The 144,179-nt window shown below is 39.3% G+C and overlaps 6 protein-coding genes across 12 annotated transcripts in view; 3 read left to right on the top strand and 3 right to left on the bottom strand.

Annotated features, from left to right (window-relative positions):
• LOC133538991 (ras-related protein Rab-40C-like) overlaps window positions 1-2,353 on the bottom strand; it is a 12,907-nt gene extending 10,554 nt beyond the window's left edge. The window contains exon 1 of one of the 4 annotated variants that reach the window (XM_061880966.1): window positions 1,741-2,353. In XM_061880966.1, coding sequence (XP_061736950.1) covers window positions 1,741-1,894 — 154 coding nt within the window. In that variant the 5' untranslated portion in view covers window positions 1,895-2,353. The remainder of the gene's footprint in view (window positions 1-1,740) is intronic. The other 3 variants (XM_061880967.1, XM_061880968.1, XM_061880970.1) reach the window with 3 other exon arrangements.
• A 1,667-nt stretch (window positions 2,354-4,020) lies between these two features.
• On the top strand, window positions 4,021-19,652 carry zp3c (zona pellucida glycoprotein 3c). Of its 2 annotated transcripts, none has more exons than XM_061880964.1 (8): window positions 4,021-4,652; window positions 4,727-4,833; window positions 11,606-11,709; window positions 16,332-16,509; window positions 16,596-16,713; window positions 16,781-16,878; window positions 16,944-17,017; window positions 19,449-19,652. In XM_061880964.1, exons 1-8 carry the CDS (start codon window positions 4,074-4,076, stop codon window positions 19,613-19,615), a joined length of 1,425 nt encoding a protein of 474 aa, XP_061736948.1. In that variant the 5' UTR covers window positions 4,021-4,073; the 3' UTR covers window positions 19,616-19,652. The 2 variants fall into 2 exon arrangements, with proteins under 2 accessions (XP_061736948.1, XP_061736949.1); XM_061880965.1 differs by having other exon boundaries at window positions 4,023-4,652; window positions 16,784-16,878.
• A 5,313-nt stretch (window positions 19,653-24,965) lies between these two features.
• On the bottom strand, window positions 24,966-29,174 carry LOC133538989 (inositol 1,4,5-trisphosphate receptor-interacting protein). 2 transcript variants are annotated; one of them, XM_061880963.1, is made up of 2 exons: window positions 29,032-29,174; window positions 24,966-28,936 (listed from the first exon to the last, which is right to left on the bottom strand). In XM_061880963.1, the coding sequence occupies exon 2, from the start codon at window positions 28,905-28,907 to the stop codon at window positions 27,246-27,248; it is 1,662 nt and encodes a 553-aa protein (XP_061736947.1). In that variant the 5' UTR covers window positions 28,908-28,936; window positions 29,032-29,174; the 3' UTR covers window positions 24,966-27,245. The 2 variants fall into 2 exon arrangements, with proteins under 2 accessions (XP_061736947.1, XP_061736946.1); XM_061880962.1 differs by having other exon boundaries at window positions 24,966-28,910; window positions 29,032-29,173.
• A 5,246-nt stretch (window positions 29,175-34,420) lies between these two features.
• On the top strand, window positions 34,421-43,725 carry LOC133538600 (calcium homeostasis modulator protein 1). The gene is made up of 3 exons (XM_061880255.1): window positions 34,421-34,501; window positions 36,076-36,643; window positions 42,706-43,725. Exons 2-3 carry the CDS (start codon window positions 36,098-36,100, stop codon window positions 43,210-43,212), a joined length of 1,053 nt encoding a protein of 350 aa, XP_061736239.1. The 5' UTR covers window positions 34,421-34,501; window positions 36,076-36,097; the 3' UTR covers window positions 43,213-43,725.
• Window positions 43,726-59,859: 16,134 nt separating this feature from the next.
• On the top strand, window positions 59,860-96,413 carry zgc:175214 (uncharacterized protein LOC557610 homolog). The gene is made up of 6 exons (XM_061880961.1): window positions 59,860-61,069; window positions 74,340-74,493; window positions 82,159-82,201; window positions 89,604-89,645; window positions 91,390-91,472; window positions 95,653-96,413. Exons 1-6 carry the CDS (start codon window positions 61,045-61,047, stop codon window positions 95,771-95,773), a joined length of 468 nt encoding a protein of 155 aa, XP_061736945.1. The 5' UTR covers window positions 59,860-61,044; the 3' UTR covers window positions 95,774-96,413.
• Window positions 95,821-139,972, bottom strand: pdcd11 (programmed cell death 11). Of its 2 annotated transcripts, none has more exons than XM_061880958.1 (36): window positions 139,824-139,972; window positions 133,481-133,603; window positions 131,550-131,687; window positions 126,216-126,380; window positions 125,904-126,065; window positions 125,706-125,826; window positions 125,434-125,609; window positions 125,152-125,259; window positions 124,147-124,356; window positions 120,287-120,411; window positions 120,127-120,187; window positions 119,263-119,409; window positions 118,936-119,187; window positions 118,715-118,831; window positions 117,201-117,395; window positions 116,917-117,087; window positions 116,615-116,828; window positions 115,504-115,656; window positions 113,751-113,863; window positions 111,736-112,232; window positions 111,571-111,633; window positions 111,382-111,475; window positions 111,212-111,301; window positions 109,987-110,089; window positions 109,705-109,882; window positions 109,563-109,619; window positions 109,357-109,479; window positions 109,139-109,261; window positions 108,210-108,372; window positions 103,751-103,894; window positions 103,528-103,671; window positions 102,873-103,123; window positions 102,550-102,718; window positions 102,301-102,454; window positions 99,150-99,315; window positions 95,821-96,851 (listed from the first exon to the last, which is right to left on the bottom strand). In XM_061880958.1, the coding sequence occupies exons 2-36, from the start codon at window positions 133,580-133,582 to the stop codon at window positions 96,680-96,682; spliced, it is 5,421 nt and encodes a 1,806-aa protein (XP_061736942.1). In that variant the 5' UTR covers window positions 133,583-133,603; window positions 139,824-139,972; the 3' UTR covers window positions 95,821-96,679. The 2 variants fall into 2 exon arrangements, with proteins under 2 accessions (XP_061736942.1, XP_061736943.1); XM_061880959.1 differs by having other exon boundaries at window positions 103,528-103,668.
• Window positions 139,973-144,179: the final 4,207 nt, after the last annotated feature.

Here is a 144,179-nt window from a genome sequence, read left to right as displayed (position 1 = left end):
TAAACCACAATATGTTAGTGCACCATTTGAGGAAAATGAGCAAACTACATAAATAACATCCTGTAATTTGATTTTGATATTATTTTTTTATCTTGATGGATTGAAAATTAACACTAATGAGTTGACTGATGAACATTATCACGTAATTTATTCAGAAAGTATAAAATAACGACAAATAAAGGCAGAATACTATTAACTGCAACATGTAAGTGTTAAAAAAACAATTTGTACATTTTCAGATTGTGCTTTTTCTATTTTTAACATAGGAAACAATCTGTAGTCGTCTTTATTTTTAGGTTATCGTGCCGTGATTTTACCACTCCGGCCCACTTACGAGTAGATTTTTTTTCCATGTTGCCCCGATTTAAAATGAGTTTGACACCCCTGGACTAGACTCTCACTATCATGTTAGATCCACTATGGACTAGACCAGGTGTGTCAAACTGAAATACAGAGTGGGCCAAAATTTTAAACTGAACAAAGCCGCGGGCCAAGGTTGAACAGATTAACCTTTTAATAGGGACCCAAACAAGTTTTGCATTGAATATTGAACAAGCGAGACTTATATAACTTTATAGTGACATGCAAAATCGAGTTTCAAATAATACTAATAATTTAAAAATAGCAGTGGCATATCAAATCAAATTTAAATAGAAATTGAATGCCTCTTTTCTATTTGCAGCCTTCTCAGGTAAATATCAAAATAAACTTTTCCCACAGGCTAATAATACATTTGTATATTGTAGCGTCCAGGAAGAGGTAGTGCTGCAAGGGGGTCTGTGTATTTGTTCTGTTGTGTTTATGTTGTTTTACAGAGCGGATGTTCTCCCGAAATTTGCTTGTCATTCTTGTTTAGTGTTGGTTCACAGTGTGGCGCATATTTGTAACAGTCTTAAAGTTGTTTTTACGGCCACCCTCAGTGTGACCTGTATGGCTGTTGACCAAGCTTGCATTGTATTAGCTTGTGTGTGTGTGTGTAAAAGCCACATATATCATGTGACTAGGGCGGCACGTTGTTTCTACGTAGGAAAAGCGGACGTGACGAAAGTTTTTAGAGGACGCTTGAGGCAGTGCCTTTAAGGCACGCCCCCAATATTGTTGTCCAGGTGGGAATCGGGAGAAATTTGGGAGAATGGTTGCCCCCTGGTGATTTTCGGGAGGGGCACTGAAATTTGGGAGTCTCCTTGGAAAATCGGGGGTGACGGTTAGCAAGTATGAGTATTAGCGGTGAATGAGTGTTACAGCTACACCGCCACTGTATAATACCGGCGGGCCAGCTCTACTGTTAATTTGATATGGCCTCAAGGGCCAAATGAAAATACACGGCAGGCCAAATTTGGCCCGCGGGCCAGAGTTTGACACCCATGGACTAGACTCTCACTATCATGTTAGATCCACTGTGGACTGGACTCTCACACTATTATGTTAGATCCACTAGACGTCCAAGGTTTGTCATTGTTATCCCATTGGGTTGAGTTTTTCCTTGCCCTGATGTGGGATCTGAGCCGAGGATGTCGTTGTGGCTTGTGCAGCCCTTTGAGACACTCGTGATTTAGGGCTATATAAGAAAACATTGTTTGATTGATTGAACTCACTGAATCGTATAGTTCTAAAAAGAATAATAATATCATCCTGGAATCGTATCGGCAACCAAAAGAATTTTGAATGGAATCCAAGTCAAAACGAGTCGTTGCACCCCTAGATGTAAGTGAGACAAAGAGTGAAGGCACAACAACTCACCACTGCTGTAGGCATAGGGGGACTCCACAGAGCCGTCCTGCAAACTGTCCAAGATCTCTCCCTTACCAACATCGCTGTCTCCCACCAGAAGAAACTTGAGAAGATAGTCGTAAGTCTTGACAGGACTGCTCTGGCTCCCCATCATCCCGCGCATTGACTCCGCTTGGAGTGGAGCCCGGTAAGCTCACCACTCTTATGCCAGTCGTGGCAGGCAGACAACTAGTTGACTGGGTTTTATATGTTGTTGCAAGTCAAATGCTGCCCCATTTGTAATCATTCACGCGGGTTACAATTATTAAATGTAATGTAATTGTTATGTTTGATTGAACAGGCGACAAGAAGCTCGACGTCAACCTGCTGTTATGTCAACACTACCTTAGCTTTAGCCGCGTTAGCAACAGCCGGAATGTACGCTTTGTGTAACATTTAAAAAGCTCAGGCTATATAATGCATAGGCTCCAAAAGTTAACTCATATATGTACAAATTACAATGAGGGAAAAAGAAGCTGTACATTTGACAATCACTAATATTGAGGAACACTCAGCTAAAGGAAGTCGAGCAGTTGGTTGACGCCGTTGGAACTTCCGGGTGTGCTCACGTTATTGTGACGTAATATCCGGGGGCGTGTTTAAAAGAAAAAACTCTCGGTGGTTTTAGAATTAAAAAAAAGTGAGCAAACCAGATAGTATTGACTTTTAAAACAGTCCACATATGACTCACTTGTTTCGCAAAAGAATATAAAAAATAAAAGGTAAATATCATGGAATTTTCTGTCACTACCATTGGGCAAACGAGATCGACTCAGCTGTTGAAATTATGTGTGGAAGATACGATACTGTTAACGATCAAATACGAAGCAAATACAGCCAGAGTATTGCCTAAACCAATAATGTTAATACATTGTATTATTTAATATCATTGAGGATATTTGTGAATTCTGCCATTGTTTTGCTCATAGTAATTATTATAATCAGAAAAAAACAGGAGAAATAGTTTAGGCAAACATAAACAATAATGCACAAAAACAATGTTACACTTATTTGTGTGAACACACACACATTTGTATATATATATATATATATGTATATATATATATATATATATATATATATATATATATATATATATATATATATATATATATATATATATATACATACATATATATATATATATACGTACATCCTTATGTACATACTCATACATATATATATATGTGTGTATATATATATATGTGTGTGTGTATGTATATATATACATATATATATACAAATATGCATGTATGTGTTTATGTACGTGTGTTCATATATATATATATATATATACATCCATCCATTATATATATATATTTATATATAAACATATATTTAATGTCATTGAGGATATTTGTGAATTCTGCCATTGTTTTGCTCATAGTAATTATTATAATCAGAAAAAAACAGGAGAAATAGTTTAGGCAAACATAAACAATAATGCACAAAAACAATGTTACACTTATTTGTGTGAACACACACACATTTGTATATATATATATATATATATATATATATATATATATATATATATATATATGTTTATATGTTTATACATATATATATGTTTACCTGTATGTCATCTTTTTTGTAAGGGGCGCTGGAAGCCGGCAGACCCGTCAGCGATCCTGTTCTGTCTCCCTGTAATGTTTGTCTGATCTTGAATGGGATTGTGCTGAAAATTGTAATTTTCCTGAAGGAACTCTCCTGACGGAATAAATAAAGTACTATCTATCCATCTATCTATCTATATATATACATCCATATATATATATATATATATACACACACACATATATATGTATATATGTATATATATATATATATATATATATATATATATATATATATATATATATATATATATATATATATATATATACACACACACACACACATATATATATATATATATATATGTATATTCAAATATGTGTGTGTATGTACGTGTGTACATATATATACATCCATCTATTGTATATATATATATATATATATATATATATATATACATATATATATATATATGGTATAATTTTAATTGATTATGTTAATATTGTTATCATGAGTATTATTATTAATATTATTTTTATCATACTACATATGTATAGAACATAATGATTAAAAAAAATTACATGGTTATTCGTGAAAATATAAATAGACTACTATTAAAAAAATATCACTCTAATCAAGCTAGTATTGATCCAATACAGATAATTGGAATGCTCCGCCCACCTCCAATTGGCCTTACCTGCAGCTGGGATTCAGTGCCACTGATTAGTTGAGGAGTCAGCCGTAGAATGAAGAAGGTCTGTAAGAAAATGAGGTTGAAACACGCTTGGCTATTGTTACTTCTCATTTGTTCCGCCCGGCCCAATCCTTTTCCAAGTGTTCCTGGAACTGAAGAGGCAGATGCAGAATGGGACAGAGTGGAGGCAGAGATGGAGACAGAGCCTGATGAAGAAGTGTACCAAGACCTTGTACCTGGCTCTCCTATATCTGATGTGACATTCCTGAAAAGCAGATCCTCAGTACCTCAAAGAAAAGAGGGTCACTGGTATCGAATTGTCTCCGTCTCACAGGACCCGAAAGAGTTATTTAGGCCAGAAAAGGGTGTCAGACCCGTCCCCGAGTCAGTAAAAAAAATGTTGCGAGCACCACCTCCCCCTATTGCCTCACCTGGTGGAACAAGCACGTCTAAGCTGGTTGATGTCTTGTGCCATGTCGACCGAATGTACGTGAGAGTAAGGCGGGAGCTCTTTTCAACTCCAGAGGCGTTCAAAGACTTGCGACTTGGTGTTTGTCCCGTCAATGAAGGCACTGCAGACCATTACTACCTTCTCTACCTGCTGAAAAGTGACTGTGGATTCAAAAAAGAGGTTAGCACCTTTCCTTTTTTTACAATGTTCAACCATTTAGCGTGCAATAATTCCTATAAACGTTTGTGTTGTAGAGTAATAAAGACGAAATGTTTGTCAGTATTGTGCTCCACTACAAGCCAACTACTCCAGTAGTACGAGACATGCCTTTTGACATTCCCCTGCAATGCAAATATCCACGGTAAGAACCTGTTTTTTGAGGTATTAAATTATCACTGCATTCCTTTTAAAGCAAATGCATGAAATAGAGTTAATTATATGTTCGCTTGGAAATATTGTATGGTATATGCCAGGGGTCCCCAAGCTACGGCCCGCGGGCTTGATACGGCCCGCCAGCATCTAAAATCCGGCCCGCAGGAAGTCCCAAGTTAAAAATAAAAAATTATATATATATATATTTTTTTTATCTGTCCTTTCTAATCTATTTTCTACCGCTTGTTACTCTCGATGTCTCCTAGCTGCTCAAGCAAATCATATTGTCCATAAAGCCACATTTTTTTCAACCCAATGCGGCCCCAGAGTCAAAGTTCGGAGACCCCTGGTATATGCCGTAAACGGGGATAGTAAAATTGACGAACATACCATATTTTCTTTTTTCAGGGGGAAAGTTCAAGTATTGTTAGTAAACATTGCTGCTTTAAGAAAACAGTTAAACAGACCCAGAAAAAAAAAAATAATAATAATATATATATATATATATATATATATATATTTTTTTTTTCACAATATACAGTGGTACCTCAACTTTAGAGCTCATTTGGTTCCACGGCTTGAACGACAAATCAGTCCCACATATTAAAATGAGTTCAAATCAAATCTGCAAGCATGCTCCGAATTGCAATTAATGCGCCCCCTGCATCTGTGCATGTGTAGGAATTTTGGGAATTGTGCATCCCTTTTTTAAATAAATCTTTAATGTCAGTACAATCTTTACAAGAAATGACACTGTATTTTGCTATTTAATATACATATTTTATACTAAAACCTATTAAACAATCAAATGTACGACTTATTGTGTGAATGCTCCAAAGCATTCACATGTGTGGTTTTTCTACACCAAAATCCATCTATTTTTTAAACTTCTCCAACTTCTTCTTCTCCAGATTTTGGCACGCTACACGTTCCACATTTATCACCCGATTCAAACCGTTCTAACTTCAAACTATTCAGCCTATTCGGTTATCTGGGGCTTTCCCTTGACAAATTCCAAAAATTACCAGATTTCCAGGTTTTCCGAGACATTTTTCCCGTTCTAAATGAATTGGCCATTTTTCAAACTTCCATTTCCACATTTTTCCACCAATTCAAACCATTCCACCTTCAACACATTTCACCATCCTGAAAATTTTAAATAGCTTTTTTCCAAGTTGAAAAAAAAAAATCCAGGATTTTCCAGAATTCCTGGTTTTTCAAAGCCCAATTTCCACCCTTTTTTACTGGCGACTACCCCATCCACATTTTCAATGCATTTAAACCATTCCACTGTCAAAGCAATCCCCTTAATTAGGACAAAAAACAAATTTTGTTTTTTAAACTGGAAAAATTCCCGGTTTTCCCATATTTCCAGAAATTCCTTATTACCATTTCTCAATTCAACATGTTACTACTTCATTTATCAACAGATTAAAACATTTCCAACACCAACCATTTCAAGTTATTCAGACCATTCACATTTTTAACCATTTTTCCCCAAAAATCCTACTTTTCCCGAAATTACCACATTTTGGGGAAATTCCCATTGAAACCCATGGGACATTCTTCAAAGTTCCACAATTCCCACATTTTTCATCTGATTCAAACTGTTCCAACTTCAAAATATGCAGCCTGTTTGGGAATTGTGTGCTGTACTTTAACAATTGTAAAGAAAATCCCAGATTTAAGTTCAACTTCAGCATTGGTGCATTCACACGCAATTCCTTCAGTAATTGCCTCATCTAGTTATTGTATGATTTCATGTGAAGATGTCAACCATCAAGTGCTGCAAGGGCATGCTGGAAACTTTTAGTTTCCCTGGCCAAGAAAAACAACAACCAAGATCGTACATTTGATCATTTGTTGTGTGAAACATGATCTACTGTATATTAAATGACAAAATACATAAGATATAGCGTTTTTAGTAGGGGTGTCCCAATCTGATATAAGTATAGGATGATATCCGCTGGCATCTAAAACTATAGATAGTTCTCTACCACATGTTGCAGGACTACTGCAACATGTGGTAGAGAACTATCTATTTTGTGCAAAACTGGACGAGTTTGTTTTTTAACTTGTCCCACTGCATGTTAGCTACCTCTCTTGATATATAATGTCTATTTTCTGCTGGATTGAGTCTTTATTTTAAACTGCAGCCGTTACATGTACTGTAATACTGTACATCAGGTGTGTCCAACTCATTTTAGCAAGGGATCGCATGGAGGGATGAATGTGTGCATGCGGGCCGGACTGTAAAAATAATGGCATTAAAACAAAAAAATAAAGACAACTACAGATTTTTCTTTGTCTTATTTGGACCAAAAATAGAACAAACGCATTCTGAAAATATTACAATAAAAGTGTAGAAAAAAATACACGGCAGCGGTGAAGTTTAGCTCAGGGGTCAGCAAACCACAACCCGTGGGGCTGAGTACAGCACGCCAGCGTCCAAAATCCGGCACGCGGGAAGTCTCAATTTTTTTTAAAGAAATGTCTTATCTAATCTATTTCCTACTGCTTGTTACTCTTGGGGTCTCCTAGCCGCTCAGGCAAATCATATTGTCTAAAAATGCATTTTCCCATTGATAATGTAACATAATCGTGCTCTTTTAGTCAATTAGTGCGTGATATATATATATATATATATATATATATATCACACTAATTGACTAAAAGAGTGCGATTGTGATGTTATCTATCTATATCCATATATATCACACACTAATTGACTAAAAGAGCGCGATTATGACAGTCGCGCTCTTTTAGTCAATTAGTGCATGATATATATATATATATATATATATATATCTATATGATATATATATATCATGCACTAATTGACTATAAGAGCGCGATTGTCATCATAATCGCGCTCTTTTAGTCAGTGTGTGATATATATATATATATATATATATATATATATATATATATATATATATATATATATATATATATGATAGATAACGTCACAATCGCACTCTTTTAGTCAATTAGTGTGATATATATATATATCACACACTAATTGACTAAAAGAGCACGATTATGTCACATTATATATAAATATATATATATATAATGTGACATAATCGTGCTCTTAGTGATATAGATATATATATATAGATGTATATATATAACGCACTAATTGACTAGAAGAGCGCGATTGTCATAATCGCGCTCTTTTAGTCAATTAGTGCGTGATATATCGATATATATATCACGCACTAATTGACTAAAAGAGCGCGATTGTCATAATTGCGCTCTTTTAGTCAATTAGTGCGTGATATATATCTCTATCTATATATATCACGCACTAATTGACTAAAAGAGTGTGATTATGTCATGTCATCAATGGGAAAATGCATTTTTAGACAATATGATTTGCCTGAGCGGCTAGGAGACCCCATAAAGACATACAGTACATACATACATACATACATACATACATACATAGACCTATTTTAACCCAATGAGGCCCCCGAGTCTAAAAGTTTGGGGACCCATGATTAAAGTTAAAGTACCAATGATCGTCACAAACACACTAGGTGTGGTGAAATGTGTCTTCTGCATTTGACCCATCCCCTTTTTCCACCCCCTGGGAGGTGAGGGGAGCAGTGGGTAGGAGCGGTGCCGCGCCTGGGAATCGTTTTTGGTGATTTAACCCCCAATTCCAACCCTTGATGCTGAGTGCCAAGCAGGGTGGTAATGGGTCCCATTTTTATAGACTTTGGTACGACTCGGCCGGGGTTTTAACTCACAACCTACCGATCTCAGGGCGGACACTCTAACCACTAGGCCACTGAGTAGGTTAAGACATAAGTAATGAGTGTCCTTAATTGGAAAATATTGCAGTCTAAAACATATTTCTCAATACAAACAAGTATCAAATAGTAGTTTCATATTACTTACACATGGAAAGCAGAAGCGTTTATAAAAAAAAAAAAAAAAAAAAAAAAAAATGCAGTAACAACCATGTCTGCATCATTCAATATACTGCACCATGCCCTCATTCAATATACTGCAAAAAAACAAATTAACTCTAACACTTCCACACCTAACATTGTTCTGAGTACTTGATAAAGCTTTTTTTAACATTCCACAGTACAAAATACAAAAAGCATGTTCTATGATTTGTGCTGACATTGTATCGGATAATAACAGGTATTGGACAAAATTCAAGGCTCCAATATCTGTATGGGAAGTGTAACGGACACCCCTTTTATTTGATGTTACAACTGTACTTGCATGAACGATTCCTTTTAAAAAGGATGATGTTTTCTGCACTTTCTAAAGTCATGGATATAGGCAAATGCGAGTGGCGCATGAATTCCAATGAGGAACACGTCTCGCCAGAACACCGGCTGTGTGGGATGCAGACTGACGTTGCGGCTTTTGGGGTTCGTTAACCGGGAAGACATGTTTTTAATGGTTTGTTTCTCTGATTCGGTCATCTACTTCTTGTCCTTTGCACGGACTGTTTCAATTCCGGTGGATGACAGACAAAAGTGTGTTCCATTCTCACTCATTTATTCGAGGACCTGGAGGCTTGTGACTCACATGATGCCTGCAATTTAAAGTCTATCTATTATGCAAAACCAATTTTTCTTTCTCTCAGGGCTTTCAATCGACCGCTACAGGACTGTTTGGTTTGTCTTAGACTTTTCGAGTAGGCTTAATGAGTTTGTCCTCTAGATCTGACCAATCAAAGTCTATGAGCATGAACCGATGAACTCTACTCTGATGAGTGGCGAGACGTCTTCTAAGACAAACCAAACAGTCCAGCTGCGATCAATTGAATGACCTGGATGAATAAGAACACATTTCTTTCCTATTGGTACCTGTTTTAGTGTATTTTGGATCTACATAAGTCATGAACAATTTAAAATTAAACCCTGGTGGAAAAATTCATAAAACACAATCTTGCCTTCCTTCATTTTTACCAACGAGCCGTTGTGAATTTGCCCCAAATGAGACGTTTTTCCTCATTGGTGACATCAGCGGATTATTCATGTATGGTAGAAATTTACCAGAAGAGCTTTGCACGAGTCCGCCATTGTAAACAGGAAGCTACTTTTTTGCTATCCTCTTGTTGTGAGGCATGTCACACATAAGATATACAGTGGGGCAAAAAAGTATTTAGTCGGCCACCGATTGTGCAAGTTCTCCCACTTAAAATGATGACAGAGGTCTGTAATTTTCATCATAGGTACACTTCAACTGTGAGACAGAATGTGAAAAAAAAATCCAGGAATTCACATTGTATGAATTTCAAAAAATGTATTTGTAAATTATGGTGGAAAATAAGTATTTGGTCAACCATTCAAGGCTCTCACTGATGGAAGGAGGTTTTGGCTCAAAATCTCACGATACATGCCCCCATTCATTCTTTCCTTAACACGGATCAATCGTCCTGTCCCCTTAGCAGAAAAACAGCCCCAAAGCATGATGTTTCCACCCCCATGCTTCACAGTAGGTATGGTGTTCTTGGGATGCAACTCAGTATTCTTCTTCCTCCAAACACGATGAGTTGAGTTTATACCAAAATGGATACATGGATGATACAGCAGAGGATTGGGAGAATGTAATGTGGTCAGATGAAACCAAAATAGAACTTTTTGGTATAAAGTCAACTCATCGTGTTTGGAGGAAGAAGAATACTGAGTTGCATCCCAAGAACACCAAACCTACTGTGAAGCATGGGGGTGGAAACATCATGCTTTGGGGCTGTTTTTCTGCTAAGGGGACAGGACGATTGATCCGTGTTAAGGAAAGAATGAATGGGGCCATGTATCGTGAGATTTTGTGCCCAAACCTCCTTCCATCAGTGAGAGCTTTGACTGGTTGACCAAATACTTATTTTCCACAATAATTTACAAAAAAATTCTTTAAAATTCCTACAATGTGAATTCTTGGATTTTTTTTTTCACATTCTGTCTCTCACAGTTGAAGTGTACCTGTCATCATTTTAAGTGGGAGAACTTGCACAATCGGTGGCTGACTAAATACTTTTTTACCCCACTGTAGGTGTAGACTGCAATATGACCCCAGTAAACAACACCAAGACTTTAAATGTTCTATTGAAAATAAAGAATATTACACTCAAAAATCTGTCAATATTTTAGTATCACTTTGAAGCTGCACCGCTTGATGGATTGTGGGCCCTTTACGGCTACCGTAGTCAGAGATATACGTATTACTATGGTGTGTGGATAACATAGCTGGCGTTTTGTTTCACAATATTATGCAAAACCGTTTCTTGCCTTCTGGTACAAGCTGATGTGCATTTCAGATCTGCATAAGTCCTGAAAATTTGTGCACGTCCGCCACTGTAGTCCTTGCCGATTCCGTAGTCGATAAACCTCTTTTTCTGTATCTTCTTGTTATACCCTGCTGTTGCCCTTTTTTTTAAATACAAATGAACATATAGTGGACTTGATATAAAAGCGCTCAAAACTACAACAAAACAGTCGAAGTGGAGGCACGTAAAAAGGATAGCTCGCACAACAGGGCATCCTGAAAAAACGGTCAGAAAGTGGCTTCAAATTGGACTGTAAAACATAATCTGTGCAACATTTTGACCAAAGAACCACCATTACATGTTGTGTTGACCGCAAAGAAGTGTTTTAAATGTAGACAAAATAATATAACCCTCTTTAAAGTATAACATAAAGCAGAGCTCATAAGTTGAGGTAAAATATTATCTGGTTTATGATAAATAGGATGTTCTGTCAGTGTGCATTACCTTTTTAATGTTTGTTCTGCAGCCATTTTCACTCCTTCAATCCTGGCATCTCCATCCAACTGAAGAAAGGCACGGTGTACAAAGCTCTCAGACCAAAACATTCTTACATCCTCACTTCACAAGATGGTATGGTTTGCCTCTTCCACTCTTAACACTACATGTTAGAAATCAACTTTGGTGTGCATTTAATATAGGGGATAGGGAACAATGTATTTAAAACTAGGGCAGTCAAAATCATTAACTCATGTGATTAAATCAAATATAAATTAATCACAAACACACTTAGATTAATCATGTAGTTTGTTTTGCAAGCTCTCTTACCTGAACTGCTATACGGTTTGTGATGAACAATGAGTGGTGTGCTCGCTGGCAAATTTGACTCCAAAATAGTCTGATAGAACTTTAGATAAAACAGTTACCAAGTTTTTGCAAATAAAAGACAGGCATTCGAGTTAAATATTTAAAAATGTTTCTGAATGGCATTCTGTCAATAAAATTGCGTTTGTGCACAAATATTGGGGGATTTTAAAAATAAAATGTTAATTATGCTAGCAAGTAATCACCTGTGATTAATCCAAATCCCAAAATGTGATTAATTTGATTCAAACCAAACCAATCGTTTGACAGCCGTAATTAAAACACTTCATACAAAACGACTAAAGCCCTTAAGCAAATCTTTGCGTGTAATCAGTATAGCTTGGGGGCGTTGTGCAACAAATCCAGTCGTGAAATGTCCTCGCTCCTAAATATTCCAAAGTCAACTGTCTGCTTTGTTATAAGAAAATGGAAGAGTTTGGGAACAACAGCAACTCAGCCACGAAGTGGTAGGCCACAAATACTGATAAAAGGGTCAGCAGATGCTGAAGTGCATAGTGCAAAGAACTCTGACTTTTTGCACAGTCAGTCGCTACAGAGCTCCAAACTTCATGTGACCTTCCAATTAGTACAATCTGAAGGACGAGTCTGGGTTTGGAGGTTGCCAGGAGAATGGTACATTTCGGACTGCGTTCTGACTAGTGTACAATTTGGTAGAGGAGGAATTATGGTGTGCGCTATTGGAAGAATGGTAGAGAATTTATATCAACACACTCCACAACCTTGTGGACAGCCTTCGCAGAAGAGTTGAAGCTGTAATAGCTGCTAAAAGTCATATTGAACCCTATGGGATAACACTTCAATTTCATATGTTATTCAAAGCAGGTGACCAAATACTTTTGGCAATATAGTGTATGTTAATTCCATCTTTTAAAAAAGTCAAAAGTCATATTAAAGGCCTACTGAAAGCCACTACTAACCACCACGCAGTCTGATAGTCTATATATCAATGATGAAATATTAACATTGCAACACATGCCAATACAGCCTTTTTAGTTTACTAAATTGCAATTTTTAGTTTACAATATTGCAATTTTAAATTTCGCGCGAAGTATCCTGTTGAAAACGTCGCGTATGACGCGTGCGCGTGACGTCACCGGTTGTAGCGGACGTGTTGTTCCAGCACCGATCACAGCTATAAGTCGTCTGCTTTAGTCGCATAATTACACAGTATTCTGGACATCTGTGTTGCTGAATCTTTTGCAATTTGTTCAATTAATAATGGAGAAGTCAAAGAAGAAAGATGGAGGTGGGAAGCGGTGTATTGCAGCTGCCTTTAGCAACACAAACACAGCCGGTGTTTTCCTTGTTTACATTCCCGAAGGTGAAGCTTTACTTTGGAACAGAGCGGTCAAGCAAACATGGTTCTCTACCACATGTCAACCGGCAGACTTTGTTTTAAAAAAATGTGGTAATAAGTCGGCTCTTACCGTAGACATGAGTGGAGCTCGCGTCCTCCTGCAGCTGCGGACCCTCTTACCTCCTCCCACCGGAGACACTGTAGGTCACCACACCCGTGGCCACACCCCTCCGACTTTCAGGTACAATATAATCTCACTAAAACACTAGTAACACAATAAGCAGATGAGGGATTTTCCAGAATTATCTTAGTAAATGTGTCTAACATTTGAATCGCTCCCACTGCCCTCGCCTTTTTTTTTTTTTTTTTTCCAGTCCTTTACTATCCACAAATCTTTCATCCTCGCTCCAATTAATGGGGAAATTGTTGCTTTCTCGGTCTGAATCGCTCTTGCTGCCGGTGGCCATGATTATAAACAATGTGAGGATGTGAGCTCTACAACTCGTGACGTCACGCGCACATACTTCTGGTAAAGGCAGGGCTTTTCTATTGGCGACCAAAAGTTGCGAACTTTATCGTGGATGTTCTCTACTAAATCCTTTCAGCAAAAATATGGCAATATCGCGAAATGATCAAGTATGACACATAGAATGGACCTGCTATCCCCGTTTTAATAAGAAAATCTCATTTCAGTAGGCCTTTAAAGTTTATTCCATACAAAATTTTGGAGACATTACAAGATTGCATCTCGGTGGTCATGTGAGTCAGCAGGCACACGTGACACATGTTCTTCCCAATGCCCAACCATCCATCTGAAATTTCAGGAAGATCAGAGCATGTGAAAGGAAGTAATGACTGTTATAAATTCACACCACAGGTGGGTGACATTGGAGTTGATATTAACGTGTAGTCATGATTGGACCCCAACCTAAAAGCCTCATGACAGTTAGGAAGGAGAGCCAATCCTCTTAAGTGCAGTAATCAATCAATTAATCAATCGATCAGTTTATTTATATAGCCCTTAATCACAAGTGTCTCAAAGGGCTGCACAAGCCACAACGACATCCTCTGCTCAGATCCCACATCAGGGCAAGAAAAAACTCTAATCTAATGGGATACAATGAGAAACCTTGGAGGGGACCGCAGATGTAGGGAAGGCCACACCCACACATCCTATAGCATAGGCAAAATTACCATTGCCTTTCTGTATGTAATCAGACATGTTAACCGTGGTCCATTCGGACAAAGTCCTTAGGAGGATTTTGTTAAAGTACGACCACTGTTTTTGGCCTAAAAATGGTAGGCAGAAACCAACTTATTTGTTTTCAAATATGACTTTTTAAGACTTTTACATGTGTAATTTAGTTAATCTGGTGATGGGGCAATTTTTTTTTCTAAATTTCAAAGGAGCGGTAGAGCAGTGGATCTCAAATGGGGGTACTTGAAGGTATGCCAAGGGGTACATGAGATTTTTAAAAAATATTCTAAAAATAGCAACAATTCAAAAATCCTTTATAAATCTATTTATTGAATAATACTTCAATAAAATATGAATGTAAGTTCATAAACTGTGAAAAGAAATGCAACAATGCAATATTCAGTGTTGACAGCTCGATTTTTTTTTTTGTGGACATGTTCCATAAATTTTTATGTTAAAGATGTATTTTTTTGTGTAGAAATGTTTAGAATTAAGTTCATGAATCCAGATGGATCTCTATTACAATCCCCAAAGAGGGCACTTTAAGTTGATGATAACTTCTATGTAGAAATCTTTATTTATAATTAAATCACTTGTTTATTTTTCAACAAGTTTTTAGTTATTTTTATATCTTTTTTTCCAAATAGTTCAAGAAAGACCACTACAAATGAGCAATATTTCTCAGTCTTATACAATTTAATACATCAGAAACTGATGACATTATTTTACTTGATCTCTTTTTTTCAACCAAAAAAGATTTGCTCTGATTAGGGGGTACTTGAATTAAAAAAATGTTCGCAGGTGGTACGTCACTGAAATTTTTTTTTCCCAAACTGCAAACTTGTCAATGGCCTTAAAAATGCGACCAAAAGGGGAGAAAAATAAATGCATGAAACTATTCCAATAGGGCTCTCGCAGCGTTTGCTGCTCAGGCCCTAATTTGTAGAGATGTCCGATAATCTCGGACTGCCGATTATCGGCCGATAAATTCTTTAAAATGTAATATCGGAAATTATCGGTATCAGTTTTAAAAAAAGTAAAATGTATGACTTATTAAAAAGCCGCTGTACAGAGTGGTACAGGGACATAGTGAGAAGTACAGAGAGCCAATAAACCTTAAAGGCACTGCCTTTGCGTGCAGGCCCAATCAAATATCTATGGCTTTTCACACACACAAGTGAATGCAAAGCATACTTGGTCAATAGCCATACATGTCACACTGAGGGTGGCCATATAAAAAACTTTAACACTGTTACAAATATGCGCCACACTGTGAACCCACACCAAACAAGAATGACAAACATTTCGGGAGAACCTCCGCACCGTAACACAACATAAACACAACAGAACCCACAACCCCTTGCAGCACTAACTCTTCCGTGACGCTACAATATACACCCCGCCCACCTCAACCTCCTCATGGTCTTTCAGGGAGAGCATGTCCCAAATTCTAAGCTGCTGTTTTGAGGCATGTTAAAAAAATAATGCACTTTGTGACTTCAATAATAAATATGGCAGTGCCATGTTAGCATTTTCTTAAATAACTTGAGTTGATTTATTTTAGGAAAACCTTGTTACATTGTTTAGTGCATCCAGCGGGGCATCTCAACAAAATTAGGCATAATGTGTTAATTCGACGACTATATCGGTATAGGTTGATTTCAGAATCGGTAATTAAGAGTTGGACAATATCGGAATATCGGCAAAGAAGCCATTATTGGACAGCTCTACTAATTAGTAATAATAAAGACCAAATTGGGGCCACACAAAACAAGGCATATGTCATTATGTAACAATCAGAGATCAATAATCGTGAATGTGGCAGTTCAGTACTTCCCATGTTTGTTTCGAAATGTATTCACTTGTTGTTTTAAGCATCAGGGAACCAAATTGTTGGTGACAAATCATTCATGTTGGGAGAGCCGATGTACTTTGAGGTGAAACGAGCTGACGACAGACCCACGGACCTGAGGCTTTACATTAAGAAGTGCTTCATGACGCCGTCCCGAGATCCTAACTCGGAACCGAAATACGCCATTATCGACAACCAAGGGTAAATTGATCAAATCTCTTTTTTGTTTCTTACTTTATATATTGAGATATTTTAACATGAACCAATTATGTGTGCTTTCATTGCAGCTGTATGTATGACAGTGAGGTAACGACACAGTCCTTGTTCCTCAAGGGTCCCTTAGATGTCCAAAAGTTCCGCGTGAGCGCCTTCATTTTCAAGGACATGGTTGCTACTTCCTCACCGGTACGATCGGTTTGATTACGCGCCTCTAAAGTGTAAAAAAACAAAAAAACTTTTTTTTTTTCCCAAGCAGTTTCAGCAGCTCTACCTGCACTGCGAGCTGTCTATGGCCCATCGCACGCCAACTCCGAGATCAAAGGCGTGTCATTTTGATCATGCAGCTAAAAAGTGAGTTCCCGCCACAAATTACACATTAATTTTGGTTCAGTCGATAATTAAAGTGTTTGGTTCAGGTGGAAGGAGTTGTACGGCAAAGATCATGTGTGTGCCTGCTGCACTGATTCCTCCTGCATGTCACAACCAAAAGGTACCAATGGAGCTCGTGATTGTGCAATGCATTGTGGGTAGCCATTTTTGCTGGATGTCTGTTGTGTTTACATGGCTGTAGTGTACCCACGGTAATGAGGAGAGCAACATACTGGATTAAAATAGATTGTAAAAAAACATAGAAATCCAGGTACTGCACCGAGACACACTGTCCCCGGTTCCAAGGACCTCGGAAAAAATAAGTTAAATTGGTGGAATTGAACCATATGAGCACGTCCAATATAGAAGAGTATTTTCTGGACTATAGGGCGCACTTAAAATATATTTTTTTTTCTCAAAACTCGACGGTGCGCCTTATAACGCGGTGTACCTAATGTAAGGAATAAGTTTTGCAGAGCTTACCCACCTCAAAGCTATTTTATTTGGTACATGGTGTAATGAGTGTGACCAGTAGATGGCAGTCAAACATAAGAGATAAGTGGAGTAAACACCGCCATTTTAAATGCTCCATTAAAAATATAGAACATTACACATGACGCTCAAAAATATATCAAAATGTTTTAGTACGACTTGGTAAGCTATGAAGCCACACCGCTTGAAGTATTTTTGGCGCATTAAACATAGGAGTATTATAGTGTGTATATAAGGTAAGACATAGTCTGCCGTTTTGTTTCGCAATATTATGCAAAATAAACTTTTCTTAAGTTCCGGTACCTGCTGATCTGTATTTGGGATGTGCATTAGTCCTGAAAAAATGTGCGATCCGCCTTTGTAGTCCGTGGCGACAACGTAGTTTATAAGCTTCATTCATCCTCTGTAAACTTCTTACTTATATATGTCAGTAAACTCGCCATGAAAGCGCTAAAACATACCGGTGTAGTGAGTTTACATTATTCACCCAAGGAGCTTTAGTTGTTAGAGTTCCGGTCAGATGGTTTTCCACTTATATCCGTCAGTAAACTCACCGTGCAAGCGCTACAACATATCGGTGTGGTGAGTTTACATTATTCACCCAAAGAACTTTAGTTGTTTAAGAGTTCCGGTCGGACGGTTTTTCACGGGACACAGTTCCTGTGGTGTTTCCGAATGAGGAGATCCGGCTCCCTTATTGAAGTAAAGTCTGAATGTCATGAAAACAGCTCCATCATTTGACACTTCTTCCACTCCCGTCCTTGCACGCTACACCGCTACAACAAAAATGACGGGGAGAAGACGCTGCCGAAGGTGAGCCACGTAAATAAGACCGCCCACAAAACGGCGCATCCTGAAGCAACTGTCAAGAAAGCGGCTTGAAGATGATCTGTAAAACATCTATGCAACATTTTGACCAAAGAACCACCATTACATGTTATGTAGACCACAAGGAAGTGTTTTACATTTAGAAAAAAATTAAATATGACTCCATTAATGCGCCCTATAATCCGGTGCGCCTTTATATATGAAAAAAGATAAAAAATAGACCATTCATCAGCAGTGCGCCCTATGGTCCGGAAAATACGGTATATATTTTAAGTCAGTTCTATTACCAGTGAAGAATTTCAGAATGCAAAGTATGCTAGCTCATTGTCCTCCATTCAAATGTCGTCATCTATGAGTTTAAGATGGCGTGAGGGTGCCCAGCCTCATTTCACAATCAGGTTTCCCCCCCAAAAACAAGCCCATGACTACTTTTAAATACTTTGATCACTGTGCTACTGGTCTGAAAATACCCCTCCCTCATTTTTTTTACTCTATGAGTAAAAAGTTTACCAGGGGTACCCAAACTATGGCCTGCCTGCGTCCAAAGTTTGGCCCATGGGAAGTCCAAAGTTAAATAAAAATAAATATATTTAAAAAAAATATTTATATAGAGCCATCTTTCCGTCTCTTTCTCTCTATCTATGTATCTGTCTATCTATACACACACACAGAGAGCCTGGCCCCTGGCCAAATTGTTTTAACCCAATGTGGCCCTTTAAGTCAACAAGTTTGGGGACCCCTGACTTAAAGTAAACAGACACGCTTTTTCTCAAATTATTGTATGCTTTGCTCGGCTGACGCTAACATAGCAACTGAATAAAACATGCTTTGATTGAAACTTACCAGTCTGAAAATGCCGTGAACACAGCAACATGTACCAGGTGAAGTCATGTTTGATCGTCTCAGGGCTGCTATCCAGGCTGTTCATCATGTCTTCATTAGCTCATTAACTCAGCTTCCTTCCGCTTTGCTTTTATGCTGTAAGTGAGAAGAATGTGTTGTTAATGCCACACATTTGCGTCATGTTTTGAACTTGTCAAAGAAAAAAAACAGTCTTGTATTCAGCCATGTAAATAAGCGATTCAGAATCCAGCAATACCCACAATGCAATGCCTTTCCAGGTCACACTTTCAAGCAGTATTGTCTATTTTACTTTCTGAGGAAGCACAATTCACAAATAGTTACACAGTGTGTAAAAACATGTACTGATATGATGAAATGATTCCCAACAGCTACTGGCAATGTGGTCTCAAGTCCGTCTTGGAAGGTGAACTTCAAGGGTGATGATGCGAAACCTGAGTTTGAGCTGTCGCCGACATCCTCCAGCTGGGGAACATCCATCTTGGAGGACATGACGCAGCATGGAGACTTCCTCAGTTACTGGGACACAATGACATGAATGATTACTTTTTTAGAAATAAAAGGACTCCAAGTCATCAGTGCTTTTCGATATATTAATTGCATCTACATGCAGTCATGCTGTAACAAGGCCATGATAGTCGGAACTCAAGCTTTTATTAACAAGGTGGAAAGTAAGATTAAAGGCCTACTGAAAGCCACTACTACCGACCACGCAGTCTGATAGTTTATATATCAATGATGAAATATTAACATTGCAACACATGCCAATACGGCCTTTTTAGTTTACTAAATTGCAATTTTAAATTTCCCACGAGTTTCTCGTAGAAAACGTTGCGGAATGAAGAAGCATACACGTGACGTCACGGACTGTCAGGAAATATTAGCGCTGCACCACACACAGCTAAAAATCGTTTGCTTTAACCGCATAATTACACAGTATTTTGGACATCTGCGTTGCTGAATCTTTTGCAATTAGTTCATTTATTAATGGAGACTATAAAGAACAATGCTGTTGGTGGAAAGCAGTGGATTGCGGCTGTCTTTAGCACCGACACACAGCCAGTGTTTGTTTGTTGTGAAGCGGAGCGGTCAAGTGAATATGTTTTCTCTACGTCAACCAGCATGTTTTTGGATGGGGAAATTGTGATATATAACTTACCGGAGCCATCAATGGATTATTCGTCGTCCTGCAGCAGCTGTCATGTGAAAAAAGGCAGCTGTGAGCTTGGCTCCTCGGCTTCTCTCTGAGACACTGCGTGTTCACCGCAGCCATCCGACCTCGAGGTATGTCTTTACAATCTTTAAAATCTCACTAAAACACGATTAAAACAATAAGCAGATAAGGGATCTTCTAGAATTATCCTAGTAAATGTGTCTAAAAACATCTGAATTGCTCACAATGCAATCGCCTTTTTTTTTTTTTCTAGTCGTTCGCTATCAATATCCTCAGCAGCAAATCTTTCATCTTCGCTCAAATTAATGGGGAAAATATCGTTTTCTCGCTCTGAATAGCTCTTTTTGTTGGAGGCTCCCATTATAAACGATGTGAGGAACCCTCACACAGGGGACGTCATCGTCTATTTCCGGTACAGGCAAGGCTATTTTATCAGCGACCAAAAGTTGCCAATTTTATCGTGGATGTTTTCTACTAAAACCATTCAGCAAAAAAATGGCAATATCTTAATGATCAAGTATGACACACAGAATGGACCCGCTATCCCTGTTTGAATAAGAAAATCTCATTTCAGTAGGCCTTTAAGGCACAAAATCCTTTCTGTGGTCATAACGTTATTTTAATTTGTCATTAACTCCTCCCACTCACACGTCACATTTTCTACACCACTTTTCTGCCTGCCCTTGGATAGGAACGCAATTAATAACCCTAATAGAAGTTACACTGTGGTCAAGTAGAATTCCTCAACTGGTAAGGCTGCACGTATACATCTAAATATCGATCGTATGGATTCCGATGTAGATATTGGTATTAAATCGATACTAGCGTGGTGGGATTGGTACTTTTGTGGCAGTTTTTCTTCATTACGTCCAAGACGTTTTTTTTTGTAATAGACAATTGTGTGTAGTAGGACTCAATGAGTGAATACTTGAATTACTATTACATTGTTGTATTTAGCTTTACATTTTTTTTTAGTACTGTCCAATGATGAATTTTTAATTGCATTAACATTTTTAAATTTGCATTAACCATGATTCATCACAAGATATTGTTTGCTTGCTTTATTTAAATTAACTTAAGACCAATATTTTCACACCAATTCAGTTTTATTGTCAGAATGTCATGCAGGAACATTTTTAAATTGTTTTACTTAGGTCAATGAAAATTAAGTTGATTGATTGATTGAAACATTTATTAGTAGATTGCACAGTACATATTCCGTACAATTGACCGCTAAATGGTAACACTGGAATAAGTCGGGGTCCACGTTAATCAATTCATGTTATAGTTAAGTTAACCCAAGTGATTAATCACCAAGAAATATAAAATTAATCATGCAATTTATGGGTACCAGAAAGGTTGTTAGGTCAGTATGGTCAATGAATAAGTCATTGCAAAGCCAGTGCTCACTTGTTAATGTCTACTTAAAATAAATTTAAAACTGTTATCAAGTTTTCAGAAAACAAATGAAAATGCATTGAAAAAAAGGTTCCTGTATGAAATTCTGACAATTTTATTTTGTATGTTTTATGTATGTTCCTTAAGTTAATTTAAATAATCTTCGATTGTAGCTGAGATAGGCACCAGCGACCCCTAAGGGAAAAAGCGTTAGAAATGGGTGGATGGATGGATCATTAATCCAAATGAAAAAGTGATTAATCTGATAATCATTTGAACGCAATAATTTAGTTAAAATATTTTTTTGCCACCATCAGTTTCCTTAACAGCTGACAAGACTTTAGAACAAACAAGACAAATTTCACAGCACTCCATCTCAATTGCACATAAATCATTTCACATCTACAGTTATATTATTTGTATATTATATAATTAACCTTAAAACTACCTGCATTTTGAGGACAGCAAGTAAGGAATTCATGTACAGAAAAACATGTCTGACAGCGGTCAGCGTGCCGTGCCATCGTGCGCCTTTTGCCATTCGAATTCTGCTGTCGACCCGCGGAAATTGGACACGGCGCGGGCCGGGACTCACCACCCCGCCCTGATGGTGAAGTGCTGCTTTTGGAAAGGTAATACATGCTGGTTCACATGTAGAAACTGTGTTAGCACATTTACTTCCTTTCAAGTTTAATGTCCTCTTGGTGCTGATTCAGAGTTAAGAACTATACTGAACTGGCTTTTTCTTGAGTTGGAAAAAGTCACAAGTTTTATTTTTTTTATAAGTGAGAGCACGTCCAGTATATTACTGAGACCAAAGGCCTGATTTAGTCAAAGTTTCATGTACTAAAACATGTGCAAACCTAATGGCACACGCAGAGCTGATTTAGTAATCGTGTGCAAAGTGGATTGCGTCTGTTAAGTGAGCAGAATAAGACGTGCAATCAATTTTGTGTCCGTCTTCATTAATATGCAAAATGTATACTGATCTTCAAAACGCCCACAACAGTAGGAGGAGAAAATGCAAATAGAATTATTTTGCAATGTGATTTATCAACACTCATCACTGTTTGGCAAGCACTATTTTGTGTTTTATTTAGCACGTTTCAGGATGTGCAAACTGACTGTTCCACACATGGCTGCAGGATCTGTGCTTGGGCTGCAAAGACAGGCGATGGACGGACGGAGAAACATATTGGACGACCAGAAATGAAAATAAAATCAATTAAATACACACATGCGCTGGTGATTCAATTCACAGCCTGGCGCACAGATTTAAGCGTCGGCGTGCATGTTTCTGTTGTCTTACCTTCGACTTTACTCTCATATGATCTTGAAGTGCCATCCCATGGAATTGTCCAAGATGTTTTGGTGTCCTGGAACACTCAAAGTTTCTTTCACCGGAACTAAGGGGCCAAGACCAATTCCTGAAAAACCAGTCCCGCATCATAATTCCTCCTCCACCAAATTTCACACTCACCACAATGCAGTTCAAAATGTACTGTTCTGGGGCTTCACGGTGGCAGAGGGGTTAGTGCGTCTGCCTCACAATACGAAGCTCCTGCAGTCCTGGGTTCAAATCCAGGCTCGGGATCTTTCTGTGTGGAGTTTGCATGTTCTCCCCGTGAATGCGTGGGTTCCCTCCGGGTACTCCGGCTTCCTCCCACTTCCAAAGACATGCACCTGGGGATAGGTTGATTGGCAACACTAAATTGGCCCTAGTGTGTGAATGTGAGTGTGAATGTTGTCTGTCTACCTGTGTTGGCCCTGCGATGAGGTGGCGACTTGTCCAGGGTGTACCCCGCCTTCCGCCCGATTGTAGCTGAGATAGGCGCCAGCGCCCCCCGCGAACCCAAAAGGGAATAAGCGGTAGAAAATGGATGGATGGATGTACTGTTCTCCTGGCAACCTCCAAACCCAGACTGGTCCATCAGATTGCCAGATGGAAAAGCGTGACTTATACCACTGCATTGGACTTGGTGATGTATGACTTAATTGCAGCTGCTCGGCCATGGAAACCCATTCCATGAAGCTCTCTGCGTACTGTACGTGGGCTAATTGGAAGGTCACATGAAGTTTGGAGCTCTGTAGCAACTGACTGAAGAAAGTTTTTGCACTATGCGCTTCAGCATCGGCTGACCCCTCTCTGTCAGTTTACGTGGTCTACCACTTGGTGGCTGAGTTGCTGTTGTTCCCAAACTCTTCACTTTTCTTATAATAAAGTTAACTTTGGAATATTTAGGAGCGAGGAAATGTCACGACTGGATTTGTTGCACAGGTGTTGCACACGCTGGAAATGACTGAGAGTGGCCCATTCTTTCACAAATGTTTGTAGAAACAGTCTCCATGCCTAAGTGCTTGATTTTATACATTGGTTCAAGTGATTAGGACACCTGATTCTCATTTGGATAGGTGGCCAAAAACTTTTGGCAATATAGTGTATGTGCCACAGGTTCAACACATCGCACACAGGTGTGAATGATCGTCTCCTTGGGACAAGTCCCGTATGCATGCAAAATCCTCATTTAAATAAGGCGGTCAGCACCACTTTTCGATTGCACATGCAGTCTTGGTAGATCACATGCAACACGCCCACTTACAGTACACACTATCTAGCGTGTGGTATTTGGATCTTAGTAAATTAAGCCTCTAGTGACCAGTGAGTACACTGTACACTAGTGTTGTCCAGTATTATTTTGATACTTTTCTAAATATATATATATATATATATATATATATATATATATATATCAATCAATGTTTACTTATATAGCCCTAAATCACTAGTGTCTCAAAGGGCTGCACAAACCACTACGACATCCTCGGTAGGCCCACATAAGGGCAAGGAAAACTCACACCCAGTGGGACATCGGTGACAATGATGACTATGAGAACCTTGGAGAGGAGGAAAGCAATGGATGTCGAGCGGGTCTAACATAATACTGTGAAAGTTCAATCCATAATGGATCCAACACAGCAGCGAGAGTCATATATATATATATATATATATACATATATATATATATATATATATGGGTTATACTTGTATAGCGCTTTTCTACCTTCAAGGTACTCAAAGCGCTTTGACACTATTTCCACATTCACCCATTCACACACACATTCACTCACTGATGGCGGGAGCTGCCATGCAAGGCCCCAACCACGACCAATCAGGAGCAAGGCTGAAGTGTCTTGCTCAAGGACACAACTAGGTTAATAGAAGCTGGGGATTGAACCAGGAACCCTCAGGTTGCTGGCACAGCCACTCTACCAACGGCGCCACGCCGTCGCTGTAAATAAAGGGGACCACAAGAAATGTAATTGTTGGCTTTATTCAAACAGAAAATCTTACGGTACATTAAACATATGTTTCTTATTGCAAGTTTGTCCTTAAATAAAATAGTGAACATACTAGACAACTTGTCTTTTAGTAGTAAGTAAACAAACGAAGGCTCCTAATTTAGTCTGCTGACATATGCAGTAACATATTGTGTCATTTATCATTCTATTATTTTGTCAAAATTATTAAGGACCAGTTGTAGAAAATTATATCTTAGTGGACTTGTTCATTTACTGTTAATATCTGCTTCCTTTCTCTTCTATCATGTTTTATCTACACTTCTGTTTAAATGTAATAATCACTTATTCTTCTGTTGTTTGATACTTTACATTAGTTTTGGATGATACCACAAATTTGGGTATCAACCCGATATCAAGTCGTTACAGGATCATACATTGGTCATATTGAAAGTCGTCATGTGTCCAGGGACATATTTCCTGAGTTTATAATCATAATCTGCATTAAAAAACAACTAAAGAAGTGCTGTCAAAAAATAGACGTAATCAAAGTAGTATCGACTAGATACACTCTTGTACTTGGTATCATTACAGTGGATGTCAGGTGTAGATCCACCAATGGCGTTTGGTTACATTTTGACGCCGGTGAGCTACGGTGTGTAGTGAAGCATGTTTAGCTATTCCTCGTCCTGCAGGGATGATACATGTAAGAAACTTACTTTATTTGTCGCCATGGAGGGGAGGATTAGTGATTTAGAAGTAGCTAAAACACTTCAGACTATGGTTGGACTTTAGCTGGTAGCTAGCTAGCCATGTCTTAAAGCACCTCTAACCTGAGGGTGTTTCAATGTTATAACTTCACCTTTATCGTTAGTTTTTAAGCCAAAAATGCGTCCGTTCCCCCTTTTTTGTCTACACACTGTGTCTGCTTGTAAGTACTCTGTGATTGTGCACTGCCAAACATGCTCGTCTGCCTGTAAACTAGCAATGACCCAACGTGACGACGACGGGGTCGCAGGGGTCTTGGGGGGTCGGTACTTTTCAGAGGCGGTATAGTACCGAATATGATTCATTATTATCGCAGTACTATACTAATGCTAGTATACCGTACAACCCTACTGTACACTACTACATATTACTTATTTTCTCTTTAAAAAAACTGCTGTGGCTTCGACTGGTCGTCGACTATGGGAAAAATCTGATTTGACAATGAAAATCTTTAATTGAAAACATCCCTAAACATGTCATTTCAAGTCAAAAGTATCGGTATCAGCAATACCAGCCCTGTATTTACTTGGTATTACAAACCCCCTTTCCATATGAGTTGGGAAATTGTGTTAGATGTAAATATAAACGGAATACAATGATTTGCAAAACCTTTTTAACCCATATTCAATTGAATGCACTACAAAGACAACATATTTGATGTTCAAACTCATAAACTTTATTATTTTTTTGCAAATAATAATTAACTTACAATTTCATGGCTGCAACATGTGCCAAAGTAGTTGGGAAAGGGCATGTTCACCACTGTGTTACATCACCTTTTCTTTTAACAGCACTCAGTAAACGTTTGGGAACTGAGGAAACTAATTGTTGAATCTTTGAAAGTGGAGTTCTTTCTCAGTTCTTGTTTTATGTAGAGCTTCAGTCGTTCAACAGTCCGGGGTCTCCGCTGTCGTATTTTACGCTTCATAATGCGCCACACATTTTTGATGGGAGACAGGTCTGGACTGCAGGCGGGCCAGGAAAGTACCCGCACTCTTTTTTTTACGAAGCCACGCTGTTATAACACTTGTCTTGCTGAAATAAGCAGGGGCGTCCATGATAATGTTGCTTGGATGACAACATATGTTGCTCCAAAACCTGTATGGACCATTCAGCATTAATGGTGCCTTCACAGATGTGTAAGTTGCCCATGCCTTGGACACTAATACACCTCCATACCATCAAAGACCCACCTCTTCCCAATTAGCCTGCACACCTGTGGGATGTTCCATATAAGTGTTTGATGAGCATTCCTCAACTTTATCAGTATTTATTGCCACCTTTCCCAACTTCTTTGTCACGTGTTGCTGTTATCAAATTCTAAAGTTAATGATTATTTGCAAAAAAAAAATGTTTATCAGTTTGAACATCAAATATGTTTTCTTTGTAGCACATTCAATTGAATACTGGTTGAAAATGATTTGCAAATCATTGTATTCCCTTTACATTTACATCTAACACAATTTCCCAACTCATATGGAAACGGGGTTTGTAGATCGGTACCAAAATTCTCCAGTATCGCTCAGCCCTATCAAGTGGAAGAATCATCGAAGTTTCCTACATAATCAAGTATTTGCATTTTTGCGTTTCTCAGCATCTCTTGGAAAAAAGTAAGTGCATTCCTGTAAATACATTCGTTCACCATAAGTGGATGGAAGAGATTCACAGGCTTAGCAAACGTAAGCTGGTCAGGGAGAGCGATGGCATTTTGGGCCAAAGGGTTCCCAATAAGAACATGGCAAAGAAATTTCTCCCGCAGACTTCTCTCTAGGAAAACCAGTAAGTCCCGAAGCCTGTCGGCCACAAACTCCGACTTCCACTGCTCAGGCTTGGTGGCGCAAAGCAGACGCGTTAAAGCAAGTTTGCAATGCCAGGCTGTCAAAGCGCTGCTGCCCGACAACGTTTCCTGTCCCCTGACGAGGAAACAAACGGCTTCTAAAGTTTGAAAGTGGCAGGAGTTCTCCGGGAGATGTAGAGAAACGTGTCGTAAGAGTTGATCCTCGTAGATGCGCAGTGACACAGTCCAGGTTGCATCCACTGTGCTTGAAGACGGGAGGATGTAGAGGTAAGACTCCGAGTCCAGCTTGAACACAGGTCTCAGGTTGAATCTAAGCTTCTTGCCTGATTGAAAGCGCACTACAAGCGAACCTGGAGCATGAGTAATTAAGTCAAACTTGTATTTATGAGAAATCTCTGCCCAAGCCTCACCTGTGATGCTACGAAACCATCTGCTCACCCGAGACTTTGACAAGAATGAGCTGTTTCTTACACAAAAATGACTACTGAAAGCTTCTGTGCAGGCTTTCGCCTTGGACTCCTTATTCTCACCATGCAATAAGCAAACCATGTCCTCTGCATCCGGGGACTGGCAGAGGCAGCCATTTCGGACGTTCTTTTCCACTAGTTGTATCCGCCCGCAGAGGTGAAAGTCTGTTGCCTGCTTTCTGCAGAGCACACAATCAAAGGTGAAAGGATGAGGAAGAGTCAAAGGGACGATGACGTCACAGACGTCCACTATCTGAAAGTCTCCAATTACAAGACTGGCGTCTGTATCGCAAGCAGCCCTCATGGATTTCAGCAGGTCGTCCAAAAACCCTTCCAGGAATTCCTCCTCCCTCCATTTATTCCGGGATGCAAGCCGAAGACTTTTAGAGTGAAGTTTGTGAAGAGCGCCGCTGTCTGGAAGAAGAACTTCAGCAGCAGAGAACATGTTTTTTTCTCGTGCCGTCTTGGATCCATTCCGCAAATATTTCCTAAAAAAGCTTATGACCGAAATGAAGGAGAATAAATTCAATATGCCCCAGAGATAATCCCCTTCCCAATCAGCAATGACCATCTTTGAACCTACTTCTTCTGACGTGTGTGACTGAATGATTATTTTCCCCTTTGATTCTGCACGTTCACAATGCATGTCAGTGTTTGGCATATAGTCCTCCTGACTGTCAGTTCCATCTTGTCCTGAAACATTTTGGTCCAGAAGAAGAGGTGCAGAAATATCCCAAGACCGCCCGGCATCAGTACTCATGGTCTTCTCATTCCCAGGTCTAATTTCATTGTCCATTGTCTGCAAGTCCTTGAATGTCCTCTCATCACACTGTTCGAAGACGACATCGCCCTGCTCCTCAGTCGCAGGCTCGTCCCTGGGATACACAATAAGGCCAAAGACAAACACTCGCAGAAGATTCCCTTGCATGGTCTGTGAATGGATCAAAAGGCATAAACCTGAAAAATGCAGAAAAGCAGTCAAGCAAAGCAACAAATAATATAATTTATGAAATATTTACAGTATATTGCCAATAGAAGAATAAAATGTTCACCTCTTTTTTTGGACTTTTTCAGTCATCTGTGGATGGTTTTGAAGGCGGAAACGAGAGACTAACCTGAAACCGTCACGGCCTCTGCAGTCACTTCCTATTTTAATGTGACTTGTTTTTGGTTAATGACTTATTTCCTGTGCACCCGCTCGGTGTGTTCAGTTGTGACACGTTCCTGTGCAATACAGTACAACAAGCACACTGTTCATGTTTCCTGCCGACTGTATTGTCAATGAGATATCACAGGGTTACAATTGACATGAAAGTTAACACAAACTAGATTAAAAAAATGAATGTTGCATGGACACAATTTGAGTCGTGAAACAATTCACATTTTTCAGAATACACGTATTCATATATACAACAAAAGGAGGAAACAATGCAAGTGAATTATACATACAGTGGGGCAAAAAAGTATTTAGTCAGCCACCGATTGTGCAAGTTCTCCCACTTAAAATGATGACAGAGGTCTGTAATTTTCATCATAGGTACACTTCAACTGTGAGAGACAGAATGTGAAAAAAAAATCAAAGAATTCACATTGTAGGAATTTCAAAGAATTTATTTGTAAATTATGGTGGAAAATAAGTATTTGGTCAACCCTTCAAAGCTCTCACTGATGGAAGGAGGTTTTGGCTCAAAATCTCACGATACATGGCCCCATTGATTCTTTCCTTAACACGGATCAATCGTCCTGTCCCCTTAGCAGAAAAACAGCCCCAAAGCATGATGTTTCCAACCCCATGCTTCACAGTAGGTTTGGTGTTCTTGGGATGCAACTCAGTATTCTTCTTCCTCCAAACACGATGAGTTGAGTTTATACCAAAAAGTTCTATTTTGGTTTCATCTGACCACATGACATTCACCCACAATCCTCTGCTGTATCATCCATGTATCCATTTTGGATACAGAGTGACCCACTGGTCACTCTGTCAGAGCTACAACATTCCTCTGTGGAGAGAGGAGAACCTTCCAGAAGGAAAACTATCTCTTCAACAATCCACCAACCAGGCCTGCATGGTATAGGGGGGCCAGACGGAAGCCCTATCTTAGTGAAAAGAATTGTCAAAATGCACCTAAAAGACTCTCAGACAATGAGAAAAAATACATTTTATAATTTTTATTACAATTGTTTTTTTGTTTTTTCTTTATTTTCAATAAATCTGCCAAATTGAAAAAAATCACATTGTCATTATTGGGTATTGTGTGTAGAATTTTGAGGACAAAAGAGAATTGATTCCATCTTGGAATAAGGCTGCAACTTAAAATGTGGAAAACGTGAAGCGCTATGAATACTTTTTGGATGCGTTATATGTGAATAGAATTAAATATATCCATCCATTATCTACCATGTATTCCCTTTGGGGTCGCGGGGGGCGCTGGTGCCTATCTCAGATACAATCAGGTGGAAAGCGAGGTACACCCTGGACAAGTCGCCACCTCCATCCATCCATCCATTTTCTACCGCTTATTCCCTTTTGGGGTCGCGGGGGCGCTGGCGCCTATCTCAGCTACAATCGGGCGGAAGGCGGGGTACACCCTGGACAAGTCGCCACCTCATCGCAGTAAAATTTAATTTATGCATTCTGTTAACATACTTAATATTGTCAATTCTTAGGTGATTATCAATTGCAACGATGGTTAAAAATCCAATGATCTGAGTGATGAGGCAAGACAATATGAGCTTTGCTACTGCTACTTTTCACACACCATTATTCTTTTTAGTTGTCATTTAATATTATAGAGTAGTTTTTTTTGCTGATGAAGATGTTGTATTGGAGATGCTTATGTATTTGAATTGTTTGTTGTGTTGTAAAAATATTAGTGGAGAAAAAAAAGAATACCAGGATTATGTGAAAACCCACGGACATAACTTAAGTATGAATATTTCTGAAGGATTTAAATGATTTTATTTATGGTAACGTCTAATTTTAGGAAGTAGGAACTGGCAATAAATGCTATAATTCCAGTGTTCAAGGTTGTTCAATTATTTTTTAAATTGTATTGCAATCCAATCAATCAACAGCAGGGTTGTCAAATGGAGAAAAATCTACTCCCAAGTGGGCCGGTCTGGTCTCTTAAAAATAGAGACAACTTCAGATTATAGTTTTTGTTTAAAAATAGAACAAGCACATTCTGAAAATGTAAATGTTGCGATTAATAGGATTCTATCTTTATTTGTCATTATTGCTACTTTCTGAATAAATGATGTGATAATGTTTATCAGTCAACTCATTGGTGTTAATTTTCAGTCTATCAAGATAAAAAAAATGATATCAAAATCAAAAATTACAGGATGTTATTTATGTAGTTTGCTCATTTTTCTCGACTGGTGAACTAACATAATGAGGTTTATTTTTTTTCCATATGTAGCATCATCTAGAACAGGGGTCACCAACCTTTTTGAAACCAAGAGCTACTTCTTGCGTACTGATTAATGCGAAGGGCTACTAGTTTGATACACACTTAAATAAATTGCCAGAAATAGCCAATTTGCTCAACTTACCTTTAACTCTGTTATTGTTAATAATTAATAATATTTATCTTTGTGGAAACACTAATCATCTTAATGATTTTTCACAATAAATATATATAGAAACAGAATATATAACAAATTGGACCAAGCTATATTTCTAACAAAGAAAAATCATTATTTCTTCTAGATTTTACCAAAACAAAAATTTAAAAATAAATTCAAAAGACTTTGAAATAAGATTTAAATTTGATTCTACAGATTTTCTAGATTTGCCAGAATATTTTTTTTGAATTTGAATCATAATAAGTTTGGAGAAATATTTCACAAATATTCTTCATCAAAAAAACAGAAGCTAAAATGAAGAATTTAATCAAATTTATTTATTATTCTTTACAATAAGAAAAATAAATTTACTTAAACATTTATTTAAATTGTCAGGAAAGAAGAGGATGGAATTTAAAAGGTAAAAAGGTTTAGGGACGGCGTGGCGCAGTGGGAGAGTGGCCGTCCGCAACCCGAGGGTCACTGGTTCAAAATCCCACCTAGTACCAACCTCGTCACGTCCGTTGTGTCCTGAGCACGACACTTCACCCTTGCTCCTGATGGGTGCTGGTTGGCGCCTTGCATGGCAGCTCCCTCCATCAGTGTGTGAATGTGTGTGTGAATGGGTAAATGTAGAACTAGTGTCAAAGCGCTTTGAGTACCTTGAAGGTAGAAAAGCGCTATACAAGTACAACCCATTTATGTGTTTAAAAATCCTAAAATCATTTTTAAGGTTGTTTTTTTTCTCTAAAATTTTCTTTCTGAAAGTTATAAGAAGCAAAGTAAAAAAAATAAATGGATTTATTTAAACAAGTGAAGACCTAGTCTTTGAAATATTTTCTTGGATTTTCAAATTCTATTTGAGTTTTGTCTCTCTTAGAATTAAATTTGTCGAGCTAAGCAAGCTTGCTAGTAAATACAAAACCATTTAAAAATAGAGGCAGCTCACTGGTAAGTGCTGCTATTTGAGCTATTTTTAGAACAGGCCAGCGGGCTACTCATCTGGTCCTCACGGGTGAGCTGGTGCCCGCGGGCACCGTGTTGGTGACCCCTGGTGTAGAAAGATACAACGAATTGCTCTTGTGACATCTAGTGGACACATTTAGAGCAGCGTTTTTTTTTTTCATAAAAACATTTCGTCAAGCTTTATACTCTCGGCAGGGTTCTTAAGGGTGCATGGGAGTTTGCCCAACAAGTCTACATGTGCTTTGTGGACTTGGAGAAGGCATTCGACCGTGTCCCTCGGGAAGTCCTGTGGGGAGTGCTCAGAGAGTATGGGGTATCGGACTGTCTGATTGTGGCAGTCCACTCCCTGTAAGATCAGTGTCAGAGCTTGGTCCACATTGCTGGCAGTAAGTCGGACACGTTTCCAGTGAGAGTTGGACTCCACCAAGGCTGTCCTTTGTCACCGATTCTGTTCATAACTTTTACGGACAGAATTTCTAGGCGCAGTCAAGGCGTTAAGGGGATCCGATTTGGTGGCTGCAGCTATAGGTCTCTGCTTTTTGCAGATGATGTGGTCCTGATGGCTTCATCTGGCCAGGATTTTCAGATCTCACTGGATCGGTTCGCAGCCGAGTGTGAAGCGGCCGGAATGAGAATCAGCACCTCCAAGTCTGAGTCCATGGTTCTCGCCCGGAAAAGGGTGGAGTGCCATCTCTGGGTTGGAGAGGAGATTCTGCCCCAAGTGGAGGAGTTCAAGTACCTAGGAGTCTCGTCACAAGTGAGGGAAGAGTGGATGGTGAGATCGACAGGTGGATTGGTGCGGCGTATTCAGTTATGTGGACGCTGTATCGATCCGTTGTGGTGAAGAAGGAGCTGAGCCGGAAGGCAAAGCTCTCAATTTACCGGTCGATCTACGTTCCCATCCTCACCTATGGTCATGAGCTTTGGGTTATGACCAAAAGGACAAGATCACGGGTACAAGCGGCCGAAATGAGTTTCCTCCGCCGGGTGGTGGGGCTCTCCCTTAGAGATAGGGTGAGAAGCTCTGCCATCCGGGAGGAACTCAAAGTAAAGCCGCTGCGCCTCCACATCGAGAGGAGCCAGATGAGGTGGTTCGGGCATCTGCTCAGGATGCCAACACGTGGGAGGTGTTTAGGGCACGTCCAACAAGTAGGAGGCCACAGGGAAGACCCAGGACAGTGACTATGTCTCCCGGCTGGCCTGGGAACGCCTCGGGATCCCCCGGGAAGAGCTGGACGAAGTGACTGGGGAGAAGAAATTATGGGCTTCCCTGCTTTGGCTGCTGCCCCTGCGACCCGACCTCAGATAAGCGGAAGAAGATGGATGGATGGAGATTTTGTCAAATTTTTATAATTAGCAAACTCATCCCGCGGGCCGGATAAAGCCTGTTCGTGGGTTTGATCTACAAGATACTTTGCTTAAAATGTACTTCACAGTTAATTGCATCATGTATTTATACATTGATTTCCTTGGAATGTGAATAGCACCCACTTGGTGTAAGAGCCCTTCTACTCGAGGTACAATCGAGATCCAATGTTTTTATTAATACCGAGAAACAGTGTCAACAATGATTATGTGTATTTTCAAGAAATCAGGCATTATCTAGCTGGTATGTAAATGTTTACATATTCAAACAAACACATTTGAATGCACTTTGCATGTCTCAATCGGTTCACTCCAAACACAAACATACAACCTTCAGAAAAGTTTTTTAAAAAACACTTAAAACGTGTATTTTTGCGATTCAGCATTGGTTTTATCGTCTTTGGCAAAAGTCACAGGTGATGAATGAGAATATTTTGCATGCACAGGTGCCTATGAGAGGCAGGATGTAATGACAAAGCTTGTGATTGGCTGTGAGAATCCCCACAGAGGCTCAGAGAAACACCTTTCAGTCAGTCTGACATGCGATGGGAAGACCACAACAAAAGAACAGCAAATTACTTGAAAAGGATCGATTTCAATGTGCGAGCTGTCCGTTTCAATCGAGTAAGTGTTGCTATTTGTCCTACACTTTGATCAATATTTATCCACTAACAGCAGGCTGTCTGTATACAAGCTGGCTTTGACTAAGCCGGTACTTTAAGAGCATATGGTAACACTTATCAAGGGTTGGTGTCAATTTATTAGTCAGCTGAAAATCCTTATTAAGAACATTTCTGCTGTGTTGTAAAGTATCTCTAATCCTGTAGGAAACAGCCGTGAGAAGTCACCTGGTGCAAAATAGTTTAATGCTTAATAGTTACTGTGTAACAAATTTTGGACAATTATAAACTGAATATGTAGTCAAAGAACACATTGTATGGGTTATGCTAGATCTGGGAAAATTAAGGCCCGGGGGCCACATGCGGCCCTTTAAGTTTTTCAATCTGGCCAGCCGGATTTTCCCAAATAATTTTTTTTAGATCTTTAAGATGGAAACTGTAGTTGCCATTATGATGTGCAGTCATGTTTTCAAATGACCGTAGGTCTTGAACTATACAAAGTATTTCGACATTTGGAACCTGCCCTTTTGCATGATGTTAAAGGTTTGTGCAGCCCTTTGAGACACTAGTGATTTAGGGCTATATAAGTAAACATTGATTGATTGATATACTGGTTACTATGGTAACTTAATTAGTTACTATGGTAATCTAATTAGTTACTATGATAATGTAAGTCACAGCAGCTGAGACGAGGTACCAAGTAGTGTGGGTGGGGAGCGTTTCCACAGAGTGTTTCCAGAGCAGCCAGCCTGAAATGCGGGTGTGAGGGACAAACGTGGAAGGAGATTTTTACAACAAAGTTCTAAAGCTTAGTGATGTATCAGCTATATCAGATTGTAGGTGGGTTTTTTTTTAACCCTTAGTGTTCATATTTCACTGTGTTTGTTGCATTTTTGTTGTGTTTCGTTTAATTGTAAAATATGTTGATGGAGAGGGTGTGTGACGTTCGTATGTTGTCAATATTCAGTGTTTTATCGTTCATAGTTAGTATTGTAAATCCCACATTCTTTATTTGCATGTACATTCTGGGTATCTCATTCAGCGATAAAGTCCTAACGGATGGTCCCAAGCTAAAACAGCAAACAAAGTGGTTTTAGTACAAAAGTTTTATTTACACATAATCAAAAAGTACAGGTTGGATTGAATTGCCCATGCAAACAGACAACGTCCTCCAGAGGATCCAGAATCAAGCAAAATCATAACATAATATTGGTCTACTGGCCTTTTATATGTTTTCCTCATATGTTAAGGTCCCGTTGTTTTGGACTTGTTTGCTTGAAACGTCCTTGAATCCCTTAGTAATAATATACAATCAAAATATTTTGTAGAATGGTTAGCCCGACCACAAGTTCAACTTTCACCTACATATGCTCTTTCAGTGATTCAGAGGCTTTTAGACAGACTTTTTTTTTTACACTAAAACAGACACAAAATATGGTATAAAGATCAGAAATTCCACTACAAGAGTTGGACAATATCGGACTATCGGATATCGGCAAAAAAGCCATTATCGGACATCTCTAGCTGAGACCATTGTGTTCCAATCAATTAAACACCCCGATGTCCTTCTTTTGACAGATATCTAAAGGCCTGAGAAGAGATGGATAAATTCCGTATGATGTTCCAGTTCCTCCAGTCCAACCAGGAATCTTTCATGAACGGGATCTGTGGAATCATGGCTCTGGCCAGTGCTCAGATGTATTCTGCTTTCGAGTTCAGCTGCCCCTGCATGCCCGAATACAACCACAGCTACGGCATTGGTCTGCTCATCGTCCCTCCTATATGGTTCTTCTTATTGGGCTTTGTGTTGAACAATAACGTGTCTGTGCTGGCCGAGGAGTGGCGAAGGCCGACGGGGAAACGGGAGAAGGATCCGTCCATCCTCCGCTACATGTTGTGTTCCATCACGCAGAGGTCTTTGATTGCGCCTGCAGTCTGGGTGTCGGTCACTCTCATGGACGGCAAGAGCTTCCTCTGCGCTTTCAGCATCAATTTGGATATTGAGAGGTTTGGGAATTACAGTCTCATCAAAGGGATGCCCGAGACTGAGAAGATGAAACTCCTGGCAAAGATCCCCTGCAAGGATTTGTTTGAGCATCAAGAAATACGAGTGGCGGCGTCACGGTACATCAAATGCATATCACAGGTGGTCTTATCTTCTTATGCTTCATGTTTCTTTGCAGACGTTGTTAGGTCACAGCATTTTGTAGACAGAGCCTATACCAGGTGACTTTGGGCAAGAAGCTGGGTTCACCCTCGCCTGGTCTCCAGCCAATCACAGGGTACACGTAAATAAACAACTATTCACACACAACTATTTACAATATAGGATCTCCAATTGAGGCAGTGCTTCTCAAATATTTTCTGATACATTTTGCTCCCTCCCCACTCTCCGACACGACTATAAATGCTATCATTTGACTATAAAATTGTTTTAAGCACACCTCTGCATAACATTGTATCCCCATTAACATTAGAGAAAACAAACAAGCCGAAAGAAACATGGTTCAACTTCAAACTTAACACAACAAATAACTGATTTCAACCTAGTCTTTAAAGATTTAAAGAGCTTCAATTAGCCTAACATTTCAAATTCTATCCTTTTTCAAACTATAAACATTTTTTGACCAACTCGATTTGACACTGAAAAATGAATTAAAATGAACTCAATAAATAATAAAACAAAACCCAAAACCAGTGAAGTTGGCACATTGTGTAACTCGTAAATAAAAACAGGATACAATCATTTGCTTATCCTTTTCAACCTTGAGTAGACTGCAAAGACAAGATATTTAACGTTCAAACAGGAACTTTTTTTTTTGTTGCAAATATTAGCTCATTTGGAATTTGAAGCCTGCAACATGTTTCAAAAAAGCTGGCACAAGTTGCAAATAAAGACTGACAAAGTTGAGGAATGCTCATCAATCACTTATGTGGAACATCCCACAGGTGAACAGGCTGATTGGGAACAGGTGGGTGCCATGATTGGGTTTAACAGCAGCTTCCAAGAAATGCTCAGTCATTCACAAACAAGGATGGTGCGAGGGTCATCACTTTGTGAACAAATGCATGAGCAAAATGTCAAACAATTTAAGGACAACATTTCTCAATGAGATATTGCAAGAAATTTAGGGATTTCACCATCTGCGGTCCGTAATATCATCAAAAGGTTCAGAGAATCTGGAGAAAACACTGCACGTAAACAGCAAGGCTGAAAACCAACATTGAATGCCTGTGACTTTCGATCTCTCAGGCGGTACTGCATCAAAAAACGAAATCATTTTGTAAAGGATATTAGCACATGGGCTCAGAAACACTTCAAAAAACCACTGTCAGCAACTACAGTTTGTCGCTACATCTGGAAGTGCAAGTTAAAACTGTACTATCAACAACACCCAGAAACACCACCGGCTTCACTGAGCCTGAGCTCATATAAGATGGACTGATGCAAAGTGGAAAAGGGTTCTGTGGTCTGACGAGTCCACATTTCAAATTGTTTTTGGAAACTGTGGACGTTGTTTACACAAAGAGGAAAATAATCATTGTTATAGGCGCAAAGTTCAAAAGCCAGCATCTGTGATGGTAGGGTGGTGTATTAGTGCCCAAGGAATGCATAACTTACACATCTGTGAAGGCACCATTAATGCTGAAAGGTACATACAGGTTTTGGAGCAACATATGTTGCCATTTAAGCAAAATTATCATGGACGCCCCTGCTTTTTTCAGCAAGACAATGCCAAGCCATGTGTTGCAACAGCGTGGCCTCATAGTAAAAGAGTGCGGGTACTAGACTGGCCGGCCTGTAGTCCAGACCTGTCTCCCATTGAAAATGTGTGCCGCAATACGAAGCCTAAAATACCACAACGGAGACCCCGGACTGTTGAACAACTTAAGCTGTACATCAAGCAAGAATGGGAAAGAATTCCACCTAAAAAGCTTCAAAAATTGGTCTCCTCAGTTCCCAAACATTTATTGAGTGTTGTTAAAAGGAAAGGCCATGTAACACAGTGGTAAAAAAGCCCTCATGCCAACTTTTTTTACAATGTGTTGCTGCCATAAAATTGTAAGCTAATGATTATTTGCACAAAAAAAAAATACAGCTCTCAGTTTGAACATTAAATATTCTGTCTTTGCAGTCTATTCAATTGAATATGAATTGAGGATTTGCAAACCACTGTACTCTGTTTTTAGTTATGAATTACACAACGTGCATCTCGATATCAAACATATATCTCAAACATGCATATCAAACAAACACTGCAAATGAATACATTCTTCGACTGCTCCTTCGGACTGGAGTGAGTGGTACTTTTGTTGCCGTCTTTCATATGTTGCACTCTTCCACTCTTCTTGATTACCTCTTGAGGAACTCTGAAGAAACATTTATCCTTTTTGCAATTTAAAACGGTTCATAATGCCGAAAACAACAAATGCATAGGGCATTTTTCTTTGAGAAAGGGTAATTGGCGCCTTGAGAACAGACACTGGCTGGACCACCACGCTTATTCAATGGACGGGCCGTCATTTTGAGTCCAAGCAATTCATTCTTGATGATTTTTTTTTTTTTCCGACTGTGATCAAAAACAAAACAGCAGCAACGTTTGTCTTCAAGATACATATTTACCCACGTACATTTTCAAAAGATATTTTCTGATTCTTTTGGTGAGGGCGTGCTGTGGGTGGTTTCATTGACAATCACACACAAACCATTTACAGACACAAAAAAAATGGTTATAAAAGTGACTGTGGAACAAAAATCTCCCAAAATTTACACCAAAGCATATCCAATACATGTTATCTAGATCAGTGGTTCTCAAATGGGGGTACGCGTACCCCTGGAGGTACGTGAAGGTATGCCAAGGGGTACGTGAGATTTTTTTTAAATATCCTAAAATCAGCAACAATTCAAAAATCCTTTATAAATATATTCATTGAATAATACTCAACAAAATATAAATCTAAGTTCATAAACCGTGAAAAGAAATACAGCAATGCAATATTCAGTGTTGACAACTAGATTTTTTGTGGACATGTTCCATAAATATAGATGTTAAAGATTTCTTTTTTTGTGAAGTAATGTTTAGAATTAAGTTCATGAATCCAGATGGATCTCTATTACAATCCCCAAAGAGGGCACTTTAAGTTGATGATTACTTCTATGTGTAGAAATCTTTATTTATAATTGAATCACATGTTTATTTTTCAACAAGTTTTTAGTTATTTCGTTTTTTTCCAAATAGTTCAAGAAAGACCACTACAAATGAGGAATATTTTGCACTGCTATACAAATTAGTAAATCAGAAACTGATGACATAGTGCTGTATTTTACTTCTTTATCTCTTTTTTTCAACCAAAATGGCTTTGCTCTGATTAGGGGGTACTTGAATTAAAAAAATGTTCACAGGGGGTACATCACTGAAAAAAAGATTGAGAACCACTGATCTAGACTAATGATTTTTAAACTGTGGTAGGCAGGCTCTATCTAGTGGGACGCCGAAGAATCACTTGATCAAATATTCTAACACAGTGTTACTGTTCAAACTGGTTGTAATTAATTGGCCCAAAATATTAAATGTATTTGTCATATAAAACATATGCCTTGTTTTTAATGAATATTAAGGCCTACTATGTTACTATATTTTAATGTTGGTCATTATGGTGGTACCAAAGGTTTTCTGAGGTGGAACCATTGATATATATTTTTTAATGTAGATTAAAATCCATCCATTCATCCATTTTCTACCATCCATCCATCCATCCATCCATCATCTTCCGCTTATCCGAGGTCGGGTCGCGGGGGCAGCAGCCTAAGCAGGGAAGCCCAGACTTCCCTATCTCCAGCCACTTCGTCTAGCTCTTCCCGGGGGATCCCGAGGCGTTCCCAGGCCAGCCGGGAGACATAGTCTTCCCAACGTGTCCTGGGTCTTCCCCGTGGCCTCCTACCAGCTGGACGTGCCCTAAACACATCCCTAGGGAGGCGTTCGGGTGGCATCCTGACCAGATGCCCGAACCACCTCATCTGGCTCCTCTCGATGTGGAGGAGCAGCGGCTTTACGTTGAGCTCCTCCCGGATGGCAGAGCTTCTCACCCTATCTCTAAGGGAGAGCCCCGCCACCCGGCGGAGGAAACTCATTTCGGCCGCTTGTACCCGTGATCTTATCCTTTCGGTCATGACCCAAAGCTCATGACCATAGGTGAGGATGGGAACGTAGATCGACCGGTAAATTGAGAGCTTTGCCTTCCGGCTCAGCTCCTTCTTCACCACAACGGATCGATACAACGTCCGCATTACTGAAGACGCCGCACCGATCCGCCTGTCGATCTCACGATCCACTCTTCCCCCACTCGTGAACAAGACTCCTAGGTACTTGAACTCCTCCACTTGGGGCAGGGTCTCCCTCCTCTCTGAGCTGCTACCTTACCGTGGTAGAGGAGTTTGCGTGTCCCAATGATCCTAGGAGCTATGTTGTCTGGGGGCTTTCATGCCCCCTGGTAGGGTCTCCCAAGACAAACAGGTCCATTTTCTACCGCTCGTCCCATTTGGGGTCGCGGGGGATGCTGGAGCCTATCTCCGCTGCATTCGGGCGGAAGGCGTTGTACACCCTGGACAAGTCACGCCTCATATCAGGGCCAACACAGATAGACAGACAACATTCAGATTCACATTCACACACTAGGGCCAATTTAGTGTTGCCAATCAACCTATCCCCAGGTGCATGTCTTTGGAGGTGGGAGGAAGCCGGAGTACCCGGAGGGAACCCATAGGGAGGACATGCAAACTCCACACAGAAAGATCCCGAGCCCGGGATTGAACCAAGGACTACTCAGGACCTTCGTATTGTGAGGCACATGCAGTAACCGCTGTTACACCGTGTTGCCTAAATTAAAATCATCATTAAAAAAAAATTGTCATTAAAGGCATACTGAAATTAGATTTTCTTATTTAAACGGTGATAGCAGGTCCGCTCTATGTGTCATACTTGATCATTTCGCGATATTGCCATATTTTTGCTGAAAGGATTTAGTAGAGAACATCGACGATAAAGTTTGCAACTTTTGGTCGCTAATAAAAATGCCTTGTCCGTACCGGGAGTAGCAGACGATGTGCGCATTACGTCACGGGTTGTAGGGCTCCTCATATCCTCACAATGTTTATAAGCATAGCCACCAGCAGCAAGAGCGATTCGGACCGAGAAAGCGACAATTTCCCCGTTAATTTGAGCGAGGATGAAAGATTCGTGGATGAGGAAAGTTAGAGTGAAGCACTAAAAAAAAAAATGAAAGAAAAGGCGACAGCAGTGGAAGCGATTCAGATGTTATTAGACACATTTACCAGGATAATTCTGGAAAATCCCTTATCTGCTTATTGTGTTAATAGTGTTTTAGTGAGATTATAAAGTCATACCTGTAAGTCAGAGGGCTGCGGTGACCACCAGTGACTCTGAGAGAAGCCAATGGAGGAGCCAAGATCACAGCTGCCTTTTTGACATCTGCTGCAGGAGGACGCAAAAAGACGACTTAATATCACAATTTTCTCATCCAAAAACTTGCTGGTTGACATGTGGTAGAGAAACATGTTTTCTAAAGCTTCACAACAAACAAAGAAACACCGGCTGTGTTTTGGTTGCTAAAGGCAGCTGCAATCCACCGCTTTCCACCAACACCATTGTTCTTTATAGTCTCCATTATTAATTGAACAAATTGCAAAAGATTCAGCAACATAGAGGTCCAAAATACTGTGTAATGATGCGATAAAAACAGAGTACTTTTAGCTGTGAGTGGTGCTGGGAGAACATGTCCGCTCCAACCAATAACGTCACAAGCACGCGTCAACATAAGCGTCATCGTTCCGCAACGTTTTCAACAGGATTCCTCGCGGGAAATTTAAAATTGCAATTTAGTAAACTAAAAAGGCCGTATTGGCATGTGTTGCAATGTTAATATTTCATCATTGATATATAAACTATCAGACTGCGTGGTGGGTAGTAGTGGGTTTTAGTAGACCTTTAAGTATAACACATGACAAGCATATCTAAAGCTAACTTTGAGCTCATTGCGGCTTTTTATTGGCTTAATATTAACAAACCAAATGTATTATCCACGGAACTATTTTCATCCTTTCAAAACACCCACTCTCTTATTTAGCTCTTTGATCAGATGAAGACAATTTATTGCCTTCAGATGTGTTTAATTGTCTATATTTCCCAGGCTTGTGGCTGGATGTTTTTGCTGATGATAACCTTCACGGCCTTCTTGATCCGCGCCATCCGACCGTGCTTCACTCAGGCCGCTTTTCTCAAAACCAAATACTGGTCCCACTACATCGACATCGAGCGTAAGATGTTCGACGAAACCTGTAAGGAGCACGCCAAGAGCTTCGCCAAGGTTTGCATCCATCAGTACTTTGAGAACATCAGCGGAGAGATGCGAAGCTTCCACGGCCATCGCCCCGGCAAGTGTGACGGCGACTACGAAGACGAGGACAAGAAGGGGGACGGTGAAGAGAAACTCCTGGGTATAAGGGCGCAGGATGACATGAATAAAGCTTTGTGGAACTGGCACACCTGCAAACCAGCTCTTGCACTGAGGACGGAACAAATGAATGGGGAAAACCAAGACAAACTGAACGGGAACGGAACAATAAACGGCTTTGCAAACAGCCACACCCTTAATGTGGAGAAAAAGGAATGGGCGGTGTACTACAGTAAAGTCTGACAGCAAAGGAACAAAACAACTGCTTTTCGGAAAATATTTGGAGAAATATGTTGCATTTCCTTTCTTTTTTACACATTTCGAAGATTTCAACATTCAATTTGCTCCTGTTGAATATGATAATATGCATTAGATTTTTTCAGATACATCGATTCCAAAAAAAAGTCTAGATTTATATTCTGTTGCTTTGATTAATCAATTAAGGAGTGTACTAATAAAACTTGATCCGTCAGCCTTGCCCCTGACAGTTTGTTTTAGTTTTTCCTCTGTGTGTTTAGTATTTCTTGTCTTTAGTTCCTGTCAGCGCTCCTATTTTGTCTGTTTCCTGTTTTTTCTCCTTGTGCGCTGTTTCCCCTCAGATGCGGCTGATTGGCACCTGGCCACACCTGGTGTCAATCAGCCCGCTCCTATTTTAGACCTGTCTTCCCATCCAGTTAGTGCTGGATTATTGTCGTGTCGCTCCTGTCTTGTCCATGTCGCTCTTGTCGCTCCTGTCGTGTCGTGCCGTGCCTTGTATTTGTGGCGTAGCGGTAAGCTAGATCCGTTAGATGTTTGTAACTTACTGTTCTTTGTTCCCTGCTTCCAGTTTGTTTTGTACTACACGTTACGACTTTTGTTTTCCTGCTCGCTACCCGCTAGCTTCCACGCTACACCCTTTTTTTTTTTTGCTAGCTTCCATATTAAGCTCCTTTTTTTTTCTAGCTCCCATGCTAGCTCCCTTAGTTTGTCTCGTGCGCGCTTTTGGTTGTACTCCTTTGGTTTGTTCTTGTTCTAATATTTAAAACCATGTTTTCCTGTTCAATGTTTGCCTCCGTCTCTGCATCTTGGGGTTCGTCACAAACAAACTTTGATCTGATCAATCCCAGACCACATGAAGTGGTTGGAACTTCACAAATGTGGACTTAGAACACAGGAAATCATTTATGTTGTGAATTATTGTTTTTAAAAACATGTTACATTAAAAATGCATCTTAATCCTGGATTGCGCCTCTCTATTCTCCTCTCGCATACATAAGTGGACTTTTTCTTAAGTGCATCTAGATAAACTAATGAGCACTATATACAAAGTTAATGCTTGTTTTCACCATGCAATATTACATTAAAAAAATCAAGTACATTTTTTTTGCTGCCAGTGGCTGAAACATCGAGGGCGAAACCTTCAAAATAAAAGCGCATTCAAAACTTCAATTGCCGACCTTTAGTTTTGTCATTATGTGCTCAAAAATTTTAATATATGACTATTTATATCAACAATTAAATATTTTTATGTTTACCGGTTTCCCACCTTTTTCTGTAAGAGCAGCCAGAAGTTGGCATGCCCGTTAGCGATCCTGTTCTGTCTCCCTGTAATGTTTGTCTGCTCTTCAATGGGATTGTGCGGAAATTCTAAATTTCCCCTTGGGGATTAGTAAAGTATTTCTGATTCTGATTCTGACAGTGTCTGCATGGCCAATGCAATAGAGAGCATATTAAGGCGGGAAAGGGGGTCGGGAATGCTAAGATGTATGTCAGTGGTTCTCAACCTTTTTTCAGTGATGTAGCCCCTGTGAACATTTTTTTAATTCATGTACTGTTGTGATCCGGTTCCGGATCACATCTTGAGCCTATGTTTGAGTCTCTTTTTGTGTTTAGGTTATTTCTGGACTCTGCCGATCCCTTTGTTTGAGCACTTCCTTGTTTGTATTTGTCACCATGGCTACTTCATTTGCTCCAACTGCGCTTACTTTCTGACGCACACCTGGTTTTGATTATTGTGTTAGTATTTAAGTCCGCCTGCTACCTGAGTTCTTTCTGGATCTTTTGTTTGGTCTATGCAACAGTTGCGTTTGGTATTCCTCTTTGTCTTTACTCTGCTAAATCTTAGCTTAGCTTCCGCGCGCTCGGCTCGCGCTTCTGTGGGCTCTGAACACGACTATTGCTAAACTTTAGCATTTAGCTTTCCCTGCGTTGGCACGCTTTTCTTTGCCTTTTGTACAAGTGGTATTTTTGTCATTTGTATATTAAAATCAGTTCTTACTTACTATCCTGCCTGTCCGAAGTCCTGTAGCATCCGGGGGTGACACTTCGCGCATCCAAAATGCACCGTCAACGCAAAAGGTACCCCCTAATCAGAGAAAAGCATTTTTGGTTGAAAAAAAGAGATAAAGAAGTATAATACAGCACTATGTCATCAGTTTCTGATTTATTAAATTGTATAACAGTGCAAAATATTGCTCATTTGTAGTGGTCTTTTTGAACTATTTGAGAAAGAAAGATACAAAAATAACTAAAAACCTTGTTGAAAAATAAACAAGTGATTCAATTATAAATAAAGATTTCTGGGGATTGTAATAGAGATCCATCTGAATTCATGAACTTAATTCCAAACATTTCTTCACAAAAAAAGCAATCTTTAACATCAATATTTATGGAGCATGTCCACAAAAAAATCTAGCTGTTAACACGGAATATTGCATTGTTGCATTTCTTTTCACAGTTTATAAACTTATATTTATATTTTGTTAAAGTATTAATCAATAAACATATTTATAAAGGATTTTTGAATTGTTGCTATTTTTAGAATTTTTTTTTTTTAAATCTCACGAACCCCTTGGCATACCTTCAAGTACCCCCATTTGAGAACCACTGATCTATGTGATAGCGAATAGCGGAATTTGTATTTTTTATTGCGGTTCAGGGTTTCTCCAAAATTGCCACTATACCTATGTAGGGCGGGGGCGTGGCAAGCGGCGTGGTCAATATGATGTCATCATACAATTTGCATAATCTGCAATCATATATTTTCTTTAAAAAGTCTAAAAAACTGTTTATATATTTAAAAACAAATATGTACGATTATTTAATAGTAACAACATATTTTTACTATAAATATTGTTTTGCTTCACGGTGGAAGAGGGGTTAGTGCGTCTGCCTCACAATACGAAGGTCCTGAATAGTCCATTGATTTGCTCCAGCACCACCCGTGATCCCGAGGGGGACAAGCGGTAGGGAATGGATGAATGGATGGATGTTTTGCTCTATTTTTCAATTGTTGCTGCTTATTGTACATAATGCGCTTTGTTGAGAATGTTTCAAGTTTCTAGAGACTTTTCCAATGTCTTCATCAAAAACGACTAGCACCAAATCTAGCATCTTTTTCTAATCAAATCAAATCACATTTTATTTATAAAGCGCTTTTCATACATAAAAGAAATGCAACGCAAAGTGCTTTACAAAGTTAAAAACAATACCCCGGTGACCACCCATTTGCCCCATTATTAAAATACGTACGCACGGACACAAGATACCAAACACAAACACACACACACAATATACACACATATGAAACTATATGGACCAAAGATTGCATGTCTAAGTACAGAGGAGACATGCGAGTAAACACTATCACAGGAGCCATATGCACCAGGATGTCATCAGACCATGGCCGCCAGAACGCCACAAGCACGGCCGACAACCCCTGAGGCAGACGGCTTATCTGAGGAACGCTGGAAAGTTAAAATAATAAAACTTGTAAAATGGTAAGAACCATGAGTAGAGATAAAGAATAAAATACAAGTAAGTAATGTGAAGACTAATAGGGAAAAATATTTAAAAAAGATACAAATAAAAGTAATATACAGCAAATAAAAAATAAATAAATAGAATTTTTGGGGGCTTCATGGTGACAGAGGGGTTAGTGCGTCTGCCTCACAATACGAAGGTCCTGAGTAGTCAGGGTTCAATCCCGGGCTCGGGATCTTTCTGTGTGGAGTTTGCATGTCCTCCCCGTGAATGCGTGGATTCCCTCCGGCTTCGTCCCACTTCCAAAGACATGCACCTGGGGATAGGTTGATTGGCAACACTAAATTGGCCCTAGTGTGTGAATGTGAGTGTGAATGTTGTCTGTCTATCTGTGTTGGCCCTGCGATGAGGTGGCGACTTGTCCAGCGTGTACCCCGCCTTCCGTCCAATTGTAGCTGAGATAGGCACCGGCGCCCCCTGCGAGCCCAAAGGGGAATAAGCGGTAGAAAATGGATGGATGGATAGAACTTTTGGAATAATTAGCAGATGAGGATATCAGGGAAGGTTCATAAGGTTAAAGCAAATTGGAAATATAAGAAGGCCCAATACCAGAAAAACATTAACAAACCATAAGAAGAACCTTAAAATTGATCCTGAAACACACTGGGAGCCAATGCAGAGATTTTAAAACTGGTGTAATGTGAGCCTGCCTTCTGGTCTTCGACAGGACACGTGCCGCTGAATGTTGGAGTAATTGCAAAGGTGTTATTGGAGACAGCACTCGTGTTTAGAGACTCTTTACTTCTGTCGCCTCATGTCCGTGACAAAACAGTGAGAGCTGCAGTGAGCCTGATGTCACACAAGCGTTGCTTCTCCCCTTAATATTTGCACATTGCTCATTTTGTAAATCACTGTCTGAGGGTACATCTGCCATGTGTTAAAGTACGTCCACATCACAGACATGCTGCCTCCACTTCAGACAATCCCGTGCATATTGCTTATGTCATGAATTACCAAGTTAGCCTGAATTGATTAACGTGGACCCCGACTTAAACAAGTTGAAAAAGTAATTTGGGTGTTACCATTTAGAGGTGAATTGTACGGAATATGTACTGCACTGTATAATCTACTAATACAAATCTCAATCAATCAGTTAAAGCAGGGGTCGGAAACCTTTTTGGCTGAGAGAGCCAAAAAGTCAAATATTTTAAAATATATTTCCGTAAGAGCCATATAATATTTTTTTTTAACACTGAACACAACTAAAGACGTGCAATTTTAAGTAAGACCAACATTTCCAGAGTATAATAGGTCTCTTATTCTTTGTAGTAACATTGTTATTCTGAAGCTAAATGTGGAGGGGGCGTGGCCTGTGGGCCTGCAGCGACAGGTGCGTAGATGGCCCACCTGGGCCTTGTTATCTAATCACCTGTCACTCTGTTATAAGCAGCAGCCAGGAGGAGAGACTGGGTTGGGGCTGGAAAAACTATTGCTGGAAAGCAACTGAGAGACTTTTTGAAAAATAAAACAATATTGTAACACTGAAACAGGCTCTCATGTCGGTGCTTGGGGGTGTAAAGAACTCCCAGGAGGGCAAGCCCCACACTAACCAATAATAAATAAATAACTTCTTACCATTAACGCAACTTCTTGAACAGGTGCGGTTGAAAACAGATGGATGGATTAAAAATGCATGAGAATGTTTTATATTTTGAACATTATTTTTAACACTGTGATTACAAGTGGAATTACTCATTACTTATCGTGTTAAGCAACGTCAGCTCAGATTTATCAGAGAGCCAGATGCAGTCATCAAAAGAGCCACATCTGGCTCTAGAGCCATAGGTTCCATACCCCTGAGTTAAAGTCATCACAATATTCCAGTATTGGCCATTAAAGTCCTTTGTCTGTGGACAAATTTTCGGTGCATCCCTAGTCATCCATCCATCTATTTTCTACAATAGTGCACAAATAACATTGCACAAATAACAGCCTATGTACATCCATTGATCCACTCCAACGACCTGTTCGTGTGTTATTGATGTTGACAGTTTCCATGATCATGAACATACTGAGCCTAAAAGGGGATTTGCAGTGAATGAGGAAATGTTGTTGTGTCTGGGAGTGAAGTACGGAGACAGACATGTGTGCACCGGAATTGGGCCTGTTGATAGCATAGAATTGGCCATAAAAGTTAAAAAGAGCGTCATAATTTCCAGTTTCTCTTTTCAACATGTTCGGCAAGGAGTAGGAAGAAGCACAGCTTTTTTAATCCTACCCCTTTTCTTTTACATAACAGTTGCTAAATGTTTTGTTCACTTCCTGTTTTCAATGTAATCACAATATACTCCACAAGTAATCACAATAAAAATAAATAAATAAATAATTGGTGAAGTAAGTTTTATTCCATAAGATGAGATAAGTACAATTGTTTTGAGAATGAAAGAATGAATAATCTTACTTGTGTGACTTCTTCCGGATGCTAGAATTAACTATATCACTTAAAATAGTCTTCACGTTATAAAAAACAACAACTCATTTTTAAGCTGTGTGTGACGATCGGTCACTTCATTTATGTTGGTTTTCCTTTTTCGTATTTACTTCCCGTCAGTGCTCCTATTTTGTTAAATTTCCTGTTTGTGCCACGGAGCACTGTTTTCTCCTCACCTGCTGTTGATTGGCAGCTGGTCCACACCTGCTGCCAATCAGCATATGTCAATTTAAGTTTTCACTCCAGCACTCCTCAGTGCTCAAAGATCCTGTTAGGAACGCGCATGGCTGCCGTTTTTGTGACCCCAAGGTGCAGGAAGCGGGAGAGCGAAGAGAAGGTATGAAGAGTTTTAATTTCATGTAACAGAAAAATGAAGCAGTCTTGCAAACAAAGGTTCCAAACATAGAGTGTGATCTTCGAGCAATGAGGAGCGCTCGAGTGAAAACCTAAATAGACATATGCTGATTGGCAGCAGGTGTGGACCAACTGCCAATCAACAGCAGGTGAGGAAAAAACAGTGCCCTGCGGAACCAACATGAAATGTAACAAAATAAGAGCACTGACAGGAAGTAAATACAAAAAAGGAAAACCAACAGAAATGAAGTGACCGATCGTCACACTGTGGCTGCTTTTATTTTGCTGTCATAATTGAATTCCACATACAGATATGCAAAAGGTTTTAAGTGTTGTATGAGCATACACATGTTTTTAATTACATTTTCCTTTAAGGTTACATTTCTCCTCTTTTGTTGAGAATAATTTTTGGAAAATCTTGGGTAGCAGGTTATAATTTGCTTTGTACATCATTTTAGCTGTTTGCAAATGCACCAAATTGTTCAATTTCAATATTTTTGATTTAATGAATAAATCGTACGTATGTTCTCTATATCCAACATTATGCATTATTCTAATTGATCTTTTTTGTAACACAGTTGGTAAATGAAGCGCACATTTGTAGTTGTTTCCCCATATTTCTGCACAATAACTCAAATATGGTAACACTAGCGAGCAGTAGAGAATATGAAGTGATTTTTGGTCTAGAACATGTTTTGCTTTATTTATCATGACGCGTTTCTTGCTACTTTATGTTGTATATTTTTGTACATTAGATTTACAATTCATTTTATCATCTATTATTACACCCAAAAATGTGTTGTTTTTTACCCTTTCAATGTCTACTCCGTCTATTTGTAATTGTGTTTGACTTTCTGGGTCAATAAACAACAAAGTGTGGGCCCCCGTTGGTTTAGCCGTAACTCGGAGATGACGCTCATAACAAATGTCTGTGCTGCACAAACCGTGAAAACTGCCAAGGTGATAACATGACACAAACAGGCAGAAATAAGGGCATGTAGATAAGAATCGGGCAGGTTCTACACTTTGCTCCACTTGTGCCAGATTTGATTTATGCAAAAGGAAAGGTTGCCGCAGTCAAAAGAACTTACCGGTTGCTAAGAACAGGAGGTCAAAATTTGCATCCACCTCACTCACATATGTTCTTATTTTGCTACGAGCAATGAATAGATTTCTTGTTTCTCTGTTTGACGACACAACATAAGTGATCAGCAGCAAGCCGTTAGTAACATCCGATCATGTTTTCTGTTCTCTGCAGTACGTCACTGACCATCCAGCTGTTCGCCTGCAAGGACATGACTAACATGGGAGGCGAGGTGAATGAACATGGCTTGGATCCCATTGTAGTCCCTCCCTCCCCCTTGGGGATTAGTCAAGCACTCCCCTTGACCGTCTCACAGCTCACCCAGTAGCCCAGCAGCTGTTCTCTCCCTTAGTGGCCTATGCAATTGCCTTGTTTGCTCGCTGCAATAAAGTCACAACATTAGGTACACTTCTCAGGCTATGTCTACACTAAGCCGGATAAACGTATAATTATTGAGCCAAAGCCCTGTTTCAGCCACACTGATCTAGCGTTTAAGGTTCCCACATGAATACCTTAAGTCAGGGGTCGGCAACCTAAAATGTTGAAAGAGCCATAATGGACCAAAAATACAAAAACAAATATGTTTGGAGCCGCGAAAAAATAAAAGCCATATTACATACAGACAGTATGTCATGAGATATAAATTGATATATGAGGACTTAAAGGAAACTAAATGAGCTCAAATATAGCTACAAATGAGGCATAATGATGCAATATGTACATGCAGCTAGCCTAATTAGCATGTTAGCATCGATAAGTTTGCAGTCATGCAGTGACCAAATATGCCTGATTAGCACTCCACACAAGTCAATAATGTCAACAAAACTCACCTTTGTGTATTCATGCAAAACGTTAAAAATTTGGTGGACAAAATGAGACGGAAAAAAGAAGTGGCATAAAACACGTCTTAGAAAGTCGGAGAAAGTTGTACGTGTAAACAAACTACGATGAGTTCAAGGACCGCCAAAATTATTAGGACGAAACGGCGCTAGCCAAATACTCGAATCAGTGAGGCATGTTTAATAAAAACAGTGTGCTTTATAACAATTAGGGAGGTTTGTGTCTCGTTTGTCCTCCGACAGAAACTATATTAAAACAAAAAAATTATTTTTAATATTTTTTTCCCCTCATCTTTTTCCATTTTCCATACATTTTTGAAAAAGCTCCACAGACCCACTAGAGCGGTGCTAAAGAGCCACGGGTTGCCGACCCCCGCTTTAAGTGAAAGAAACGCACGATTGCAGCTATTTGGGATACAACACTTCTCAGACGGCAAGAGAACTTTCGGCTGCCCGGGTCAGCTGTGATTTTACTTTCCGAAAAACTTTGTCCATTTGTCGAAGGGGAGACAACTAGAAGGCGGGCTCCCGTGGGTGTGATACAAAAAAAGGTAGCATGTGCTTTGTAATACCTGGCCATGAGGGAAGACTACTGAAAACATAGAATGCATTTGGACTGGCAAAGCAGACTGTATCAGTTATTGTCTGCCATGTATGTCACAGACTTAATGTCTATGTCCAAAGTATATAAAGTCACCAAAAAGTATTGGACAATGAAGGTGAAAGCAAAGGAGTAAGGAGTGTCCTGACCAGATATCTAGATTCCTATATTGACTGATGTCAAATGATCTTTATCACATTGTTTACTTTCACGTGTCCATTAAAGATTTGATGAATTTATGATGTCTCAGGTGTGATTCCCTACAATAGGGCCCCACAGAACACTGGATTCCAGTTAATTGAAATACCACAACACTGGATATTGTTCAGATAAGTTACATTTAAGAACTTTGCACACAAAGCAACACTGGAGGGGACTATGAAGTGCACATTTTCCGCGCATGCGTACTAGATCGCGTTGCGCCAGCAGACAGAAGGGGTGAGGGGGTCTTAAATGACCATTGTGTGTGTGTGTGGACAAGGATAAGGTTAAAGGGGATCATTATCACAATTTCTGAAGGGTAAGAACCAATAAAAATGAGTTCCCAGTGGCTTATTTTATTTTTCGAATTTTTTTTTTTTTTAATTTTACCCGCCTCGGAATATCCCTAAAAAAAGCTTTAAAGTGCTTGATTTTCGTTATTTGCTTAAGCCACTGTCCATTTCCCTGTGACGTCACATAGTGATTCCAATACAAACAATGGCGAATAGCACAGCAAGATATAGCGACATTAGCTCGGATTCAGACTCGGATTTCAGCGGCTTAAACGATTCAACAGATTACGCATGTATTGAAACAGATGGTTGGAGTATGGAGGCAGATAGCGAAAACGAAATTGAAGAAGAAACTGAAACTATTGAGCGAATAGCTATTGACATTATTCGGCCCTGCATGTCTGCGTTAGCATCGCCGGTAAAATGTGCAGACCAACCGATCCGGACTTTTGCATTGACACTGGATCAACTTAAATACGTCGATTGGTAAGTGTTTGTTTCGCATTAAATGTGGGTGGAAGGAAACGCTGGATGTAAATATAGTTTCAATTGTACATACAGGTAGCCTAAATAGCATGTTAGCATCGATTAGCTGGCAGTCATGCCGCGACCAAATATGTCTGATTAGCAGATAAGTCAACAACATCAACAAAACTCACCTTTGTGATTTCGTTGACTTTATCGTTGGGAATGCATCTGCTTTGTCGCAGGATATCCAGACATTCTTGTCATCTCTGTGCCATCTCTGTCGTAGCATCGCCGGTAAAAACCAAACGAGGGACTTTCGCATCTCTTGACACTGGAGCAACTTAAATCCGTCAATCGGTATGTGTTTGTTTGGCATTAAATGTGGATGGAGGGAAAGGCTGGATGTAAATATAGCTACAAATGAGGCATAATGGTGCGATATGTACACACAGCTAGCCTAAATAGCATGTTAGCATCGATTAGCATGCCGTGCTAATCGATGCACATTCTACGTAAATCAACTTGAATCCGTCCCTGATCGTGTTGTTACACCCTCCGACAACACACCGACGAGGCATGATGTCTCCAAGGTATCGGAAAACAGTTGAAAAAACGGAAAATAACAGCTGATTTGACTCGATGCGTGTGATGTGTAGGGAAAAATGGCGTTGAGTACCGATGTGAAGTCACGTTCTCACGTCGTCGCTAAGAGAGGCAAAAACAGAAAGGTGTTTAATTCGCCAAAGTTCACCCACTTAGAGTTCGGAAATCGGTTAAAAAAATATATGATCTTTTTTCTGCAACATCAAGGTATATATTGACGCTTACATAGGTCTGGTGATAATGTTCCCCTTTAAGTGAGATTTACTGTGGATAACCTTAGTTAGTGTACAAGGGTCTCAATCTAAGAATATGAAAGTAGTTGAGTAATGCCATCCATCCATTTTCTACCGCTTATTCCCTTTTGGGGTCGCGGGGGGCGCTGGCGGCTATCTCAGCTACAATCGGGTGGAAGGCGGCGTACACCCTGGACAAGCCGCCACCTCATCGCAGGGCCTAGTTGAGTAATGTTATTAGCCAAATGTGAGTCATTTTTTGTATACACATCTTTCAACTCGACACGACATCACTCGGTTTGAAAGACAGGGCTTGGCCCCCAGACGATGGACAGGATGTGAGCGAAAGTACCGCACTTGCACACAATTTCAGAAAGATTGAGAAATTATTATTATTGAAGTAGGCCTACTGTCTCCACTGATGACAGCACACACTAGGATTAGTAAGAAACATGTCATTTAAGATACATATGGCCTGTGGTGTCCAAACTTTTGTCTTTTATGGCTTGTGCAGCCCTTTGAGACACTTGTGATTAAGGGCTTTATAAATACACTTTGATTGATTGATTGATTGATTGATTATATCACTGAGGGCTGCACACTAAAAAATGTAAGCATACTGGGGCCATTTTGATATTTTTCATTTTCAAAAGCAATACAATGTATAGATTTTTTTTAACCTTTCAGCTCCCCTCAAATTTGGTCCCTGGAACCTCACAGGGTCTTAGTCATAAAACTATTAAAAAAGGAATCATATATTACTATTTTTTTCAAAGCTTAAATCTGTACATCAACTTCAGATTTTCTGTCGATATAGAGTTGTGTTTTTATGTTTATTGCCCCTTTTTGTCAAAACCCAGTTTTTACGGTAAAAACACAAATTACAACAGTTACCCAAAAAATGTTTCCTAAGTGGAATATTTGATGTGAAGTAATTGGAGCCTTAATAGGTCCATCATTCATAACCACAAAAATTCATTATTAGTTTTTTAACAATGACAGTTTTATAAACTTTCAACGCTTAAAGGGGAACTGCCCTTTTTAAGGAATTTTGCCAATTGTCCACAATCATTATGAAAGACATGACGACGAATTGATTTTTTTTCATGTATTCTAATTCGTAAATAAACATAAATAACAGTGTGCTTACAGCGGAGGTAATGGGAGGTCCTCTATTTCGACTGTTAAAAAAATACCCGTGGGCCGCACTTTGGACACCCCTCGCCTAGCAGTCGGCATCCCAATGACAGCAGACCTTGTACAGTAAGTGTTGTTTTATTATATCTGTTGGGTCTAATGAAGTCTGTCGTGAGTAATCATCAGTGATGAAGAAAAAAAAGCAAACATTGAGATGCATTTTTGAAATTATTGTGCAGCATATGCTTAAAATAATCAAAATATGTAAATATTGAGTTTGATTATAAATGTGTGCATGTTACTACATTACATGTATACTTACATCATGTATGTACGACCTTAATGGAGGTGTTTTGATGTTTTTTTAAGGGCTTCGTAGGCAGAATAGAGCAGCTCCCATGGGTTCCATTGTAAGCAGACTTTTGATAGTATCTGTTTACTATTTAGAATACATTTTAAAAATTCCATCTGTCATCCTGTCTTTATTAATGATTGTGAACGATAGGCAAAATTCCCAAAAAAGTGCAGTTCCCATTTTAGACCCAACTTCAGACCCATCTATCAATTATAGGTTTTTATTACCTTAGAAAAATGTTTAATTTATTACTTTTTAATCAAAGAAAACTTTGTTTTTATATAATATTATCCCCCTCAAAAAATATTTCAAAGTGGAATATTTGATGTGATGTAATTGGAGCCTTGAACTGGTCAATATTTAATAACATTAATTTTGATTGATGATCTTTTTTTTTTTTTGAGCAATCACAGTTTTAAAAGGAAAAAACAACCTGCATGGCATCTCTGTGTTACTAGAGTCCACATTGCAACTTTTTCTCATTACATTTCACCTGTTCGCTCTTTTATTCCACTTGTTTATGATTTAAAAGCATAGTATCTGTAAAATGTGTTGCAGACCGGTAAAAAAATTGGCAGCAGTCAGCAAATGGCCACCTCTGCACAAAGCTAATAATAAATACTTACATTAATGATTGGTTTACGGCAGCAAGGATTCATCAATCAATTCGATTACAAAAACTCTTAGATTTATAGTCTGTTGCTTCGGTTGTTTTGTTCGATGAGAGTATATCATAAATAATTGATACACTTCAGACTGCCTGTAACTTTAACTACCTGGACACAGTTTCTGCAAAAGAGCACACATGAGAGCGGTGGTGTGTGGGTGCTGGGATCTGTTGGTGGCAAATAGCGAATATTTTTCATTTTCATTAATACACTCATGTGAAAAGTGCAATTTCAATGATGACGAAAAAGAGAATAAGATTAGTATTCCCTTTTTTTTTATATCACAAGGCCTCTAAGTCCTCAGTTAGTGTCCGCCCTGAGATCTGTAGGTCGTGAGTTCAAACCCCGGCCGAGTCATACCAAAGTGCTGCCTGGCACTCAGCATCCAGGTTTGGAATTGGCGGTTAAATCACCAAAATGATTCCCGAGCGAGGCCACCGCTGCTGCTCCCTGCTCCCCTCACCTCCCAGGGGGTGGAACAAGGGGATGGGTCAAGTGCAGGGGTTAATTTCACCACACCTAGTGTGTGTGTGTGACTATCAGTGGTACTTTAACTTTATGGCAAGCAGAAAAATTGATACATTTTAACAATTTTCCCAAATGTTTTATGTGATTAATCGTAGACACTAACCCAGTGTTTTTCTAACTTTTTGAGCCATGGCACATTTTATTAATTAAAAAAATCCCGAGGCACAAAGTAACCAGAAAATGTAAAAAAAAAAAAAAAAAGGAAATTCAGCAGCTGATATTGACAGTAAAAATTCAAACCATACCCAACCATGCATCACTATAGCTCTTGTCTCAAAGTAGGTGTACTGTCATGACCTGTCACATCACGCCGTGACTTAATTTGATGTTTTTGGTGTTTTTCTGTGTGTGGTGTTTTAGTTCTGGTCTTGTGCACCTATTTTGATGTTTTTTTCTTTATTTTGTTGGTATTTTCCTGTAGTAGTTTCATGTCTTCCGTTGAGCGCTGTTCCCTGCATCTGCTTTGTTTTAGCAATCAAGACCATTGAAGTTGTTTTTATCCTGACATTGTTGATTTTCATGGCATGTACAGATGTACTTTGTGGACGCTGTCTGCTCCACACACTGTAAGTCTTTGCTGCCGTCCAGCATTATGTTTTTGTTTACTTTTCAGCCATTTCAGTTTTAGTTTTGCTCTGCATAGCCATCCCTAAGCTTCAATCCCTTGTATTAGCGGCACTCACCTTTTCTTTATTTTTGGTTTAAGCATTAGACACCTTTTTACCTTCACACTGCCTCCTGCTGTTGTCTGCATATTGTGATCGTACCATGTTCGTGGCATCTACAAAGCAACTACCTGCTGCCACCTACTGATATGGAAGAGTATTACACGGTTACTCTACCGATCTCTAGACAGCACAGACATTCAAAAACGGCACATTATTTGCAAATTCCAGTTACTGGTTTGCATAAAAAAATGTTTCAACCCAATTAGGTTAAATTACATAATCTCCCATAGCACACCAGATTGCATCTCACAGTGGTGGAAAAACCCTGCACTAACCGATGGATTACTCGATCACTAAAATAATGGACAGCTGCAGCCCTAGTTTGATTACATTTTACTTTCAAGAGCGGTGTTGTTATTCTTTCTTATCCAAACAAAAGCTTTGACTGGAATATAGAACATACAAAATATACCAATCAATAACCCTCTGACAGCATCAGTATTATTTTCATATATTTGTTTTGATTGCCTGGCAAGCGTGTATATCAGGGGTCACCAACACGGTGCCCGCGGGCACCAGGTAGCCCGTAAGGACCAGATGAGTCGCCCGCTGGCCTGTTCTAAAAATAGCTCAAATAGCAGCACTTACCAGTGAGCTGCCTCTATTTTTTTTCAATTTTATTTATTTACTATCAAGCTGGTCTCGCTTTGCTTGACATTTTTAATTCTAAGAGAGACAAAACTCAAATAGAATTTGAAAATACAAGAAAACATTTTAAAGACTTGGTCTTCACTTGTTTAAATAAATTCCTTTATTTTTTTACTTTGCTTCTTATAACTTTCAGAAAGACAATTTTAGAGAAAAAATACAACCTTAAAAAGGATTTTAGGATTTTTAAACACATACACCCTTTTACCTTTTAAATTCCTTCCTCTTCTTTCCTGACATTTTAAATCAATGTTCAAGTACATTTATTTTTTTTATTGTAAAGAATAATAAATCGATTTTAATTTAATTCTTCATTTTAGCTTCTGTTTTTTCGACGAAGAATATTTGTGAAATATTTCTTCAAACTTATTATGACTAAAATTCAAAAGAATTATTCTGGCAAATCTAGAAAATCTGTAGAATCAAATTTAAATCTTATTTCAAAGTCTTTTGAATTTCTTTTAAAATTTTTGTTCTGGAAAATCTAGAAGAAATAATGATTTGTCTTTGTTAGAAATATAGCTTGGTCCAATTTGTTATATATTCTAACAAAGTGCATATTGGATTTTAACCTATTTAAAACATGTCATCAGAACTCTAAAATTAATTTTAATCAGGAAAAATTACTAATGACGTTCAAAAAATTCTATTTTTACATTTTTTCAAAAAGATTCCAATTAGCTAGTTTTTCTCTTATTTTTCGGTTGAATTTTGAATTTTAAAGAGTCGAAATTGAAGATAAACTATGTTTCAAAATTTTATTTTCATTTTTTTTATATTTTCTCCTCTTTTAAACCGTTCAATTAAGTGTTTTTTCATCACTTATTCTCTACAAAAAACCTTCCGTAAAAGGAAAAAAAAGTACGACGGAATGACAGACAGAAATACCCATTTTTTTTATATGTATATAGATTTATTTATTGAATGTTAATTGAGCAAATTGGCTATTTCTGGCAATTTATTTAGATGAGGTGGCGACTTGTCCAGGGTGTACCCCGCCTTCCGCCCGATTGTAGCTGAGATAGGCGCCAGCGCCCCCCGCGACCCCGAAAGGGAATAAGCGGTAGAAAATGGATGGATGGATGGAGTATCAAACTGGTAGCCCTTCGCATTAATCAGTACCCAAGAAGTAGCTCTTGGTTTCAAGAGGGTCACTGGTTCAAATCCCACCTAGTACCAACCTCGTCACGTCCGTTGTGTCCTGAGCAAGACACTTCACCCTTGCTCCTGATGGGTGCTGGTTGGCGCCTTGCATGGCAGCTCCCTCCATCAGTGTGTGAATGTGTGTGTGAATGGGTAAATGTGGAAGTAGTGTCAAAGCGCTTTGAGTACCTTGAAGGTAGAAAAGCGCTATACAAGTACAACCCATAAAAAGGTTGGGGACTCCTGGTGTATATGATACTTACAATGTTAGATAATGGTAAATCGGTTATACTTGTATAGCGCTTTTCTTCCTTCAAGGTACTCAAAGCGCTTTGACACTATTTCCACATTCACCCATTCACACACACGTTCACACACTGATGGCGGGGGCTACCATGCAAGGTACTAACCACAATCCATCAGGAGCAAGGGTGAAGTGTCTTGCAAAAGGACACAACAGACAGGACGAGGTTGGTAGAAAGTGGGGATCTAACCAAGAACCCCTCAGGTTGCTGGCACGGCAACTCTCCCAACCGCGCCACACTGTCTGATAGAAGAAAACACAAGGTGTTGATGCGATTTTGCAGACATCCACTTGGCAGAAAGGACATTGTTTTGTTTGTGAGGACATCAGCTATGCATGCATGCAGCTGACCGGGGCCTCCCTTGACTTTGCTGCAAGAGCCCCCCCCCCCCACCCCTCCTACCCCTGGTGTCCCTCTCACATATAAACGCAAAGAGGTGAACACGTACAGACACATACACATCAGCATGCTTGCAGGCGCCCCATTCGTCAGCGTCTGCCTCATTCTGCCTTCCTTCTGCCTACAGATTGGAGGACTGAGGCAGAAGGGAGGGCCGAGGCCAAGCAGAGTTGCGAGGCAAAACTGATGGTCACATGAGCACGGATCTGTTTACAAACCCAAGGCAGATCCGAGCAGCGCAAGGAGGCGTCGGGAGGGAAAAGGCGAGACCGCGAGCTCACTCCCAGCACCGTTACGGACTGAAGGAGGAAGAGGAGAAGACGACAAGGCCAGCTGGAGGTGCTACAGACTGACGGCGACAGAACACACTCTTTGCTTACACACAACGCCTTTGTCTGTCTCTTTCCCCCCCCCAATTGAAGGAGCAGATGGTTGGAGGGAGAGGATCCCCCTCGCCACATAAGCACACACATGCACGGCGTGAGAAACAAACAACAGCGAAGCCAGTTTGAGGACTGTCCAGCGCCGCTCTTCCTCGCTCTTTGCGGGGATCTTTTTGGCAGGAACACCCTCTGCAACATCAGCGGACTGGAGGAGGAGACAGCAGAGGACATGAGAGGTGGGGGTGAATGATACCCGTGAAAATCCTCTGTTAAAAAAAGCAGCTTTAGACGGGGGACGACAAAGCAGACTAAATCCAGATTATTACCCTCATTGACGGACTGTCACCGTGTCCATTATTTGGACGCCGTCCTGCAAAAAGACAAGGAGGGCCGTTTTCCGCTGAGAGTGTAAATATTGACTGCGCTCCTGATGATGTTATGACTGCGCATGATTCGAATTTTGACAACAACTTGCGAAATAACCCATGGTATGAGGCAAGTGACGGGCCGAGCAACACAACAACATTTCTTTTGTCTGCGCTGGTGACATCATTGGCATACGAGAGCACATGAGGTCTTCAGTCCAGGTCCAAACTCATGTCCCAAATATCCCAATCTTAACACGGGGTGCTTAATCCAGATTTGGAAATGCTGGGCCGCACAGACTGCTGAGCCAACAAAACCACACCTCTCAAGGATTTATGGAAATCTAAGCAAATCTGAAAAACTTAAGGCTTGTATCAGGAGGAGCTCAGCATATAGTGACTGATCCCAGGCACCAACCAGCAGTCCAAGAGTTTGGCCTCCATTCAGACTCAGCCTTCTTTTTAAAAGGGTCTGAATTTATTGCTGTTGGCCCAGGAATCAAATTTCATGCAACCATTCCAATGGTGTAACGGTAAGTGAGTGGATTTCTCCGCCATCTGTTAATACTAAAGAGGTGCATGTACTTTGCGTACTTATAGTGCACAACCTCAGCTTCTGCTTTAGTGGTTCTGCCTAATGGCTTCAAGGAAATCTCAGAGGTCTGAGTTGAGTGTTTGGATGCAAGTGGAAGACAGCACACAAAATAAGATTCAAGATGGTGTTTATTTCCGTGATATGAGCTCCTAGGATATCTGTCCTTCTTTGTCTGTGTCAATCTTGTTTTTGAATGATTACCATTTTGAATTGATTGAATTTTCATCAAATTCTGACCCATCCATCCATTTTCTACCGCTTATTCCCTTTTGGGGTAGCGGGGGGCGCTGGTGCCTATCTCAGCTACAATCGGGCGGCAGGCGGGGTACACCCTGGACAAGTCGCCACCTCATCACAGGGCCAACACAGATAGACAGACAACATTCACACTCACATTCACACACTAGGGTAAATTTAGTGTTGCCAATCAACCTATCCCCAGGTGCATATTTTTGGAGCTGGGAGGAAGCCGGAGTACCCGGAGGGAACCCACGCATTCACGGGGAGAACATACAAACTCCACACAGAAAGATCACGAGCCTGGGATTGAACCTGCAGGACCTTCGTATTGTGAGGCAGACGCACTAACCCCTCTACCACCGTCAAGCCCCAAATTCTGATCATCATACAAAAATATTTTCAACTTGCTCTACCAGGATTTTGCAGCCTTATTTGGTGATTGTTGCAACATAAAATGCTTGATTTCGAGGCAGTTTTTTCAAAAAGTTGCGCTGATTGAGGCTTACTTTTGTCAAACACATTGAATCAGCTTTTGATTTTATGGATTTGTTGTCAATGTTTTAAGAGCTCCCTATAATCTTAACTAGGAATGTGTTCCATCACATTTGAATCGATACGGCTTAAGTCCCGCGGCAGCACGGTGGTAGAGAGGTGAGTGCGTCTGCCTCACAATAGAAAGGTCCTAGGTTTCATCCTGCGCTCGGGATTTTTCAGTATGGAGTTTGCATGTTCTCCCGTGACTGCCTGGGTTCCCTTCGGGTACTCCGGCTTCCTCCCACTTCCAAAGACATGCACCTGGGGATAGGTTGATTGGCAACACTAAAATGGCCCTAGTGTGTGAATGTGAGTGTGAATGTTGTCTGTCTATTTGTGTTGGCCCTGTGATGAGGTGGCGACTTGTCCAGGGTGTACGCCGCCTCCCGCCCGATTGTAGCTGGGATAAGCTCCAGAACCCCTCGCGACCCTAAAATGGATAAGCAGTAGGAAATGGATGGTTTAAGTCCTCAATATTTTTTATTTATCATTTACCCCTGAGTTGTGCCATCCAGTTGTTATATTTTCTTTGACTTTTGTGTCTCATGTGCAAATATTATTTAATCGACTTGCCCTGTGATGAGGTGGCGACTTGTCCAGGGTGTACGCTGCCTTCTGCCCGATTGTAGCTGAGCTAGGCACCAGCGCCCCCCGCGACCCCAAAGGAAATAAGCGGTAGAAAATGGATGGATGGATATAGTCGACTTTGCATGCAGTTAAAATTTTAAGACAATAGACGGCAGTAGTGTATATATCAGGGGTCGGGAACCTTTTTGGCTGAGAGAGCCATTAAAGCAAAATATTATAAAATGTATTTCCGAGAGAGCCATGTAATAATGTTTAACACTGAATACAAATAAATGTGTGCATTTTTAAGTAAGACCAACATTTTAAAGATATAATAAGTATATTCTTCTTTTTAATAACATTGTTATTCTGAAGCTAATGAATACAATACTTCTTACCATTAATGCAAATTCTTGAACAGGAACGGTAGAAAACGGATGGACGGATTAAAATGCATGAGAATGTTTTATATTTTGAACGTTATTTTTAACACTGTGATTACCAGCGGAATTATTCATTACATATCGCTGTGTTTTTCAACCACTGTGCCGCGGCACACTATAGTGTGCCGTGAGATACAGTCTGGTGTGTCGTGGGAGAGATTATGTAATTTCACCTAATTGGGTTGATAATATTTTTTGCAAACCTGTACCTATGATTCAAAAATGTGCTGTTTTTGAGTGTCTGTGCTGTCTAGAGCTCGGCAGTGTAAGCGTGTAATACTCTTCCATATCAGTAGGTGGCAGCAGGTAGCTAATTGCTTTTGTAGAGGTCGGGAACATGGTATGTCGTGATCACAATATGCGGGAGGCAGCATGTAGGTAAAAAGGTATCACTTAAACAAAAAATATAAATAAAAGGCGAGTGCTGCTAAGAAAAGGCATTGAAGCAAAACAAAACTAAAACTGAACTGGCTGCAAAGTAAACAAAAACAGAATGCTGGACGACAACAAAGACTTACAGTGCGGAGCAGACGGCGTCCACAAAGTACATCTGTATATGGCATGACAATCAACAATGTCCACACAAAGAAGGAGTGCGTCCGCACAACTTAATAGTCTTGATTGTAAAAACAAAGCAGGTGTGATGAATAGCATTCAAGGAGGACATGAAACTGCTTTAGGAAAAAACCAACAAAAGAAGAAAAGCCACCAAAATAGGAGCGCAAGTCGCACAGGAAAACACTGAAAAAACTCAAAATAAGTTACGGCTTGACAGTACACCTACATAGAGACAAGAGCTATTGCGAGAACTTTTTTTTTTGGTCAATATCGGCTACTGAGTTTAATTTTTTTATGTTTTCTGCTGGTGGTGCGCCTCAGAATTCTTTCAATGAAAAAAATGTGTTTTGGTTCAAAAAAGCTTGAAAAATACTGAGTTATCGTGTTAAGCAATGCCAGCTAAGATTTATCTGAGAGCCAGATGCAGTCATCAAAAGAGCCACATCTGGCTCTAGAGCCATAGGTTCCCTACCCCTGCTATATACTATTGTATGTTGCCTTAGCCAGGAAGTTGTCTTTGCCATTAAGTTGAATGTGACAGTCTTTTCTTTTGTTGTTGTACTAAAATGTTTTAAACTGCAAATATTGTACTAATTACACACCAGTTTTTTGATTGTACCATGCATCTTAGTTGTAGTTTTCACTACCAAATAGGGAGGTGTTAAAATTGCCATGTAAAGTCGCTTATGCTCATCAGTCAGTTGCCACGGCAAATACCAAGTAAATTAGCAGTAAACTACAGCATTTTGAAAAGTTAAGCCTTTCTATACGTTTTAGCACATTTCTGTTTGCTTTGTTAGCATGGACAATTGTAACGTTACATAGAAGCCGTCTGGCTGAGTCCACTCGGAGTGCTTGACTGCTTATTTTAAAATGTTTGAGATTTTTCGTGGGTTTGTACCCAGTTGTACCGACGGACTTTGGGCTGTATCGATAAACGTAACAATTTGGTACGCATCCCTAGTCTTAAACCCAATAATCCCACTATCTCAACAAATCCAACCTGTGCATTTAAAAATCCTACATTTTAAAAAATGAAGTGAGGACGCGACAAATGTTTGCACACGATATCACCCAGGAGGTTCAGCGTTGTGGACGGTAATTGGAAAATAGTCTGAGCTAGAGGTAAAACCAAGAGTTGTGGTATTAGAACAATAAAGAGTTGAGATGTTGTTGCTGTACCTGGTTAAGAGCAAACAAGACAGTTGATGCTAGGTTACATTTGATAGACAGTTGACGTGGGCAAATTTGATTGGCAAAGAAGACAAATTAGCCAGAATGTGTGGAAAAAATGGCAGAGATTGGACACAACTGGAGGTTACGCATAACTCACAGGGATTGGTTTAATTTGGGGACACAGCCATGAATTACTTTAGTAATCTATTGATCAATTTGTTCAATAAATCAAGTTACTGAATAAAACACACTTCACAGCCTCAATGCGTATTTTACGGAAAATGTTTAACTAAACAAAAATATTTCTGATGACATTTCTTTCTTTTTTTCGATTTTTGATTAAATGCCCTGAGGTTAGTTACTATGACCTGGATGAATGAGAACATGCACGACACATTGCATTGAAATTGTACTTTTAACATGGGATTGACACTATTTTTATATATATATATATATATATATATCCATCCGTCCATTTTCTACCGCTTATTCCCTTCGGGGTCGCGGGGGGTGCTGGAGCCTATCTCAGCTACAATCGGGCAGAAGGCAGTGTACACCCTGGACAAGTCGCCACCTCATCACAGGGCCAACACAGATAGACAGACAACATTCACACTCACATTCACACACTACGGCCCATTTAGTGTTGCCAATCAACCTATCCCCAGGTGCATGTCTTTGGAGGTGGGACGAAGTCGGAGTACCCGGAGGGAACCCACGCAGTCAAGGGGAGAACATGCAAACTCCACACAGAAGGATCCCGAGCCCGGGATTGAACCCTGACTACTCAGGACCTTCGTATTGTGAGAAAGACGCACTAAATATATATATATATATATATATATATATATATATATATATATATATATATATATATATATATATATATATATATATATATATATATATATATATATATATATTTTTTTTTTTTTTATTTTTTTTTTTATTTAAATTTTTTTTATTAAAAAAAAACCAAACAGTGTAGCCTACTGTAAAACCAAGTACTAGATCATAAATAAAGGACCAAACTAAAATGTATGATACATTTATAACAATTTATATCATAACAATTTTACAGAACAACAATTTAACACATACACTTTGAATTAGCACCTTGCTAATTAGAGGAGGGGTGTTTGATTTTTGAACAAACAAATTGTTAGCATTAACAAACTGTAGATGCTAGCATGTCCTCACATGTGTTTGAATAAAACATGTGTTATGCAAGTCAGACATAAAAAATTACGTGAGCTACCAAAATAGACTTTTAACTCGTTGCTAGGTTTTTGCTACAGTTACACATGAAGAATGTTGTCGAGTAAAATGCCGCATTATTGATGTGGTGCTATTGTAAAATTGTGCTATTGTCAGCTCTTGTTGACAGTTGACAGTGCAAACATTTCGCCACAATGTCTGTCTTTTTCACTTTTAAATAAAACCTTTGACAGCGTCATTTTTCTTCTTTGGGTCCTTTGCTCTCTTTCTCTCTCTTTGTTGAGTCACCTATCTCCACACACTGATGTCACTGCCACACACACAGGTCACAACAACCGGAGCGTGATCTATATCAGTGGTCCCCAACCACCGGGCTCGATTGGGACCGGGCCGCAGAAAATTTTTTCATTATTATTTTATTTTTATTTTTTATTAAATCAACATAAAAAACTAATTATCAAGCGTTGACCGGTCCGCAGCTACAAAAAGGTTGGGGACCACTGATCTATATCACTGTAGGTACACTTCTGTCTAAGGAAAAAAAAAAGATTTTTATACTTTTGTATTAATTAACCTTAATAAACTAAATTGGCCCAAGTGTGTGAATGTAAGTGTGAATGTTGTCTGTCTATCTGTGTTGGCCCTGCGATGAGGTAGCGACTTGTCCAGGGTGTACTCCGCCTCCCGCCTGAATGCAGCTGAAATAGGCTCCAGCACCCCCCGCCACCCTGGAGGAAATACCGGTAGAAAATTGATTGATGGATGTTAATTAAACTTAATAAACTAAACTGGCCCTAGTGTGTGAATGTGAGTGTGAATGTTGTCTGTCTGGTCAGGCTTTCCCCTGACAGTTTGTCTATGTTTTAGTTTTTTCCTCTGCATTTGTCTGTTTCCTCTGTGTTTAGTATCTCCTGTCTTTAGTTCCTGTCTAGTGCCCTTATTTTGTCAGCTTCCTGTCTTGTTCCCTGAGTGCTGTGTTCCTCTTCAGCTGCGGGTGATTGGCACATGGCCACACCTGTTGCCAATCAGCCTGCTCCTATTTGTACCTGCTTTGTCTTGTGTCAGTTGCTGGATCATTGTATTGTCGTTGCCACATGTCACTCTTGTCGTCCTACCTGTCATGTCGTTTTGTTACAGGTACTACCTGTCGTGCTACATTTTGTCCTGGTCGTCGTAGCGGTAAGCTGTTTCTGTTAGCATTAGTTATTTCCAGTTTTTCTGTTTGCTATCCACTAGCTTCCATGCTAAAGTTCATTTTTGTTTTCTGGCTTCCAGTGCTAGCTCCCTTAGTTTGTTATTCCGCCCACATGCGTGCTTTTTGTTTGTTCTTGTTTAGTTTTAAGTAAATCATGTTTTCTTATTCTATGCCTGCCTCCGTCTCTGCATCTTGGGGTTCATCAAAAAATAACTCTGACATGTCTATCTGTGTTGGCCCTGCGATGAGGTGGTGACTTGTCCAGGGTGTACCACGCCTTCCGCCTGAATGCAGCTGAAATAGGCTCCAGCACCCCCCGCGACCCCGAAAGGAATAATGGTAGAAAATGGATGGATGGATGTTAATTAAACTTAATCAACTAAATTGGCCCTAGTGTGTGAATGTGAGTGTGAATGTTATCTATCTGTGTTGGCCCTGCGATGAGGTGGCGACTTGTCCAGGGTGTACCCTACCTTCCACCCGGATGCACCCCCCGCAAACCCGAAAAGGGACAAGTGGTAGAAAATGGATGGTAGGAAACTAATCATTGACACAACAAAATACAAGTCAAAGTTTTTGCTAACTAAACTAATTGATGATTCATTGCAGGCCGAGTTGAATTTGTATGAATCGACGCGATAACAATAACGGGAAATTGTGAACAGTTTGGGGAATGCAGAAAGTGCACAGGGCAAGGTCCATAAAAGCATGCTTGGGAGAACTTGTGAGCCCTGACCTAAATCCCCAACAGAGTCTCTTGTCCAACATAAGCGACATCCCAAGTATTTTTTTTTCCTGGATGAATGGACATTCCCCACAGACACCCTCCAACATCTTGTAGAAAGTAATCCCAAAAGATAAAAGCTGGGTAAAGTGGGGGGGGGCAAGTCTTCTATTTTTAGTTCCTCTAAGTGTAATGGTCTGGTAGCCATTTCACCCATCTCTCATTAACTCCCCCTCGTTTAAACCCCGCCCTCAGATCCTAGCCATACCACACTGTGCAAGCTGCACCCATTCATTGACTCCAAAGAGCACATGGGCGTTTAAAGTCTGGCAAAGAGCCTGCTTGCTGCAAATTAATAGGGTGACATGTGGTTAGTGGAAGTGGGGCTTCCTCTGCTATTGTTTTGCCAATTGCTCCCAAGTTCATTCTCGTTTCAATATACCCCACCCCCCTGCCACCTGCCACACACACACATCGTTGGTCTTTAAAATGCACACACACAGAGGCACACAAACGACTCCACACTACAACTCCTTGCATACACATCTTTACTACACTCCTTTATTGGGTCTGGGGAACAGATGGCGGTGTGCTGTGTGTGTCACTTTGCTGTGTTTGTCTTTTTCACGGCCAATTAATGTGCAGCCCTAAGAGGCCGCGGGTTGCCACCACTGTGCCACAGCCTCAGCACCATGGACACACCTGCATCCCACCTTTGTCAACTACTTTGTTTTGACCAACAAGGAAAAACACGCTTCCGGCTCCCTGGGTACTTCAAAGATGTTTCAACTAAATATATGTTGTGAAATTGAAGATACAATACTTATATGAGAAAAGGTTTTTGCTGTTTTTGTTCACTTTTTTAAGACGCAGTAATTAATTGTTGTCCTCTGTAAGGGACGAGCGTTTCAGAGCCTTATTTCAAAAGCAAAACTTTCCACAATGGTCAAACTATACTAGATAACATAGAAATTTATTCATCACCTAAGTGAGTGCCCTCAGGGAAAATTAGGTTCCCTGAGGGCAACACCATATGTAGTAAGTAGGGCTGGGCGATATATCGATATTCTCGATATATCGCGGGTTTGTCTCTGTGCGATATCGAAAATGACTATAGTGATATTCCAGTATACGTTCTCACGCAGTTGCTTTTAGCTGCGGGCATTACACTCAGAACAGCTCACTCTGATTGGTTTGGTCTCCTCTTATGCCCAATAATGGATGATGCCAGTCACCCTCTGCATAGCGTTATCAGTAGCCAGAGAACCCTGTTCAATGCTAGACTGCTTCATCCCAAGTGCAGGACTAATAGACTCAAAAACTCCTTTGTCCCACACGCCATTAGACTGTACAACTCCTCTCTGGGGCGGGGGGGGGGGGGGGGGGTACTAGGATGACAGGGGATGCAAAACAATAACAGTGCAATACGTTTTCATAACATGGTCACTACTGCCTACTTTGTCTTGTTATATTCTTATTTTACTGTTATATTTTTATTCCCATTGTTGCTTTTTATTTTTGGAATATTTCTCATTGTAATATTTCTTATTGTAATATTTCTCTATTTTGTTTCCACTTAAACCCCCATTATTTAGTTTTTTACTTTTTTTTTTTTTAAATTGATCTCAACTCTGTACACTGCTGCTGGAATTTTAATTTTCCTGAAGGAACTCTCCTGTAGGAATCAATAAAATACTATCTATCTATCTATCTATCTATCTATCTATCTATCTATCTATCAATACTACTGTAGTATTTGTATTTTTAGTTAATTTTTTGCGTGAAAATGCTTTAGGCAAAAAAACAAAACAAAGAATATTCCTAAAACAAACAAAAACCTGGAACAGAGTGAAACCAAAAGCTTTGAAGTGCGATGTGATATAGGGCGACTTTTTTGCACTATTGCATAAAAAAGCAAATATATACATTCACTATTAAAAATAGTATCGCAGCATATCAATTATGGGTAACACTTAAGCATGGGGAACATATTCACCGTTAATTAGTTGCTTATTAACATGCAAATTAGTAACATATTGGTCATTATTAAGTACTTATTAATGCCTTATTCTGCAGAGCCTAATTATACAACCAAACCCTCACCCTGACTTAAACAAGTTGAAAAACTTATTTGGGTGTTACCATTTAGTGGTCAATTGTACGGAATATGTACTGAACTGTGCAATCTACTAATAAAAGTATCAATCAATCAATGAAAACCAAATAACTCTAAATTAAGTATTTGTTACTTACAATATGTTCCCCTAGAGTCCAAATACCTCTAAATTAAGTCTTTGTTACTTTGAATATGTCCCCCATACTAAAGTGTTACCCAATTATGTCATTCCAAAAATGTTTTACATCTTTCTGGGTCTCAGGAGGTTAAGTGCAGACTGACTGAACTTTACATGACCGACAAAATCTCTGGCAATGATCTTGCAATCAAACTCACCGATGAGTCATGACAATAACTCACCCTATATTTTGGAGTATAAGGCGCAATTAAAATCGTTTTATTTTCTCAAAAATCGACGGTGCGCCTTATAACCGGGTGTGCCTTGTGTATGTATTAATTCTGAGTTGTGCTTTCCGACCTCGAACCAATTTTACGAAGTACATATGGTGTAATGATAAATGTGAACAGTCGATGGCAGTTGCACATAAGATGTACGTTTAGACTGCAGGTTGACGCCTGTTCAATGAATGACGCTAGCAAGTATCGGGAAGCAAGCAACACCAAAACTGTTAAGATCCCTACTTGGATCTTCTCATATTATTGTTTATTGTTTCCATTGTTGTATCACTCCGTCATTCTACCTCTTATTTCCTGTTTATTCCGTCACCATGGTCACTCATTAGTTCACCTGCTACTCACGGTCCCGCACACCTGCTACAAATAATTACCTTCCCTTAATAAGCCTTCCTCTTTTCATTCTTCTGCCTGGGACTCTAGTTTGCTCTCACGCAACTATACACGTCTGTTTAGATCGTTTGCTTTCACGCAATTCCTACTATTTTCGCGAGCTCTCACGCTACGCACCTCGTTATTAGCTCACATGCTAAATGTTTAATTTACTCCTTTTTGTGTGCCAACGTGCCAGTTTAACTTCCTATTTTGTATCTCCTAGTTCTCATACTAGCGTCTTTGGTTTGCCTTTTGTTAGCTCCAGGGTTTTTGTTATAGCTCTCCTTCTGTTATTTAGAATAAATTGGTTATATCTTACCTTTGTTGTGTTCTTCGTTTTGACGCGTTCTCGAGGGAATCAAACCCGGCACCACAATGCCGAACAGGCGTAACAAAAACTTTGATGTTTTTATTTATTTATTTACAGACAGACATAATGTTGTATTAGATAATTTTTTGTTTTGTTAATATCAGAGTCTGTTCTGCAAAAACGGTTATCCCTAGAAGCACACAGCATTTGGACAGGGACCTACAGTTAAAATATACATCATAATGTAATATACAAAATACAGTACAATAGTGAAGTGAAGTGAATTATATTTATATAGCGCTTTTCTCAAGTGACTCAAAGCGCTTAACATTGTGAAACCCAATATCTAAGTTAATTTTTTTTTTTTTTTTTTTAAACCAGTGTGGGTGGCACTGGGAGCAGGTGGGTATAAAGTGTCTTGCTCAAGGACACAACGGGAGTGAGTAGGGTGGTGGAAGCGGGGATCGAACCTGCATCTCTGCAGTTGTTGGCACGGCCGCTCCACTAACCGAGCTATACTATAATGAATACAATTCATTTCAAATCTACCTATCAAGATACCCATTTACAATTTCATTTATAAATAAAAGAAGGAATCTTTAAATCCACCAAATCAGTCTAAATGTCCTATTGTGTAAATTTGACTAAAAGGCTGCGTTTTGAATATCTGCGATAATCTCATCATACATACAGAGGTCAAGACCAAAATTATGCGACTAATGTGAATTCCTCAACCCTAAGGGGTGTGCTAAACGTACTAAGCATATCGTCCCAATAAATGTTGCTTAAGACGCTTTTAAAAATGTTTAGAAAATGTGTTTTTTTTTGTTTCATGATTCATTGGCAACATAGAACATCACACACAGCACTCAAAATCTGTCAAAATGTTTTAGTATGACTTTGGCAGTCTATGAAGTTGAACCACTTGATGGATTGTCGGAGCATTACGGCTACCATCGTCAGACATACTGTGCTTCAGCATCAAGGGTATCATTATGACGTGTGTATAAGGATCCCAAAATGGCTCCTATTAGAAGACATTATCAGGCCTTTTGTTTCACCCTATTGTGCAAAACTAACTGTTCTTACCTATTGGTACCCCCTGTTGTGTATTTGGGATCTGCATAAGACCCAAAAATGTGTGCACGTCTGTAATTGTAGTCCGTGCCGTATTCAATGAGCTCCTTTTTTTACTTCATCCTTTTGTGGGGCATTCATCCTGCGCTGTTGCCATTTGTAATATAAAGTACCGTATAGTTCTAACTTAATCTGTCAGGGGACTCAATTTGGATACGCCTACAACTACAACAAAGACGACAGGGGAAGAAGCAGTCAACGAGGAAACATGCATATAAAACCCGCCCACCAAACGCTGCATCCTAAGGAGACGGTCAGAAAACAGGTTGAGGAAGGTCTGCAAAACATAATTTATGCAACATATTTACTAAAGAACCCCTATTGTATGTTACGTAGACCACAAGGAAGTGTTTTAAATGTCGAAAAAAAAAATCATAATATGACCTTTTTGTCAATCAATCAATCAATGTTTATTTATATAGCCCTAAATCACAAGTGTCTCAAAGGGCTGCACAAACCACAACAAAATCCTTGGTCGAGCCCACATAAGGGCAAGGAAAAACTTTCACCCAGTGGGACGTCGGTGACAGTGACAATGATAACTATGAGAAACCTTGGAGAGGACCGCATATGTGGGCAACCCCCCCAGGGGACCGAAAGCAATGGATGTCCAGCGGGTCTAACATGATATTGTGAAAGTCCAACCCATAGTGGATCTAACATAACGGTGAGAGTCCCGTCCATAGTGGAGGCGGATCAGCAGCGCAGAGATGTCCCCGACCGATACACAGGCGAGCGGTCCATCCTGGGTCCCGAATCTGGACGAGTGGTCCATCCTGGGTCCAGACTCTGGACAGCCAATACTTCATCCATGGCCACCGGACCTGTGTGTCCCCCAAGCCCCGGCAGATCAACTGGTCTAAAAAGGGGGTCTATTTAAAGGCTAGAGTATACAAATGAGTTTTAAGATGAGACTTACAGTAAATGCGTCTATTGAGGTAGCATCTCGAACTGTTACCGGGAGGGCATTCCAGAGTACTGGAGCCCGAATGGAAAACACTCTATAGCCCGCTGACTTTTTTTGGGCTCTGGGAATCACTAATAAGCCGGAGTCCTTTGAACGCAGATTTCTTGCCGAGACATATGGTACAATACAATCGGCAAGATAGGCTGGAGCTAGACCGTGTAGTATTTCATACGTAAGTAGTAAAACCTTAAAGTCACATCTTAAGTGCACAAGAAGCCAGTGCAGGTGAGCCAGTACAGATATATATGTATATAAAGGTATATACAGTATAGGCGTAATATGATCAAACTTTCTTGTTTTTGTCAAAAGTCTAGCAGCCGCATTTTGTACCAACTGTAATCTTTTAATGCTAGACATAGGGAGACACGAAAATAATACGTTACAGTAATCGAGACGAGACGTAACAAACGCATGGATAAAGATTTCAGCGTCGTTAGTTGGCAAAATGGAGCGAATTTTAGCGATATTACGGAGATGAAAGAAGGCCGTTTTAGTAACGCTTTTAATGTGTGACTCAAATGAGAGAGTCGGGTCGAAGATAATACCCAGATTCTTTACCGAGTCGCCTTGTTTAATAGTTTGGTTGTCAAATGTTAAAGTTGTATTATTAAATAGAGGTCGGTGTCTAGCAGGACCGATAATCAGCATTTCTGTTTTCTTGGCCTTGAGTTGCAAAAAGTTAGCAGACATCCATTGTTTAATTTCATTATGACACGCCTCCAGCTGACTACAATCCGGCGTGTTAGTCAGCTTTTTAATGTGTTTTATCATCCGATGCGCCTTGCCTACTACCTACTCAGTGGCCTAGTAGTTAGAGTGTCCGCTCTGAGATCGGTACGTTGTGAGTTCAAACCCCGGCCGAGTCATACCAAAGACTATAAAAATGGCACCTATTGCCTCCCTGCTTGGCGCTCAGCATCAAGGGTTGGTATTGGGGGTTAAATCACCATAAATGATTCCCGGGCGCGGCACCGCTGCTGCCCACCCCTCCCCTCACTTCCCAGGGGGTGAACAAGGGGATGGGTCAAATGCAGAGGACAAATTTCACCACACTTAGTGTGTGACCATCATTGGTACTTAAACTTTAACTTTAACTTTAACTTGTCTATGAAAATAGATCCGACTAGACCCGTTCATCGGCTTTGTGCCTTATAATTTGGTGGGCCTTATGGTCAGAAAAACATTAGTATTTGAGTGCACCAACATGTTGATCTGTTTTTGTTTGTTTTCCCAGGATGCTTGTGTGGTTTGAATTCTCAGAGCTCTGAACACAACTGCATCATGACATCCGACATGTATCACCTGCCGCTCAATGTGTACGTCATTGTCCTGGGCATCGGTCTCTTCGTCTTCATGCTCAGTCTAATCTTCTGCTGCTACCTTTTCCGGTAAGTACACGAGATGGTGGAAGTGTGGCTCGCTGACTAATATCTGGACAGGAAGCGAGGAAGGAAATGAGTGAGGTTAAAATAGGGACAAAAATGTTTTTTTTCAACCATTTACAAAACATGATGATGAAAGCACCAGTGAGGAACGTTAAGGAAGGAGCTGACAGTGTTATTGATTTCTTTTAGCGTAGTTTTTCCCCCTAGACACGCTCCGCACTATTTTTATAACAGACGAATATTATATCAGTGGATCCAATGACAGTATGTGCCAAATGTCTTGTCACACTTCTGCAGAGTGTTTTTGTTGCAAGCTATTTTTAGTTTGCAGCCTAAAACTATACGATCACTGCTTCCTCCTCTACCGCGCGCCATTGCAAAAAACTACTGCTTTATTAACTGATGTTAACAAGTATAGAGACAGAATTTTAATTAAAAACAGATTTATTTTGGCAGTTGCATGCCAACATGTTTACACATTGCTACACGTATACTTAGTTGAGGATTGTTAAGCTGCCTTGGGACAGACTAAGAAAACCATTATTATATGCTTCAAAAGTTGTCATTAGCATTACACATATGTTGCTAACAGTGGCGGGCCGTGCGTTTCCCACCTAGGCCTTCGGTGATCTCCGACTTCAATGATTACCTATCAAAATACCATAATTGATGTCACCACATGATCATTGCTGGAGAAATACTACTCAGGAACACATTTACACCCCACTGGGCATTGAAACACATCAACAGTGTACAAAAAGGGTTATTTTCTGGCGCATTTAAAAAAAATTAAAACACATCAGCGATTAAAACATATACCGTAAATTTATCTGCTTGGCTTATGCAACTTCCGGTCAATAAAAGTTCGATTCAAAGTACACACTTTCTCAAAGATATATTAACAGCCATGACCACATTATGGCAACAAATGTCTGCGCTGCTGACTTGTCTCTACTCAAGGTGATCTCCTGCTGGCCCCACTATGACTTGACTCTCACACTATTAACTAGATACACTATGGACTGGACTCTCACACTATTAACTAGATCCACTATGGACTGGACTCTCACACTATTAACTAGATCCACTGTGGACTGGACTCTCACACTATTAACTAGGTCCACTATAGACTGGACTCTCACACTATTAACTAGATCCACTATGGATTGGACTCTCACACTATTAACTAGATGCACTATGGACTGGACTCTCACACTATTAACTAGATCCACTACGGACTGGACCCTCACACTATTAACTAGATCCACTATGAACTGGACTCTCACAGTATGAACTCCAATTTATATATATATATATATATATATATATATATATATATATATATATATATATATATATATATATATATATATATATATATATATATATATTATATATCGGCCCCCAGATACAATTTTTCCTCTCAGCGTGGCCCCAGGGTCAAAATAATTGCCTAGGTCTGATTTAACAGAAGAAGTCTTGAGATAAGTTTCTTCAGCGCAAAAATTATGACTAACGTAGTGAAGCTGTATTTTAATTTGCCCAGTAATCTTATTGACAGTTTATTAGTTTAACTATAATAGTTATTAGTTTAACTATTTCAGCACAACATAATTAATATTTTTCCTGTTTTTTATGAGTCCCTTCTTATGCCGTATATTTGGTTAGTCCTTTTTTTCTATTCAGCCTAACCTAAGCCTAAGGTTTGTGAGTTCAATAATTAATAATCTTTGTGACTAATAGTTTCATATCACTTGTGGTTAGAGTGTCCGCCCTGAGATCGGTAGGTCGTGAGTTCAAACCCCGGCCGAGTCACACCAAAGACTATAAAAATGGGACCCATTTCCTCCCTGCTTGACACTCAGTTTTAAGGGGTTGAAATTGGGGGTTAAGTCACCAAAAATCCCGGGCGCAGCCACCGCTGCTGCTTACTGCTCCCCTCACCTCCCAGGGGGGGATCAAGGGTGATGGGTCGAATGCAAGGAATAACTTTGCCACACCTAGTGTGTGTGTGAAAATCATGGGTACTTTAACTTTAACCCGACAAGCTTGTAAACTGTAAATAGGTTAGATATCATTTTTTAATATGATTAAAATCAAGAGTGAGATTACTGACTGATTCAGAGTCAATATTTGAGTTAAAAACCCCTTCTCTAAATTCCAGCATAGAGGGTCGATTTTGTGCATTAAGAAATGTTAAAAACACTCCACAATGAGGTCTGTCATGTTAATTACAGATCAAACTACTTTATGGTGGCTGCTCTTGCTTTCACTTCATTTGTTTAAAAAAATCGATATTTCGATATTCATTCATATTATTATTAGTTGATACGGACCTGGAGTTGCGTGGCTGAAGGAAAAGGACACAGGTGTTATCCTGGCCAACAGGCACTCCTGGGACGCCCGACATCCTTGTAAAGCCCAGCCTGACATACTTTACCTAGCGTGGATTAAATATGACAATAAATGGGTCCAAACTGTCCATCCATATTTTTAATATACCGCGTAAACTGCAGGCTTACAGTAAATTACAGTCTACACTTGTTGCCGTTCAATTGTAGGGCAATATGCAAATGAGTGGGAATCAATGCCACCAACAAGGCAAGTCAGCTACGTGAACAACTAGACTTAAAAAACAGAACTGTGCACGTATAATCTACAAAGATTGGACACCGCCAGCAATATTCGCTTTCTCAGCTAACCCTGTCACTCCCAAGGGCGACTTCCAAAGTACCGTCATGCAAGTTGGTGACTTGTATCTTCATGTCACCCACTTGGTCGTGACCTTATTACGGTGTTTTGTTTCCACATTCGCTGTGGAAGAAAGCTCAATTATTTTTAGCTGGACCCTTTGACATAATTTAATGCAGCGCTTCGCAATTATTTTCTGTCATGACCCTCCTTGGGACACAGAGATTTTCCACAACCCTCCTGAATGAAATTACTATTGAGGACTGGATAGCTATTTATCTGACTAATGTACTCTGGGAGTCCATCCATCCATTTTCTACCGTTTGTCCTTTTTTCGGGGTCTCAGCTGCATTCGGGCAGAAGGCGGTGTACACCATGGACAAGTCACCACCTCATCGCAGGGCCAACATAGATAGACACACAACATTCACACTCACATTCACATATGTGCCTGTATATTTACTACTTCTACTGTGTAATAGTAGTAAGTACACATGTGCTCCTGTATATTTACTATTTCTACTGTGTAATAGTAGTAAGTACACATGTGCTCCTGTATATTTACTACTTCTACTGTGTAATAGTAGTAAGTACACGTGCTCCTGTATATTTACTACTTCTACTGTGTAATAGTAGTAAGTACACATGTGCTCCTGTATATTTACTACTTCTACTGTGTAATAGTAGTAAGTACACATGTGCTCCTGTATATTTACTACTTCTACTGTGTAATAGTAGTAAGTACACATGTGCTCCTGTATATTTACTACTTCTACTGTGTAATAGTAGTAAGTACACATGTGCTCCTGTATATTTACTACTTCTACTGTGTAATAGTAGTATGTACACAAATGCTCCTGTATATATACTACTTCTACTGTGTAATAGTATTACGTACACATATGATCCTGTATATATACTACTTCTACTGTGTAATAATAGTACAAACACATATGCTCCTGTATATTTACTACCTCTACTGCGTATTAGTAGTACATTAACATATGCTCCTGTATATTTACTACTTCTACTGGGTAATAGTAGTACATACACACATGCTTCTGTATATTTACTACTCCTACTGTGTAGTAGTAGTACGTACACATATGCTCCTGTATATATACTACTTCTACTGTGTAATAATAGTACGTACACATATGCTCCAGTATATTTACTACTTCTACTGTATAATAGTAGTACGTACACATATGCTCCTGTATATTTACTACTTCTACTGGGTAATAGTAGTACATACACACATGCTTCTGTATATTTACTACTCCTACTGTGTAGTAGTACATACACATATGCTCCTGTATATATACTACTTCTACTGTGTAAGAATAGTACGTACACATATGCTCCAGTATATTTACTACTTCTACTGTATAATAGTAGTACGTACACATATGCTCCTGTATATTTACTACTTCACTGGGTAATGGTAGTACATTCACACATGCTCCTGTATATTTCTTACCTCTACTGTGTAATAGTAGTACGTACACATATGCTCCTGTATATTTACTACTCCTACTGTATAATAGTAGTACGTACACATATGCTCCTGTATATTTACTACTTCTATTGGGTAATGGTAGTACATTCACACATGCTCCTGTATATTTCTTACTTCTACTGTGTAATAGTAGTACGTACACATATGCTCCTGTATATTTACTACTTCTACTGTGTATTAGTAGTACATACACATATGCTCATGTATATTTACTACTTCTACTGGGTAATAATAGTACGTACACATATGCTCCTGTATATTTACTACTTCTACTGTGTAATAGTAGTACGTACACATATGTTCCTGTATATTTACTATTTCTACTGTGTATTAGTAGTACGTACACATATGCTCCTGTATATTTACTACTTCTACTGTGTAATAGTAGTACGTACACATATGCTCCTGTATATTTACTACTTCTGCTGTGTATTAGTAGTACATACACATATGCTCATGTATATTTACTACTTCTACTGGGTAATAGTAGTACAGACACACATGCTCCTGTATATGTACTACTTCTACTGTGTAATAGTAGTATGTACACATATGCTCCTGTATATATACTACTTTTACTATGTAATAGTATTACGTACACATATGATCCTGTATATATACTACCTCTACTGTGTAATAGTAGTACAAACACATATGATCTTGTATATTTACTACTTCTACTGCGTATTAGTAGTACATACACATATGCTCCTGTATATTTACTACTCCTACTGTTTAGTAGTAGTAGTACGTACACACATGCTCCTGTATGTATACTACTTGTACTGTGTAATAATAGTACATACACATATGCTCCTGTATATATACTACTTCTACTGGGTAATAGTAGTACGTATACATATGCTCCTGTATATTTATTACTTCTACTGTGTATTAGTAGTACATACACACATGCTCATGTATATTTACTACTTCTACTGGGTAATAGTAGTACATACACACATGCTCCTGTATATTTACTACTTCTACTGTGTAATAATAGTACGTACACATATGCTCCTGTATATTTACTACTTCTACTGTGTATTAGTAGTACATACACATATGCTCCTGTATATTTACTACTTTTACTAGGTAATAGTATTAAGTACACAATGGGTACTCAGCACTTATACTGAGTAATAATATTGGACTTGCTATTTCTACTGGGTAATATCAGTAAGTACATGTGTGTTCCTGTGTACTTACTACATCTGCTGGGTAATAGTAGTAAGTACACATATGTTCCTGTGTAGTTACTGTACTAAATCTACTGGGTAATAGTAGTACTTACACATATGTTCCTGTATACTTACTACCTCTACTGGGTAATATTAGTAATTACAAATATGTTCCTGTGTACTTACTGCTTCTACTGTGTAATAGTAGTAAGTACAGATATGCTCCTGAGAGCCGCCTATTCTTTCACAAATGTTTGTAGAAAGAGTCTCCATGCCTAAGTGCGGGCCAAGTGATTCGGACACCTGATTCTGATCATTTGAACGGGTGGCCAAATACATTTGGCAATATAGTGTGTATCGAATATCGAGATTCAGTGAAAAAATTTCGAGATATAATTTTTCATTCATATCGCCTAGTCCTACACGTGCGTCCTCAATCTGACACCTAATCATACATTTGAAGTTTTGTAGTGTGACACATTTATATTAAACGACAAAACAAAAAATGACATTAAGTTAATTAGTGAAATAATGGTACTCGCTTCAAAGAGTCCTTAAATGGTGCGCAATTACATACCCGGGATAATACACATGCGCAGATGCTTGACTTCCAGTGTTTGCACTCGACAGAGAAGTGTCTCCAGACTTTATTTAGGACGGTAGATTGATTGATTGATTGAAACTTTTATTAGTGGATTGCACAGTACAGTACTTATTTCGTACAATTCACCACTAAATGGTAACACCTGAATAAGTTTTTCAAATTGTTTAAGTCGGGGGTCCAGGTAAATTAATTCATGGTAGCTAGTCTTTAGTCCTGCGAGTGGGACTCCAAGGAAACAAGCGAAAAAACAGTGTCTTGTGAAGCGTTCACACCTGTCGCTGTTTGTTAAAAGCGGTGTGGTCTTTAACTCACGCGCCGAAGACTCCACAGAAGTGAAACGATGTAAGTAAGTGAGTGAGCTCGGGAAATCTGAGTTAATGCCAGCTGGTCAAGTGGTCGCGTGGTCATAGAACTCTGGGGTGTGCGGGAGATGCTTCCGGGGGCTTCAAGACAAGCCACTGATGCTCTTCTGCCCTCACAGATGTGAAAGTGCTTGATTTGATATGCAGCACAGCATGATTTTTAAATGTTAAGTGTGGCAACCAAAACCATGATTAAAACTTGATTATCCGTGCAGTAATAGTCTGACTCCTGAGAATTTTCCCTCCAATTTTTCATAAGTGTGAGCGAACGCCAAACCTCCTTGAGCATTCAGTGGCGCACATGTGAGCGACGGCAGACGTGCACACTGTTATGCGCTTATCTTTTTATTCGATTTTGTGCGCGGCCTAGATTTGCAGTGAGCAGAGGACGCGTGACCAGTGTGCAATTGCACAGGCGCGTACCTTAGAGGGAACGTTGACTCCTGACCCATTATTTGAGAAACTGATTTAATGCATTCAAATCAACAGAGGTGTAGATCAGTGGTTCTCAACCTTTTTTCAGTGATGTACCCCCTGTGAACATTATTTTAATTCAAGTACCCCCCAATCAGAGCAAAACATTTTTGGTTGAAAAAAAGAGATAAAGACGTAAAATACAGCACTTTGTCATCAGTTTTTGATTTATTAAATTGTATAACAGTGCAAAATATTGCTAATTTGTAGTGGTCTTTCTTGAACTATTTGGAAAAAAAGATATAAAAATAACTAAAAACTTGTTGAAAAATAAACAAGTGATTCAATTATAAATAAAGATTTTTACACATAGAAGTAATCATCAACTTAAAGTGCCCTCTTTGGGGATTGTAATAGAGATCCATCTGGATTCACAAACTTAATTTTAAACATTTCTTCACAAAAAAAGAAATCTTTAACATCAATATTTATGGAACATGTCCACAAAAAATCGAGCTGTCAACACTGAATATTGCATTGTTGCATTTCTTTTCACAGTTTATGAATTTACATTCATATTTTGTTGAAGTATTATTCAATAAATATATTTATAAAGAATTTTTGAATTGTTGCTATTTTTAGAATATTTAAAAAAAAATTCACGTACCCCTTGGCATACCTTCAAGTACCCCCAGGGGTATGAGTACCCCCATTTGAGAACGACTGCACTAACATGCCTGCCTGCCTGCCTGCCTTTTAATCACCCTTAAGCCTTGAGTGGTGTTTTTCAGCTATACATGACAGTGTGCATAAGGTGCTATAATGCACGAATACCAAATCCAGTGTATTGTTTGTGTCTATCAAATGATGATTGTGTGTTTTTTGTCTCGCTGCCAGGTTGAAACAACAAGGAACAAGGGAGCAGTTCAGCTACAACGAGGTATATCACTGCCCTGTCTGCATGTGTTGAGCTACACACCCTCTAAATACTACCTCAGCATGTCGGGCTTTCTTAATTCGCCATTTAGACTATGTTCTATATAGCATTACATACACTCTCATTTCAAATACTTCATTGATTGACAGCGAGAAAGTGCACCGCAGACCATCAGAAGAAGTGTAAACTAAATGCTAAGATTAGATTATCTTTATGATGCTCCAAAAGAGTAATATGAGGTCAGTCATTTTAGAAAATATAAAGGTCATTTAATGCAGGTTCTCTCACTTCCCAACTGGTTTAGCTGCGGAACATACCACAACCCTTTAAAGGGTATGTTTGCAACTTACTCATTTAGAATTTAGAAAAAAATTAAAATTAAATTAAATTAAAAGCTTTATATAAGTGTTATACTCAGTGGCTTTGTGGTTAGAGTGTCCGCCATGAGATTGGTAGGTTGTGAGTTCAAACCCTGGCCGAGTCATACCAAAGACCATAAAAATGGGATCCATTACCTCCCTGCTTGGCACTCAGCATCAAGGGTTGGGGGTTAAATCGCCAAAAATGATTCCCGTGCGTGGCCACCGCTGCTGCTCACTGCTCCCCTCACCTCCCAGGGGGTGATCAAATGCAGAGAATAATTTTGCCACACCTGGTGTGTGTGTGACAATCATTGGTACTTTGACTTTACAATGAAGGCAACACATGATGTAAGTGTCTGTTATCTATATTAGCCTACTATCAAAGACTGAGGCGAATCTTCGTTGACAGAAATGGTGTATTCTAATTTTTATTCTACACATTTTGCAACATTGGAAATCATAAGTATAATGGAGGCTTCTCACAGGATGAGATAACTTCTGGAAATTACTGGCTCAGAATGGCCAAAGGTATAGATGTGTGTGTCCAAATTTAAGGAAATGGCAGGCTGTCTTCTTCTAATGGATTTATTACAATCTTTGCAATCTGGGTAACGTTTGCTGTGGTCTGGAACAACATGGCCCACAAACAACTATGGCAAATGTAGCTAATATTACATACAGATAATGTGTCATAATACATGCAAATATAAATTAAATACACAGAGGACATAAGTAAAGGAAATTAAATGAGCTCAAGTATACGTACAAACGAGGCATAAAGATTCAATATGTACTTACAGCTAGCCATCAATTAGCTATCTTAGCTAGTCATGAGTTGACCAAATATGCCTGATTAGCACTATAGCAAATCAATAAAATCAACAAAGCTCACCTTTGTGCAATGACGCACAGCATAAAATGTTTGGTGAACAAAATGAGACAAATACGGAGTGGCATAAAACCCGACTTTCTGTGGCAGCGTCGCAGAAAGTTGTACAAGTAAACAAACTACGATGAGTTCAAGGATCGCTGAAATTATTAGGACAAAACGGTGCTTGCCAAATACTCTCATCAGTGAAGCATGTTTAACATAAACAGTGAGATTTGTAACAATCAGGAAGGTTTGTGTCATGTTTGTTCTCCTACAGAAAATATATTAAAACAAAAAATATATTTTTCCATTTTCACACATCTCTGTTGACCCCTGACATAAACAAAGCCGGTTCAAGAGACGCAAGTAACGATTTGCAACCATGTTGTTATGGTAGAATTTACATTCAATGATAGCTAACATTAGTAGCTAAACTCTGCCAAATTGCAATCATTAGCTGACAACACAGAATATGCCGGTGTGTTACATGGGGTTACGACAGAAAATAATGCTTACAACACTTTGGAAAGTTAGTGCCCTCGAAGCAGCAGCGCAACAATTGCAATCAGTCACTTGAATGGCAAGTGGCGACCTACATATTTTATATTTACTGAAAAGATGATGCCGTTTGAATTTAGATTTATTGCTGTCAGTTGGCAATCAGTGAATTTTAGCAAAATGGGAATTTTTAGTTGTAGATCAAGGGAAGCATAAAAATTTAAATCAATGACCTTTTTAATATGTTTTTTTAAACATTATAAGAGTCCTCTAGAAATGGAATTACACTCCTATCATTAAACTTTACACTTCTTTTATCCAATATGGTAGATATGAAAATAAAGACAAAACAAAAGACAGGTACTGTTCTGTAGTACATAAATAAGATATGCTATACAGTAGGTATGAGAATCTTACAACAACTCACGATTCGATTCAATTCCGATTCTTGGGGCGGTGATTCAATTAAGCTAACAAAGATTCTTGATTCAAAAATATTCTCGCAATATAATATTTGATCATAAAACGTTTTGAAAGAGGTTACAAAAGCTCCGATCGACTCCCGATGTATGACGTATCCATAACTACGAATGATCATTACGGAGGCTACACCAGAGGTCACAAACCCCAGAACATAAGCCTTAATTATTTTCTTGGGGGGGAAAAAATACCGTTACGATTATTTGACACTGAGGTTTTAATTAGTGCAATAATGTAACTGCAAGAGGCGAAGGTTTTTTGTTTTTCTCCGTCGTCATTGGCTTTTGAGTGGCACTCTGTGCATTGCCCTCAGCATTTGAGCGTTTTTATTTATCAGTAGAGTTAACAGTAACCCGTGAGCCCTCTTTTCAGTTATTCACAATCTTTGTCCTGGTGGGAGGAGAGCGGGACGCCAGCTTTACAATCACTAGTCACGACTCGCCAGTGAGAGGTGCAACAAAAAAATTGATTACAAGGCCAAATGTCCTGTTGTGGTAATATTTCAGCTTAGAACAGGATGGGCAATATATGCCCATCACCACGGACGTCATGACAATAAACAAAAATACGTTTTTCCAACTGGGAACAAAATGCACTTTAAGATGTTCAATATTTATTTTAAGTTACCTTTTTGCTTTGATATGAGAGTGCATTTTATTTTTTTCTTTGTTTGTTTAGTACAAAAATGCAATGGTAAACAATTCCACAGTAATAATAAATACAAGTTTTTATTCTTTCAAATGGTTAAAATTAGGGCCGTTTTTTGCTTTTATCATGTATGGCAGATTTGAAAACAGGCAAAAAAAGGTTGATTTTCATTAAAATATTGCCATGAAATTGGATTTTCTACTGTTTTCCTTTTCAGGGATTTTAATGTTTCCCGATAAAGACAAACGTCGAAAAAAATGTTCATCCAAAATGCAAAAATGTGTGGTTATCTGTGTGACGACAAATTGAACCAGAAGCAGTATTTTAGCTTTTCCCTTGCTTTTAGCTTGTTGTTAGCATAACAGTAACATCATTGTATAGCAGGAATCCTATCGTAATTTTTTTTTTTAAGTCATTAAATAGTTGTCCTACCCCGCCCACCGCCCGAATGCAGCTGAGATAGGCTCCAGCGACCCCCCGCGACCCCAAAAGGGACAATAGGTAAAAAAAATGGATGGATGGATAAATACTTGTCCAACTTTTGTTTCAGAAATTAAAATAGAAAATCTGGTCCGAAATGATTTTTTTGTACAACAAACATCGTACGAACGTTGAAAGTGCCATATTGGACCAAAAATACAAAACACAAATTTGTCTGGAGCCCTGCGATGAGGTGGCGACTTGTCCAAGGTGTACCCCGCCTTCCGCCCGAATGCAGCTGAAATAGGCTCCAGCAACCCCCGCGACCCCAAACTGGACAAGCGGTAGAAAATGGATGGATGGAAATCTGTCTGCAGCCGCAAAAAATGAAAACCTTATATAAGTCTTATAATGAAGGCAACACATGCCTACAGGTGTCTATATTAGCTATAATAGCCTACTATCAAAATGACTGTGTCGCAGGCTGAAGCAAATCTTTGTTGACAGAAATGTTGAAATGTAATATTTATTCTACACATTTTTACAACATTGGAAAACATTAGTAAAACTTCTCAGAGGCTGAGATAACTCCTGTAAATGACTAACTTTCAATGGCCAAAGGTATAGATGTGTGTCCAGTTAAAGGAAATGGCAGGCTGTCTTCTTTCAATAGATTTTTTAGAATATATGGCAAGCTAGTTAATGTTTGCTATGGTCTGGAACAAAATGGCACACAAACAACTATCTGAAATGCAGCCAATATTACATACAGATAATGTGTCATGAGACACTCAAAACTAAATTATATACAAAAAGGATTAAAGTAAAGGATATTAAATGAGCTCAAATATAGCTACAAATGAGGCATGATGATGCAATATGTACATTCAGCTGGCCTAAATAGCATGTTAGCATTGATTAGCTTGCAGTCATGCATTGACCAAATATGCCTGATTAGTACTCCAACAAGTCAATAACATCAACAAAGCGCACCTTTGTGCATTCACGCACAGTATAAAACATTTGGTGGACAAAATGACACAAAAGAGTGGAAGATTCCACATGTAAACAAACTGTTGTGTCACAGTCCAAACTATGGTGAGTTCAAGAACCGCCGAAATTAGTAGGACAAAACAATGTTCACCAAATACTGTCATCAGTGAAGCATACACACAAACATATTAGACAGCGGGCTTTCTCACAATTGGGAAAGTTTGTGTCATGTTTGTCCTCAGACAAAAAACATTCTAAAACAAACAAAACATTTTTTTTTTTACCCTATCTTTTTCTATTTTTAATCTTTTTTTTTTTTTTAAATGCTCCAGGTAGCCACTAGGGGCGGCACTTAAAAGCCACATGCGGCTCGACAGCCGCAGGTTGCCGACCCCCGGGCTAGGAGGTCTACACTGCAGGCCAAGCTGCCCAAATTACATTTTATTCCAGTTGACTGTCTACACTCCAAGTAAAATGTGATTTCAGACTCCAGTGTAAACAAAGGAAGTTGACCATCCATCATCCATCCGTCCCTTTTCTACCCCTTGTCCCTTTTTGGGGATAGGGAAGGGGGGGGTCGCTGGAGCCTATCTCAGCTGCAGGAAGTTGACTAAATTCCGTAAATGAACAAGGAAGTCGCTACTACTGCTACAAAATAAAATACAAGTCTACTAGGCCAGTGGTTCTCAAAACGTTTTACAATGAGGCGCTAACGTGACACACAGTGTGAATTAGTTACCTGCAATATTGCTGGGTTGCAATCATGTGACTAAGAGGCACTTCCGGGTTTCAGGTGGTGGTCTAGAGCAGGGTTTCTGAAATGGGGGTGCGTGTAGCCCTGGGTGTACTTGAAGCTACGCCAAGGGGTACGTGAGATTTTTTTACAAATATTCTAAAAAATAGCAACAATCAATCAATCTATCAATCAATGTATATTTGTATAGCCCTAAATCACAAATGTCTCAAAGGACTGTACAAACCACTACGACTACGACATCCTCGGAAGAACCCACACAAGGGCAAGGAAAACTCACACCCAGTGGGCAAGGAGAACTCACACCCAGTGGGACACCAGTGACAATGATGACTATGAGAACCTTACAGAGTCGCCTTGTTTAATTATTTGGTTGTCAAATGTTACAGGTGTATTATTAAATAGAGGTCGGTGTCTAGCAGGACCGATAATCAGCATTTCTGTTTTTTTGCCGTTGAGTTGCAAAAAGTTAGCGGACATCCATTGTTTAATTTCATTAGGACACGCCTCCAGCTGACTACAGTCCGGCGTGTTGGTCAGCTTTAGGGGCATGTAGAGTTGGGTGTCATCAGCATAACAGTGAAAGCTAACTCCATATTTGTGTATGACATCACCCAGCGGCAGCATGTAGATGCTGAAGAGTGCAGGGCCAAGGACTGAACCCTGGGGAACTCCACACGTTGCTTTAACATAGTCCGAGGTCACATTGTTATGGGAGACACACTGCATCCTGTCAGTAAGATAAGAGTTAAACCAAGACAGGGCTGAGTCTGACATACCAATTCTTGTTTTGATACGCTCTAATAAAATATTATGATCGACGGTATCGAAAGCAGCGCTAAGATCGAGGAGCAGCAACATAGATGACGCATCAGAATCCATCGTTAGCAATAGATCAAGATCATTAGTCATTTTTGCGAGGGCTGTCTCAGTAGAGTGATTTGCCCTGAAACCGGATTGAAAGGTTTCACAAAGAGCTGTTCATTTAGCTGCTCTGCAACAATTTTTTCGAGGATTTTCGAAATGAAGGGAAGGTGAGGCACCGGTCGATAGTTTACCATGAGATCAGGATCGAGGTTAGGTCTTTTAAGGAGAGGATGAATAACCGCTTTTTTGAATGCCAGGGAAACAGTGCCCGAGGAAAGTGATAAGTTTATAATATTTAGCACTGATGGACCTAATAATACAAAGAGCTCCTTGATAAGTTTCCCAGGAAGTGGATCAAGTAAACATGTTGTTTGTTTTATTCCATTTACACGTTGTAACAATTCTTCTAATGTTATTTCATCAAAACGAGAGAAACTCAAAAATAATTTATAAATATATTTAATGAATAATACTTCAACAAGATATGAATGTAAGTTAATAAACTGTGAAAAGAAATGCAAAAATGCAATATTCAGTGTTGACAGCTAGATTTTTTTGTGGACATGTTCCATAAATATTGATGTTAAAGATTTCTTTTTTTGTGAAGAAATGTTTAGAATTAAGTTCATGAATCCAGATGAATCTCTATTACAATCCCCAAAGAGGGCACTTTAAGTTGATGATTACTTCTATGTATAGAAATCTTTATTTATAATTGAATCACTTGTTTATTTTTCAACAAGTTTCAAGTTATTTTTAAATCTTTTTTCCAAATAGTTCAAGAAAGACCCCTAAAAATGAGCAATGTTTTGCACTATTATACAATTTAATAAATCAAAAACTGATGACATAGTGCTGTATTTTATTTATTTATCTCTTTTTTTCAACCAAAAATGCTTTGATTAGGGGGTACTTGAATTAAAAAAACGTTCACAAGGGGTACATCACTGAAAAAAGGTTGAGAACCACTGTACTAGACTATTGTATTTAATGATGCTCATTATGACCCCGAACGGGACAAGCGGAAGAAAATGGATGGAAGGCATTATGGTCGTACTTGAAGAGACAAGTTTTTTATGAGGTGGTACTTGTTTTTAAACAAGTTTGAGAGCCACTAATATAAACTTAACAATGAACAGTGGTCTACATAAGCACGACAGAAACTACTACGGTAGTTGGCATTGGGAGAAATAAACAACTATGTAAAAATAACACACGTTATTTTCACAATTCTTTACAAAATAATTGTTGGGAAGCTGGGAGCACTGAAGGAGACGCTACGATAAAATACACATAAGTTCAAATACTTACAAACGAGAGACGGGGCCAGGTCACCCATCATCGTAATGGCGGTGACGCTAATGTAAACAAACACATGTTGGTCTTCTACGTTGCACTTCAAAAAAGTACTACATAGCTTTGTCGCCATCTTGTGTTAATTGTAATGAACGACATTGATATTCCTAGCACTAATTATACTGCGTTAACGTGTGCTTCTCTTTCCCGTTGTAGGTGGTGCTGAAGGGAGCGAGCAAGAAACTAAGCCTTCTTGGAGTAAGTCCTTTACTTTTTAAAATTATTTTTATGGATTTAAATTAGAAATGGGCTTCACGGTGGCAGAGGGGTTAGTGCGTCTGCCTCACAATACGAAGTTCCTGCAGTCCTGGGCTCAAATCCAGGCTCGGGATCTTTCTGTGTGGAGTTTGCATGTTCTCCCCGTGAATGCGTGGGTTCCCTCCGGGTACTCCGGCTTCCTCCCACTTCCAAAGACATGCACCTGGGGATAGGTTGATTGGCAACACTAAATTGGCCCTAGTGTTTGAATGTGAGTGTGAATGTTGTCTGTCTATCTGTGTTGGCCCTGCGATGAGGTGGCGACTTGTCCAGGGTGTACCCCGCCTTCCACCCGATTGTAGCTGAGATAGGCGCCAGCGCCCCCCGCGACCCCACAAGGGAATAAGCGGTAGAAAATGGATGGATGGATGGAAATTAGAAATGGTCTTTATGAAGAGCCGTTCAAAAGATTAGCTCGTTATTTTATTTGTTAATTTTTTGTCATCATGGAAACAATCACTGAAAGCAATTATAAGATAAGGTGTGACCAATGAGCCAGAAAAGTAAATTAAAAATAAAAATATTTTGACAAAATAAAAATAAATTTCCCACGATGAGGTGGCGACTTGTCCAGGGTGTACCCCGCCTTACGCCCGATTGTAGCTGAGATAGGCACCAGCGCCCCCCGCGACCCCAAAAGGGAATAAGCGGTAGAAAATGGATGGATGGATGGAGGTGGCGACCATACTTGCCAACCCTCCCGGATTTTCCGGGAGACTCCCGAAATTCAGCGCCTCTCCCGAAAACCTCACGGGAAAAATTTTCTCCCGGAAATCTCCGGAAATTCAGGCAGAGCTGGAGGCCACGCCCCCTCCAGCTCCATGAAGACCTGAGTGACGTGTATTAAGAGCGTGTCTGCCCAATGACAGTAGAAGGATCGAGGGCGAGTTCTTCGTTTCTTATGTGGGTTTATTGTTTGGCAGTTTCATTAACGTCCTCCCAGCTCTGTAAAACAACACACAACAACAGCAGTCTTGCTTTCGTCTACCGTAAAGCAGTTCGTCTACCAAACAGCAATGTTGTGACACTCTTAAACAGGACAATACTGCCATCAACTGTACATGCATATGGTTAGAAAAACAAGGATGGACAATTTAACCCTTAACTCAACAATGAGTAGATGAGTGTTATGTGTGTGTAAATGTGTAAATAAATGAACACTGAAATTCAAGTATTTGATATATATATATATATATATATATATATATATATATATATATATATATATATATATATATATATATATATACTTGGTAAATCTAGCGGTAAATATACTCCTCCCCTCTTAACCATGCCCCCCCACCCCCCCACCTCCTGAAATCGGAGGTCTCAAGGTTGGCAAGTATGGTGGCGACTTGTCCAGGATGTACCCCGCCTTCCTTTCGATTGTAACTGAGATAGGCACCAGCGACCCCAAAGGGGAATAAGCGGTAGTAAATGGACGGATGGATGGAAAAATACATTTCATTTAACGGCTTCCAAACGAACCGCGAATCGGTTTCCATTGCAGACTAAAAAGAGCCATTCAAAAGACTCTACTCATTCGCGAATGTCATATCTCCATTTTACATTTTATAGAGATGTTAGGAAGTTGTTGTTTTTAAATTAAATATTAATACAAAAAAAATTGCGTGATGTAACATTTGACTTTGTCTGACTTGCATTCTTTTTGTGGTTTTGGCAGCAAACCTGTGCAGTGTGTCTGGAAGAGTTCAGGACCAGAGATGAACTGGGAGTGTGTCCGTGCTCACATGCATTTCACAAGAAGTGAGTGGTACTAAAGTGAAAACATTGTACGTTTGCTATTTAAACACAACGTGTAAATGATCAGATAGTCTTTTTTTCCCCTGAATTTTAAATAAACAAAACAAGAGAATAAATTGTAGTTCGATAAAACAAAAAAGACGGGAGTGGGACACTATAAAGATCTTGAAGCTGTAAATAATACAATAATAATAACAATGGATTAGATGCATATGGCGCTTTTTCTATTGTTAGATACTCAAAGCGCTCACAGAGAAATGGGAACCCATCATTCATTCACACCTGATGGTGGTAAGCTACATCTGTAGCCACAGCTGCCCTGGGGTAGACTGACGGAAGCGTGGCTGCCAATTTGCGCCTAAGGCCCCTCCGACAACCACCAATCATTCATTCACCAGTGTGAGCGGCACCGGGGGCAAGGGTGAAGTGTCCTGACCAAGGACACAACGGCAGTGATTTGGATGGCAATAGGTGGGAAGTGAACCTGCAATTCTCAGGTTTCTGGCCGGCCGCTCTACCCACTACGCCATGCCACATGGACCAATGTGACCTTTGACCCCGGCTCGTACTTGCCAACCTTGAGACCTCTGATTTTGGGATGTGGGGGGGCGTGGTCGGGGCGGCGGCGTGGTTGGGGGCGTGATATGGGCGGGGGGCGTGGTTAAGAGGGGTGGCGTATAATTCACCAACTCGAGTATTTCATATATATATATATATATATATATATATATATGTAGGTGTGGGAAAAAAATCACAAGACTACTTCATCTCTACAGAACTGTTTCATGAGGGGTTCCCTCAATCATCAGGAGATTTTAATGGAAGCATTCACATTCAATGGTTTATATAGGGCACAGAGTGGGTGGGTACAAGCAGGCGTAGGGTGTGGTGATTGGCTCATGTGTTACCTAGGAGGTGTTTCCGTCTGTGGCGGCATGTTGAAATGATTTCACTGCGCTTGTTGAGGGATGATGGATCTGGATGATATATAATAAACAGTTTCTCTTTTAAGCATAGGTTGCATCTTTTATTACCACTGGTGTAAGGTGTGCTGGATGCAAGAATTTGCCATGTTATTGAATATTCAACATTATTGTCTTTGAGGTTCCAAATGTGTTTGCTGAGTTCTGTAGAATTCCGCAAAGTCTGGTTTCTAAAGGAGGCGTTGTGATTATTCCATCTTGTTTTGAACGCTCCTTCGGTTAATCCTACGTACGTGTCGGATGTGTTAATGTCCTTGTGTGTTACCTTTGCTTGGTAAACGACTGATGTCTGTAAGCACCTTCCGTTGAGAGGGCAATCAGGTTTCTTGCGACAGTTACATTCCTTATTGGTTTCAGAGTCGTTTAGTCTGGGGGTAGGCAGTCCTTTTGCAATTGCTTTGTTGTGGTTTGAAATGATTTGTTGCATGTTATTCATACAGCTGTAGCTCAATTTAATGTTGTTCTTGTTGAATATTTTTCTTAGGGTGTTGCCTTTGGGGAAGTGTTTGTCGATCAGAGTGAGGAACTTGCGGCCGATGTTGGTTGAGACGTCTTTGCTGAATGGCGGATTGTACCAGATGATGTTGTTTCGTTTTATATATATATATATATATATATATATATATATATATATATATATACATATATGTATGAAATATATGACTTTAAGTGAATTCTAGCTATATATATTTATTTTATTATATATATATAAATAAAATAAATAGTTGAATTTCAGACGGCAACTATTAAATACACAGTAATAAAAACACAGTTGTTCTACGAACTGTACTGTGCTTACTGGTTACTAAAAAACAACAAAAACACTTACCTTTTACTATTTGAGTAACCTTTGTTCTGCCATTTGCGTATTGGCGAGTGATCTCCGAATCTGGGAACATCCTTCACAGATTTGTTGTAGACATCCGCAAATGAGAACGGGATGTTGCGTCCAGCTATTAGCATAGCAATCTTTGTCTCAGCAAAAGATACACCATCAGGTCTCCATTTTGCGAGGTAGCCCATAATAATGGGTTGTGAACGATGCTGCGCTGCGGACACTTTGTGCTTCGCTGACTGATCGTTCATGGCTAAGTATATCCGTTCACCGTGTTCAATGGAAAAGTCTGTTCTACAAAATTTACAGGCAACATACCCTTTCTCCTTCGAACTCTCTTGGCTAAACTGAAATTCTTGTTTCCAATCGTTCTGGAACTTGCAAGCGTATTTCTTCATTTTGCTCGTAGACGGTGTAATATATTGGGTTGGAGTCAATAACCAGGCGACGTGATGAAGTTACGTGTGTTTACTGTGGGCTTCAGAACAGACTCCCTAATGCAAGTTCCTTGACTGCACTTAAATGTAGAATATATTTACATTCTATTCTATGTACAGTAGATGGCAGTACTGTCGCGTCTCATGGAGCTGGAGTGGGCGTGGCTTCCAGCTCCGTCTGAATTTCGGGAGGTTTTCGGGAGAGGCGCTGAATTTCGAGAGTCTCCCGGAAAATCCGGGAGGGTTGGCAAATATGCCATGGCTCGGTAGACCATCTTGTTCAATATTGTGGCCACGGATTGGCTCAGCCACAGGAAGTAATTCAATCAGATGACGTCGTTCAGTTTGGTGACCACTATATCGCAAGGGTGTCTAACTCATTTTTATTTAGGGCCACATCACAGTTAAAGCTGCCCCTCAGAAGGCCGTTTGTAAAAGTGAATAAAATATTAATATAAAAACATAAGAATTTACTTATATTGTAATTACAAGATGATCTGATAGACAATAATGCATTTTTTTACTCAAAAAAAAAAAAACGCTAAAATCTGGCAGCTCAGTTGCCAGAATTTTACTGCAAAATGTGAAAAAAAAATTTCACAGCATAGTGTTAAAGGAAAAATGTTATCGTGAGGAGCCAGATGTGGCTTGGGCATCTGGTCAGGATGATACCCGAATGCCTCCCTATAGACGTTTCGGGCACGTCTGACCGGGAAGACCCAGGACACGTTGGGAAGACTATGTCTGCCGGCTGGCCTGGGAACGCCTCGGGATCCCCTGGGAAGAGCTGGATGAAGTGGCTGCGGAGAGGGAAGTCTGGGATTCCCTGCTTAGGCTGCTGCCTCCGCGACCCGACCTCGGATAAGCGGAAGATGGATGGATGGAAAAATGTTTTTTTTTTTTTAATCCAGTCGTTTTTCCATCCGTCTATTTTCTACCGCTTGTCCCGTTCAAGGTCGCTGGAGTCTATCTTAGCTGCATTCGGGCAGAAGGCGGTGTACACCCTGGACAAGTCGCCACCTCATCACAGGGCCTCCACTGTCGTTTTTACAGTGCACAATTTGAGGGATAGCTTGATGTTTATTTTTATTTTAACAAAAGAAAAATACTTGCAATGTATAATATTTGATGCATTATTAAAAGAAAGTTGAAAAGATATAATATTGCATGCGGTAGGCTACATGTATTTTTTTTTTTGTCAAAATGGAAAGAATAAGTTAAAAGTGAAAGTACCAATGATTGTCATACATTCACACACACATTAGGTGTGGTGAAATTCCCTTGTTCACCTCTTGGGTGAGGAGAGCAGTGAGCAGCAGCAGTGGCCACGCTCAGGTATCATTTTGGTGATTGAACCCCCAACTCCAACCCTTGAAGGCGAGTACCAAGCAGGGAGGTAATGGGTCCCATTATTTATAGGCTTTGGTATGACTCGGCCGGGGTTTGTAACTCACAACCTACCAATGTCAGAGCGGACACTCTAACCACAAGGCCACTGAGCGGGTTACACATACATTTAAGTGAGAAAAGTACTTTGATGGCTATTATTTACAAGTTTTCGAGGGCCATACAGAAATATGGCGAACCAAATCAGGCCTTGCGTTTTTAACCTATGCTCTTTTGGATTAAAAGACTGTAAAGGTAACTAAAGGGCATTTTAACATATGAAAGGCTCTCATACTGTTGAATAATATTTTGAAGGTTGAACAGTTTTTTTTAATGGTCTAGCGATGAAAATAATTGATTTATAATTAATCACGGTCCTGTTTGGAAAGAATTAACAGCGACAAACGAGACATCACTGTTTTGTTCAAAAGGTAGAATTTGACTTGAATACACAGCGCCAACCGAGCATACAATATATGAATTGAGAACATTGTAAAGAGAAAAAAAAAAGTGTTTTAAGATGACCCCTATTGTTTCTTCAGGTGCCTGCTCAAGTGGCTGGAGATCCGCAGCGTATGTCCAATGTGCAACAAGCCCATCCTCCGGCTCCACACAGACGGCCCGCAGGGTGCCGAGGCTCCAATGGAGCCGGAGGAGGTGTGAGCGTGGCTGGGAGGATGGAAGCGGACTTTTCTTTAAAAAAAAAAAAAAAAAAAAAAAAAAGAACATCCATTTAAAACACGACTCGAGATGACCATCGACTCGCAGGACATCTCGCAAAAATACCTGTTTATGATCCCAGGTGGCTGTGATGCTGCTGGCTTTTTAAGCAATATTATAAACGAGGGTGGAATTGACAGAAGATTTGGTATAAGATCAAAAGAAGGGATATTTTCTTTACAGTTTAACTCCCATAACACACTGCTCAGCAACAGCCTGACTGGAAAAGGGACAAGAGAGTTCTGGACTGCTGGACAATAGAACAACAGGAGCGGTGGTACAGATACCTCTTCCACAGCCAGCACAAATAGTCCACACAATAACCCCACATGCATTTTACAATCAATACTGCCACCGTGTGGGTCGCTGAAACACTCGAGAAGTCGAATGGAAGCCTCGCCGTCTGGATGACGCAACCAGCAGGACGGATGTACGTAGGCAACGTTTCAGATTGTGTCCAAGGAAGGTTTCTTTTGAAAGATGGATAGTAAACTAGCCTGTATGTATTGTACTAAATGTGTCCCTGTATATTGTTATTTTGTATTTGTTGCTTTTAAATAAAATGTCATGTAATGTATTGTAATAGTGGTGGATTTATTGAGTCACGGCAAAAATTCATAATCATACAAATGTTAAAAGAATTGAGATTAAATGCAAAATGTTGATTGAGCATTTTTGCTGAAGATAAATGCCCGCTTTTTTTTTTTTTTTTTTTTTTTTTACAAAGGGTTTAAATCTTCAGGTTCAGGGAATTCAGTCCGAAACAAATGTCAGAATGTTGTGGAATCTTATTAAAAATGTGCAGGAACAATTCCCAACACTTAGAATGTGACATTTTTCATTTGATCTTTAGTGGAAGTCACGTTTTCCTTTGCCTTCCACAAAAGCCACAGCCTTCTTTTTAACTGTCTCCACACTTTGCGGTGTGCCGTGTTTCTTCTCGTACTCCAGGTAGCGCTTGAAAAAGAACTTGATCTTCTTCGCCGACACACTCAGGTGGATGACACGCTCAAAGAGAGCCCTATGGGGAAAATTTAATAAATATAATATACAGTATATAATAATTATATACATACATACATACACACACACACACACACACACACACACACACACACACACACACACACACACACACACACACACACACACACACACACAGTACAGGCCAAAATTTTGGACACCTCAATTAATGGGGACGGCGTGGCGAAGTTGGTAGAGTGGCTGTGCCAGTAATCTGAGGGTTACTGGTTCAATCCCCACCTTCTACCATCCTAGTCACGTCCGTTGTGTCCTTGGGCAAGACACTTCACCCTTGCTCCTGATGGGTCCTGGTGAGTGCCTTGCATGGCAGCTGCCGCCGTCAGTGTGTGAATGTGTGTGGGAATGGGCGAATGTGGAAATACTGTCAAAGTGCTTTGGGCTCCTTAAAAGGGGTAGAAAAGCGCTATACAAGTACAACCCATAATGCATTTTCTTTATTTTCATGACTTTTTATATTGTAGATTGTCACTGAAGGCATCAAAACTATGAATGAACACATGTGGAGTTATGCGCTAAAGAAAAAAGGTGAAATAACTGAAAACATGTTTTATATTGTAGTTTCTTCATAATAGCCACCCTTTGACTACTTTTTTGCACACTCTTAGCATTCTCTCAATGAGTTTCAACGGGTAGTCACCTGAAATGGTTTTAACTTCACAGGTGAGCTTTAAGCTCATCAAGAGAATGTCAAGAGTGTGCATTAAGAAAAACAGCACGGGGTCCATCGTCATGCGGTGGTTTGGCTTCAAGCGGGAAGACGAACAATTATGAGGCAAAAGCGTTGCTACAAAAAGTAGCACCACTGCTTATGTAGCCCATCCATCCATTTTCTACTGCTTATTCCCTTTTGGGGTCGCGGGGGGCGCTGGCGCCTATCTCGGCTACAATCGGGCGGAAGGCGGTGTACACCCTGGACAAGTCGCCACCTCATCGCAGGGCCAACACAGATAGACAACATTCACACTCACATTCACACACTCGGGCCCATTTAGTGTTGCCAATCAACCTATCCCCAGGTGCATGTCTTTGGAGGTGGGAGGAAGCTGGAGTACCCGGAGGGAACCCACGCAGTCACCCGCTACAACAGGGGTAGGGAACCTATGGCTCTACAGCCAGATGTGGCTCTTTTGATGACTGCATCTGGCTCTCAGATAAATCTTAGGTGACATTGCTTAACACGATAAGTAATTAGTAATTCCGCTTGTAATCACAGTGTTAAAAATAAAGTTCAAATTATAAAACATTCTCATGCATTTTAATCCAACCATCCGTTTTCTATTGCACCTGTCCAAGATGTCGCATTAATGGTAAGAAGTATTATATTTATTATTGGTTAACTTTATAATAACAAGGTTATTAAAAAGAATAAGAGACTTATTATAATCTAAAAATGTTGGTCCTAAAAATACACGCATTTAGTTGTATTCAGTGTTAGAAAATATGATATGGCTCTCACGGAAATACATTTTTAAATATTTGGCTTTCATGGCTCTCTCAGCCATAAAGGTTACCGACCCCTGCGTTAGAGAATAAGGAGTGCTTTAAACTCTGCATGTCGACATCTCCGTTCGGTGCCACACCAACAATATATTAATGCAGTATGAAGAAGAATGTTTTAATGTAGACACATAGAATCATCACACTGCTGTGATTATATGCATCAAGTGTTAATTCAAGACTAAGGTAAAATATCGAGATATATATAGTTTATTGTGACATGGCCTAAAAATATTGAGATATTAATAAAAAGCCATGTCGCCCAGCTCTACTTGTTAGCAATTTACGCAATGTAAGCTAATACGCCACCGCGTTAATTACAGTCCTTCCACAATTGGACTCAAAATGTATATTAATATGTTACATATAGCCTATTTGCACACTATTGACTATTGCATTGAAAATTTGTCCGTCAATAAAAAAAAAAAACTTTGCTCACTGAAACCGGCTGTTGTGATGAAGTATCCACTCGTGCACGCGAATGACATAGCTCACCCGAAGCTGACAAAAAAAGTCACATACTTGTCGCGTTCAGGTCACATTGATGTTTAGACTAAAGTCACAGTCATCTTTTTTATGTGAAGTGTCTGAGTATATTTTTAAAGTGCTATACAAGTAAAATTATTATTACTGTACAACGAACCATTTTCAGCTTCAACATGTGAGTTTGTCATGCCAACCGGCTTATTACAGCCACTTTACCCGTTTCCATTGAGTGGCCGCTGCAGACAGGTTTGATTAACTGAAATGTATAGCAAACAAAACAACTTGTCCTCACCTGACTTCCTTCTGTGTCCCATGCTTAACCACTAAGTCGATGAAAATTGACCAGATATCCGTGCGTTTGGGATAGCTGGTCAAGACTTTGTCAAACATTGTGTGACCCTTTTCAGCATTACCATAGCGATACTCCATTTGGCCAAATTTGGCAATCACGTCCACACCTGAGGACAAAGAAGAACGGTTCAAAACCTGATCTCATATACACGATGGAAAAAGGTGTTTAAAGCAGGGTTTTCAACAGACAGAATAGCAACAAAAAAATCTAGAGAAAAAAATACCCAAATAAAAAGATATAAAATATTTTTTTTTATTTGATAATCTGAAAAAAATATTTGATCCCCAAGAAAAACATGGCTTAATACTTGGTGCAGAAACTGACTGGCGAGCACAGATATTTCTTGTTGTTGGTCACCATCTCAGAATAGATTTTGGCCCAGTTCTCTTTGCAACCCTCTCCAAATACTGATGGTTTCTCTACCTCAAAGAATGGTAAGTCTAGTTGATGCCAAAGAGATCCATTTTTGGTTCCATCTAACGACATCACATTCTTCCAAGACTTTTCTCATTTAGGTGTTGACTGGAAAACCTCAGATGAACCTGTATGTACATGTGTCTTTTTGAGCAGGAGGACTCGTAGGATCTCAATCCACATTTAGTTGTTGGCATTGTTCCTTTTTTTAGATAGCTTGTGCACATCCTTGCACATTTGCAAAGGTCACATTTTTGTACATTATCCCGTGACTCTTATATATCGGAATAATTTTTTCCCCCCCAGTTAGCTCACATCGTGGTTCAGAGGAAAGTTTATTATTTATTTTCCTGTATGTCCAGCATACGTTGAAAAACTTACAACAAAGATGACTAACACTCATTATTGAGCATGACATCTTGAAAAAAAATATGCAATAGGTTTATTATCATTGTTTACAGTTAATAAAAAACTCAAAATGAGTACCTCGTAAATTAGAAAAATTGTCAAAAAGTTTGATATTCTTTACTACTGGTTCAAGCTCTAATCAGCCAAATATGTTAAAAAAAAAAAACGTCTTGAGCCATTAATAAGCCTCTTTATCTTAACTGAACTCCTGAAAATTTTTAGCACAAAATTTTAATACGACATATTGCTGTACACTAGGGTTGTACAGCAAACCGGAAGTAATAAAATACTGCGGTACCAATGAATTGAAAACAGTAGTAAAATGCCTTTGGAAAATACCAGGGGGTTTTTTCCATTCGCATGCTGCCGTGACATTGCTGAGCCAAGGAACATGTTGAGTGTGTTAGCGCAAGCAGGAGCAGATACAGCGAGGAGAGAAAAAAATGGCAAATAGAGGTAATTTTATTGGTTTATAAACAGGGTGTGTGAAGCGCAATATGGCGGTATCTGGGCTTCAAAACTATCAATCAAGGTGACTTTTAAACATGGAAGCGCCATGATGCAAGCACTGCATTAAAACATGTCTGACCAGAGGTGGCAAGGCTACCTGCGCTTTTAAACATAGGTAAATATTTAAACAACATTAATCCAGACCAGGGGTCACCAACCTTTTTGAAACCAAGAGCTTCTTTTATCATTCTTGGGTACTGATTAATGCGAAGGGCTACCAGTTTGATACACACTTAAATGAATTGCCAGAAATAGCCAATTTGCTCAATTTACCTTTAATAAATAAATCTATATAAATTAAAAAAATGGGTATTTCTGTCTGTCATTCAGTCTTACATTTTTTTTCCTTTTACGGAAGGTTTTTTGTAGAAAATAAGTTATGAAAAAAACCCCACTTAATTGAACGGTTTAAAAAAGGAGAAAACACAAAAAAAATGAAAATAAAATTTTGAAACATAGTTTATCTTCAATTTTGACTCTTTAAAAGTCAAAATTCAACCGAACTAGCTAAATGGAATCTTTTTGAAAAAATAAAAAAAATACTTTATTTAACATCATTAGTAATTTTTCCTGATTAGGATTAATTTTAGAATTTTAATGTCATGTTTTAAATAGGTTAAAATCCAATCTGCACTTTGTTATAATATATAACACATTGGACCAAGCTATATTTCTAACAAAGACAAATCATTATTTCTTCTAGATTTTCCAAAACAAAAATTTTAAAAGAAATTCAAAAGACTTTGAAATAAGATTTTCGAGATTTGCCAGAATAATTTTTTTGAATTTTAATCATAAGTTTGAAGAAATTTTTCACAAATATTCTTTGTCGAAAAAACAGAAGCTAAAATGAAGAATTAAATTCAAATGTATTTATAATTCTTTACAATAAAAAAAAATAATTGAACATTGATTTAAATTTTCAGGAAAGAAGAGGAAGGAATTTAAAAGGTAAAAAGGTATATTTGATTAGAATCCTAAAATCATTTTTAAGGTTTTATTTTTTCTCTAAAATTGTCTTTCTGAAAGTTATAAGAAGCAAAGTAAAAAAATAAAAGAATTTATTTAAACAAGTGAAGACCAAGTCTTTAAAATATTTTCTTGGATTTTCAAATTCTATTTGAGTTTTGTCTGTCTTAGAATTAAAAATGTCGTGCAAAGCGAGACCTGCTTGCTAGTAAATAAATAAAATTAAAAAAATAGAGGCAGCTTACTGGTAAGTGCTGCTATTTGAGCTATTTTTAGAACAGGCCAGCGGGCTACTCATCTGGTCCTTGTGTGTCTGATCCAGACCCACACAATAAGTTTAAAGGTAATGTAGTTAACTAGTCTCTTAATGGCAAATATTAGCGTTCAAACCCCCTACGTAGTGCAAACTAATGCACGTGAAATGACTGAATTTTGAAACAAATTGCTAGAATTTGTGTTTCATCTTCAACAATGTGTGTTTTACCTGCTACATGTCATATCTGTGTACTTTCAGTTATTGATTTAAATATTTACAGTAATGTATAAAATTGTTCTTAAGAGTGCACTTATAAAAGTCCAATGCCTTTTGTTTTTGTTTTAATTTTCAAAATTTGTTTTTAGTGCAATTAAAAACATATGTTTAAGGTATTGTAAGATGTTTTTATTAAAATTAAGCCAAAAAATGTATTTTTTGTGGCCCCCTTTATTTTGAAAAGTATCGGTATACATTCTGGTACCTGTAACAAAATATTGGTATTGGGACAACCCTACTCTAAACAATTTCACTTACTTTCTTTGGTAGGGAGACTCGTGAGCGCCCTCTGCAGGAGAGCGGTGGCAGAATCACTCTCCCCCTGCTGAAGCAGGAAGTTACCATAGCTCAGCCATACCGCCTTGTTTTGACGGAAACGCTTCACCATTGACTTATATAGGTTTTCTGCCTCCTGGTTCAAACAAAGACATATACAGCCCTTAAGTGTTCAGATCCAGTTTACAACACAGGAAGTGAAGTTATAAACCTAGAAAAGATTGTGTATACCTTGATCTTGTCAGACTTGACGTAGATGTCAGCCAGCTGCTGGTAGACGGGCATGGGCTCGCAGAACTGCAGGGCTCGCTCAAACACTTTCTTGAGGCTTTCCTCTGTGCCGTACATATTTTCCAGGTTTAGGAGGGCTACCCACACATTCAGCTTCTCCTGCTCCTCTCTGGACAATAATTGAGGAAGATTTGGAACAGTGTAACAGTGAAGACTAAAACACTGCTAACTGTATTTGTTTTACACCCTTGCAATTGTTATTTTGTCTTCTTTTTTTTAAATTTTTTTTTTTAAAGTAAAACAACATTGTGTCAGCATCCTACCTGAAAGAAATAGTTTTAAGAGCCCTCTCGGCCACAGCACGGGCCTGCTCAATCTGTGTGGCTTGCAGGTGGTGAGCCATATACTGAAGCCAGAGGAGCGAGCTGTTGGGCGAGGCCAGCAGCAGGCGCTCAAATGCTGTTGCGTCCTGAGGCCTGAGCTGAGGGTCCATCAGGTCCATCTCCCTCTGCACCAGGGCTTTCTCTGCTACCTTTTTCTCCTGCTGTAGCTCATACCGAGACTTCTTCTGAGACTAGTGATATCCAAAGAAAAAAAAAACAAGAAGTGACATATGAGGAGGTTGAGGTGGACAGGGTTGAGAAGGCGGGAGGAAATGGGGTAGCGGGGGTTTATATTGTAGCGCCCCAGAAGAGTTAGTGCTGCAAGGGGTTCTAGGTATTTGTTCTGTTGTGTTTATGTTGTGTAACCGTGTGGATGTTCTCCCGGAATGTGTTTGTCATTCTTGTTTGGTGTGGGTTCACAGTGTTTATACGGCCCACCTCAGTGTGACCTGTACTGCTGTTGACCAAGTATGCATTGCATTCACTTGTGTGTGTGAAAAGCTGTAGTTATTGTGTGACTGGGTCGGCACGCAAAGGCAGTGCCTTTAAGTTTAATTGCCACTGTGCACTTTTCTTTAAAAAACAGGTGGCTCACCTTGTTGCTTTCCTCTTGGTCCTCTCCATCACTGAAGTCTGCATCTTTGTCTGCTGTGGCAGGCTTCAGTGAGCTCAGGCCAATATCCCAGGAGAATCCAGCTGCCACCTGCAGTATGGGAGGTCCAGTAGAATTTGGAACCTGCTGAGAAACATGTCAGTTGAATCGCATCTAAAATTTAGAAAACTAAAACAAAAGACTGAATGGCAATAATTTTGCTTACTTTTACTGGTGCCGGTTTTGTTTTTTCTACATTTTCATGATCTTCGTCCTCTCTGAAGTAGACCTCAACCCCACTGTCACTGTCCTGTCCAGTCACTGTTACTGGATGTGCTTTCTTCTTTTTCGGTGGTGCCTCGGATTGGTTCTGGCAAGATAATCAAAGATGACATTTTTTTTCCTAACCATCACACAAAGGAATAACTACTAGAACAGGGACTCGTGCCCCCTTTCAGTGGGTCAGGGGTCTTGGCCTGAGAAAAAAACTGACCGAAAATAATATTTTGCTTCTATTTTGAAGGGTTTCTTTTCATACAGCAAATTCTGAAAAATGAATCCTCCGTACAGTGGCGACAACGCTCTGTAGTGCTTATATTCAAAACCCTCATAGAAGAGGCGCATCCAAGTTTGTTAGTGGTTTACCTCCATTAAGATGTTAAATATTATGTCAGTTATGTCTTTTGTTGAGCCTTACAAAATGTTTGCCTCCAAGTATTTTATTCATATTACGTCTGCTGTTTAAGTTGAATGTACCTCCTAGATGTCTATTTAATTGTCAAATGTGTAATCATTTAAAATCACCATGTAAAATCGCAAATTTTCAATGTAAATTAGCAGTGTGTTAGCACAGTATAGTTTACATGCATTTTGTGTAGAGATGTTCTATAATGGCTTTTTTGCCGATATCCGATATTGTCCAACTCTTAATTACCAATTCCGATATCAACCAATACCGATATATACAGTCATGAAATAACACATTATTATGCCTTTTGTTGTGATGCCCCGCTGGATGCATTAAACAATGTAACACGGTTTTCCAAAACAAATCAACTCAAGTTATGGAAAAAAATGCCAACATGGCACTGCCATATTTATTATTGAAGTCACCAAGTGCATTATTTTTTTTAACATGCCTCAAAACAGCAGCTTGAAATTTGGGACATGCTCTCCCTGAGAGAGCATGAGGAGGTTGAGGTGCGGCAGGGTTGAGGTGGGGGGAAAGGGGGTAGGAGGGGTGTATATTGTACCATCCCAGAAGAGTTAGTGCTGCAAGGGGGTCCAGGTATTTGTTCTGTTGTGTTTATGTTGTGTAACCGTGTGGATATTCTCCCGAAATGTGTTTGTCATTCTTTTTTGGTGTGGGTTCACTGTGTGGCGCATATTTGTAACAGTGTTAAAGATGTTTATACGGCCACCCTCAATGTGACCTGTATGGCTGTTGACCAAGTATGCGTCATTTAGCTGGGGATACCCTAGAGCTACCTCTAGGGGTCCCCACAACCGACTGTACGTATTAATTTAGTTTGCCTTTTCGTTGGTCCACCCCTAAAAGGTTATTCATTTTGTCTAGCAACAATAAAATAAAAAACAGCATCTATCATTATTTTGACAAAAAACAATAACTTGTGTGTTGTTTAAGAACAGTTGGTAATGCTTATGTGCAGTAAAACTTTTCCTGAACTCATCCATCCATTTTTTACTGGTTATCACTTTCGGGGTCCCGGGTGTCCTGGAGCCTATCTCAGCTACATTCGGAAAGAAGGCGGACTACACCCTGGAAAAGTCGGCACCTCATCACAGGGCCAACACAAATAGACAGACAACATTCACACTCACTGGGTCAATTTAGTGTTGCCAATAAACCTATCCCCAGGTGCATGACTTTGCAAGTGGGAGGAAGCATCTCCCCGTAATGTGTTCCTAAATTTGTGTTGGATGTCTTAGATGAAGAGACCAGTTGTGATTTTGGCTTACAAGAGTAAACAACTAAAAACACAGGTTTCTCTATTTTTCTGGCTTAGGACACGCATTATTGTGGGTTTCCTGGACGTTGTCTTCATCACTTAAGGGAAAATTTAATCTGCGAGAGAGGATCCCTCTGCCACGTTCCAGTATGTTTTTTTTTTTTTTTTGGAGTCGTCAGCTTGAAGCATCCCTCTGTCTCCGACTCCTTCGTCATCACGTGACATGAGTGCGTGACTGTTGCGATTTTGCAAAATAATTTCGATGACGTGCCTTATTTTGCCTCTGATTGGCCAGTCTTTAATATTTCACCTTAATATTAACCAATTGTGACTCATCATACAAATACCAACCATCATCATGGATTTTTTCCATATGTATGGATGTTCTCATTCATCCAGGTCATTGTATTTTCTCCATAATTTTGGGGGCTTGGATTTCATAGTAGTTTTTCTCTTTTTGAAGCTTGTAGTTAAGCTATACTAGCTACATGTGTTTAAAAGTAGCTAAGCTACAGGAAAAACTACTCCTTAAAAAAGTAGCTAAGCTACAGCCAAGCTACTGGAAAATGTAGTAAAGCTATGTAGCTTAACTACCGGTACATCTAGCTTGTTACTGCCCATCACTGGCGTCCTGTTTGTGTTTACTAATAGGCATGTATTAAACGTTCAATTTAATTAATTTATTTTTTTAAATTAATGATTGATACAGAGGGTGAACTTACAAATACAACAGCTGTTGTACGTCTGGCAACACTGATACCAAACGTTAGCATTATCCGAAAAGAAAACCTTTAAAGGCGATTTTTGTTTAAAAAAGAAAATAGTGAGATTGTGGATCAAACCAAACTGTTCCTGAAATTATCAATACATTTTATTTGGTGCTGGCACACCTTTTTTTTTGCACTACCTTAAAGGGGCCCAAACAATGCAAAACCAACTTTTCTTTCTTATTGGTACCTGTTTTTGTATATTTGGGCTCCGCATAAGTCCAGTAAATTTAAATCATGCCATGACAGAGATCTTAATAAAACAATCTTGCCTTCCTACATACTTCCTCTAAACGAGCTGTTTGGAATTTGGAACTTTGGTTACGTAATTTGCCAGAGGTAGCCAGTCACCGGATATCTTCATAAATGATAGAGGTTAAAGAGCTTAGAGTGAGTCTGAAGTATAGTTCAGTTCAGTTTCAGGTTATTTCAAACATGCATACGATAAAATGTGATGCATCACATATTTCCAGTTGTTTGATTTCAGCACATCCGAAAAGGAGTAGGAAGAAGCAGAGCGTATTTAATCCTACCCCTTTTTCATGTCATAGTCATTTTTCCCCCATTCCCTTATGTTTTTAACAGAACAGTGAATAAATAATAAATAAATAACATACCAAAAGTAAGTAAACACATTAAATAAATAGTCATTTGCAGCCATCTCCTCCCTGAAGTTCTTCAATTAAGTTTTATTTAGTTGCATCGGTTGCCGCAATTTTTATGATCTCGAAAACACTGCTGTTGTCCCAATGAGTGTTGTTTTGCTGCATGTCATTCGACTGTTGGCGCAATGTTGCATTCTTCTCTTTCAGCTTTTAAAGCTTTTTCTTCACAGAGAATCTTTATTTCTTTTCTGAATTTTCTAATGTCCATCATATCATTACAATATTCTTTTCGGTCTTTGATAATCTGTTCTTGGATATTTGCAACATCTTTTTGTACACCATTGATCATCTGTTGCTGGAGATTGTCGACATTGCTTTGTTTCAAATTTATATTGTTTTGTAGACTAACTCTTTGAAGTCCGGTTCCACCTCCGGTAACAGTGTATTGCCCCGTTGGTGGCTTCTTGTCGTGCTCATTGCTGCTCGGCAGCGAGGTGAAATCGTTGGTGGTGTTAGCTTCTGCAGCAAGTGGCGGCTCTATGGTATTTCTTTTCCTTTCACAGATGTTTGTGAGGTCAGAAGCATTTAAAATATATCCAACTCCTTCGGTTTTGTTGTTTAGCGTTGGGTTTCTGTTTAGCTTTGAGCTAGCATTCAGCCCCCCGATTTCTGCCACTTGTGGTTCGCTTACTTTAGCAAATCTGTGCCTCCCGCTGGGCAGAGTTGAAGTCGAATATTTTAGCAAGCTGTCCTGTAGTTGAGATCACAATGAGTCAGGAAACTACAGTTTTTTGGTTAAAACTGTAGTGTTGGGAGCATAGCTCTTTTAGTTCACCATTTTGTAGTAACGTAGTTCCTTCTTTTTCTTTATCCTCTTGTTGTGGGGCAGATTTTCTCATACATGCTCATGCATACTGAAATCCTCCGCTGTTGCCATATATAATAAAAAGTTGCAGTTACTTTTTTACTTGACATGGAAATGCTAAAAACAACAATATGGCTGACAGGGCTTACAAATACAAGGGCTTTGGCAGAAAGTGGCTTGAAGATGGTCTGTATAACAAAATCTATGCAACATTTTGACGAAAGCACCGCCATTAAACATTAGACCACAAGGAAGTGTATTAAATGTATAATGTTTTTAAATATGACTGTTTTAAATTAAGTCCTTTCGTTAAAGAGAAGATTACAAAATATTACCTATTTGGCTCACCATCATTTTAGGATGGTGAATGGTCCAGCAGCTAAACCAGTTGAGTGCTAAAAGACTTTCTATGTTGAAAATAATACCAATTGTAAAACCTTTAAGTTGAAGGAAAAAAGCAAGAACGCTGTTCAATTACCTCTTCACATTCAGTCAGGGAGCGTTTCTTTTTCAGGTCATACTCCTGTTTCTTCTTTCCTATATAACGCAATGGCAGATTGAGGGATTCTGGAAGGATGTCTGCCTTCCCAGTGTCCTCGGGGAGTAGAGACAAGTTGACAGTCTTCTCTTTTTCGTCAATACTATAAAACAAGAACAGACAAAGCTGTACAGTTATGCCAAACACAAAAATTCCCTCATGCTTGGCATGTAAAGGCAGAATATTAACAGTAAAAGTGTTTGTAAGCTCATAGATAGACTTTATAAACGTAATGTGAAGATGTGATTGTTTTTTTTGTAGTTTGTCATGGAACTGCGTTATACGGAGAGATGTTTCTAATATCTTGCTGGATACATTTTAAAATAAGGTAAAATAATTGAAATGCTGGTCTTTCAAATAGAAAATCCACTTGACTTGACTGTAACCATACAGTGGTGTGGAATTGTTTTATTTTACTGGCATCCTTTAATTCCGAAGACTTTACCATCTACAGGATGTCTCATGTCGAAATTGACCTATATTAGTAGTAGATTGCAATAATTGCGGACCGGAAACTCTGAAAATCTAGCCTTTCCTGGGATTTTTTTTCTTTATTTAAAGGTAAAATACACAAGTTTCTTGAGTAAAACAGGAGGGTTAACAGGTATGCTTTGTGACCATGAGCAAATACAAGAGAAGAGAAATATTAAAACCACCTGGCATTATAATGCAGCACTGCAAACAATGAACATATACATTCATATCAATCTCATAATATAATACACTCTATTGTCTTTGAAAAACATCTTTCTATAGGCAGCATTATTCAGACAGCTCTTACATTGAGCCGAATTTCATTGGAGGGGAGTGCTTAATTATGTGGTTGGTCAGTAACTTTTGTGAATTTTGGTATTTAACACAACTTTTACCTAAGGATCTTCGTAGTCAGCAGAGTATCGGGAGGTAGATGATCGGAGAGGACCTTGTGCTTGATGACAAAGTACTTTGTGGAATGCTGAAGCTCTGCTCTTCCTGTAATGCTGTTTGACAATCTAAAAGACGTGGTAAATAAAAATCATGCTCAATACAATCTCCTGTGGTAGTGTTGCCAAACTGTTCATGGGTGCATAGGGAAAAACTGGTTTACCTTATAAAGACGCCTTGCTCACTGACAGACTTGACATAGCCTCTAATTAATTGGCCTGCACGCAGGTCGTTAAAGGACAAAACCTCTGGGTCTTTAGCTGGTTTGGCCCGTTCTGGGTTCAACCTGGTGGCAAAGAGTGATATTAACTCCACAATAACAGTAAAACTGTTATTAATACCGGATTCATATGTTTTTAAACAGCGTACCTTGATGGTCGTAGAGACAACAGCCACCTGCCATTTTCATTGCCTAAAAGGTAACACCTGTGACAGGATAACATCCAGCTTTACATATCTTACACACTAAATAGACATGTTAGCAAACCGCAGATTGTGTTGGTTCCCTTACCGGAGCAGCTGTTCCTTGTTGAATGCTGCCAAGGGTTTGGGCCTATATGCATCAGCAAGGTCAGTGATGGCCGCAATTCCTTTGCAACCAAAAGGAAGTTTCACCTGGAGGCCGAAGTGCTGATGCAAACCAGTAACCAGCCCCCATGTGACACTTCCTACCTCCAGTTTATGAAAGCCTTCAAAAACACAAATAGGTACAGAGCAGTTTTGGTAATGCAACCATTACCTTTGAATACGTACAACCAGTGTAATAAACAGGAAGATTCAGTGCTCCTCCTACCTGTGAGTGACAGTGCAAGGCACTGAGGATTAAGAGTCACTTCGACCACTTGGGCCTTGACCGCCTGGCCAAGTTTATATTTCTTCTCTGGGTGGCTGGAATCCTAGTAACAGAAATTCCACAATATTTGACTTGAGTCCATAAGTAGTATTTGTCTTGGCTAGAAAGCCATTCATTTTTACTCGTGACCATCTACTTTATTTTATTTATGTATTCCAGAGTCCCCATGTTACGGTGTTTTGGATTACAGTGTATCAACACATAATTTGTCATAATTGTTTTTTTTGGACACAACAAACTCAAAACATTCTTCATCTACACAAGTCAAAGAAGAAAAATGGCGTCTCCAACACAATATTGTTGTTTGGAAAAAACAAACAAAATACAAAACAACTTTAATAAAAATATAAAATAAAAATAAAAACTGTTAAAAAAGGAGCCACAATAATTTTGAAACTTGATCAACATACAATGATCACCTGATATATAACAATATTCAGTATATTATTACAAAATACAGTACATTTATCTAATTAAATCCACATATCCAAACAAAATAAAAAACTCACCCTTCCTTTATCAAATGTAATTGGTATAAATACATTACACCTTTAAAATATGTTATGTTTCCTCCTCTTTGGTGCACCCATTTAGAAAGAAATATACACATACGTATATATACATACATACATACACACACACATACATACATACATACATAAATATATATACATACACACACGTGTATGTAGATATATGTATGTATGTATACACATACATAAATATTGTACATACACATGTGTGTACAATACAAAGTAACAAAAATGGAGATAACTTGTGTGCTACACTGAAGAAGCACTTCATCACTTTAATTTTTAATTAGCTTTTTGTATGACGTTTCAATAAATTCTTGTACTAAATCTTTATATTTCTATACGTCCTCCATATGTTCTGTGGGTGACTAGTGTTAATTCGCGTATAAGTTCCGACGTAAACAAAAAGTTGTTTTACAACACTGCTGCAGTAAAAGGAACTCCTACATACATCGAGGACCTCCTGATGTTGTGTAATTTCATGGTTAAGAGTTATAGCCCCACTTAATGTTTTGGCATGCACATGGCAGTCTGTGAATGCATTTAAAGTTAACAGTGATCATTATAAAACATGTATTTGTTTCATAAATTTGCAAGCAATAATAATGATGCAGGGCGGTGAAGGAACTTACATTAGGGTCGGTAATCATGGCCAACAGCTCGACTCTGCCAGAGACACAAGGATCACAGGCGAGCTCCAAAGTCTTGCTGTCTGAATGAAACTGTGAACATAATCACAAAATTTACATAAATCAGCTGTGCTTTGCAGAATACAATAATTGGGCGCCAAACTGCAACCTACCTTTGAAACATAACATGTTATTTCTTCCCCAACCTTGTAACTGCCCACATTGTCTTTTGCTGACGACCTGAAATTGACTTTCTCGTCCAACTTGCTGGATAGACAGAAGATGGTAAGTGGTGACGTGAACTGTAAGAACACAGCTGGATAATTATAGTAGATTTAACAGTAATAATCTAATACAGTTACCTGGGTATTAGTGTGAGCTCAGGGATTGTGTAAGTGAATCGCGGATGGGAAATGGGTAAAACTCTAAAAAAAAAAAAAACAGTAGGTTGAGTAATTTTAAAGTGTTAAAATGGTGACTGTGAGCATATTCATCAAAATATTAAGAACATTTGGAATAATAATAACCTGTGACCGGTGGTGTCTCGTCCTCCGATGACCCTGCCAGTGACCATGCTGCCTACATTAACAGAGGACGTAGGGAAGGATCCGGGTGACACTTCTGTAGCCTCCATCACCTCAGACACGTGCACACTACCAGTTCTTCCATCCTCTAATGTCACCAGAATGTGGGTCGGCTTCACTGTCCGTATTTTGCCCTGCACAATTTCTCCAAAGCTGTGTCCTCCTTCAGAGACCGTGCGCTGCCGTTTGGTTGCCTTGCGCTGCCGTTTGGCTGCAGTACGCTGCCACGACACAAGAGGGAGACCTAGCAGTTGCTCGCAGGTGGGTTCGACAACTTCAGTGGCCAAATGCATTCCCACTCTCAGCTTGCTTGACTCCATCTCATTCAGGTGTTTTTGTGTTTGGATGATGGTTAGCTGAGCGGTGCCTTCTAATGAGATGACAGCAATGTCTTTGTCAACATGCTGCACCATGGCTGCGTACACGCCCTTTTCTGTCACCTGTAAAAAATAAATACATTCTTAGGACAAACCTCAGACACTTCAGGGCAACCCCAATACAGTAAATTTTTACATTTAACTCGTTTCGGTACTAATTTTTTGTACCTGGGAATCGATACAGGTAGTCAAAAGTACTAATTGTTTTAATGTGGTAATATATGCAAATGTGTTTAATGGTTAAAAAATGTGTTTATTTTTCCAATTTGAGCTGACAATGATAACTGTGCTTTTCAGTTGTTATATCTTGTTCTCTTACACTTCTGAGTGTATTTGCAAGTATGCATTCATTTCAGTTTATTCTATGTGGCAGTAGTCAGGAAGTCTATTGGTGTTACATTGAATGTGCCAGGTCTTGTCTCTTGTCGAGCTCTACCAAGTGTTTATACTGAAAGTATTGTGCTTACTAAACACCAGCTGTTGGACGGTAATATACACCTTACTTAAATTTTTTTTAGAGGCGTTTAAATCGCCAAGTAAAATTGCTAATGCTAATTCTTGCGGAAAATCCAATGTAAATTAGCATTGAGCCGCGCACACGCACACGCACGCACACACAAGGTGTGGTGAAATTTGTCCTCTGCATTTGACCCATCCCCTTGCTCACCCCCTGGGAGGTGAGGGCAGCAGTGGGCTACAGCGGTGCCGGCGCCCGGGAATCATTTTGGGTGATTTAAACCCCAATTCCAACTTTTGATGCTGATTGCCAACCAGGGAGGTAATGGGTCCCATTTTTAAGGTCTGTGGTATGACTCGGCCGGGGTTTGAACTCACAACCTACCAAGCTCAGGGTTGACACTTTCACCACTAGGCCACTGAGTAGAAAAGTAGAGCCTTACTTTTGATCGCTTTTTATCAGGCATACTTGCTTGCTATGTTGGCATGGAAAATTGCATTACCTAAAGGCCTTCCCCAATGTGAATTAGTACCTGGTAGTAATAAAGGAATTTGGTTGGTACCTATAAAAGTACAACATTTGGTACACACACCTAATTGTGGCCAGCCTAAAGCACATCTGTGCAATAATCATACTGTCTAATCCGCAATGTGAATATGAAATACATGTGAGGTACGATATGTACTCACTAAACCAGATTTAGACAGACTTGTGAACAATATTTACGAAAAGTAGGTCTTTTGTGAACATGTTAAAAAAAACATTTTAGAGCTCAGCTCAACGTTGGGGACAAAAAAAAAGTGTTTATTTAAAATGTGTGTTAAGTGTATGTTCAGGGTCGTTTTGTATTCGGACCAACAATAACCCAGGGAAAACATCAGTGCTATGATTTTAGCCAAATGTGCCACTACTAAATTCTGAACTGAAGTGGGTGAATACTTATGCAGTCATGTACTTTACCTTATGTATTTTTAGCTAATTGATACAATTTTTTAAAATTATTGTCAAAAAAAAAGCTCATTGACCATGATTTCATGTATTGTAATATCAATATAATGCTGAAACATCCAAGTGCAGGTCAATACTTTGTGCTTTGGGATACAAGCCCAGTTAAAATAACTCACCGTTTTCTTTTTGCCAACCAACTTTCGAAGAAGGGACACATGGACCGTAGTAGAAGAAATATCAACAGAAATGACAACTGAGTTAACCTTTTGTCCAGAGGTCAACTGAAAACCTGCAACACATGCAGCCAAGAGGACATCATTAGAACAAAGTCCTGTGAGGTCTAAATGAGAGTTACAAACTACATTAGATTTTGTTTATCCAGAACTTTAAATATTCTAAGGCAGGGATCACCAACCTTTTTGAAACCAAGAGCTACTTCTTGGGTACTGATTAATGCGAAGGGCTACCAGTTTGATACACACATACATAAATTGCCAGAAATAGCCAATTTGCTCAATTTACCTTTAATAAATAAATCTCTATATATATAAAAATGGGTATTTCTGTCTGTCATTCTGTCGTATATTTTTTTTCCTTTTACGGAAGGTTTTTTGTAGATAATAAATGATGAAAAAAAACACTTAATTGATAGGTTTAAAAGAGGAGAAAACAGAAAAAAAAAAGAAAATTAAAATTTTAAACAGTTTATCTTCAATTTCGACTCTTTAAAATTCAACAATCAGCCGAAAAAAGAAGAAAAAAAACAAGCTAATTACAATTTTTTTTTTTAAATAAAAAAAAATGATTTATGGAACATCATTAGTAATTTTTCCTGATTAAGATTAAATTTAAAATTTTGATGACATGTTTTAAATTGGTTAAAATCCAATCTGCACTTTGTTAGAATATATAACAAATTGGAACAAGCTATATTTCTAACAAAGACAAATCATTATTTCTTCTAGATTTTCCAGAAAATCTAGAAGAAATTCAAAAGACTTTGAAATAAGATTTAAATTTGATTCTACAGATTTTCTAGATTTGCCAGAATACTCTTTTTGAATTTTAATCATAATAAGTTTGAAGAAATATTTCATAAATATTCTTCGTCGAAAAAACATAAACTAAAATGAAGAATTAAATTAAAATGTATTTATTATTCTTTACAATAAAAAAATAATTCACTTGAACATTGATTTAAATTGTCAGGAAAGAAGAGGAAGGAATTTAAAAGGTAAAAAGGTATATGTGTTTAAAAATCCTAAAATAATTTTTAAGGTTGTATTTTTTCTCTAAAATTGTGTTTCTGAAAGTTATAAGAAGCAAACAAAAAATAAATACATTTATTTAAACAAGTGAAGACCGAGTCTTTAAAATATTTTCTTGGATTTTCAAATTCTCTTTGAGTTTTGTCTCTCTTAAAATTAAAAATGTTGAGCAAAGCGAGACCAGCTTGCTAGTAAATAAATACTATTTAAAAAAATAGAGGCAGCTCACTGATAAGTGCTGCTATTTGAGCTATTTTTAGAACAGGCCAGCGGGCTACTCATCTGGTTCTTACGGGCTACCTGGTGCCTGTGGGCACCGCGTTGGTGACCCCTGTTCTAAGGGGTGGAAAATGCAATTCAAGAGTTGTCACGCAAATTTTTGTGTTAGTTAACAGGAAGAAAAAAAGACTCGTTTACAGGTTTTTTCCACACACAATTAAAAGCTGTATTATTTAGAATAATAACCTAACAAACCAATATGATTAATTTGCAAAAAAGGGCACACATGCTACAACATTTTACAATAAAGGTGCCTTAGCTGACAAATAATAAATTACCTTTACAATTACATAAAAATGTGTTGAGATAGAAAAGTGAGTTATTAGGACATCTACAGTAACATCTGCTGTACAATGTTATTAAACTTCAGGTCAAGACATACCTGTCGTATGATATTTTGTGGCCAGTATGGTCGCACCAACCAAATCGTCCGATTTGAAGTCAGCACCATCGTCATCCTTCACCTTATCAACAACTAACTTTAGCCTCTGGCCTATAGATAAGGCAGCGAGCTGTTCCTGAAGATCACTGGCATCTGAAGAACACCACAAATGAGGTCAGACATGAAACCCAGCTATCACATAAACAATAGCTCAATATAAATACAGGTTCAAAAAACAATATGTTTACAACCAATAAGTATTAGTTATTTTCAGTGGTGACTGCTGATCTTTCAAATAGTGGAAGTTCATTTTCAGCTACTCTCTAAACACGAATACAGTCCCCATTAACAGATAGTATATATATCGATGTTAATTTTTTTAATACAATTTTTTGCAAAATTCTCCATATCTCGTAGCAAAGGAATTAAAATTGATTAAAGCTCTGACAGTGGTTTATATTTCAAGATTACTGTTCCGCTCATTTTGCGGTCAATAAAACGGGGATTCAGCCTCAGACAGATCACCCAATCCTCATGCAGAAAGAAACCTGGCGTCCAAGCCAGCCGAGGCCAAGCCCACTTTTCTTACACTTCAAGAGACGCTCAGCGTCCAATGGGCGGTACAAAGATGAGCATTTGTCCAATGACTATTTAGTTTGGCTGTAGTGGAACGGCTTACTCTTTGCTACCTATTGAAGTCAATGGACACTCCGCTTCAAAACTGTTTATGCATAGTGAAACAACAATGAGAAGGAAATCGCGTCCGCTGTCGCCAAAGTAGCTGATTCTAAACAAATGTTAAAATGAATTGTGGCGCACATTTAGTCAATTTAATGCAAATACAAAAGTGAATATTCAACCACTTTTTTTTATTTGTATTTTACCCTTGCAGTCGTAGAGCAAACACCACTGATCATTTGAATTTCTCTTCCATGTGTTGGTAGCATTTTAGTTTTGGAGGCTTGATACAATTAAAAACTGACATGACCACAATTTATTTTCTTCAAACACACAGGGGATAATCGCTGAGTAACAATTTAAACACAGTTTTAATGGCATAGTGTTTCCTACATGACTGCAGTCTGTCAGTGGTGGGTTGGGGTACACGTACCTTTCAATAAAATCCTTTGAGTCATAGCGAGGTTCTCCTGCACAGTATTAAAAAGTCTTGCTTGGACTGCTCCTTCTGGCATAGTGACCACAGAAAGTTTCAGCACGACCAGGATTCGCTTCTTCTCTTCATCCAAATTTGACACACTAGCGATCACAGTCTGGCCCAACTGGAATATTGTCTTTGTATCAGAGATAAACTCGTCTGACATGGTCTTAAAGTGTACAGAAACCAGAATATTATCACACCGTTACACAACAGAGGTACTTATGAATCCTTGCTGATGACGACCTATCACTTACAGATCTTGGTGCCAGACCAACAAGGCCAAACGGGAACTCGACAAAAACACCGTAATCCATGATGTTCTTGATCCAGCCAATCATCTGCATTCCAATTGTGACCTCAGAGAAATCCTTAGCAACGTTTCCTTCCTCCAGTGACCATATCACTGTTGGCTTTTTGGTGACAATCTGAGGAATTGCTAAGGACATGTAATACGAGCAGTAATGTGAACCCATCTAGTACAAGTTCAAGCAATGACATTATGATGTGACACTTTTGGTTCCAATCAAAGCCAGGATACAATTTGTTTCTTGTTCTTGGCGATGCAGGCAAGGTTCGAAATGGTATCTCCCACCTGCAGACTCTCCCATAGCAGAGGGCAGTTGGGCATGTGATCAGAGAGGTGAATTGTGGGTAGTAGGGCACAGATATTATCAGAAAGTGTGGACACCTCCACACCATTGACCAACTTCTTAACCACCTTAGCCTCCAGTCTCTACAAAGACAGTGCAAAAACATTGTGACACAATAGAGCATTGGGAAATACAACTGTTACTACCAATTAATTTGATAAATGTTATCAATATTGTTGTACTCATCATATAAGAAATAATTTTAAATTGACAAAAAACAGCAACTATTGTTAATAGAGATGTCCAATTCCCAATCATGGGATCAAATCAACTGCCCTTTACCACATTTACATTTCCAAATTCCTTGTTACCGCACACATTCAGGAGGTGCATGTGTGAATTACATGATTGTGCGTGTCTTGCCAGAACACCGGTTTGAACGCGCCTTTTGAACGTCTCAAAAAGGAAATGTTTGCGTTAATTGTCTGATAAAAATATTAGTGCCGTTATTGAAATTTATAGGCAATGCATTATCGTGTTAACTTTGACAGCCCTTTGATATTTATCCATTCATACTTAAATTTGTTTCCACGTAAAAAAAAAAAAAAATTAATAAATAAAAAGGTCTTGCGGCTTCACTTTAGCCACGGTGCCGCACCACGATCAGATACATACAGCGGAAACCCTGCATGTTCAGTTCTATATATACTTTCGATAAAAGTGTCGGATCGAAGGCTTGAAAAATCTAATCAAGATCCGAGACCAAACTTTTTTATTTGAACATTCCTATTTTTTAAAAGGCCCAGATCTTTAGCTCCTTTGTGGGAATGCAGACAAACTGAGGGGCAAAGAGAGAGCATTGTGTAAACTAGTGCAGTAAAACATCAAAAAAGGTTCACATGTATAATACTAAGCTCATATTTCTGTTCAGTCCAATTGAGATTCCCAGACAGTTGGAACTTTCACAGTAGAAAAAATTGCTACAAAGTCTCAAAGTGGACAAAAGACATTACTAAATATATGATTAGATTGTCAACAATCATGTTTTCTTTTGGAAACCTTGATAATAAAAAAACAAACATTTTAACAAAAAAAAAAAGTATGAAGAAGCAGTGATTGATACAACTTCCAGGAAGAACCACATTTTGCTGATATATAGTATAATCAATAAATAGTGAATATTGTATTTACAGTATTGTAATCAATATAAGTGCCACTATTGGTTTGTGTGTCGTTGAGCAACATTTCATTGCCTTTTTCCTAGTCTATGACTTACAATTAAATACTTCCCAATCGGCAGGAATGCAGCATATAATCTTGGAGACAGACATCCAGTTTTTTTCAAGGTGAAACTTTGATATGACCCCATCTAAAAATCATGAATCCAAATCCCACGGCAAATAAAAAGCAGCGATAGTGTAGAATAACAGAGCAAGAAAATATTCCAACTTAGCGTTCCTACCTCAGATTCAAACTGCACTCTTGCTGCTTCTTTGGTGTCTCCATCCACTGCAGTGTTAAATGACAGCAGCATCTTTTCCTTCTCTGGTTCACACTGTAGAACCTTTGTCTTCAACACCTACAATATCATATGAAAAGAAGAGCATCATACTTGCTTAGTTCCTACGCCAAGGGTGCTACTCAACATCAATGTAATACAATCACATCTTAAGCTTTCTTCACCTGACCAACATAGAAAACCTCCTGAGGGTTGAGGATTAATTCAGAGCTGAGCTCATTGACTGGCACTAGACCCTTGACATTGTTGTAGAATCGAACAATGCAGCCAAAATTTTTGACAGAGACAACGAAACCATGGGACACTCGTCCAGGACGCGCATCCATGTAGCTGAGGAACAAGGGCAGGGAGCTTTCAACAAGGGCCTTCTTTCGTGTCAAAAACAGCTTTTTGTTGTCTGGTTCGACTGACAACACCTAAGGACACAAATAGAAGATAAGCAAAAACCGACTCATGGTGTTTCTTATTATTAATACGAAGAAAAGACTCACCCGACATTTGACTGCCATGCCTACTTTGTACTTTTTCTCAGGGTTCTTTAGGACAATGTCTGCTAAGTGGGAAAGAGGCACCAGTCCTCTAATGTGACTAGACAATTGCACCATCATCCCATTATTCAACAGGGCTGATACCATCCCCTTGAAGGAAGAGAAATGTGGAAAAACAAAGCAACATTACAACAATGTAAGACTCTAAAGCAATGGTCCCCAACCAACAGTCCAGGGACCTATACCAGTCCATGACACATTTGCTACCAGGCCGCACAGAAACATTAAATCATTTATAAACGACCACATTTTCTTAAACTTAAATTTGGTCTGTCCCATTAGAACTCACCAATAAGATTGTTTATAGATGCAGAATAAAACCGACCTAAGAAAGTCACCATTTGTTTTATCTTTGTTACAAGGCACAATGCACATTCATGAACATAATGAATGTAATTGTGCCAGATTGTAGCTAAAAGCTGATTTTCATCTGCAATCCCCAGCAGGCTGATGGTAAAAAGGTACATGAAACCTTAATTTAGATAGCACCAACATCAGACACACAGTACAATACAATACGCAAACTCAAATATATTAATAAAAATTAAATTGAGACCCATATAGGAAAGTAGGTTGCTGCATGATATCAGCTCAGGACAAATCAGGAATAAAGTTAGCATTGAAGTTAAAGTGTGAAAGGCAGACGGAGAAATGCTATAGTGCTAAAGTGCAAGTATGCTAAATTGTTGAATATAATAACTGTGTTGAAGGAAGAAAATACACATCTCCATTGGCCTAGTAAGTTAAATTGCTGGTATTATTGCAAATTCCCCGTTAAAACACCTTCAATGCCACAACATACCGTACCTCTACATCCTGACCGGCATGAAGATCATGGTATCTATAGAAGGTTTTTTTAATCACACTCCTGAAAGAAAAACAAGGTTTTAAGGAAATTGGTTGGATGTTGGGAGTGAACAACTGACAAGGAGGGACATATACAAAAGGCAATGAGGAATCCACATACTTGCGCAGAGATGCAAAATGAATTTGTTCCATTGGACTGAAGTCTATTATCCTGCAAGTGTGCTCAAGTAAAGCCAGCACTCTGTTCTCATTTGTTGGTTCATCAGACTCCTTCAGGTGGTTCCTCTGTCAAGAGAAAACAACATAAATGTACATCTGCAATTGTACCTTCACCTATGAGCACCTTGCATTCCACGACCAAACTTGTAACAAAGAATAGCGTATCCTTAAGGGGTCCTACAATGCAAAACCTGCCTGCTTGTACATATTTTTGTGTATTTGAGATGCCCATAAGTCCCAAAAATGTTAAATTAAACCATGGAGTCATAGCAAAAATATTTACAACACAATATTGCCTTCTTCCAAACAAGCCGTTTGGAATTTGAGACTTTAGTGATGTATTCCGTTTCTGTTTCATTAGATTCAACATTTTCAACAAGCCAAGTTACCACAGAGGGATGGCTGGTCATAGGGCTGAAGCGATCAATTATTTTGGTAAGAGAGCAATTTATACCGTGACATCCCCACGACACTATTTCTGGGGCTGAGGTTGCTGAGGTAGTTAAAAAGCTCCTCGGTGGCAAGGCCCCAGGGGTGGATGAGATCTGCCCGGAGTTCCTTAAGGCTCTGGATGCTGTGGGGCTGTCTTGGTTGACAAGACTCTGCAGCATCGCGTGGACATCGGGGGCGGTACCTCTGGATTGGCAAACCGGGGTGGTGGTCCCTCTCTTTAAGAAGGGGGACCGGAGGGTGTGTTCCAACTATCGTGGGATCACACTCTTAGCCTTCCCGGTAAGGTTTATTCAGGTGTACTGGAGAGGAGGCTACGCCGGATAGTCGAACCTCGGATTCAGGAGGAACAGTGTGGTTTTCGTCCTGGTCGTGGAACTGTGGACCAGCTCTATACTCTCGGCAGGGTTCTTGAGGGTGCATGGGAGTTTGTTGTGGACTTGGAGAAGGCATTCGACCGTGTCCCTCGGGAAGTCCTGTGGGGAGTGATCAGAGAGTATGGGGTATCGGACTGTCTTATTATGGCAGTCCGATCCCTGTACGATCAGTGTCAGAGCTTGGTCCGCATTGCTGGCAGTAAGTCGGACACGTTTCCAGTGAGGGTTGGACTCCGCCAAGGTTGCCCTTTGTCACCGATTCTGTTCATAACTTTTATGGACAGAATTTCTAGGCGCAGTCAAGGCATTGAGGGGTTCCGGTTTGGTGGCCGCGGGATTAGGTCTCTGCTTTTTGCAGACGATGTGGTCCTGTTGGCTTCATCTGGCCGGGATCTTCAGCTGTCACTGGATCGGTTCGCAGCCGAGTGTGAAGCGGCCGGAATGAGAATCAGCACCTCCAAATCAGAGTCCATGGTTCTCGCCCGTAAAAGGGTGGAGTGCCATCTCCGGGTTGGGGAGGAGACTCTGCCCCTAGTGGAGGAGTTCAAGTACCTAGGAGTTTTGTTCACGAGTGGGGGAAGAGTGGATCGTGAGATCGACAGGCGGATCGGTGCGGCGTCTTCAGTAATGCGGACGTTGTACCGATCTGTTGTGGTGAAGAAGGAGCTGAGCCGGAAGGCAAAGCTCTCAATTTACCGGTCGATCTACGTTCCCATCCTCACCTATGGTCATGAGCTTTGGGTCATGACCGAAAGGATAAGATCACGGGTACAAGCGGCCGAAATGAGTTTCCTCCGCTGGGTGGCGAGGCTCTCCCTTAGAGATAGGGTGAGAAGCTCTGTCATCCGGGAGGAACTCAAAAGTAAAGCCGCTGCTCCTCCACATCGAGAGGAGCCAGATGAGGTGGTTTGGGCATCTGGTCAGGATGCCACCTGAACGCCTCCCGAGGGAGGTGTTTAGGGCACGTCCAACCGGTAGGAGGCCACGGGGAAGACCCAGGACACCTTGGGAAGACTATGTCTCCCGGCTGGCCTGGGAACGCCTCGGGATCCCCCGGGAAGAGCTAGACGAAGTGGCTTGGGAGAGGGAAGTCTGGGCTTCCCTGCTTAGGCTGCTGCCCCCGCGACCCGACCTCAGATAAGCGGAAGAAGATGGATGGATGGATGGATGGATACATCAAGAAATTAAATAAAGCACTCTAGAACAATGTTACTTTTAGGGAAATAGTTGAAATAGACAAGGATTTTTGTAATGACCTTTACTCTTTCTTATTATAAATATCCATCCATCCATTTTCTACAGCTTGTCCCTCTCGGGGTCGCGGTGGGTGCTGGAGACTATCCCAGCTGCACTGTAATTGTAAGTCTACCAAGGAGCATCTCGATATACAGTATTACTTTCCTTTAAAAAATAACCATGTTAAAAGGTGTAAAAACACAAAACTGCGTTGCCAAATGAACATGAACCAGGTAATAATAAATGACAAAACTAAATAAAAAGACAGATAAAAATGGACAAATTGAGTGACAGTGTTTTTTAACAACACAGTTGAGAAGGTATTCTTTGGATGGAGGAAGAATGTTTGATTTTTGGATAAACAAAACAGCAAAACTGTAGATGATAACATGCCTTCACGTATTTGAATGAAACATTTGTTAGGCAAGTCAAACCTTTGAAATAGTTTTAGCTGACAAAATAGACGTTTACCTAGTTTCTGCTTGTTTGTTGTTCTTAAAGGAGAACTGCGTTTTTTGGGAATTTTGCCAATCAATTACAATCCTTATGAGAGAAAAGAACACACATCCTTTTTTTATGATTCTAAAGATTAAAAAATACTTGCAAGATGTGAACCTCTAAAACAAATTTAAAAACCTCCATTAACGTTTGAAATAAATGCTTTTAAGTGTGTATATAATGCAGTAACAGACACATTCATAACAATATGTAATATGTACACTATTTACAGTATTTTGATCATTTTAAGCATTACCAGAACTTCTTTCCTAGACGCACTATTTGCAGTGCTCATAGCAACGTACTTCCTATTTCCTTCAACAAACAGGGGCCGAGACAGTCAAGACCGGCATGACTGCACATGTGGAGTTTCTGCACTGAGTGGCACATGATGTCATTATCGATGGAAAGGCTTCTTGTATATTAAAGAAACGAAAACACAACGAAATAAACTGTTAGCGCTCAGAAACTTTTTTCCAACCACTCAAAATCAACTGGAAACGTCCCAGGCCAGCCTGACCAAAGCGTTCCCATCCCAACACTGTTTTACCAAACAATGAATAATCCCGATTAAGAATCGTGATTTCAATATTGATAAAAATCATTTTAATTATTATTTAGCCCATAATCATGCAGTCCTATGTGTAAGACTAGACCTCATATATGAACACTATTTTCATATACAGTATATGGACAAAAAGTGCAGTTACCTCTTATGTCCATTAAGTGCCATCTTGCGAAATTTTCATATTTATTTTATTTATCGTATTATTTTGTTTCTGCCATTTAATTTGTTTATAATGTATGTGTTGCTTTCATATGCACATTCAGTTTTCTATTTGAGGTACACATATACATTTTGAATGTGTTGTTTGTGGGTTTTTTAATAAAACTTTGTTAAAGGATTTCAGTATAAGTAGTTTTACAAAATGTTGAGCACATTTCAAATTACAGCGATAATGATAACCGTGATACTTGTGGTCACAATAACTGTAATAAGAAATGTTCATAACGTGACATCCCCACGACACTCCACTAGTAATCTAAACTACGCTCACAATTTAAAGCATAACAAGAAGCCAAAAGACACCTCATATCTCAAAATACAAGGACTCGTAAGTTTTAAGTGCCATTGTATATTCAAATATATACATGTTTTCTAGCTATACAGAAATATATACCAGGCAAAACTGGAAATATGAATTCATCATCAAATGTCCTGACCATTAATACAACTTACATGTACAAATGCCAGTGTTTTGTCAGGAAGTTCCAACATGGCTCCAGACATGGGGTGCATGGAAATCTTGCAGTCCTTCACCACTTCCCCAATGCGGTCGCCGGAGGCAGGAGTGGTAATGATTCTGGTCTCAGGCTGAACAAGGTAGCTACGCAGGCTCATTCCTATCAAACGGGCGGTTGGCTCAATGTAAAGCACACAAGCTTGAACCTAAACAGACAATACGAAGACACAGAAAAGGGTTTTGAGGCTGCTGCTTGGCAATTAAAGTTTCCGCTCTCTCCACAGATTGTTTAATTGGATAAGGTTAACTCCAGAATCTTAATGAACATCGTGGTTTCTGAAACAAAGTGAAACTTTATGTACAGTATGGCCATTATTTTGGATAATGGCCATACTGAAGGATTCATCCACAACCCACGTTGCGTGTTCTGACCTTGAGGTAAGAGCTTGCGTGGAAATCCTGACCAGGGGGGTGTTATCTTGTATTTTACCCATTTTGAATATTATGTGTGCTTTTGTGGGCACATTACCAATCTGTAAAAGTCTCTCTCTATTACTATAGACGGGTAAAGCCTTGTAATATTTAAAAAAAAAAAATTGCATGGAATTAATCAATTAATTGCAACTTAATTTAATGTATTTGAAAACATGACAATCTTATTTTAACTGACATTACTTGAGATGCATACCCTGCTAAGCAACAATGAAGTACTCAGCCAGACTAGAATGTCTTCTAATGACGAAGATTTGATTGTGATAAAAGGCATTGGTATTTTCTATCATTTAAGACGGAACATTATCAAAAGAAATAGAAGTGTTTCCACTCAAAACATCTTAGAAATGGAGAGATTATCTGTTTCAGTTTCTATATTTTGGTCTGGGACTTGAGGCTTGAACCAGCCACCATTCGAACCCAAAACGTATAGAGATATGGCAATGATATAAAAAAGGGACATACTAAGTAATAAACAGCAATAGGCTCATCTGCCAGGATGACTTTACCTTGCTTCCGATGGCGTAGCTTGGAGTTTTGTCTCGCTCCAGGTGGAGGATGTCTACCTGACCACTAAAGGAAGACAGAAAATCCAGGAGCAGTCCGTGTTTGGTTACCTGCAAAACAAGAATGATCGATTTCACCAATTTTAAAATCTGTAATTATAAACCATCCAGAAATTGTGAAGAGGTAATAGAGAAAAACACGTGTGTGTAATTTTAACATGGTTCTGACACCATGTGATAAAATATTATGTTGTAATTCACAGACAAAATGCAAACTTTTCCCACCTTAGTAATAGTGGCTTTGACAAAAAGGCCCGGCAAAAGGTTAGTCAAAGTCCATCTCTGTTGGGATTCTGCACAAGCTTGGCTGGTAGTTACGGAGCAGACTGATAGTCTCACTAAACGTCCATTGTTTTTCACTTCTTGGAGTTGAAATGTCATATACTGGCCCACTTTCAGCTCTGGACAAATGGAAGAAAAAAATACAATTAACTAAAAAGAATCGCTTTGTTTTAGGGAAAAAAAATCATTCAGTAAGTTATTATAAATGGTAATACCATTGTTACTGTTCTGTTTGCCTTTTTCACTTTTCTTGGGCAGGAAGGGTTTAGTTCCAGTGACGCCAATGTCAATGATGTAGCCATGCTCTTCAATACTCTCAACACATCCACTCAAAACCTGAGACATTACAAAATACCGATAAGAGAATCAAAATGAGTCTATGGCTTCTTCACTGGTGTTAGCTTCCGACTCACCATGCCAGCCGTCAGAGCATTTGATGTGAGCGCCTTGTTGACCAGCTTTGGATTGACTGACAGCTGGATGCTGACAAAGCCCTCCTTAGTAGTATCCAAATGGACAACCACACATCTCAACAACATGCCAGAATAGAAGAGGTGGGGCAAAGAACAAATATCCTGTGGAAAAAAGAGGTCCTATTATTAGCTAGACATACAGTATGTGTAATTGGACAATATGTCACAAGAAACCAGAAGATAAAAATTTAAATTTCACTAATGATGTTTTTATTTTTAGGCACATCAGAACTTAATAATCCGCCAGCGTACCTCTGTGTCAGTTGAATCTAGTTGTTCAGTGAGCAGCTTGGTGTATGAGTCACAGATGTTCCTAATGCTGAGGAAACCTTGCAGGCCACCAGGTAAACCAACAGTGACCTCAAAGTCCGATACATCTTTCACACATCCCAGCATCAACATGCCCTCCCTTACATCCTGTAAAGAAGTCAGCACAGACAAACACAATATTAAATGAGACACTATAATAATTAATTTATTTGTGGCAGCAATTGCTTATCATAATGTTCAGGTTATGTAATATAAGATGCAGACAATGACAACCTCGGCCAAGAAGAAATGCACAAAGCCATATTTGTTTACAGTGGAAGTCACTGCTTATTCTTCAGCACCGGGTGAAAGGAAACTCGTTCAAAATATGGCGCTCGAGCACAAAAAAATAACATACATTTCCATTGATGTTATGTTCTCCGCATGTCAAAGTAAAGTATTTCGATTTAAGGTGTGAAGCATGAAAATGCACGTAAAAATACATTTATGTATATTTTATATGCATGTTTATATCATTTATCTGTTATTGTAGACTGCAATCATGTTTAAAGTGTAGTTGAAAAATAGACTCCAGCACCCCCGCGATCTCGAAAGGGACAAGCGGTAAAAAATGGATGGATGGATGAAAAATAGCTTCCCCTATTAGAAAGACCAGCAGCTGCCACTGATAAACAGCCTGTGTTACATTGTACAATAATAATTATACAAATAGAGCTAAATTATGTAACTAAAATGTTAATAATAATTACTCATAACAGACTTTTTTAAAAGTATGTTGTGGAGGGAGATATGGCCAGCGCTTCCTGCAGGAGCAAAGGTCACCACCTCTGTCGATGGTGCTGAGGACAGAGCACCATCAGACGGTGGCGTGGCAGTGCTGCTGACGAGACACAGCTGGCAAGTGATTAGATTTCACAGGTGGTACGTGTTAATATAATCATCTGTTGTCTTTAAGAGTAAGCTGCCGGGAGCAGGAGAGAGAGGATACGGACATGACTGAAAAGTCACATTCTGCAGGAGAAAGTTTTTGATAAATGTACCTTTTTTTTTCGGACTATAAGTCGCAGTTTTTTTTTCATAGTTTGGCCAGGGGTGCGACTAATACTCAGAAGCGACTTATGTGTGAAATTATTAACACATTATCGTAAAATATCAAATAAGATTATTTAGTTCATTCATGTAAGAAACTAGACGTATAAGATTTCATGGGATTTAGCAATTAGGAGTGACAGATTGTTTGGTAAACGTATAGCATGTTCTATATGTTATAGTTATTTGAATGACTGTTACCATTATAAGTTACATTAACATACCAGGCACCATCTCAGCTGGTTATTTATGCGCCATATAACACACTTATTCAGCCGGTTGTTCACTATTCTTTATCTATTTTAAATTGCCTTTCAATTGTCTATTCTTGGTGTTGGGTTTTATCGAATACATTTCCCCCAAAAATGCGACTTATACTCCGAAAAATACGGTACATTAAAAACTTTGTTAAAAACTGCACGCTTGGCTCATGTGCTGTGTCTACAGTGGAACTGCTAGGAAGCGACTTCCATATATTTAAATTATTTTTAGCATTAAAGAAATATGATATATACTGTATATACAATACACACACACAAACACATCAACAATTATGCAAATAATATCATGATGTCACATTGGCCACGTTCCTAGCCAACCCCACCACTGCCACATGTATATTTCAAGCTGGGGGAAACCCTGATCAGCACAGCCATTAAAGACATATTTGTAATCCGTGCCGATATTACAGCAGACATCAGTTAAAACAAGTTGTAAGGATAAATAATGCATAGTATGATGTCGTAGGTCAACCGGAGGAGCAATTCAGTTATCCGCACTAAAAGGAAAACAAGCTCCCCCCATTGTACAGGAGGTATGTGGCGTATGACCAATATTAGCATTCGAAACAGTGCATTGTCACTTGGGACTTCATACATAGGTGTCAAAATACAAAAAGAACAACCATTTAGGAAAAAAAGCCTAATTTAGTGCATGGAAACGTACTGACTCATAAAAATTAAAAGCCAATGAATCATGGCCAACTATTTCAAAATGGCCAATGACATCCTCTCAACCTAATGCCACAGATTGATTGTAGTCATGTGAAAAACACTGATATGTGACAAAGTACCTTTACAAACCTATTTGCTCGCAGGCGAGAACAAATATTGAAGTACTAGTGGAATTTATTTTTACCAAATGTCTGTAACCTCAAGTGTGTAAAATTATACTCCCTTGGTTAAGTGTGTTGCTTATACCTTCAGCAAGATAGTATTAGTATTGTAGAATATAACTTTAATGTATTTTTGCAATTATAATCACTCTAGGGCAGCGTTTCTCAAAGTGTGGGGCGCGCCCCACTAGTGGGGAATAGAGACATGACAGGTGGGGCGCGAGGAACGGGAGGAAATTTCACTTTAACTTTTTTTTTTTTTTTTTTTAATTCTTAGATTTTTTTTCCAACCCCATTTTCTATACAAACTGTAAATCACTTTGTGATTCTGTCTGTGAAATCCGATATATAAATGAATTTATATATATATTTTTCCTGTAGACTTTAAATTTCTAGGTAGAAGCGAAAGTTTGACAGACGCAACAGTAACTAATGGGGGCGGGGCTAAGCGGAACAAACTTTCGCGCGGATGGGTAGCAGGCTAATGTGTGGACCACAATTACACAAAATGGATGAATTGGCTTCATATACAGTTGCATACAAAATTGCTCAATGCAAAAAAGCACATACAATTGCTGAGCAGCTGATTCTCCCCACTGCAATAGACATGGTGTCAGTCATGCTTGACGAGACAAGCGCAGCAAAATTAAAAGCTGTCCCACTGTCAAGCGACACAGTTGCGAGACGTATATGCGACATTGCAAGTGATCTTGAGGAACAACTCATAGACCAGGGGTAGGCAACCCGCGGCTCCGGAGCCGCATGCGACTCTTTGATCACTCTGATGCGGCTCAGCTTGTCACGGCCAGCTCAGCTTGTCATCCTGCTTGTCAAACCTCGGGACACGCCCACGGCGGCGCGCGTCTCCGTCAAAGACATGTGGGTGTCCAAATTAAAGCGCCTGACAGCGGACCTTGAAGATGTTTCATGCCAGAAGGTTGTTCTTGCTCAGAATCACAAATAGTGCGATATTGAAAACCTCCCCAAACCAGACAAACTTGTGTTCGAAACTTGGAACGCTATCCCCGACTTTTATGTGAACATGAAAAAGTATGCACTTGGAGTCCTGTCGATCTTTGGATCCACATATGTATGTGAGCAGGTGTTCTCCAACATGAACTTTATTAAAAACAAACATGGCACACGCCTCAGATGAGAGTTTATAATCCTGTGTGAAGATAAAGGTGACATCATACAGCCCCTATGTGGAGACGCTGTGCTCTGCGGTTCAGGAGCAGAAATCACATTGACCACGTATGATAAATATTTTAATTTCCTATAATTTTGCATATATTCACATTTTTTAATTGTTCAGTGAAATAGACATTTTACGGCATTTTTGGTTCTCTGCCAGTGAATAATTTAAGTTTGGCGTTTTTTTTTTTTCCCATTACTACAAGGAGGACTTAAATAGACATTAAGTATTTTACTTAACCTTCAACCCGAGGTCTTTTTCGGAGTTAAAACGTTTTGTTGCTTGCAGACATTTTATTTCATTTTTTCTGCAGTCGTTCATTGATTTCATAAACGTAACCCATCATAGCTCATTTATACATAGCACAAAGCAAAAAGAAAACTTATTATGCAGTGTTATTTAATTTTTTAAAATTGTATTCTATTTTATTTTATATTTTAATTGTTTTGTCCTGTCCAGCTTCTCAGGCAAATCATATAGTTATATCGGCTTTTCACATTTACTTTACAGAAGAGGAGTGTAGGATACTTCTCTTGTTGCCTTATTTAAATTTGGCTTTATTAAATTTGTTTATATTATTATTTTGTGCAGCCGGGCTGGAGCAGCAAGGGATAGAAAGAGAAAAAAAGGAAGACAGAGAGGGAAATTGTGGGGATCAGAGGGGGATTAGACAGTGTTATTTCATTTTAAATTTCAAAAGAATTTTGTGGCTCCCATTGTTTTCTTTAATTTGTAAAACGGGTCAAAATGGCTCTTTGAGTGGTAAAGGTTGCCGACCCCTGTCGTAGACAAATTAAAATAAAGTCGTTTTGCTTTACAAGTGGACGAAGCTACTGACAGCAATAAAGACTGCCTGTTCATCGCATACATCCGCTTTGTGAATGGCAAATCACTGTGCGAGGATTTACTGTTTTGCAAATACATAAAAAATAGAGCCACTACTGATGAGCTGGTCAAGATAATGGACAGTTTCCTCAAGAACACAACCTTAAATGGGAAAACTGTATGGGCTTTTGCTCCGATGGCGCACAGACCATGGCGGGGTCAAGAAACGGGCAGCAGGCTCTAATAAAGAGGGTTGCGCCAAATGCGCATTGGACACACTGTGTCATTCACCGGGAAGCACTCGCGTCAAGGCAGCTCAGCCCCGAACTCAATGAGGTTTTAACAGATGTTGTGAGCGCGGTAAATTTGATCAAAACACGAAAAAGTGGCACTTTTAATTGATTTATTATGGAACTTGATGCAAGTTATTTGATTTATTATTGAACTTGATGAAAGTTATTTGATTTATTTTTTAACTTGATGCAAGTTATAACACTTTTATTTGATTTATTATTGAACTTGATGCAAGTTATAACACTTTTGTTTTATTTATTATTGAACTTGATGCAAGTTATAACACTTTTGTTTTATTTATTATTGAACTTGATGCAAGTTATTTGATCTATTATTGAACTTGATGCAAGTTATTTGATTTATTATTGAACTTGATGCAAGTTATTTGATTTATTATTGAACTTGATGCAAGTCATAACATTTTTATTTGATTTATTATTGAACATGATGCAAGTTACAACACTTTTGTTTTATTTATTATTGAACTTGATGCAAGTTATTTTATTTATCATTGAACTTGATGTTATTTTATGTTATTGAGTTTGAGTGTATACAACTTGATGTTCAATAAATTTGAAAATGTTAAGCTTGGCATTAGCGTTCTGTTGGGGCGATGGGGGCAGGTGGGGCTTGAAAACTCCCCCTTGTCCAAAGTGGGGGATGACAAAAAAAGTTTGAGAACCACTGCTCTATGGTAAATTGAATTTGCACTGTTTACAGTATGTTGGTTTGCATACCACATTAAACCAGACCCCAACTAATTTAAGGAGAGATAGGGCACGCAAACAGTAACTGGTACCTTGCTATGTAGTATTTCCACACATTTTGCAGCTGCATTGAGTGTCAGGACATCTTTCTGCTCAGAAACATGTGGCGTTGTCTTTCTGTCATTTCTGGAAGGTTTTGTCCTTTTCTTAGTTTCTCTACCTTCATTTGCCTGCAGGAATGGGAAAACATACTTTCACTGGGAAACATTATCAGGTTGAACAGTGACAGAAAATATCACTAAATATACAGTCGTGGTCAAAAGTTTACATATCCTTGTTGAGAACATAATGTCATGGCTGTCTTGAGTTTCCAATAATTTCTACAATTCTTCTTTTTTTCTGATAAAGTGATTGGAGCACATTCTTGTTGGTCACAAAAACATTTATGAAATTTGGTTCTTTAATGAATTTATTATGGGTCTACTGAAAATGTGACCAAATCTGCTGGGTCAAAAGTATTAATACAGCAACATACATTATAGATTTTGCTGATGTAGAAAAGTTAAAATCAAATCATATTAGCTTCATGGCATGGCCTCTTAACTTCATGTGAGTGAGTATGATTGACGACACCTGTTGACTTTTCTGAGCGCATTTAAATGGGGCTCATGTGATGCAGTCATTAGACTCAGTTACAAACATGACAATGGGAAAGTCAAAGGAACGCAGCACAGATCTGAAAAAACTAATCGTTGACTTGAACAAGTCAGGAAAGACACTTGGAGCCATTTCAAAGCAGCTCAAGGGCCCAAAAGCAACTGTGCAGATAATTGTTTGTAAGTATAAAGTACATGGCACAGTTTTGTCACTGCCACGATCACGAAGAAATCACCTGTTGCTGAGAGAAAATTGGTCCAGATGATTGAGAGTCAACTGATAACCACCAAAAATCAGGTCAGCAATAAATGTGAAGCTGCTGGAACACAGGTGTCATAATCCACAATCAAACGTGTTTTGCATCGCCATGGACTGATAGGCTACCATGCAAGAAGGAAGCTCTTGCTCCAGAAGCGACACCTTAAAGCTTGTCTAAAATTTGCTGCTGACCACATGTACTAAGATAAGACCTTCTGGAGGAAAGTTCCGTGGTCAGATGAAACAAAAATTGAGCTGTTTGGCCACAATACCCAGCAATATGTTTGGAGGAGAAAAGGTGAGGCCATTAATCCCAGGAACACCATTCCTTCCATCAAGCATGGTGGTGGCTCTGGGCCTGTTTTGCTGCCAATTGAACTGGTGTTTTACAGAGAATAAATGGGACAATGAAAAAGGAGGATTACCTCCAAATTCTTCGGGACAACATAAATCATCAGTCCGGAGGTTGGGTCTTGGGCGCAGTTGGGTGTTCCAACAGGACAATGACCCCAAACATACGTCAACAGTGGTAAAGGAATGGCTAAATCAGGCTAGAATTAAGGTTTTAGAATGGCCTTCCCAAAATCCTGACTTAAACCACATTGAGAACATGTGGACAATGCTGAAGAAACATGTCCATGTAAAAAAAAAAACACATTTAGCTGAACTGCACCAATTTTGTCTAGAGGAGTGGTCAAAAATTCAGCCAGAAGCTTGTGGATGGCTACCAAAAGCGCTGGATTGCAGTAAAACTCGCCAAGGGACATGTAACCAAATATTAACATTGCTGTATGTTTACTTTTGACCCAGCAAATTTGCTCACATTTTCAGTAGACCCATAATAAATTCATAAAAGAACCAAACTTCATGAATGTTTTTTGTGACACACAAGTATGTGCTTCAATCACTATCACCACAAAATAACAGTTGTAGAAATTATTGGAAACTCAAGACAGTCATAACATAATGTTCTTTACAACCGTATGTAAACTTTTAACCACGACTGTAATTAAAAATGATGCTGGACTGCTTACAATGTATCGGTGAAAACCCAAAGGAGAGAGCAGTGATGATTTTGCGGCATTAGTGAAAAATGAGACAACAATACCTGGAAAAGGTTGTCCAACTCAGTCCGTGTGGCTACAATTGTACTTTCGGTGGTCTTCTTAACCCCCCCACCTCGAGGGAAGTCTTCCTCTGTTGCAGCCATGGTTTCTGTTGTTCCAGTAATCTACAAATTTAATATTAAGCAAAGAAATCAAACAATATACCAATATGATCCACATCAAGGAACTAGTCAAACTCAAAAGTGTTTACAAAATACAAAGAAAAAGAACCATGATAAACATTCTGAATTCTCATCATTCAGCCATTCATTTTCAAGTTAATCTCACTCATCTCACCATTTTAAATGTAACTTACTTCACCAGTTATTTATTTTTATTGTTTTTACTTATTGAGTATATTGTGAATACATTCAGAACAGGAAGTGAACAAAAGTTGTAGCAACTGCTATGTAAAAGAAAAGAGGTAGGATTAATTAAGCTCTGTTTCTTCCTACTCCTTTTCAAATATGTTGAATAAAGAAACTGGAAATTGTGATGCATCATGTTGTATGCATGCATGTTCCAAATAAACTTAAACTCAATTCAACTCAATATAACATTTAGTGCAGTGTTTTTCAACCTTTTTCTGAAGCAAAGCACATTTTTTTCATTAAAAAATACGGACGCACACCACCAGCAGAAAACGTTAAAAAATGAAACTCCACCAGGTCGTCGTGCCTTATTTTGAGTTTGTTGTCAATTCTTAATTGTAGTGCTTAAATTCTTGCCTTGCATTATTTTGGTGACCCTTCCTGTTTCGTTAGTGTTTTTCTGTATTGGTTTTCATGTCTTCCTTTGAGAGCCATTCCGCGCACCTGCACCTGTTAGCAAGCAAGGCTATTTACGTTGTCGCTATCCTTCTTTGTGAGGACATTGTTGATTGTCACGTCACGTACGGATGTACTTTGTGGACGCCGTAAGTTTTTGCTGTTGTCCAGCATTCTGTACCTGTTTACTGTGTAGCCAGTTCAGTTTTCCTTTCATTTTGCATAGCCATTGCCTTTTCCTTTCGTTCATTTTGGGTTTAAGCATTACATACCTCTTTACCTGCACGCTGACTCCCTCTGTGGTCTGCATATTGGGATCACAACAAACCATCCTCGTCTCACCCGACACATTCCGACATTTACAAAGTAATGAACTACCTGCTGCCACTTACTGACAAGGAGTATTACGTGGTTACCCTGCTGAGTTATACACAGCACAGACAATAAGCAGCTGCACATTATTGGCAGATTATAATTATTGATTTGCAATAAATATTTTTGGAATAAATTAGACTTAGACTAAAAATTAAGTGAAGTTGCATAATTTCCCACGGCACCAGTGGTTGAAAAACACTAGTTTAGTGGACATACGATTTGAAACTTTCAACCTAGCCTACTTGCTGCTCGTCTAAAATCCAATCTTATTATTGAAAGGGATAAGTGAAGTGAATTATATTTTATATAGCGCTTTTCTCTAATGACTCAAAGCACTTTTACATACTACACAATCTAGCTCCAACCTATCTTGCCAATTGTATTGTACCATATATCCCGGCAAGAAATCTGCGTTCAAAGTTAAAGTTCAAATGATTGATCGGTAGGTTGGGAGTTCAAACCCCGGCCGAGTCATACCAAAGACTATAAAAATGGGACCCATTTCCTCTCTGCTTGGCAGTCAGCATCAAGGGTTGGAATGGGGGGTTAAATCACCACAAATGATTCCCGGGAGCAGCACCGCTGCTCCCCTCACATCCCATGGGGTCAACAAGGGGATGGGTCAAATGCAGAGGACAAATTTCGCCACACCTTGTGTGTGAAGAATTGCGGCTTATTAGTGATTCCCAGAGCCCATAAAAAGTCTGCGGGCTATAGAGCGCTTTCTATTCGGGCTCCAGTATTATGGAATGCCCTCCCGGTAACAGTTAGAGATGCTACCTCAGTAGAAGCATTTAAGTCCCATCTTAAAACTCATTTGTATACTTTAGCCCTGGGGTTGGGAACATTTTTAGCTGAGAGAGCCACGAAAGCCTAATATCTTAAAATGTATTTCCGTGAGGGCCATATAATATTTTTTAACACTGAATACAACTAAATGCGTGCATTTTTAAGTAAGACCAACATTTTTAGAGTAAGAAAAGTCTCTTATTTTTTTTTAATAGCATTGTTATTCTGAATCCAACCAATAATAAATAAAACTCTCAACATTAATGCGACTTCTTGAACAGATGCGGTACAAAATGGATGAATGAATTAAAATGCATGAGAATGTTTTATATCAATCCATCTATACATTTTCTACTGCTTGTCCCTTTTTGGGGTCGCGGGGCGTGCTGGAGCCTATCTTAGCTGCATGCGGGCGGAAGGCGGGGTACACCCTGGACAAGTCCTCACCTCAATATTTTGAACGTTATTTTTAACACTGTGATTACCACCGGAATTATTCATTACTTATCGTGTAAAGCAATGTCAGCTAAGATGTATCTGAGAGCCAGGTGCAGTCATCAAAAGAGCCACAGGTTCCCTACCCCTGCTCTAGCCTTTAAATAGACCCCCTTTCAAGACCAGTTGATCTGCCATTTCTTTTCTTTTCTCCTCTGCCCCCCTCTCCCTCGTGGAGGGGGGGAGGGGGCAGGTCCGGTGGCCATTGGTGAAGTGCTGGCTGTCCAGAGTCGGGACCCGGGGTTGACCGCTCGCCTGTGCATCGGTTGGGGACATCTCTGCGCTGCTGACCTGTCTTCGCTCGGGATGGTCTCCTGCTGGCCCCACCATGGACTGGACTCTCACTATTATGGACTGGCGTTTCACAATACTACCAGTAGGTCTGGGCGATATATATCAATATACAATATATATCGCGGGTTTGTCTCTGTGCGACATAGAAAATGACTAAATCGTAATATTCGAGTAGACGTTCTCACGCAGCTGCGGGCATTACACTCTCCTCCTCTTTCCTGTGTCTCCTCACAGACAAGCATGGGCACATTTATACGTCACTTACTGTCACGTCATACGTATACGCCCTTGCCCAGCGGAGAGGTAGCGGCGTGGCTAAAGTTAGCTGTGATGCTAGCGGGTTGTTGCGGAGAAAGAAGGTGCGAATCTCGTAACAAATTAAGGAAGAATTAATTCCCAAGAAAAATAGCAAGGAGCCCATCGTCTGGCGGTGGTTCGGTTTCAAGCGGGAAGATGTCGAATATCCATCCATCCATCTTCTTCTGCTTATCCAAGGTCGGGTCGCGGGGGCAGCAGCCTAAGCAGGGAAGCCCAGACTTCCCTCTCCCCAGCACCTTCGTCTAGCTCTTCCCGGGGGATCCCGAGGCGTTCCCAGGCCAGCCGGGAGACATAGTCTTCCCAACGTGTCCTGGGTCTTCCCCGTGGCCTCCTACCGGTTAGACGTGCCCTTAACACCTCCCTAGGGAGGCGTTCGGGTGGCATCCTGACCAGATGCCCGAGCCACCTCAATTGGCTCCTCTCGATGTGGAGGAGCAGCGGCTTTACTTTGAGCTCCTCCCGGATGGCAGAGCTTCTCACCCAATCTCTAAGGGAGAGCCCCGCCACCCGGCGCAGGAAACTCATTTCGGCCGCTTGTACCCGTGATCTTATCCTTTCGGTCATGACCCAAAGCTCATGACCATAGGTGAGGATGGAAACGTAGATCGACCGGTAAATTTAGAGCTTTGCCTTCCGGCTCAGCTCCTTCTTCACCGCAACGGATCGGTACAACATCCGCATTACTGAAGACGCCGCACTGATCCGTCTGTCGATCTCACGATCCACTCTTTCCCCACTCGTGAACAAGACTCCTAGGTACTTGAACTCCTCCACTTGGGGCAGGGTCTCCTCCCCAACCCAGAGATGGCACTCCACCCTTTACCGGGAGAGAAACATGGACTCGGACTGGGAGGTGCTGATTCTCATTCCGGTCGCTTCACACTCGGCTGCGAACCAATCCAGTGAGAGCTGAAGATCCCGGCCAGATGAAGCCATCAGGACCACATCATCAGCAAAAAGCAGAGACCTAATCCCATGGCCACCGAACCGGAAGCCCTCAACGCCTTGACTGAGCCTAGAAATTCTGTCCATAAAAGTTATGAACAGAATTGGTGACAAAGGACAGCCTTGGCGGAGTCCAACCCTCACTGGAAACGTGTCCGGCATTTGCTGGCAGTAAGATGTCGAATAGACAACTTTAATTTGTCAAGTGTGGGGTACAAGCGTTGCTACCAAAAGTAGCATTACTGCTAATATGTAGCACCATTTGAAAAGTCACCTGCTAATAACTTTAATAAATACAGTTTTGGTCAATTGACTTAGTCGTGATTTCCTTCTCTGCATGAAAGTTTCAAACTAGCATATATTAATGCAGTATGAAGAAGAATGTTTTAATGTAGACACAAAGAATCATCATACTGCTGTGATTATATGCATCAAGTGTTCATTCAAGGCTAAGGCAAAATGTCGTAATATATATCGTATATCGCGATATGGCCTAAAAATATCACGGTATTAAAAAAAGGCAATATCGCCCAGCCCTAAATACTGGTATGTCAGACCTAGTGATGGGTCCGGCAACACCGATGCATCGGCGCATGCATCAAGCTCGTAGAGTGAAACCCTGTGTCGGTGCGCGTACCGATCTTAGAAAATCACGTGACCGATCATGAGCTGTTTTGGTCATGTGACCGATACGCGAACTGTGTTGCACTGGCACCTGCGCGGCAAACTGTGTTTAAAAGGAAGTGCATCTGTCAAGGAGATGCTGCTGCCAACCGTCGGTCATTTGTAATTTCTTGTCGTCTGAGATCATTTCCACCGTGTGGGAATATTTTGATCATATATCGGAAAAAAATGTATTTGTTTTCATTTCCTTGTCGTTTCATCCTTTTCTCTCAAAGTTTCTAGCATTGTCCCACCCACCCAAACATCCTATTGGTTACATTAAAAAGCAATGACAATCAATCTCTTCGATAGCTCAGTTGGTAGAGTGGAGGACTGTAGTTGTTAATGCTGAGTTCGTTAGGGCACTTGTTCGAATCTAGCTTGAACCCATTGGCTTTTTTACCATGAATTGATTAACGTGGACCCCGATTTAAACAAGTTTAAAAACGTATTCGGGTGTCACCATTTAGCGGTTAATTGCACCGAATATGTACTGTACTGTGCAAACTACTAATAAAAGTTTCAATCAATCAATCAACAGTGCGTTTTAAGAGCGCATGTAAAAAATAAAAAAATAATAAAAAATTCCAAGTCCACAAGTATCCTCATTCACAACACGTTCTCTTAAATTTCCATGTTATGATACATGTGCATACCATTTAGTGGCCAATTGTACGAAATATGTACTGAACTGTGCAATCTACTAATAAAAGTTTCAATCAATCAATCAGGTTTCACATTATTTATTCACTGTATCTAAAACATATACAAAAATATTTTTATTTAAAAGAAGATATCAAATAATCCTAAATTAAATGTTGTCTGTCTATCTGTGTTGGCCCTGCGATGAGGTGGCGACTTATCCAGGGTGTACAGCGCCTTCCGCCCGATTGTAGCTGAGATAGGCGCCAGCGCCCCTCGCGACCCCAGAAGGGAATAAGCGGTAGAAAAATGGATGGATGGATGGGTTTATATTATTGTATATACTAGGTCATAAAATCAGTGTCAGTTGAGTCGGTCCATAGGTTGCCTGTAGGGATTTTTAATGTCCAGCAGCTGTTAGTATTTAGTGACACAGTATTGACATAGTATCAATACAGTTTTGCAATGTGTCGAAACGATACATGAAGCCTCATCAACCCATCACTAGTCAGACCCACTCGACGTCCATTGCATCCGGTCTCCCCTAGAGAGGGGGATGAGGGGTTACCCACATTTGCGGTTCTCTCCAAGGTTTCTCACAGTCATTCTCATCTACGTCCCACTGGGTTGTGAGTTTTTCCTTGCCCTACTGTGGGCGCTGAACCTCAGACTTCGTTGTGGCTTGTGCAGCCCTTTGAGACACTTGTGATTTAGGACTATATAAGTAAACATTGATTGATTGATAGTGAAACCCATTATCTCAGTTACATTACACATACTTATTTGTTGACAATGCGCATTTTTAACTTGTAAATCGTCATAAATGGCAGTCTAAACGTGGTTATTATGTTTAATAGCCAATTTAACTCGTGTTGTGTTCCTGTTAGCCATGACGGTCATCGCTCAGAATTTACGAGGGATACATACAATTGCCAGCATAATACCGACACTGTTTCACGTTTAACGTCAATTTAAATACTATTTTCAGATCATCATACAACTTTAAAGCTACATTTCCAAAAATAAGCGCAAAGACGGTTGGTTTTTAAAAACTCACATGTTGCTCAGCACGCCATTTCTTTGACCCGGAAGAACAATGAGAGCAGGCGTGTCCTTCTTCTTCTTCTTCTTTTGTTTTTATGGCGGTTGGCAAGCAACCTTCTGGTGTGCATTACCGCCACCTACTGTAATGGAGTGTGGACCGAGGTGGATCCCTACTCTATATTCTTTATTTAACCCAGTGTTTTTTAAATATGTGTATATTGCTTTATACCCAATGTTTTCTGAATGCAATCCTAATATACCTCCCACTTCTAACCTAATATTTTCTTTTGCTAACTTATTTTTCAGTATTTCTCTTTCTCTATTATATTTCCTACATTGTATTAAGACATGGTCAACATTTTCTATCTGGTGGCAAAAATCACACAGCCCTGTAGTATGTTTGCCTATCAATTTTAGTGAACTATTTAGAAATGTATGTCCTAATCTCATTCTAGTAATAATGTCTTCTTCTTTCCTATTTCTACCCCCTCCTCTCATTACACCTACTTTCCTCTGGACTTTGTAAAACTCTCTACCTTTTGTTTCCTTATTCCAATTATCCTGCCACTTTTTATTGTGTTATATCTTAATTATGCTCTTCACTTCTTCTTTACTGTGCTTAATCCCCATGTTTACTTCTGTTTTAGTGGTTGCTTGTTTTGCGTACCTATCAGCTAACTCATTTCCCTCAACTCCTACATGAGCAGGAACCCAGAGAAATGTTACCACACCTCCCGCTTTATTTATCCTGTAGATTGCCTGAACTATTTCATAAACTATATCTAGTCTTGTTTCTGATGTTATGTTTTTTATGCTCGTCAATGCACTGCTGGAGTCCGAGCACACGACTACTTTCCTTGCTTTGTTTTCCTCTATCCAGTTAACTGCCATATAGATTGCGACCAATTCCCCCGTAAAAACAGATAGTTTATCACTGATTCTTTTATTTAATACTATATTTATCTGTGGGATAACTGCAGCAGCTCCTACTTTACTATTTATAGTTTTTGATGCATCTGTGAATATCATAATATTGTCAAAAAACATTTCCTCAATCCATTGTTCTATTTGGTAACTATTTAAATGTCTATTCTTCATTAATTGCATGTTTACCTTTGGGTTGTCGTACATCCACGGTGGTGTTGCAGGAATTGGTACTGTAGGGCTTACTTTAATATTGTCAATTTGTGTTTTGTTACATATATCTCCTATTATCCACCGAAAACTATTCATTTTTTTCTTCCCTTTTTCTTGGCAGTTTAGTAGCACTTGAAGGGTTGGATGTCCTTGCTTGGATCCTTTTAAGTTTGCCCAATAAACTGCTGAGAGTTGATCTCTCCTCATGTCCAAAGGTTTTTCATTCATTTCTACTTGTAATGCTGCCACTGGAGTAGATTTAGTAGCTCCACAACATAATCTTAAAGCCTGCGACTGGATCCGGTCTATTTTCCCAAGTAGTGTTTTTTGAAGCAGATTGATAAATAATGCATCCGTAGTCGATAACAGATCGAATTAAAGTGATATATATTGTTTGCAATGTCAACCTATCAGCCCCCCAATCTTTACCCCTCAAAGCCCTCATTATATTTAACACCTTTTTACTTTTCTCCACTATCTTGCTGATGTGGGTTGACCAGTTAATATTTTTATCAAACCATATTCCTAAATATTTAAATACTTGTACCTCTTCTATGTTTTCTCCATAGAGTTTCATTTGGAGCTTGTTTTGTACTTTCCTCTTCGTAAAATGTATGACTTTTGTCTTTCCAACAGAGAATCTTAAACCCCAAGCCGTCCCCCAGTCTTGAACATTATTTACCGCTTTTTGAATCTTCTTTTCTATATGATTTGTATTTCTACCTCTCTTCCACATCACTCCATCATCAGCAAACAATGCCACCTCCACTAACCCTTCCACTTCACTAAAAACTTCATTTATCATGATGGAAAATAGTACTGGACTTATTATACTCCCTTGTGGGGTCCCATTTTCCACTTCGTATTCTCTGCTATATTCATTCTCTATTTTTACTAATAATGTTCTACTTGTTAAAAATTATTTTATCCATCTGTACATTCTTCCTCTAATCCCAATCTTATTTAGTTTCATCAGCAACTCCTGTTTCCACAACATATCATACGCTTTCTCTATGTCAAAAAATACCGCAATTATACTTTCTTTATTTATTTGTCCCTTTCTAATTTCCTCTTCCAGCTGCACTGCTGGGTCATTTGTGCTTCTTGCTTTGCGAAAACCACTTTGGTAGTTTTTTATAATTTCTTTTGACTCTAAATAATATATCAATCTTTCATTAATCATTTTTTCCATTACTTTGCCCAAATTTGAGGTCAATGCTATCGGCCTATAATTTCCTGCCTCTTCCGGATCTTTCCCTGGCTTGCATATTGGAATTATTACAGCTGTTTTCCACTCATCTGGTAATTTTCCTTCTTCATATATCCTATCATATAATTTCAAGACCACTTCTTTGCCGATGCTACCTAAATTTTTGATCATTTGATAACTCATCAGGTCTTTCCCTGGCGTCGTATTTTTTACTTTTTTTAAAATTCGAACCATTTCATCCAAAGAGAATGTCATATCCATAGTGTTGGTAAAACTATTATCGTTGTCTTCCTTCATTTCCTTAATATTTAAACTAATTGTTTCTTCTCTCTTTTGTTTTTCTACATTTCTCAAATTATCATTACTGTGCACTTTAACAAAGGTTTTTGCTAAAAGTTCTGCTTTTTCTTTATTTCCTACCACACTCCGCATTCCATCTTTCATCACATGATTTTTATGTTCTTTTCTGACCCCTGACATTCTCTTGATCATTCCGCACACTTGGCTTAAAGGAGTAGTTCTATTTAGTGTTTCACAAAAAGTTCTCCAATGGTGTTTTCTTGTTTTTTTAATAACATACCTTACTCTAGCTTGATGCCTTTTATATTGGATCATGTCTTGGAAATGATGTGTTCTTCTCAATATTGTAAATGCTCTATTCCGTTCTTGTATTGCATCTGTACACTCTTGTGTCCACCACGGCACTATCTTCCTTCTTCTCCCTATACTATTCCTTGGTATGCTCTGTTCGGCTGCTTCTATTATGCACTTTGTAATATCTGTATTTAATTGTTCAATATCTTGATTTATATCTACTTCCTTTAAAGTTATGTCGGTAATTTCCCTAATTTTCCCCCAGTCACCATGATTATACTTCCATCTATCCTAGTGCTTTCTGTCCTATGATTTATGTTTATGTGAATGAAGATTGGATAGTGATCACTTCCCATTGTGCTGTATTTATTTACTTTCCACTCCACCTTTCCTGCTAACCCTTGTGTTAAATCTATTGCTGTTTCTTTACCCGTGACGACATCTAACCTTGTTCCCGACCTATCATTCACACACACCAGTTCTTTTTCCTCCAAAAGTGCTTCCAATGTATCCCCATTCCAGTCATCCCTTTCACCCCACATTGTGCTATGTGCATTAAAGTCACCACACCAAATAATATCGCCACTCCAGTGCTCGATTATTGTTTCTAGTTGGTGAATTTCTAATTTCTTGCATGGATTATAGAAGTTTAGTACTTTGTATCTTTCTTTATTATTCCATACTTCTACTCCTACTATCTCTAGTTCTTGTTTTACTTTTAATATTGAATAATGCATATCTTCCTTAATAAATATGACACATCCTCCTCCTTGCCCATAATTCCTATCTTTACGTATCGTTATATATCCTTTTATTATAAAGTTTAATTTTGGCTTCAGCCATGTTTCTTGAATACATATTATATGTAGTTTATTTTTCACATTATTAATATATCCCTTTGATTCCTGTCCGTTTGGTATCAAACTTCTGGCATTCCACTGAACAATTAACATGGCGTTGGATTGTGGTCACATGACTCGGTCTCGTCTACTCTCTGTAGCTCACCTTGCACCTGGTCCCAGGATAGTTCTTTTAAATTTAAAAACTTTGCTGCTGCTTTGACAATTATTTTGATTTTCTCAGTCTTGTTTCTGGCCTGTTCTGTACAGTTTATTACGTGAGCCAGGTATACAACTAGTTTGTCCATGGAAATTCCTGTATTTGCTGCCTCTTGTTTTTTATTTCTTGAACTATTTTCACTTCTGTCCTGTTCTGCACTTTCTTGATTTCTTATTTTAACTGCCTCTGCGTATGGAATATTTCTTTCAACTCTGATTTGCTGTACTTCTGTTGCCTGTTTTCTTATGATGCAGCCCCCATACGCTGCTGTGTGATTCCCGCCACAATTACAACACTTGACCTGTTCATTTTCTCCACATTGTCCATATTCATGCTCTCCTCCACACCTTCCACATCTCATCTTAGCAT

This window comes from Nerophis ophidion, linkage group LG20 (assembly GCF_033978795.1).
Source record: "Nerophis ophidion isolate RoL-2023_Sa linkage group LG20, RoL_Noph_v1.0, whole genome shotgun sequence".
Taxonomy (NCBI): Eukaryota; Metazoa; Chordata; class Actinopteri; order Syngnathiformes; family Syngnathidae; genus Nerophis; species Nerophis ophidion.
This window is presented reverse-complemented; position numbering and strand designations above follow the sequence as displayed.

What these genes read in the sequence shown, in the direction of transcription:
- zp3c (XM_061880964.1), top strand. Translation starts at nt 4,074, where the DNA reads ATGAAGAAGGTCTGTAAGAAAATGAGGTTGAAACACGCTTGGCTATTG. An exon ending in CATCCTCACTTCACAAGATG is followed by an intron (nt 11,710 to 16,331) that starts GTATGGTTTGCC and finishes TGTTGTTTTAAG; the next exon opens with CATCAGGGAACCAAATTGTT. An exon ending in CTGCATGTCACAACCAAAAG is followed by an intron (nt 17,018 to 19,448) that starts GTACCAATGGAG and finishes GATTCCCAACAG; the next exon opens with CTACTGGCAATGTGGTCTCA.
- LOC133538989 (XM_061880963.1), bottom strand. Translation starts at nt 28,907, where the DNA reads ATGCAAGGGAATCTTCTGCGAGTGTTTGTCTTTGGCCTTATTGTGTAT.
- LOC133538600 (XM_061880255.1), top strand. Translation starts at nt 36,098, where the DNA reads ATGGATAAATTCCGTATGATGTTCCAGTTCCTCCAGTCCAACCAGGAA. An exon ending in ACATCAAATGCATATCACAG is followed by an intron (nt 36,644 to 42,705) that starts GTGGTCTTATCT and finishes TATATTTCCCAG; the next exon opens with GCTTGTGGCTGGATGTTTTT.
- zgc:175214 (XM_061880961.1), top strand. Translation starts at nt 61,045, where the DNA reads ATGCAACCATTCCAATGGTGTAACG. An exon ending in ACCATTCCAATGGTGTAACG is followed by an intron (nt 61,070 to 74,339) that starts GTAAGTGAGTGG and finishes TTGTTTTCCCAG; the next exon opens with GATGCTTGTGTGGTTTGAAT. An exon ending in AGCAGTTCAGCTACAACGAG is followed by an intron (nt 82,202 to 89,603) that starts GTATATCACTGC and finishes TTCCCGTTGTAG; the next exon opens with GTGGTGCTGAAGGGAGCGAG.
- pdcd11 (XM_061880958.1), bottom strand. Translation starts at nt 133,582, where the DNA reads ATGGCTGCAACAGAGGAAGACTTCCCTCGAGGTGGGGGGGTTAAGAAG. An exon ending in TTGGTCTGGCACCAAGATCT is followed by an intron (nt 116,829 to 116,916) that starts GTAAGTGATAGG and finishes GTACACTTTAAG; the next exon opens with ACCATGTCAGACGAGTTTAT. An exon ending in GAGTCTCCCTACCAAAGAAA is followed by an intron (nt 99,316 to 102,300) that starts GTAAGTGAAATT and finishes CTTTGTCCTCAG; the next exon opens with GTGTGGACGTGATTGCCAAA.